The 142,689-nt window shown below is 47.5% G+C and overlaps 1 protein-coding gene across 5 annotated transcripts; it reads left to right on the top strand.

Moving 5' to 3' along the window:
* Positions 1–45,014: 45,014 nt before the first annotated feature.
* VRK1 (VRK serine/threonine kinase 1) lies at positions 45,015–117,773 on the top strand. 5 transcript variants are annotated; one of them, XM_037130263.2, is made up of 14 exons: positions 45,015–45,103; positions 70,546–70,710; positions 75,399–75,454; positions 83,793–83,862; positions 84,751–84,838; positions 87,242–87,350; positions 87,470–87,562; positions 89,574–89,706; positions 90,431–90,551; positions 90,836–90,894; positions 94,480–94,658; positions 109,128–109,208; positions 111,863–111,950; positions 116,399–117,772. In XM_037130263.2, the coding sequence occupies exons 2-14, from the start codon at positions 70,551–70,553 to the stop codon at positions 116,428–116,430; spliced, it is 1,269 nt and encodes a 422-aa protein (XP_036986158.2). In that variant the 5' UTR covers positions 45,015–45,103; positions 70,546–70,550; the 3' UTR covers positions 116,431–117,772. The 5 variants fall into 5 exon arrangements, with proteins under 5 accessions (XP_036986158.2, XP_036986155.2, XP_036986160.2 ...); XM_037130260.2 differs by having other exon boundaries at positions 111,860–111,950; XM_037130262.2 differs by lacking the exon at positions 45,015–45,103 and adding an exon at positions 45,367–45,517 and having other exon boundaries at positions 111,860–111,950; positions 116,399–117,773.
* Positions 117,774–142,689: the final 24,916 nt, after the last annotated feature.

The raw sequence follows: 142,689 nt of genomic DNA, 5'->3' as shown, positions 1-142,689 counted from the left end.
CATCGGTGATGTAAGCCTTCCCCTGTTGTGTGATCATTTAGCTCCCTTCCAGGTTTTGCTGTTCCGAGTGATGTTTCAGCGACTTCCTTCTACAAGCCACTTGTGTGCATGTTTGAGAACGTCTCTAAGACAGGTGCCTGGGAATGAAACCGCTGGGTCAGACACGTGTGCGGTTTCCATTTGAGTAGATGCTGCCCAGTTGTTCTCTGAAAGGTCTGAATGCCTTTGCATTCCCACCAGGGGTGCCGGAGGCGTTTCTGGCAGGCAGTTAACTTTGCTGATGATTTTGTATTAAGGATTTCACTTTAAGAGATTATATTTCAATCCTGGCAAAGGATCGTATAAAAACAGAGCATGAAAATAGTTGCGCCACCGTCAATTCAACTGAGGAGACAATTAGGAAAGGCGGGAAAAGGAGATGAACGATAAAAGCAGGAATCCTCTGTGATTCCCCATCCACTGATGATCGCATTTTGTGAGCTTCTCTCGTGGACTTTTCCTAAGTAGCACATGCACCCACCTAACAGAGGCCTGGGGTCACACAGTGTGTTTTCGCTGAACTGTGCACCATGGAGCCCAGTCCACAGGAGCCACCCTGGATCCACATAATCCGTCCCGTGGCTGTTCAGTATTTTTTTTTCAGTGCCCTCTTATTGGGCATTTAGCTCTCTCCCCATTCCCGCCATGGTTAGCGGCGCTGCGACATGGCTGCTCCCACGGCGGTGTGCACACGCGCTGTCTCCCACACCCACTTCCTCCCTCTCGTCTGCTCCTCCGCTCTGGTCCAGACCCCCTTCAAGGTCCCGGAAACACGCCCCGGCTGCTCAGACTGTGAAGGCTGACCCCCGGCCCTTCCCCGGGGTTGGGGTGCTGCCTGTCACCCCGTCACTCTCTTTGTACTCAAGTCTCTGCTCTGCCTCGGAGGCACCACCAGGGACTGCCCTGATCTCACTAAATGATAAAGTCCCTCCTCTGCCCAGGGGGCCTCGTGCCAGCTTCCTGGGACTGCCATCACTCGGTAAACAGATACCTATTCTCCGTAGTTCTGGAGGCCGGAAATCAGGAGTGAAGATGTCAGCACAGCCGCGCTCCCCTTGAAGGAGCTCGGGAAGGATCCCTCCTGGTCTCTCCCAGCTTCTGGAGGCTCCTGGCATTCCTTGGCTTGCGGCCGCATCACTCTGGTCTCTGCCTCCCTGGTCACACGGCCTTCTCCCTGTGTCTATATGTCTGTCCTCTGTGTGAGTCTTATAAGGACTTGTCGTTGGAGTTAGGACCAGCCTGGATAATCCAGGATGACCTCATCTTGAGACCCTTCACCTCATTACATCTGTAGAGACCCTTTTCCCAAATGAGGTCACAATCACAGGTACCAGGGACCCCAAAATAAAATGTAGCTTTTAGGAGCCACCGTTCAACCCATTATGAGACCTTTCGTGTAACTGCCTTCCACACCAGGCCCACCCTGCCCTCTACCCCACCTCCTCTGTGCCCTCAAGCAGATAAAACGGCCGCTCACAGCCAGGATGCTCTGGGGCCTTTGGTTCCAAAAGCCTGAGAAGCCAGGCCTTTGGGGTTGCTCCACAGGCCCTGGTAGCAGAAGGGGCCCTGGGGGGAGGCAGCGCAGCCTCTCACACGCTTCTCAAAGCAGGTCGTAGTAATTTGCCTCCTTCAAGGGCCTTTCTACACTTGCCTCTTCATCCACTCTTCACCTCATGCATCACGGCTGGAGGCTTGAGGCAAAGTGGGGCCCGGTCGGAAGCCCCTCGGAAAAGCGGGAAGGACACCCACCAGAGTACTGAGGCCGTGTGTGGGGAAGCGCAGGCCTGTACAGAAACAAAAGTAAGGTGGCCTGGTGGGCATTTCGGGGCCCTTGTTCCTTGCTTGACTCTCTGGGACCTTGGCGAATCTCCATCCTTTACGGGTAGGTTTAAGTTTTAGAAACAGTCAGGAGTCCGGGGGACTAGAGCAGCTCGTGAGATGAATCGCGACAACCTGGAAACGCCGTTGGGAGTGAAGAAGGTGGGCGATGAAAAAGCCAGGAGGGGACAGCAGTTCTGAATGTGGCGTCTTGGGAGGTGAGCCTCCAGTCCACTGTTTCCAAGGCACCTGCCGGCAGGCTCAAAAATTCTCACATTTCATTCTAAAAAAGAGACAGTCATTTCATTCTCTCCCATGCTCCGAACTAAGGGCGAGCAGTTTGCTGGGGGACAGCTGTCTCCCCATTCTCTCTCCCACCCTCCGTACAGGCGTGGAAGTGGGGTGCTTGACCGGAAATCGGGCCGCATCTCTGGCCTCCACACTGGTTCCAGGCCCTTTAGGGTCCGGCGCCGGAACAAGGCGAAACCAAGTTGCGAACAGGCGGACTCCGAGTTGGGGCCTTTTGAATGTCATCAAATGGGTACAAAGAATGAAGCTGATTCCAAGGGATGGTCGCCATCATTTCATAAACAAAAGGCGTGTTGGCAGCAGAGCAGTAGACACACGTCCCAGGAGAGGACGGTCCTTCCGATCCCATGGGTTGTGCTTGACGGAAAACCAGCCGCTCGTGCCTCAGTTCCCCCCCTTGGTTGCTGGCCCGTGAACGTTTTGTTAACAACCCAACGCTGCCGCTTAGAGCCACTGGACTCCCGTGAGCGGGAGCCAGAAGACTGAAATTCGCGGAGTCGGGCCCTGACCACAGCTCGCCCCACAAGCCGAAAGCAGCTCTGCCCGGTGGCCGCTGCAGGCTCTGCTTCACTGACGAACCTCAGTGATTTTGCCCAAGGCCGTGTGTGGTGCGGGAGGAGTTGGAACCGCTGGGCCTGCCTCCCAGTGCCGGGTCTGTTTCCACCCTCCACACTGTCGAGCATTCAGCACGAGGGTGCTCTCTATCCGAGGGATCATGGACTTGACACACTCACAGACACCAGCATTCACAGAGCCGTTTCTGTGCACGAGGACCGGAGCTGGCTGCTGGGGATAGAGGGGTGAATCTCACACAGCTCCTGATCTCAACAAGCTCACTTTGCAGCAGAAGGAAGCAAGAGATTCATGCAAAAGCACACACGCTACACGACTGTAAAAGTCGGGGGCAAGGGAGGGTCCCCGTCACTGAGAGTCTACAGGGCTGGGGTCCTTAGGAAGGTGGCGCAGAAGACGTGTGGGGCATCTTGCCTTTCTGGACACAGAAACTGCTTGTGTAAACAAGAGAGTCTCCGACGCTTGTGAGGCCAGGAGAGGTTCATACACGCTGGGGGCGTGAGCATCTTCTCAGTGGGTGGGTTGGCCAGGTACATCAGTGGTACCCAACCTATTTGGCACCAGGGACCAGCTTTGTGGAGGACAGTTTTCCCATGGACCAGGGTGGGGTGGGGGGTAGTGTGGGATGGTTTCAGGATGATCCAAGTGCATTACTTCTTTCTACCTTACCTCCTGCTGGTGGCCCGGTTCCTAACAGGCCCGGACCGGTACTGGCCGGCAGCTGGGAGGTTGGGGACCCCTGGCCTGCATCATCTTTCACACAGGACACTCTCTTCGAACTGACAGCTCCACTGCTAGGAAACTGTTTAAATCACTAAATAGATTTCTCTGATGATGACCAGAGAAGTGTGCCAAGGTGACTGTGCCGAGGAGGTTCACTCCAGTCCTACCGATAATAGAGAGAAACAATAAAAAACCCCAAACCCTTGTCCTCAAACAGAACAGAAGGAAGCCAAGCTGAGTTACGTTGTGACCGGGTCCGTCCAGGTGTTTGTGTCACCAGCCAGAGGTGGGGTCTGGAGTCAGATGGTGCTGGAGCCCCGGCTGTGACCTTGAGCGGGTCTCAGCCTCTTCGGTGCTCCTTTTGGGGCTCGGGAAGGGGAGAGAGGAGAAGCAGGCCATGCCAGCCAGGGTGAGGATAATCAGGGCTGATCACAGCGGGGTGGGGCCTGGGGGAGGGAAGACACCCCCTGTGGCTGCTACTCTAACTCTCTGCTTCTGAGGGAGGGGCTGCTCATCTGTCCAGAGGAGCCCTGGGGCGCCCCACCCCTGGCAGCCCTGCTTGAATGGGGGTGCGGGACGGCAGGTCTGTGCGACTTGGGTCGTTTACGCTCCCCTGGTATTAGCATGGGAGGAGGAGTAATTGCCCTGGCAGTGTGCTGGCTGAGTTCCAATTTGGGTGATTACATTCTGCCTACTTAACATTCCCCTCTCTGGTATCCGCGGTAGAAGCAATTCCTCAAACCCTCTCCGGTAAGGAGGGAAAAATTAAAGAAAATCAGCCTAGCCTCCTCCAGCACGGGGTACTTAGGGCTGTTCTGTGCACCCCAGAAGTAGACTCATTGTAAACGGGGAGTGGCCAGTCCCCAGTGGAATCAATCTGTCAAATGTGCTGGAATTTTCTGGAAAGAAAAATTTTGTTTCAGGAGGGGAGGCGCCGGGAGCCGGGGCCCTGTGCCTGCACACGGGCCGTATCAACACGTGAAGACAGTGCTTTAGGTGAGCTGGGTGGCTGCCTGCTCTGCCGGCCTGGTGGGCTCGGAGCCCAGGCCTCTACCCTTTACTGCCCCCACCTCCCAGCCCTCCCCACACGCCCCCCTGCCTGTTGCACGCTCCGGATTGCTTAATTATAGAATATGAAATTGTTTCCTTTCATTTGGATGCTATTGGGAATGATGTATGGATAACAGCTTGAGAATTCAGATTATGCCACAGATCAACCTGACCCCGGAGAGGAAACAATGTTTGGACCTGCTACACCAAACACACCGGGATGGGCGGCACAGGGCCTGGTGCTGGGCAGGTCTCCACATGTGGGGTCTGAGCTCGTCCTGCGTGGCTTTACTAATTCAAGTGCACCGGGGCTTTCCGGCATTTGTGCCTGATGTATTTTTAGCACACACACACGTGCACACACACACAAACACAACAAATGGCTCAGGAAAAGCAGTCAACTTGGATTTCAGAAAGTTTGTCCCCCCTCCCGCCCCACCCCGCCAGCTCTTCTCCCCTTGAAGGGATTCTTCTGGAGTCGCAGCTTCCTGTTCCACCGGTCTGAAAGAACCACAGTTAACCCCTGATTTATGGGAGGTCTGGTGCACGATACGTGCAGAGGAGAAACCTGCTCAGTGGGGGACAGAAAGGCAGCGAGCGAGACCCCCGTGCAGGGCGATGCGGGAGCCTGTTCTCCATCGTGGTGCCCGGGCGTGGATTTACAGCAGTGCTGGTGCTCAGCTGAATGAAAGCCCAGGTGCTCACTGCAGGGGTGACCGCGCATCCCAGGGTGTCTCTACCCGGGCACCGGCCGCTGCGGCACCAAAGGCCTTTGCCCGGCGCTTTCCTGTGTGCGCCCGTCACTGACAGGCAGAGCGGGCCTGGCCTGGTTAGCTGAGGGTGGTCTGGGCACTTGCATGTGTGTTTGGCGTCTGGGGGAGATGGGAAGAACACCCAACTAGACTGTACCTCCCCACATCCTAGTGAGCCGCCCTTAGGTGCACAAATTGTCCAGGGCGCTTCTTGTCGGTTTTTCATGCTGCTGAAGTTGATGGCGGCGAAACGAGACCTTTCTGCCTGAAAAGCCCAAGACCTTGGAGGGATGTGCCCTCTGGCTCCTCTGGGGGTCTGTCCCTAACTGCCAGCGTGTTTTCAGAGTGAGCTCACGAGTGTCCTTGTCACCGCGGCTCTGGCTGCCTGGAAAGATCAACCCCCAGGTGGACAACCAAATCCATTCCATTGCTTAACGCTGCTACTGAGCCAGGTCGCCCCCAGAGAGTTTCCCGCCTGGGCCAGTCCCTCGTGACCAGGAGGTCTGCGCCCAGCGCGCTGGCTCCTTCTTTCTCTAGCACTGGTTGCCCGTGGGGTCAGGGATGTTAACCCCCCTTGCACCCCTCCCCCGGGCACGTGCAGTCTCAGATGGCTGTCACCCTGAGGCTCCTTACAGGACTGTGACTTGGGCTTGGGTTCTGTCTGCAAAAACAAAAGCTGACAAAAAGAGCTGAGACTCTGTGGCAGCCCGGAGAGGGAAGGGGCAGCTTCCAGTTTTCTCTGAATTATGAATCTATCTCGCTATCATCTTTTCTAGCTCACAGCCATGTTTTTTTTTTTTTAATTTAACGAATGCTTGTTTCAAAAGGTTATTACAAAAGCTCTATCAGATAGTAGCGCCATTGTAAGGGATGTGGCTCCAAATGACATCCTACAAAAGAAAAGAGGACTAAGAGGGGAGATTTCTATGCAGAGTGGCCAAAGGACCGCAGACCACACACCCCTTTCCAAAGGCAGCGCCGTGTTCCCAGCCTTGCGTTCGCCTCACTGCCTCGAACAACGGGGTTTCATTCTCCGACAGCGTGGCTGACTGACGGGAGGTGTGCAGAGAACACTGCCGTTTGGGACCCTCCCTGGTCAGCTCTGGGGAAAGGGCTCTCTCCCAGTAAAACAAGCTTGCGGTTTTTCAAGGAGCCAGCGTGAGCAACTCGGATTCCAGAGCCCAGACAGCAGTGAGTGGCGAGACCTGGGCTGGGCGAGGGGGGTGCAGAGAAGTGGCTTCTGCCGGGTTCTCCACTGTCCGGGGCTTCCCCCGGCTGGCAACGAACACAGGGCCCCTTTAGTGAGTTCTTCCCCGGATAAAGCACAGTCGGTCCCCTCCTTTGCCCCCACTGCGGCTGTTGCGTTCCCCAGATATATTATCACTTTTAGAACTGGCGGTGAAGGAGAGGATGCGTTCCTTCTGCAGGCCAGCGAGGCTGCAGGCGGAAGCAGGCTCTGCTACTGGGGAACAACATGGCATAACAAACGCTGTTTTTCAAAACACCACCAGCTCTGCCTTCCCTGCTTTTAATGGTATGCATCTTCTTTCTTAGAAAAGGGGTTAAAATTAGTAGGCACATTTCATATTAGCGCATTTCATGCAATAAAGCATAAATTATTTAAAATAACACGACCTTTTATCTTGCACCTTTTGAAGGAAGCAAATTAAAAATGTAAATTGGGAGCTAATTAATATGCAAATGTATTCATTCGCAGTTAACAATTAGCAATTAAACCTGCAGTGTCTACAAAGAGCACGGACAAAATTAGTAACTTAATTTATCATTAAAAAATGAAAACGTACACAAAATTTTAATTGACTTTCAAAATATTTCCCCTGCTTTTCTGCTTTCATTTTTTAATACGAAAAAAAAATTTTTTTTTGATATTATGCCTTAGGTCTACAGATAAAACTGGGTACATGCAGCATTGGGGGAGTTCATTAAATAAGGATCGGAGGGAAGCGTGTTAGGAAAAGTTTGCCTTTTATATGAGGTATTAAAAGATGACATTTAAGAATGTTGACTTGTGTTTCATAGTCGAGTTCAAGAGAGAAATAAATACATAAATTCTCCCGTGTTTGGGAATCTAGAGATGGCAGACGTTTGTACAAATGAAAAGGGGGTACACTCTGCCTGTGTGGGGAGACAGGGGACCGGCTGTGAATGTGTGTGCGTGAGCAGGCCCGTACCTTCTAGAAGACACACAACAAAGGCACAAGGTCATTTAAATGCCTTGGGTTCTGCTTGGAGAATTCGAGTACAAAACAGTTGCACCAACAGCTTAAGATGTAAATAAGATGCTCGGGGTTGAGCACGGCGACGCACACCAGCACACAGTGTTTCGGCTACCCTTCCTCACCGCCGCCCAGACACACACCGTGCCCACTCTCTGTGCTTCGGGGGATTTTAAGAGCAAGCCCCTCTTCACGTGTTCTCCGTCTCCGTGCCACCAGCCCCGCTCTGCGTGCAGATGCCGGCTTGTGTTTTCACACACGCCTTTCCCAGCACCACGCGGCGTAGGAAGGGGCCCGGCCAACGTCGGAGCTCCGGCGTGCAGCCCTGTTCTGGCTATTTCAGCAGCACCTGCTGCCTCAGCTCCGTGGGGAGCTCGTGAAGTCTCACTCCCAAGCGTTTGGGTTCTTCTGGATTCGGGGCTGACTCAGACTAGCCTCTCCGCCTCATCTCCCCGGGGAGCTTCATCCGTGTTTGGGATGGGGCTGCAACGCACTGTCTGCTCCTTCCTGTGAGAGCTGGACACAGTTCTTTGCTGGAACGAGACTGCTCCACAGGAAGGGCCGTTTGAGCTGGGGCGGGGGTCTGGCTGCTTGTCTCCCCAGACCCCACGGGCTTGGATGCAGTTCCACCTTAATTTTCTGCTGTGCTCTCCCACAGTCACCAGGGACAAATGGCATCTAGGGTGAGAATGTCAAAGGCTGTGGCAATAGCATCCAGTGGATTTCCTTTGGTTTCCCAAAAGGCGATTCTGCCTTCCTGACAAACTACTATTATTGATGAAGTTGTATTATTCTTATGTATTTATTTGGCTGTTTGCACAGAACTAGAGAAGAGAAATGTGTTCAGGCACAAAGGAAATATTCTATCCTTTCATAATTGTACCAAAGAAATACGTTTTTTTCTCACCCAAATTTGTGCTTATCTGGGGCTCTCTAATACCTTCTCAGGACACATGCTGCTGCAGAACTTCCCAACAACGAGAACGGCCACGCAGAAACAAATGAAAAGGCTTGGTTTTCATGGGAAACTAGGTAATATATTAAACATTCCTCTTGACTTTGGAACGCTGGGATTCAGATCTGGTCATTTTTGTTTGCCAGTAGGAGATTTTAAACTGGGACCTCATCCCCATGAAGCAGTTACAACACCCTGGCTGGGACCTGGAGATGGGAAGGTCTGTGGAAGTCTTTTAGGGACCAGCTTAGAATAATTAACGCTTTCTGTACTTACAGGGAATATGCATCACTCTATTCAGTATGGAGAAAATGCCGACTTCCTCGTGGTCAGTTCTCATGGAGTATTTTAGGGTTTGAGCCTCTCAGAAGCTCTTTTATTCCTTCTGTGGGATGCTGAAGAGAGTGTGCACATTTCACTACAGAAACTGTCACCAAACTAAATAAAAAACCTAAATCTGCACATCAGCTACCTTATCTGCCAAAAAGGACCCAACCGCCCTTCCGTACTTCTGCGTGTGTGTGTGTGTGTGTGTGTGTGTGTGTGTGTACTTGCGATATTAAGCAGCTAACAACAATCTGAGAATTAAGTTACCACAATTAGGAATTAGAAGCAGGTGGCATAATAATGGTGCTTTTTTCATTTCATTTATTAGCAAAAGGAGAGAGAGGAGCTTCATTTATTTTCATCAGCGCCTCAGTAAAAGCATAGCAATTTGCAACACAAAAATCATTTCAAGTACCTCAGCCTTGCAAACCTCGTTTTCTCCTTCTCTTTCTCTTTCTTTTTTTTTTTCATTAAAAGCCTTTTAAAGTTCCCCCCTCCCCCACTCTGAAAACGTGTGTGTGCACGTGTCTTCGGTGGAGCGGTGAGTGCTGGTGGAGTCACACTATTTCTCCTCCGAAGCAGTTTTGGGGTGCAGTTTGGAGCCCAGGGTTGGAGGTGCGGGGGCTCTGTCCTTTTCTCCTGCCTGTCATTCAGTTTCACACGGGCTTGTCTGCGCCTTGCAAAGATTCAGTTCAGGTGCAGCCTCTTCCACAAATAAACAAAATGCGCTACACCCTTTTGCCTGGCAGCGGCGGGCAGCCGGGCCAGGGCCGCCCCCGCGGCCCCCCACGCACCCTGCTGCAGGGCCCGCCTGGTGGCTGCGTTTCGCCTTCTAGCCGTACCCGCGCAGAGCAGCGACCCTTTTCCGCCCTCTAGCGTCGACATCTAGGATCGCCACGACATCTGGGATCGCGGCCGCCTGATTCTGCAGCCCCCGGAGAGGACGCGTGGGACCAACGGGATGCCGGACGCCCGGGTGCACAGGCGCGTGCGGTTTCACGAGTTCCGTCCGAGCTGGGGGCGTGGGTAGGCTGATTCCACTGCAAACTTTGGGGAGCCCCTTCTGTGTCTGGAGCCGCTCGCTGGCGTCTAGCACCGGACACTCCCTGGAAGCCGGAGGAGTAGGCCCTAGACTCGGCCAGCCGCCCGCTTTGGTCCGAACCTGCCGCCTGCGTTCGTCCGAAAGAGGCGGAGGCGGCGACGCCCTCTAACGTTCCTGGCACAGCGCCACCTTCCCGTCCCAGTCCCTTCCCAGCCCTTCTCCTTCTCTCTTACTCTCCGCCTCCCGTGGCCACCGTCGCTGAGCCCCTAACTCTCCATCATTCCCCCTTTCCTGTTTCACTTATTTTGAGCCGCAAATCCTCAAGCGCATTCTGGTCCCTGCCAATGTCTGTCTTGCAGTCTCCCCGCCTGCTCCCCCTTCCACCTCCACCCCCCCCCCCGCCCCCAATTTTCTCACTGTTCTCTTTCCTGCTTCTTTCTCCTTTTTCTCCACTTAGGCCTCACTGTTCCTTCGCTCTGTCTCCATTTCCGTTTTCTCAGTCTCCAACTCTACAGTTTCTCTGCCTTATTCCCCTTCTTCTGCCCTCAACCTACGCGCTTTCCTGCTCCCCAGGGAATTTCACGGTAAATCACTGGCGTCCAGTGTAATGATCCCTTAGGCGCGCCAGGTGTCTTCATCCACCCCTTTGGCATTGGTTGTCCAGACCTGGGGAGATAAGCAGCTTGCTGGTCTGTGGTGCCCCTCTGCAGCCCACCCAGGCCTGGCTGTTGGTTTTGTTTTATTTTAAAAACACAGGCCAATAGGAATTCTTCTGGAGCGCACTGCCCTCATCCCAGGAGGGGCAGTAAGGTGGTGGGGGCCCAAGTGCCAGTTGGCAGGCTCTCCAAGGTTGGACTCTCTAGGAAAACCACGGCTCCTGCCCGGAGAGTTGGCGGACCCTGAACCAGGCAGCTTTCTTGCAGACTGACCCAGTTCAGTGGCCTGAACCTTCCAACGGGTGCTGGGATCTGAGAGAAGGACCAACCACCCAAATAATGAAGGCATTCAGATGGAAACAATGAGTCAGTACTTTCCTGGAGGAAGTGAGCAGAGACTCCTATAACAAAATGTGGGGAGGAGTCTGCAGAGCTTCGGGGAGTATAAATTGGTGTAGCCCCTTTGGAAAGAAATTTGGCAATCTCTATCAAGAACTTTAAAGTGCGCATACCTTTTGATCCAGTAATTCCACTTCTGGGAATGTAGCCCAAAGAAATAATCTGAAATGTGGAGAGAGCTTTCTGCCTGGAGATGTAAATGGAGCTGCCATTTACAAGAGAAAAAAATGGAAATAACCTGAATGTCCAAGGAAAGTGGGCTTGTTTAAGTAAACTATGGTCTGTCCACTGCCTCAGGTTGACAATGGCCCGGGAGGTAAGGGGGTGTCGAGGCAAGAGCCCGTGCAAAGCTGAGTTACACAGCATGATCGCAATGACACTTCACGGGGAAAGTTGCCCGCGGGAAGCATTCACATACATCCCTATCCACCTGCCCGACCCAGGGGCGATATTTTTTTTCCTTCTCCTCCTCCTCCTTCTTCTTGTTTGCCTTTTAGTTTTCTGGATGATGCATGGATTTCCCACTAGAATGGAATAAAAACAGTTGCCTTTTTCTCCCCCCCTTTTTCAAAGTGGTTGTAAAAGGGACATTGGGCTCCGAGAGGAAGGCGAGAGGACTGAGGGAAGGAGAGAGGTCCCAGGATGACCGGGGGCTGAGAATGGGAGGTGGGCTCGAAGGTGAGGGAGGGGCACGGGCTGGAGAGGTCTGGGAGACAGATGGACCTGGGTTTGAACCCTGCCTCCACTCCCGACCCGGGTGCTGCTGAGCTCCACCAATGCTTGCTGCCACCTCAGCTGTCAAAATGCGGTTGATTTCTTCAGCTGCTGGCCCGGCCTCTGTTAGTTTGCATCTTGTGTCCCCCGTGGCTATGACCATTGTCATTTATGCTGATGACACCGGAGGAAGGTGCAGAGTACACTGTCCTTGGAGAGAAAGCTACTCCCCCCCTGGGGTGTTAACCCAAACCAGCCCCCCTGTGGCCCATGCCTGAGCACTCCCTCTGCAGTGGCATCGGCTCTGGGGTTCACGTACCACGAATAGCAATGTCTCCGGACAGGTGTTTTCCAAGGTGTGTTCCGTGGCACCCTGGGTGGGGCGTGGTCCCCGGGGCTCTGTCTCCCTCAGAGGCAGGGGGCTGCCTGTCCAGCAGGGGCCTCACCTTGGACAAGACCTTCCACACCTTGACTGTTCTTCTTCCATTCGCTCCACCCTTCCTGCAAGGCTGATCCCTGAAAAAATTTGAAGTGGAGGAAATTTATTTAGATGACCTCTCTACTCCCATATTGGAACACCTTTTCTCTCGCTGGACATGTGTGCTTTCTCTCCCTCTGGCCCCACAGCGCCAACGGAACGTTCTATGATGCTGGAAATATTCTGTAACCTGTGCTGTTGGATGCGGTGGCCATTAGCCACATGTGACTGTGGGGCACTTATGGTGTGCCCAGTGCCCCTGAGCAACTGCATTTTTAGCTTAATTTAGTTTTAATTAATTTAAATTTAAATCCAGCAGCCAGCCACAGCGAGTGACCGCAGTAGGGACACGGCAGCCCTGTGAAACCTGCCCTCAGTCCCGCCTGCGCTCACACGCAAACTCAGAGCTGCCCTTCCTGTCCCAGTGTTCCCAGCCCTCAGGTCTTGGTCTGGACATTCTTCCCCAGGGCCTGCACCAGCCTGTGCCTGCTCCCAGAGCACACGTGTGGATAATCTCTCCCTAACTCTGCAGTGACTTCACATGGGCAGCTTGACATTGGCTGCTGTGGGAGCCGTCGCACTGAGGAAATGAGCAAATGCCGCCAACCAGGCCCGGTCTCCCCAGAGAGCCAGTTAAAACTTTCCTAGCGCGTCCTTGCGTCCCAGGGCCACGACTCACGCCCTTAAGAGCCAGGGCTTCCTTACGCTTTGCTCAGTAGGAACCTCACTTGTCTTTCTCTCCTTCTGGCTCTGCTGAGTAACTTCCCTCTGGCTTCCCAGCATCAGGTTGGGCCCGTCATCCGGGATCTGGTGGCTTCCGTAGCTCATGTCTGTCCCCAGACTCTCACATGGCCGCTTTTTGTCTTCTGCCTTTGTTAGGTTTAGAGTTCCTTAGGGAAGGTGGTGCCTTTGTCCTGCTGGGTGCTGAGTGCCCCCCAGGGCCTAGCACATAGTAGGTGCTCAACATGTACTTGAATAAACAAAAAAGCTTAGTAGAAAGAACGTGGGTCTGGGCTCCATTTCTGGGGCCCTGGGCTTGAGTCTTGCTCTGGCTCTTGCCAGCCATGTGACGCTGAGTATGTCCCCTCTCTGAGTCAGTGTCCTTGGGTGTCACATGGGTATGTCATCTCTTTCCTGTCCACCTCATGGGGATGTTATGAGGCTCAAGTAAAATGCAGGAATGCTTTGAGAAACCATGCAAATAAGCCAATTGCTTCTAGAAGCCCAGGGACATTCCAAATTCTCCTCAGTTCTCTGTCATCTTAGACTTGGGCATCCATGAAGACCAGAGGGACCCATATGGTCCCACCGATTTCAATGCAATGGGACCAGCAAAGCAACCACCCGACCCGACCTTGGCCTAGGAGGGAAGGTTGCAATTCCTTTCTCTCCCTGGACCGGGAAGTGAAGTTTGGCTGTGGCTAAAGAGAACGCTTCCTGCTGAAGCCCTGATTGTGACAAGTGAACTCCCGGGTGAGACGTTGTTTTCTCCTGACAGTTTGGGGAAAAGTTCTCTTTCTAAACCTTGCAAATACGTGTCCGTTCTTTCTCTCTGAGAAACATTTTTCTCCAGTCTGTGAAGCTAAAGACTGGCACGGGCCTTCCCGCTTCCGTGGCCCGTGAAAGTCGACTGCGTTACCAGGCAGGGCTGCTCCAAAGGGGTTAATTGCATCTGAGCATTGGAAAGTGATTATCTAATTAAACTTTGAAATGCAATGGTAAAAACACTGGGTGACAGACTGTCTGTAGGAGGGTCCCCTGAGGTGCTCTGCAGTGACTGTTGATCATCGTCCCTGCCCGGGCTGTGCCTGTGAGCAGCACAGCCCCGCTCTCCGGGGCTCCGGATTCGCTGGGCAGCGTGTTGGGCACAGTGCCCCTCGGTGGTGGGTGCCCTGCCCGAGCCCAGCAGTCCGGCCTGGATACCTTGAAAGACATTCATCACTGGTCTTCAGCTCCCCGATTTCAATTTAAAATCAAAACGTTGTTTTTATGCTTAGAACCGTGAAGTCCAACAAATTTCATGGGCTGGGAGTTATTCTGGATATTTATGGATATTGCCCAGAAAAATTGGTTTCGAGACCTAGACACCAGCCGTCCAGCATGCGTGTTCCACCCCCTGTGTTTTAAAGCTGCCGGATTTCTTCAGACCTTCCAAGCAAGGCCCCTGGTAGGCCCTCGGGTGGGCGTAGCTTACAGGTGACAGGGGACCAGACTGGTAACTTAGACCTTATACAGGTCTTGGACCTTAGGCCGTAACTTAGAGAACGGTCCCACTCACCCCTCATTCCCACCTTGACATGTGGTTACCGACATTACTGCTGTTGTATAGATAGATGTGGACACTCTGCCTGGTGTTGGGGACCCAGGTGGAGACCTGCTGCCTGTGGAGACCTGAGAAGGAGGAGTTTGTTCTCATGGGGGGGGGGAGGAGGCAGGAAGGGAAACGTCATGGAGGAGCTGGCATTTGAGTGCGATTTTTTTTGCAGATGGGGGTTGATGCATAGAGGGGAGGCACCGAGTAAAGCACCGAGCAAAGCAAGTGGACATCGAGTTTGAGGACCAGCATGTTGTCAGGAGTGACTTGAGACACTGTACTTTGTTTTTATTTCCCAGTGACTCCTTTATGCAGCAATAAATGTTTGTTGAGCACCTATCACGTGCCAGACCCTGGGGGTCCAGGGACAGACAAACAAACAAGGAGGCTGCTGCCGAGTCCTAGCGGATGCTGACGCTGTTTTGAATAAGACAAGCCGTGCTCAGGCCTGAGTTTTTGGACAGTCACTGGGGTGACAATTTGGAGGAGGGGCTAGAGGTCAAGGAGGTCAGAAGACTCTCGAGACTCCTGGTTGGGTAGAGATGAGGAGCCAGCCGGGGCCCCAGCAATGAGCCTAAGGGGGCAGCCCTGTAAACTGAAATTCCAGAATGATTTCTGCGTGTCCTTTTGTCCAGCACAAAGGCACTATATTTACAGGCCTACCCCGGAGATACCGCTGTTTAGTTCTGCTGCGATAAAGCAATCTTGGAATACAGTGGGCCTTGACCTCTTTGCTGGGGGAGAGTTGCCAGCAAAGGTTTGTAAAAAGTGCAACATCTGTGAGGTTCAATAAAACAAGGCATGCCTGTATTTAAATCCCCCTTTCCAGTCGCCTTGGCAGAACAACACCTTAATGTTTTGCCCTCAGCGAAGGTTACACAATGATATAAGTAGAGCCACTCAAGGAACATCACTGCATTTTTTAAATAAAATGACTATTGGGGACATAATTCATTATTCCGCTCAATGCCACTTATGCTAATGTCCCAATGACAAATGCATCTAGGGCACTGGGCCAAGAAAAACGGGTTCTCCTGACACAGGGGCCGGAGCCTCCCTCTGGACGATGGGAACCCGCAGCTTGCCTGCCTCCCTCCCTCCGGGCTACAGGAGCTGGGAGGTGCAGAAGGAGGTTCAGGGCTTAATTTCTGTAGCGTGATCCAGAATACGGTGGCCCCATCGCTTGATCTAATCGTGTCCTCTTTGTATTGCAAGCTGCTTTTTCTTTAGAAATGGAGGTGGGGAGAAAGTGCAGTGATTACGTCAATCAATAAGTGGCAGATAATAGCTTTTGGCAGTGTTAATGGAGTTTGCATATGTCTCTGAAATACCATTTCCCAAACTCTGTTCCATGGCTGTGGGCAGGGGGCAGTCACAGCTGGTGGCATTTGAAAGTGTGTGTCAGAAACATGCCAAGCGCTGGCCGAGTTGCTCAACTGGTTGGTGCGTCCTCCCGTACACCAAAATGTGGGTTCGGTCCCCAGTTGGGGTGCTATGGAAGGCAACTGATTGATGTTTTTCTCTCTCTCATCAATGTTTTTCTCTCTTTCTCTCTAAAATCAATAAAAACATATCCTCAGGTAAGAATTTAAAAAAAAGAAAAATAAAAAAGTGCTAAGCTTCTTGACGGAGCTGTTCTGATGATCCAACAGGAGAGGCTGTTGGGCTTCATGGAGTGTGGGCTCTGGAACCAGAGTCCTCAGGCACAACTCGGCCTAGGAAATCACTTGAACTTGTCGTGATTCAGTTTCTTCACCTGCAAAATAGCACCAATTGTAGTATCTGCCTCAGAGGATTAGCAGAGCGCCTGGCACACAGTAGGCCTTTGACTGGCGGTAGCTGCTATTTCTAAGTGATCGCCTACCTGTGGGAAAGGGTGTGTCCCACACCTGACAGCGGTGGGAAGTCAGGGGACAGATCCCCGCGCAGGGAGCCTGAGGTTCCGCAGAGGGCTGCGCGTTTTGCCTTCCTTCTGCCAAGCTGTGTGTTTTCTGTTTGACAATCGCCAGTCTTTGTTATGCCTTTTATCTCATAATTTTAACATTTATTGCTGCAATTATTCAATGTTTACTTTATATTAAGCATATGGATCAAATTTTGATCATTTCTTACTGCAATTAATTCAACTGTGAGACCCTTTTTTTTTTTTTGCTATTTTTTAATCTAAATGATATTACATGAGCCTCGATTGGCTCTTGGACAAAACAGTACAATTTAGATTATACTCCGTGGTCGGACACGTTTGGGAGCTACCACCTGAGTTTCTATTTTCGTTCGTATACGCAGTGTTTGAGCGAGACGGCTAGGCAGACTCAGGTCCAGCGCCTGCCCTTCAAACGCCGGTGCTCTCTGTCATGAAAACGTGGTCCCTCTCAGCCATGGACGTTCTTACCACCAACACCAGCGTGAGCACCGTGCCTGGGTGTTTGTCAGTCATGCCGTCAGTCATGGCTTACTGAGTCCCTCCCACGTGCCAGGCGCCATGCTAAGCCTTGGTGGCACTGAGCCCTGCCGCCCTGTTCCTGGTCTGTGCTGCCTCACGTGGCAGCCACAGCCACGTGAGGCCACTGAGCGCGGCAACGTGAGATAGAAGGTGTGGCACATGTTTTCGGTCACACCGGGATTCAAAGCCGTAGTATGGAAAGGAATGTAGAATGTCTTCGAAATAATACATATTTTTAAATATACATACTTATTATATGTTAGAAATATATAACATATTTAAATAACTAATATTGGTTACACGTTGAAATAATACTCTAGATATACTAAGTTAAATAAAATGGATAATTAGTGTGAATTCCACCCGCCCCTTTATACTTTTTTTAGTGGGGCTATTGAGAACTTTTGGATTACAGATGTGAATCGGATTCTATTTCTGTTGGATGGTCCTGGTCTTGGAAGGTTCACAGATGTGTTATTGGTTAATTGTCACAAAATAATGAGACTGCTGTGATTTTCCAGGTCCCCCTAGAGCCGGAGCCCGACACGGAGTGGTCGCCCCAGAAGCAGGATGAATGGGTCAGCTGAGGGTCCAGCTGTGTTGGGAGGCCCACGGCCCTGTGCAAAGTCAAGGTCAGGGTCAGGAGGCTGGAGCTGGGATCCAGGGAAACAAGAGTGAGCACAAACATCTCAGGAGAAAATGGTCATTTGGGGATGTGTAACTCAGTCTTCGCTGTGTAACAAACAATCCCAGAACTGCAGAGACATAAAATAATAGTATTTGTTTTCCCCTCTGACCTCTGCAGATGGTCTGGGACCCAGCAACTCCAGGCTGGGGTTGGCTTCTCCCAGAGGGTTTGGCCCAGGTCTATGTCAAGGGCACTCATCTCAGGGCCCAGACTCTCGGGACAGCGACGACCGGGGAGACGCTCTCATGTGCCAGAGGTGCCCGAGGCAAGTCCCAGTGTGGAAGTGCTTTTCAACCCTCCGCTCAGTCTCATCGGCTGACTTGGCCACGGCCACAGGAAGCCACGTGGCTCAGACCAAATTCAGTCTCCGGGAGGTATACTCTGCCCATGCACAAAGGAGAACAGCCAAGCTGTGGATGTAATCCTGCACACTCTGACTTTTCCCTTACCTGCCACTGGATGTGGGTGGGAGAGTGGGGGACTCTGAGCCATGTGGAAAGACCTTGCAGGGCAGAGCGTCCCATAAGCCCGCATTGGGCTGTACTGTGTGTGCAGATGACACTCACTTCGGGGAACCATGGAGACTGGGGAGTTCATAACCACAGCCATCTACTCTGACCTGAACTCTCCCCTGCGGCTAGGGCGGGGCCTCCTCGGACAACTGAACCACATCAGGCAAAGCCTGTGGGAGTGAATGGGGCCAGGTGGGGGCCGGGCAGGGAGAGGCTCAAGTGGCTCAGACACTGTCCCCCCACCCGCTCCTGCTCATTGGGGTCGGGTAAGCTGGCCTGACACAGGTTTCAAAGGATTGGCCAGGGCGGGACACTTCCTAAGGAAGGAGAAAGTATCAGCGAGAACTGGGAGATTGGGAATCCCAGCGTGAGGTCTTCAGATGGGGTCCAGGGCCCTCAGGAGCCAGAGGGAGCAGTTGCCACAGGAGTGAGAGCAAGGACAAAGGATGGGGGCCAAGGTCAGGGGCTCAGCCTGGACCAGGTGCAGGACAGGTGTCTGGGCGGAGGATGGAGACCAAGTCCACACGAGGTCCTGCTGGCTGTTGCCGAGGGTGGGTGTGAGATGGGAGGGTGTGCCAGGATGCTGTCAGGATGCTGTCCTGACAGTACGGCATTTGTCACTCACTCATTCATTTGTTAATTCCACACACGTTTTTCAACACCCACTGTGAGCCCAGCCCAAGGCAGGGGAAGGGGCCAGGCCAACAGGTTGATACCGACACAAAGAGTGTGCGGTGCTCTGACCGCGGAGGAGACTGGAGGAGAGGAGGCTCTCAGAGGGCGCATTCTGGAACCTGGGGGCAGGTGGCTATGGTCACAGGGGCAGCCCACAAGTGGACACCTCCTGCACCTCCAGAATGACTCAGAGGGTGCTCAGCAGCCACTGTGCTGTCCCCATTTACCAGTGAAAGCCATCTTTGTCCTCCTCCTTGGGGGAAGTTCAATGTCCTGATCTGGTCTCTTTGTGCTCGGGGCCAGCAGGCTCTGGGTGGATGTGAAATGCGAGAATACCCACTTATTGCAGCAGCCTCTGCTCTGGTGCCCACTGGTAGCTGGAGGAGACACACATGTGCACACATGCGCACACACATCGCCCATGGGGTCTGGCAGATGCAATTAGCCTCTGGGTCCCTCAGAATTAGATGCAGGTGGCTAATTGTCCGTGCCAGGAGGCAACTGTGGGCACAATTAGTCATGTCTCTTTCTCCACTCGGGGCTAATAATGGGTGTGGAATCTGAGGGGGAAGGAGGGAATCTGATGGAGCCCGGGCTCTCCCTTGGTCCCGGGCTGTGACGGACAGTGTTGGGTGGCAGTGCTCACCCTTTGGGCCTGGAGAGGGGTGAGGGGGAGGGCGGCAGCTCTTCCTCCACTCCTCCCCTCACCCCATCAGCACACTGGAGCCTGTGCACCCCCAACCTGTGAATGGTACCAGCCCCTCACTTTTGTGTAGCCCGTTAGGGTTTGCAGAGCCTCTTTGCATACATTGCTGCATCCCACACCCATGCAGCTGGGATGGGAGGGGGTGCAGTTTTCTCCATCCCGTTGTACAGATGAGAAAATGAAGGGCCACCTGGCAATTGGCAGAACCTATCTATGCTGGAACCCAGACCCGGGATGCTGAACTCGCTCATCACGCTGCCTCTGGTCCTTCCTCTTCTTCCTTTCCTGTAGGCGTAGAAGGATGGGTCCCAGAGAACAGACAGAAGCTTAAAGCAGAGCAGGCTGGAGAAATGTTCAGCGTAAGGTTTGCCTCAGTGAATCTTAAACAATGCTCGATTAAGCCTTGAAAATCTTCTCTGTCTAAGAACTTTCCAAGGAGGCATGGGGGGTACAGAGGTGGAGCAGGCACAGTCCCTGCTTCTAAGGAGTTCACGGTCCAATAGAGAGAACTTGTTCTCTCTATTGTTCATGTGTACAACACCCGTTATACCAGGGAGACCTCGGTTGCGCTGTGAGACGTCCCTAGTTAGTCCCTGGTCCACGGAGTGATTTCGGTTGCTTCCCATTGCCCCTCTGTGCATCCGTTTCCCTGGCTGCTAAGGCAGGATGTTGAACCTCAGGAAGGTCTCGGGTTCTGTCCAGTTCTTCGGACTGATTTCCAACACTGCAGTGAATCGAGAAGGAAGCGATAGCTTCTGATTAGGGAGGAGAAACTGGGGCAGTCAAAGTTGGGGGAGGGGACACACCAAGAAGTGTATTTGATGTGGGCTTGATGGTTAGGATTTCAACAGGAGGTAGGCCAGAGCAGCCCTGCATCCTAAGTCAGGCTCTGCTCAAACTTGCTTTGGTTGCAACTGATGAAAACCCACCTCTAAGGATATCAAAGGGAATATATTGGCATATGGAGGTAACTAGTCTTTTAAAAAGGCCTCCCGGTGAATCATGCCTGTTGGCATTCATACCTTGGAGAGGCTCCTTTCCTTGAATTTGGGTTGACCCCAAAACTCTCTTGTAACCAGTATAAGTGGCAGCAATAATGCCATTTGGCTTTGGAGATAGAAGGGTTATAGTTTTCATCTTCTTCTCTTGGAATACTCACTCTAGGGAAAGCCAGACACCCTGGGATGACACCTCGGTGGCATGAGGAAGTCTCAGCTCGCCATGTGGAGAGGCTGCATGGAGAGAGATGCCTGGCCAGCCCCTGGCTGGTCCAGCTACACCAACCCAGCCAACGGACATGTTAGTGAGGATGCCATCTTGCACACTGAGCTTGGGGGGCACCTCGGTATAGCATGCAAGACCCCCAGTGGGAACCACGTAGCTGAGCCCATCAACCCACAGAACCATGAAGATGATGGATTACTGTCTTAAGCCACTACATTTTGAGATGGTTTGTGATGTAGCAATAAACAAGCAGCACACATACAGAAGCAGAAGTCCAGAGAGGTTTAGTTTCAGGTCTGGCTGGGTCCCAAGGCCCAGATAAGATTGCTGGGTCTTGTTTTTCCTCTCCTTCGTGTGTCTTGCTCTTCTGCTGGCTTCTTTCCTGAGCCACCTCTCTCCACTGCTGTGCCCCTGAACTTCCAGATTTGTGTCCCCCCTCCCCCCGCTCCCAGCAATACCGCTGGTCAGACCTGCTCTTCCTGAAAGCATATCTTATTGGCTTAGTAGCATGACCTTCCCTGAACCTTTCCTGATGTGGCTGGAGGGGAGGGCTGGGAGGGGACATCCTCTAGCTCTAGAGGCAGGAGTAGGTGACAGGGGAGGGTGTGCCCTGCCCTAACCAGCACTTGAGCACTGGGGGACGACGCTTCCTAAAAAAATGTTTATGGGGTCTGTTACCAAAGAAGAGAAAATGGGCCCTGGATAAGCACAAATAGAGATCCATTCTCATGACTGTATATAAGAAACCTAACTTGCTATACCTTTCCTTTCTCTTATTTTAGAACATTCAGGAAATAATTCTTGTCCTGCCACATGGATTGTGAGGCTCGGTGTGAGAAGGTTACAGTGGGAAGCACGTGAAAGCTGCCAACAGTCTGTACCTGGAAGAGGTGACTGTCGGCCAGCTGACAGCTGAGGAGCTGAGCCAAGGAGGGCTGGACAGGGCTCCCCAAACCCGAATCCATCCACAGTGAGGAAAGGAACCCAAACGCAAGGTTTCCAAATCAGTGAGTAGAAGGTAGTCTGCACATGTCCTGCCCTTCCTGGCTCACGCATTTCTGGGCTTTAGCAGAGTTTGGGTCATCTGAGGATTCCCTGAAATCCAGGTCTCGGCGTGAAGCAAGGGGGAGGAGAGGCACAGTGCTGAGAGGTCAGAGACCCTGCACGGGAGGCCCCTGTCTAGGAAGACCCATGTCGCTTGAGGGCGCCTGCGGTGTTTTCCTTCTAGTCATCACTCTCAGATGGCCCTGACGTATCCAGAGAGAGGAATTTTACCTTAGTCAAGGACACAGGGCAAAAACACAGGCAATGTCAAAAAGTCTCAATGCTAGAAGTCAGAAAACCAGTGCTCTTTTTGCTATGCAACCAATTCAGTTCTTGAGCATCTCATTCTTAAAATCTGGTGTGCATTGAAATGGTAGGCATCCATTCACTGTGCACCCATGCACCCAGCCACCCACTCATCCACCATCCACCTATCCACCCATCCATCCATCCACCCCTCCACCTGGCCATCCATTCGTCCATCCATCCATCCTTCCATTCATTTCGCCACCTACCTATTGCTCTGTTCACATAGTCAACTATCTACCTTGTTTTAGCCATACCAGCATCAGTCAGAGAAAAGCTCCAAGGCCTAGAGAGAGATTCTCAGAGCAGGGAAATGGTTAAAATAAATCAAAATAAAATCAGAGTTGGCTGTGGCGCTTATTTTTAATGACACACAGGAAACTATAAACCAGCCATGCTACATAATTGACCACTGAGGGTTTCTCGCTCTGAGTCAGTTTGAGATGTACCAAATCCAATATCATATCACTGATTTGATTTGTTAATAATCAAATTGCAAATACCTTTTCATTTGGCTTCAAAAAGCAAACAGCCATTCGGAGTAATTTTTATGGGTCTTGGAATGTAATATAAACTTAAAATATTGTGTTTGCAAGTCCTATTGGCATGACCGTATTATAATTTATATTGGCCTATTTTGATGTACAGCGGCATAATGAAACTTTAAAAAATATATTCTGCAAAGCCGCATCTAAGCCCAAGCCGGCAGCACAGATTAATGTAAGAACATCATGGGGATTCCTTGAATATTTTCTTAAGGAAATTTCTAGAGAACGGCAGTATCACTCACCAAAACTTGAACTTCAGCAGGGATTGCAAAGTCTTGCAGAGTTCTGCCTCTTGTCACCTTTCCAGACCCTCTGTCTGACACTCCTCCTCCTGCCCCAGGCCCCTCCCTGCCATGCGCCTTCACCCACACCCTATTATTTTAGGTCCTTGGAACATGTCACGTGTCTACGTGTCTGTATTTAGTCTGTCTAGTTTCTCCTTCCTCTCTTCTCTGCTCGGGGAATATCGCTCACACATTCTTCAGCTCCTGGCCAAAAATGCCATCCCTGCTGATGTCCCCAGAAGTTACTACCTCTGTTTTCCCACAGCAGTGTAAAGGGGACTCTATTATAGTGCTTGTCACAGCATGGTTTTATTATTTGTTCACACACACTAGGCTGTGGGCTTCTTGCCAGCCTGACCACGATAGGTTCAGTTCGAAAGCTTCGGTGTTACCCCCTGTGCCTGGTGCACAATACACACTCACTAAGGGGTTGTGCAGTGATGTTGTGGATGGGTGGGTGTGTGGGTGGGCGGGTAGACCGAAGAAGGGTAATGCTTTCTCTGGCATTGGGAGCCTTCAAGCACAGGTGGTAGAGAAATTTAAGGACCTAGGTAGGTTGCCAGACAAACTAAGCTGCAATGCGTGGTGCTATGACATTCGGACAGGTACAGTGTCACTAGGCCACGGGAATCTTCCAGCTCTGCTAGTCTCTACGGGAGCTCCGTGTCCATGTGGTCCATCCTTGAGGGAAGTGTCGTCCTGTGACCCACATCTGTATCTGGCCCAGCCACTCATTGAAATCTCTGATTATTTCTAGTACTTTTTCAGAAGGAAAGCAGATAATTCTATTGCCTACACTTAATGGAAATTTACACTTCTTTCTTTCTAATATTTATTATTTTATTCTCACCTAATCGCTCTGGCAAGGACATCCAGTGAAATGTTGAATAATACAGAAGATAGCAGGTATCTTTTTCCTGTTCCAGACTTTAATGAGACCCTTTCTATGATTCATCATAGGAAATGATGTTTGTGGCGATTTCTGGTAACTGTAATATGAGTGTACTAATTAGGGCATAGGCTAAATGGCACAGCAAAGACACCCCAAAATACAATGGCTTGGATAACACAGAAGCGAATTTCTCTTTTATGTAGGAGTTCACAGTGACAGTCAGGGTAAGCGGCCCAAAGCTGGCTCTGCCCTTCTCCGACTTGCTCTAGTCTTGCCATTCTCCAGCCAGTGGGCAAGGCGGGGAGCACGGGGGGAGGGAAGTCTAGGGAAAACAGCTTCCTCTTTAGAGCAATAACCTGGCAATTGTAGGCATCATTTCTGCTCACATCCCATTGGCTTGAACGTAATCACCTGATCACAACCAATTGCTAGGAAGGCTTGGAAATGTAGTATCTGGCTTGGTGGCGAGATTGCCAGCAAAAACTGGGGTTAGGTACAATTGAAACAAAACAGGGAAGGAGAGAACAGGTAACGGGGACCAGAACCACATCGGCATTCCTGGGATTCAGCTCTGTGGATCGAGTTGCACTGTTCCCTTAGCAAACAGTTACCCATGCTCTACTCAGGATGGCTGCTGCGTTAATAAGTGAAATGGACCTATGGTTTTCATGTGTGCAGTGCTCTTGTTTTATTACCAGGGCCACGCCAACCTGAAAGGATGAACCAGGGGACTGTCCGCCTTTTCCACGTTCTGTAACAGTTAATATATTATGAAACTATCTATTTTTTGAACGAATAGGAGAATCTGTTTCTACAACCATCTGGCATGGTGATCTCTTAGAGACAGATCTTTGGCTCCTGGGACAGAGACTGCTACTGGTCCACAATACCTATTCTGTCCTTTTTCGAAGAAAAGAGAACCCTCGATTTGTAGCAGGTTGTACACGCCTAGAATGAGATACGTTTCCCTTGCTTCTCTTGTGGCTGCATGTGACCAGGTTCCAAAGTTCGGGTTGGGGAGGATTTCAGAATCCGGGTCAGAAAGGTGGTGCTGTGTGCGGCTTCTGGCCAGGCTTTGGCACGTGTGTGTTCCCCTTCTGCTCTTGATGGGCTGCCCAGAAGGGGCCCCAGCAGTGAGCCAGCTGGTGCCAGGCTGGGGTGGCCGGTCAGAAAAGCAGGGGGGCCTGAGCCCTCAGAGCCCAGAGGCTCCCACACCAGCTTCCGAAAAGGTGTGCCGACAAAAAGTGACTTCTCTTTTGTTTTTTAAACTGCTTATTGTGGGTTCGTGCTACAACCACTGACTATACATCTAATTCACATAAGCCACATTTTTAATAAATTCTATTTCGAAAAATGCTTCTACCCATAGTTATGCCTCTCTCATGTCTATTATATATTTGTTCTCTCTGCCTGCATTAAGTGATATAAGGCAATCCTTCCAGGCTGAAAGCGGGCCAGCCTTGGCTCACCAGGAATGGAGGTGCAGTTCGGAACGAGGGCTCTGGGTGATACAGTGATCTGCCTGACTGGGCGTGTCGGTCAGTTTGAGTCACCCTAACGAACTGGGAGGCTTACACAGTGGGGACATGTGGCCTCCCAGTCTGGAGGCCACAAATGTCAGGTCCAGGTGTCAACCCCAGAGGCTGTTTGTAGGTGCCTGGGCCTTGCAGAGAAGAGCGTGGGTCCCAGGGTGGGCGTGCAGTGGCCTCCGGGGTGAGCGTGCAATGCCATGCAAAGTCATTTGAGCTGTAGCAACTCCAGTCTTACTGCCAGCTCCTCTGAGCCTCTGTCCTGGCCCCCGGTGATTTGCTTTTGAGCTATTTCATGCCCACCTCTGTGAGTCAAACACACCCCACACTATGTCCTTAAGAAGGGAAGCTTCTTGGAAAACATTTGAATAAGGACGTGCTCTGGGCCTCCTCCCTTTCCTCCCAACATCAGTGCCTCAGCTAAGTGGGTAAAAAAGCTTCTCCTGAAGGAACAGAATTCTGAATGCCAAAAAGTCATTCTTCAAACAATTTGTCTGTGGATTTGTCTGGGGCTCCCCACACTCCCTGTGGGGAGCGACAGCCCAGCTCTACCTTGACATGGAAAGACTGACAGGTGTGGGTGGCAGACAGGGGTGGGTGTGGCTGAGCGCCCTGGAAAAGGCGGAAGTCCAAATTATCAGTTTCTCGTGCACGTGTTTTCCTGTTGAGGGTAGTAGATGTGAATACGCCGATAAGCAGCAAGGAACTAATAAGGAAAATGAGGAAAATGAGCACAAAAGAGCAATTCCCTGTAGGCCTTCATTTCGCAATGACATCGACGCACAAAGGCCCTGGGTTGGAATGTCCGATTTGTACGCGTGTCTCAATGAGAATAACAGAGACGAGGCTCGGATAATTAAAAATTCCCAATTCCCGTTCCGACGAGCGGGGTTTTCCAGCCTCTGCTGAGTGACGTGCTAGACAGTCTCGCCGAACCCAGTCACAACGTGAGAGGGAGATGCCACCCGCGTCACCTGTCTTCCTCCGAACAAAGGGCCCCGATGGCTTTGTCAGGTCCCATTTGGAAACACAATATCAGTCTTGCCTTCTCCATATTATTGATGGGTTTGGGTATTCTCCTGTAATTATGTCAAAAATGAAATATTTCAAAATGTGATTGGCAGGCTGATTACAATAATGTGTATGATTAAACCCAGGGCATGCTTGTGTAACTAAAGGAAGAATGTCAGTGGCAATTAACTCTATTTTCTTTTAAAGTTTGCCAAGATTTCTCTTGTTTTTCATCGTGTCGTTGTGAAATAAGCCACCAGGCACCTGGTGGTAAGCATCCTTAATGCTCTTCCTCCAAAGAGCCAATGGGGATTGGAGGCAGGAGTGAAAGAAATACTCAGCTCCCGGCTCCCGTGTCTACCAGGCGAGCTTTGCGGGCCTCAGGAAAGCACCAGCACTGAGGACAGAGAGTGTTCCTACTCCCCCCCTCCCTTCCTCCCCCTCCCTCTCTCTCCCCTCCTCCGTCTTACTGTCTATCTCAGGCTCTCTTGGGGTCCGTCTGTCTCTCTTTCCTCATCTCTTTCTCCCATCTCTTCAAGTCAAAATCCTGGAAGGAAGGGACTGACTGGCTCCTTTTGGGTCACATTCCCAATTGGCTGTCGTGTTGTATGATGCCACCACTCCCCTGCCACCTCTGACCGATCGCATTGGCCACAGATGGGTGGACTTGATGGGCAGGCGCACTCTCAGATGCGAAGGAGCAGGTGGCCGCATGACCTTGGGAGTGGGCTGGGCTGGGGCTCAACTTTTCTCTCATTCCCACTGGGCGAATGTTTTTAGAGAATCCCACTAGTTTCCAGTGGAACCCCGATTGGAGCCTGCAGGGTTTAGAAATGACATCCCGCATCGGCCCCGTGGAGTTCAGCGAGAGCAGTGAAGTCACAGCGAGGACCCGCTGGCCTTCTCTCACACCCAGCTGCTCTTCTCCTAACCAGAGCCCCTGTGTGGAAAAAAGGATCCTTATCCTGGCTGCACACTGCCGTTTGGGGTTGTATCTTGAGATAGGAGAGCGCGTGTTTAGGGCCAGAGTCCTCCAGGTCCAACATAACAGTGGCCCTCAGCACATCAGGGGCTTGTCCCTCACGGTCTTGGGAGTTACCCAAATCTGAGATGTCGCTTCTTCCCGAAAGCCTTTCCTGATTCCCTGTGCTGGTCTAGGAACCTCTTCTGTGCCCCAATGCACTGCCTGATTTTGAACTTCGCACATCGCTTTGCATGAGTGTTTCTCTCAAGAAGGACCTGAGTGCAAGGAAGGACCATCTCTTACTCCTCCGTATGTGAGACCCAAGGACATGGGAGGGGTCAGTGAGTGACCTCTGTATTGTCCTAGGGCTACCCTTACAAAGTACCACTACCCAAGAGGTGCAGACAGCAGAACTTCACTGTCTCCCAGTCCTGGAGGCTGCAAGTCTGAGGTCAAGGTGTGAGCAGGGCCACGCTTCCCTCTAGGAAGGGATGTACCGTAGGCCTCACTCCCCCAGGCTGCTGGTGGTCCCCAGCTCTTCTCTTCACAGGGCCTTCCCCTCTCTGTGTCTGTGTCCAGTGTCCCCGTCTTGTAAGGACATTGGTCCTATTGAATGAGGGGCCAGCCTACTCCAGTACGACCTCACTTGACAGATTGCATCTACAATGACCCCATTACTAAAAAGGCCAACTCTCTAGGGAAACTGGCAGTTAGGACTTCAACACAGGCATTCTGGGGACACACAACTCAACTCCTAACAGTGCTTTATACTGGTCACAGGGCTCCGTCCCCCAGACTTCACAGGGAGTTCGCAGGTGTTCTACTTCACTGTGGCCTCACAATGCCCCTGAGACATAGAGACAGCTGTCCTGTGACAGGGACCCCCAGGCTCAGAGCGGGGAGTGGGCACAGGTCTCCGGCTCCCAGAGCAGGGGGCCTGGCCCGCGTGCTGGCTCTCGTCCCCGGGACTGTCTCCCTCCTTCCTGCAGAATGGCCCCCCCGCCCCGAGGCCTCGGTCAGCACTGCCACCACAGAAGGCCGAGGTAAGGCCGAGCGCTGCCTTTGGCTTCTCTGGGTAGACTCTGTGCCTTGGAGGGAGATGAATGGCTAGAAATCGCCCCCAGTGCCTCCCATGACGGGTGGATTTTGCTGGCGTGGCAGGGGCGGACTTGGATCTGACCCAGGGTTTTGCAGTGGGAAGGAAACCCTGACTGACATAGTGCTGCTATTGCCCGGCTCCCGGGATTGCAGAGACCAGCGTGATCAATGCAGCCCACCTGCGAACGGCGTCCCCTGTGCCTAGGCCATGCTCTTCTTCCTCGGAGGGCAGCGGTCCTGGTGCTGTCAGGGTGACGGCTGTGCCCGGACACGTGCTGGGGCAGGAGACAGCGTGAGAGTGCGTGATGAAATCGGAGGTGTGCCTGAAGAGTGTGGGATCCTGCTTCCTCTCTCCTCACCTGACAGGCTTTACTAGACTTATGCTCGGAGACTGCCCAGTGTTCTGTTTAAGCCTGGCCGTGTACTGAACCACTCCAAGCCTTAGCCACATCCGACAATAGCCATTAATTACATGCGCAGAGTTGTGCGCTAGGTATTGGGGCAGGGGTACCAGACAGGCAGTCCCTGCCCCACAGAGGCCTGGCCTCAGTGCAGATGGCTCGAACCTGGAAATGGCCGGGCAGCTCAGCCACGGCTGCTGTGCTGGGGCCTTGATCTTGCCATTGGCCCTGGTCCTTTCTGCTTCTTCCCCTGTGTTTGCTAGGGATGGATTGTCCAAGATGGCGTGTGCACCTCCGTGTTTGATGACTGGGCGGGGGTGACTAGAACAGCTGGGGGCTGGGCCTGTTGCCCACAGTAGAGACGTCTCCCCATGGCTAGCCTGGGCTTCCACATAGCACGGTGTCCCTAGGGAAAGTGGACAGCTACCCTCCCTCCAGCTGCTGGCGGTTCCCGGGCTTGGGACAGCTTAATTTTCCTCTTCACATGGTGTTCCCTCGTGTGCACGTCTGTGCCCAAATTCTCCTCTTCATAAGGTCACTGGTCTTATTGAATCAAGGACCCGCCCTTCTCCAGTGTGACCCCACTTAACAGATCACATCTACAATGACCTCATTACCAAAAAGGTCCTTTCTAGGGAAGCCGGCAGTTTGGAATCCTGAGGCTTCCAGGGCCAGGTGGAAACTCTGAGGGTTCTTACTACCGGGGTCCTTCCACCCAGTGTTCCTTCTCCCACATTCTATTGGCCAAGCGAGTCACTAAGGCAAGTCCTGATTCAAGAAGAAGGGAATGAAACTCATCTCTTGATCAGAAGTTTGACAGAATTTGCCACCACCTTTAGCTTTTCAAGCTCATCCTGCCTGCCAGCTGCTATCTGAGGCTCCAGGTGGCCGCTCCAAGCCCTTCTCCACAGGGCCTCCGAACTCCTGTTCTTAACCCCAAGTCCAGCCATGTCACTTCCCTGCGCCCCCTCCCAACGCCCATGCGTGCACCTGCACACACGTGCCCACAACCACACAGCTCTCTCATTGCCACAGAAGAATACCGAAGCTCCTCGGAATACACAGCTCAGCAAGTTCTGCACGGCCCGGCCTCTGCTCCCCTTGCCGGTCCTCTCCCCTCAGGCCCTACTCCCCACCCTAATTACATTCCTTGGAAGTCAGGAAATGCCCTCGTCCTCCTCTGAGCCTGTGCACCTGCTGCCTCGGCAGCATCACTGCCTCCTCTGGTGCCGGCTCATCCTTCAAACAGGCTCCTCTGACATCAGTCCCACCCACCCCACCCTACAAGGTGCAGATTTATCTCCTGGACCCGGTCACTCTACGTGGTAATCGGTAATTGCAACTGTGCAGGTAACTGTCTTCCCTTTTAGACAATGACATCCTTGCAACCAGAAGTTGTATTTTTGAGGGCGTTGTCTTTGCTAAGGAGCGGATGTGGGATGTGGGGTGCATTCTGTGCAGGGGAATGTTGCTTGAATGAATGAACACATCACGAACGGGCCTTGGAGGCGCCCGAGGAGTGGCCGTGCGTTGGAATGCCCCAGTGGAAGCGTGTGAAGTATCAGCAGGAATATTGGAGCTTAGGAATAGATGAAGGATCCCCTTTCAGCTTCTTGGGGCCCCCTGCCCCGTGCCCCCGAGAATGCTCTGCTTTCCACTGGGGCCATGGAGTGGTGATAGACATTACTTGGGGGAAAGATATTCTTGGGCTTTGGGAAGCCCAAGATTAGACTAAATTAATTTTTTTCCCTTTGACTATAGGAGTTCCATAAGCTGGTGGGCATTGAAAATCTCCTACCAGGAAGTACAGGTGTCGTATTTGCCAAACTTATTTCACCCTGGAACTCTGGCAGGGCCATTGGGGGATGTTATTTTTTATTTGACTTCTCATTGCTGCTCTGTCCACCCCCATTTTCAGGAGGTAGTCCTGCTTTCAGCCCCTGTTGACGAGGCAGACAGTGGACCAAGTGTCCCTGGTCCCCAGCTATTGGCAGAGGGTGGGTCAATGACCAAGGGGGCCAAGCACAACCTGTGTGCCATAGCAGGCGACTGAGCTGGAAGGTGCACGTGGAATTGCGTGGAGGCAGCCCTGTTGGTCCAGGCACAGCATGAGTCACCATGACAACTCTGTGGCATATGCAAGTGCCCTTGACAGTGAGGAAGAAGAGTCTTAGAGAAATGAACAGCTCACCCAGTGTCCGGCCGAGAGGCGGTGGTCTTTGGGCCCCCAGGGCAGGGTTCTGTGCAGGGCACCACTTCCCTCAGTGGGACCGAACCCTTCAGTTATTGAAGGACTGACGCCAACCAGGGACATCACTGAGCACCCATGTGTATCAGGCTTCCTGGCAACCGTAATTAATTGGCCCATCGCAAGAACACGGGAAGTGGGTCTTACGGAACTTGCATTGTGGCTGAAGGGACTCAACCAAGGAAACAGGCCATGGAGGGAGGGGTGAGACTTAAGCTCCATTTCTGATGACTTGGCTCTTTCACGAGCAATGGGCCTTGCAGTCCATCCAGAATGGTTTCGATATCTGCGAACGGGCGCTCGGAAAGTGCTGCCCCGTGAACCGCTTCTCCCTCCCTGCCTGGAGGTCCCGCCTCGCCGTGGGCTGTGCTGCTGCCTGGGCTGCTTCCAGAGCAGCCTTCTGGGGGGAGGATCAATGGCAAAACTGGGCGATCTGGCAAGGTTTCTGCAGTAAAAGCTTTCTATGCCTCTCGTTCAAAGCATTTAAGTGCCTTTTAGATCACAGATTGAACCATCGACATTATAAAGTGGAAACCTTTTAATACCAAAATACACTTCCAGAGTAAAATTCCATTATGGGAAAAAGTGTTTCACGGCACCAGGCTAGATAATAATTCTCTCACGTGTAATAGGAGGTATGAAGTGTTTGATGATAAATCGAGTTTCTCAGCATTGCAATAAGGCACACACTGATGGTGTGTGTGTGTATTGTATATACATAACAAGTCCTGTCTTATTCTGGACACCAATTTCTTTATCCGTAAATAGTGGGAATGGAACTTGATGGGCTCTGAGGTGCTTTCTGCTGTCAGGTTACATGAAAAAGCTATTTTTCCACTCTTGGTTTCTATTTCCTCATCATTAAAATGAGGGCTTTTGAATCAACTGGCAAACTTTTAGTTTCAAGTGAGGACTAAAAGTGGCTTAAGCAAAAGAAAAGGGGAAAAAAAGGAAGGACTATAATGTCTCGTGTAGCTAAATATTTCACAAATGTTCTGGGTTCAGGTAAGGGTGCATCGAGGTGCTCTGGCAAGGTTACCAGTCTCTGGATATCATGGTCAGTCAGGTTTCCTGCTCCTGCTTCCCTCCCTTTGGTCCAGGATCACATTCTCACTGCTCAGTAACACATGCAAGAAGAACTTCTTCCACCCAATATTTTCCACAGAAGCCCCTGGGTTGAATTTCATTGGCTCATATTGGATCACATGTCTATCCCTGAACCAATCACCATACTCAGAGTACAAACTATACCAATTGGCCAAGCCTGGATCACATGCTCACTCTAGAGCAGAGGTGGGAGCAGGGTGAGCCCATTCTAACTGCAGAGTGAAAGTTCTAGAGGCTGTTTCCCATGGAATTGTGGGGAGTAGCTGATGAAGGAAGCGGGGAAGCATGCAAAGGAAACAATGGATATCTGTGTTTGGGGTTTGAGCTAGCTCTAGCTGGCCCTCAGTCTTGCCCACACTGTAGAAGCTTATAGATACTGTTTAGTGCTAGAGGCACTTTTGAGATGATCAAGTCTAACTTTTTTTGCTCCAAAAGTTATATAGGAGACTGAGGTTTGGGGTGGGGTGACTTGCTCAAGGTCGGTTGAGTCTTGTAGTGGGTCTGCTGTTAAATTACAGCTCTGGCCCTTAGCTCCATGCTCCTTAACTCTCCTCTTTGAACCATACAGCTAGGGAGGCCTCCTGGGAAGGACTCTGACCCCAGGGAACCTGTTGGCAGCGTCAGAAGAGGGCTCTGCTCCTTCAACTTGCTTCCGCTGCCAGCAGCCTTTTGCTTCACCCAGTTTTGGTGGATGCCTGCCAAGTTTCTTTGTGCAGATTTCTGAGTATATGTTGCCGCTTAGCTGTGCACTGTTGGTCAAGTCACTTAACCTTTCTGGGCATCAGTTTCTCAGTTTGTAGATCTGCCTTCCTACCAAAACTCCTCCTTGTCGCCTCTCTCGCCACACACACACCGTGGCATCTCTTGTGTTCCGGAAGGAGGCGATTTAATCTAATACACTCTTCCAAGACCTGGGTTTCCTTGAAGGCTTGGCAACCTCAGGGAGGGTTTATATTTTAACAAATACATTTAAAGAATACAGTGTGGGCTCTCTAATCATGGGGCTGTTTTAGGCAGCGTGGGATGGCCATATCCCTGGTTTTGGAGAAGACACACCTGGTTTGGGCCTCGACCCCTCCCGGTATCTGACCTGGTGTGACCTTTTCAGACCTCTGTCTCCTTCTCCGGAGAGGGGGCACCTTGCTCAGTGGTTGTGCTTGGGTCAGAGCAGACTCCAACTCGGGGAGGATGTGTGGCGTAGTAGCAGGCGATATTGTGTCTCCAAAAAGATACGTCCGGATCCTAAGCCCCGTGCTTGTGACCGTGACCTTGTTTGTATATATGGTGTCTCTGTGGATGTAATCAAGTTGAAGATTTTGAGATGAGATGGTTCTGCATGGAGGGTGGTCCTTAGAAAGGAAATGAGAGGGAGCTGTGATGCTCACAGGAAGAAGGCCAGGAGAAGCTGAAGGCTGAGGGGGTGAGGTGGCCGCAGGCCTGGGGCCCCAGGAGCTGGAAGAGGCAGGAAGGAGTCTGCCCCAGAGCCTCCGAGGGGGAGAGGGTCCCTGCTCACGCTTTGATTTCGGGCTTCTGGCCTTCAGAACTATGAGAGAAGACACTGCCGTCATTTCAAGTCACCAAGTTTGTGGTAACTGGTTGTGCAGCCACGGAAACCAAAACAGCGGCTGCCTGAGTTTGTGATGAAACAAACTTTCTAAGTTCCTGAGCATTGACTCACACCGGCCTTCCGACTACAAAAGTCTTATCTCTGCCTCCTCCCCGCCCTTTTCCCCTCCTCTCCATTCACTCTGAGCAGGGGCCCTGTCTTTATGTCCAGTCTGATTACCCACGGGAATTTTCCCTACTGAGCTGGTTAATCAAAATACTGAGTTGCCCATGCTGCCCTTAGAAACTCCTGATTGCACTTAAAAATGGTCCATAACACATACACACAAATAAACCCAGCCACCAACCAGAGCGATCATTGGCAATTGGATTCACTCTGGATCGTAAGGTGTCTGTGTGTGGGGGAGGGCAGTTGAAATTATATGGCAGGAATGCAGATTTAATCATATGTCTCTACTAATAAAAACGTATTAGTGCATTATAGTGTGTGGGCTTTGGTGAGTTAGCCATCCCAGCCCACTCATTTATTTATTCAACAAATACATACGGGACTCTGCGCCCAGCCCCGTGCAAGCTTTCTGCTCTGACGGGTCTTCATTCTAGTGCAGGAGACCAACAGCTAATGGGCAATGACATTGGAGGTTGAGTTTGGTAGTGAGTGCTTTAACAGGAAAAAGGCAGCGGTTGGGAGCATGGGCTCTGCAGACACAGCCCCGGGGTTGAGTCCCAGCCTTACCACTCACTCATCAGCTGTGCACCCAAGACCAGCTGCTGACATGGTGGGCCTCTGCTTCTTGGTTCCCTCGTGCTAGGACATATCCTTCCCTATTAAGTCCTGGTCTTTGGGGGAGTTTCGTGGGCAGCCTGAGACACAGATCCAGCTCCGCTAAGCTGGCAGGGCTCAGACTCCAGCTGGGTGTCCTGTGCAGTGGGCAGCGGCTACAGCCTCTGCCTGCCTTTTGGGCTCCCCTGGTTGTTTCTGTCTTCGGCTGCTTGAGGTCTCGCTCGTGTGGGTGCAATTCGTTCATAGGCCACGGGCTTCAGGGGTGGTTAGATGGAGGCTTTAGGGCTGTCCCCATAGTGCCCTCCTTCCTGGAATCCCCACCTCCCCAAATTCCAATAGCTTTGGCTGTTCACGCTCCATCTTTTGGCTTCTCAGGCTAATAAGATTGCCGCATTCTTCTTGAGTTCAAGCCATGGTGTGGTAAGTGGCCCGGGAGTGTTCTCTGGAAAAGTCAGGTAAATACGATATACCACAGTGTGACTCTTCCTTTCAAGGCCAACACCCCTTCCGTTTGTGCCTGCCCTTGGCTCCTGTCCAGTGGGGGGTTAGTATGATGTAAGCCCTTCACCAGAGCCCTCTGGCTTCTTTCTAGGTCTACACTCGCTCCTTAGGGTAGGTCATCTATTCTCATAACCAGTCCTCACTTCTAACAAGCCAGCTCTTCGCTGATGATTCCCAAGTCTTTTCTCCACTCTCTGGAATCTGCAGATTTGACCGTGAAGCTAGAGAACAGGGCCTTGAAGACGCAGAGGTTGAAAGTGAGGATGTAGTGCAGGAGAAAGGTCCTGCAGGAGAGTTTCCAGGAAAGGAAGCAGACCTGAGAGCAGAGCAGCTCCCGAGGCTGGGAGGGAGGTGATGTGAGCAGAGGGGAACGGGCAACGGGGTTGAGGAGGCCAGCGGATAAGGGCGGTGGCCACTGTAACCAGTAACACGTGGTCACTGGGGACCGGAGCAAGGATGCTTTGGGTGGCGTGAAGAAGGCGGACAGCACACTGGAGAGGTCGAAGAAGGGGTCAAAGGGGAGATGAAGAGGCAAAGACACAGACGGAGACAAAGATGCAGAGTGAGTGGCAGCAGCTAGAGAAGGTGCTGTCCAGGAAGCAGGGGTAGCTTTCTGCAATCTCTCAAAAGCTGCGTTCATCCTCCATGCTTTCGCATGTGCCTTCCCCCCTGCCGGGAATGCCCTTCCCATCCTTGTCCGCCTGATTCTCACACATTCATCCTCCAGAAGTCCGCTCGAGGGTCCAGCCCACTGCCCCTGCTCGATTAGGCCTCTGTCTGCCTGCTTCCCCCTGTCACAGCTATTGGGGTTCAGGAGCTCAAGTAACCAACACTTCATCTCCTTGGCTTTGAGTTTTCAAATAAACTGCAATATAGGCATAGAAGCAAACAGGTGACTATCTGAATGTCAACTTCATAATCAATAAAGCTGGATTGGAGAACATGGCTTGACCTGTGGCCCAACGGTCTTCTCTAGATCTGAACTTGACTCCCCTGGGCAAGTCTGTATATACAGCCAGATGCGATGAGGGTCTCTGCCCCATGCCTATGAGACTTAACAGAGTGGTTTTTGCTTCCAGACCTGAGTCAGGAAGGCAGGACTTGTGCTGACCCCAGCTTTGAGAGAGAGAGAGAGAGAGAGAGACAAACAGACAGACAGACAGACACTTGGCTCCAGGCTGAGTTCTGTGTGCCAGTCTTCCAATCAGAGAAGTCGCTTCATATTTGGGAGGAGTAAGGAGGAGAAGGGCCAAAATTCACTTCTAATAATGCTCCCCTGGGGCGTGGAAGGGAATAGTCCAATGGGAACTCGAGGGAGGAGACAGCAGTCCCCTCCCAGAGTGCAACTGTGCCCATCCTGCATGTCCCTCCGTGTCCATCTGTCCCAGCAGAGCGTGGCTTCTCAGAGGTGGCAATCTTGCCGGCTCATCCGCATCCTGACAGCCCAGCATTGTGCCAGGGGCAGAGTAAGTGCTCATTAAACTGTCTTTCAACAGTAAATGAATAAACTTCACATCAAACTCGTGGATGCATCAAAGGGCTGTGTGGTGTGTCTTAAATCCTCTTAAAGCTGCTGGACAGATGTTAAAACACCTGAGGCCTTATCTCTAAGACCAATGACAGAAGAAAGAATGATCGAGTTCACAAATTAGCCTTTGGTTTATATTTCAGTTCCCAAAGATAAATGTTACATCAGTTAAATCCTGCTTTACGCCACTATCGCAGGTGTTAGCTTATAAAAATATTGGCTGAGCTCAGCTCCCTGGTGTGAAATGCAGATCCGGAGAAATTCAAACATACGGGTGAATTACAGCCTGGGTTTCTTTTATTAATGGTCACTAATGTCTGCTATCAAGCCACACCTGTTAGAGGCCAAACACTTGGCTTGTTCGCTTGAATTGCATACAATTTACCAACTAGCTGATTACTCATTCTCTTTCAGAGTGTCAGACAGAGACATCTAGGCAGGAAAAGGGGGGAAAATGCCCACTTACCTAGTTTTCGTAGGCAGCATGGAGCTGTCAGGCAGGGGAGTCAGACAGTCCCGGGCACGAACCCCCATTCTGTCATTGTTAGGTGGTAGTCGTCACGCCTGCCTTTCAGGGTTGAGACTGAGGCTTGAAGAAGCCAGCCCCTCCCGAGGCCGCCCATCACGCAAATGCTACATGTTCGCCTTCCTGTCCCTTGGCTGTTTTCTAGGAATTCTGTCCATTTGGTGAACATTTTAAGGTGCAGTGGCACCCACATCTCTCCCTCCATTCACACCTTTGTCCTTATAGGAGGTGCCTTCTGAGCTGAGGGACGGAAGAAAGGGCTTCTGGCCCGGGCACGGCCGGGTGGCAGTAAGATGTGGGTGCTAAAAAGGGATGAATGGGGAGCAGCGCTAAGCCTTTCTGGAAGCAGGACGGGGTGGGGGTGGTGGTGCTGGGGGGTGGGGGGTGGCTCACGTGAGAGCCACACCGCCCTGTGGCTGTAGGTCTGGTCACCAAGCACACCTGCTTGCTGGGGCTGCCGTAACAAAACACCACCAGCTGAGGCGCCTAAACTGCAGAAATTTAATTTTCTGAAAGTCCAAGATCAAAGTGTTGGCAAGACCATTTTCTCCTGACGCCCTCTCCCTGCATCTTCACGAGGCCTTCTCTCTGTGTGTGTCTGCGTCCATGTCCTCTTTCTGCAAGCCTCGTTTCAATCAGTCTCCTCCGTAATGAGCCTGCCTGTAATACAGTCCCATTCTGAGATGCTGGAGGTCAGGACTCCAACATATGAACTTTGAATTTTCGGGGGTGCACAACTCAGCCTATATAACACCTGGGAGCAGAGTAAGCCACCCGGAGCCTGGGAAACAAGGGGAGCCCCATCCCCTGAGCTACGTCAGATCTGTCCCCTACAGGGTCCCATCGTCACCGCTGTCTGGGATTGGTCTCGGTGGGGTAGGGAGGGGGCAGGAACACACAGGGCCCTTCTCCGAGACAGCTTGGACCTCCCCCAGTGGGCTTCCCTCTTCTTCCTCACCCCCTCCTACCCCCAGTCTTAGCCCAGACGGCGGTCTGCTGGGACGGCGGTCTGCTGGAACTTTGGCTGTGCCCTGGCCTTTCCTTCAAAGCCTTGACCTCTGAGACTCAGAAGCCCAGGCTTTTGGCTCACAAACCTTCCTGAATTATACAGCTTCTGCCATGAGTTTCAAAAGTGTATTCGAAACTGTAAAAACTGAGAATCGCCCTCTTTGTTCACTGGTTCCCATCCCTGTGACGTTCCTCCTTGGAGGCATTGGGCTGGAGCCCCGTCCTCGTGACCGGAACTGGGAGGAAGCACAGGCTGCAGAGCGACGGACAGGAGGAGGGAGAGGGCTACGAAGAGCTTATTAACTAAATGCAGCCCCTGCCCTGTCTGCTCAAACTCTGCCTCACTGCCCCCGAGTTAGCACTGGCCGCAGGGCCCAGATTTCTGAAGATCAGGGCCATGTGCTATTCCCACTGTTTAATCCCATGTTCCCTTTGACGTACAGGCAGAGTGTAATCATGGGCATAGTGCCCATGGGTTCGAATTGGATTTGAGTTCAAATCCTGGCTCCACCATGAATAGCTTATGACTTTGGGCAAGTGGCCGAATCCCTCCAAGACTCAATTTCCTCACCTGCAACATGGGCTAATTTAGGGGCGTACCTCACAGAACAGCCAGGAAAACCAAGGGAGATAGTGGATATAAAATACTCAGGGTCGTGCTTGGCACATAGTAACTGTCAAAAATATGTCAGTTATTATTTTAAAAGATTTTTCTGTAGATTGATAGGTTATGGGGTTGGTTAAAACCAGGCTGGTGGTGATATGTGAAAAACAGGGGAAAATGCATTTTCCATGCAGTGACTATATTTGGCAACAAGTCTCTCCCATTCTCTTGCGATAAGAGGATTTTGTTTTGCTCCGAGCCCCTTTGAGTCCCATAATGATGCTTATATATATAATGCCTTTTGTCCCAGAGTCTTGGAGCAGCTCTGAAATCAAAACATGAGAGTTGGGTGGTGGCAAAAATAAAAGCAACAATTTGCTTTTGTTTTTGGAAAAGCTTCTCTTCCTTTCCTCGTTTGCAACTTAGCATCTGGATGTGAACACGTATGTGGATTTGACCTGCGTCTGTGGCTGACCACGGACAAAATGTGAGGGCAGCTTCTGTGGCTGGGCTCCTGGAGATGGAGGGAGAGGTGGGCTTTGTGCTGCTTAGAAGGAGAAATGGGGAGGTGGGGAGAAGCAGTGGGAGGAGGAAACAACCTCCCTGAGTGGCTGAGAACTTTTCACATGTGATCTCATTTAACCCCCAAATCTGCAAATGTGTGCAGACGAGGCGGGAGGCTCAGCGAGGCTTGTCATTTCTACAAGGTTGCACAGCACTGAGGAGGTGGAAGGGGGTTCCAGGCCTGGCTCATTCCTGAAACCCAAGCACCCGTCCCTTTACCACGCAACTTCTCTCTCTCCCTAGGGACATTTGTCTTCACTTTCAAAACGGTGGAGTGGGAGGAAGGAGGAAGGGCCCATCCGTGCCTTTGGGAGTTTGGGAGTTGGACCAGCTCTGCAGGGTGGCAGGTGGTGTGCAGAGGAGAGGTGACCTGAAGGGGATGCTCTCATGAGACAAGCACGAGGTGTCCCAGAGTGTCATCAAATCTGACAGTCCATGGATTGTACCCCACTGTTAGAGCCCCACTATTTTATGTGACTCATAAAGAAGAAATAAAATCGCCACTAAGTACAGTTAGCATTGATTGCAAGATATAGCTGAATTTTAGAGACATGGAAATGTGAAAAGAACAGAGGAACAATGTCCTTTATTTAGGACAGGTCCTCTCCTGTGTTAGTTTAACACAGGACACAGTAAGCGTTCTAGGTATTTTCAGCACAAAATGATTTACTACAGGGAGTTGTGTACTTACAAAACCACAGCAGGGCCAGGCTGGCAGGGAACCCCCAGAAGTACATGCCTTGTGGGGGAAGCTGCCGGCTTGGCCACAGTGACAAGGGGGAAGGAGGCTGCCATCGGGACTCTAGGGTTCAGGAGCACTGTGGGGGTTCCAGGTAACTGTACCGATAGAGGGAATGGTCCACCACCCTCACTTTGACACCAAGTGCTTGTTGGGGGGGCGGTTCCCCAAACCACCCTCGGTTTTTATCATTCACGAGAAGGACTCACAGAATTCACTGAAGGCTGTTATGCCGGTGGGTGTGGCTTATTGTGGGGAAAGACGATGGTTCAGACTGGTGGAGAGAAGAGGCAGAGGACCGCCGGGTTCCAGATGCAGGGCTTCAGTTGTCCTCTGCCCGTGGAGTTAATGACAGCACTAGTCTCCCAGCACCGGAGTGTGACAACACTCGTGGAGAACGTTGCCACCCCAGTACCTGAGCCTCAGCATCCTGAGTTTTTACTGGGGCTTTATCACGGGGGGTGTGATTGATGGCCACTGGGCTGATCTCCATCTCTAGTCCTTCACGGGTCGACTGATACTGAGCGACTCAAAGACCCGACCACCCATGGCATCATTGGTCCTTCTGGCATGACCGGCCCCTGCCCCAAATCACATCAGTGACTCAAGGCTCCCAGGCGAGCAAAGATACTCCTATTAGGCGTGACATCCCTTGGCCTTACAGACCACCTCCCAGGGGCTGAGGACAAAGGCCAGAGCCCTTTTGCAGCAAGGTTAAATTCTTTACTATACAAGTTCCCAACTGTATCTGCCCCCAGGGATCAGGAAGCTGCTACAGGCACCAGTACAACTGCCTTCTGATGCTCACGAAGTTAGACACCGAGCACTGGACCCGGCTGCAGAGGAATCCCACAGCTCTATAGCGGTACTGGCACCTCAGGCTGCCCTTCACGCCTTCCTTGAGGAATCTAACGGATGAAACTTAATTTGCATCCAGAGCCTTAAGCACTAGGGTGTCTGGGAAATGCAGGTTTTAGCTCTGCAGCCTCTGCACTAGGAAGGGAGAGTAGGAGGGAGGAGAAACGAGGGCCGAGCATCTGTAGACCAGACCCGCCAATCCTCTTGACACGTGGGCAGAGAGTGGCCCAACTCAGAGAGCTCATGTCACCCTCCGCTCAGGGAGCTTCGCCAGCACACCGTGAAACAATTCAGTCATTCTCGGAAGCACACACATTACACCTTCCGGTACCGTTAGTTTCTCAGCACTTGGGGAAGACAAGTAACGACGGCGTCTTGAGAACGAGCTTGGAAGCTATAAACACAGCAAATGTTGTACGCGGTATGGAGAGTGGCTAAATGTTTGGTCTTCTGTGTCAGTCAAGACCCGGGCTTGTGACCTCAAACCTTCTTTGTTTTTTGTGTGGCCCCAAAGCTCATTTTAATATATTGTAAATTCTTTGTCGTTTGTGAACTCTGCACCTGGTATCTTTATTTACCTGACCTCAGGATTATATAACTATCCTGTTAGTCACATTGCTCCTGGCAGGCGGGCGCCTTGCTCTTTTTCTGTGCCCTCACTGCACAGTCTGTGCCTTCAGCTAGCTCTTCTCTCGTGACCTTTTCCACCACCAGCAGCTGGGATCGATATTGGGGTGACATGGAGTCAGACCCCCCTACCGGTCACTGCAGCATGGCCTTGAGCAAATCAGTCCAAATCTCTGGGGCTTTGTCTCCTCGTGTGGACACTGAGCTTCTCGGAGTCACATGAAATAGTTTGCCCAACACAGAAGCACTCACAAAACTCACAGTGATAGCATCAACCACATGTCTCTACATGTCTGCCTCTCCCGCTGGATGGTAAATCTGTGAAGGACCCTGTGATGGGCACATGGTAGATGCTCAGAAGTCCTTTTGGAAATGAGAATGAGGGCTCTGGGCATCTGGGAGGAGGTATGGCATCGAAAGGGGGTGGAGGAGCCGAAACCGGAGGCAGGGGCCTCAGAAGACGCCTGGATACATTCTCCTCCTCCTCTCTCTCCCTTTTCCCTCTTCCCAGGAGGCAGTGCATCTTGGGTTGTTGTTGTTGTACTGCTGACACTGCGTAATGATACCCTAGCTTTTGTTTCTGGGAGATCAAAGTTCTTCTCATACATTAGCCTGACTACCTCCCAATCGGCCTGGGGAGGCAGAGGACCGGTTGGGCTGGGGTGATTGTTCCCTTTCTACAGATGAAAATAGCAAGGCCAAGGACTCATGAACTGACTCATGCGTGAAGCCAGCGTCCTGGGTAACCTGCCAGGGCAGTGTTGTTTGCCAGTGACGATCATGTTTGAACATCACAGACTGAGTTTCCTCTGTGGTCCAGACTATAGCAACCTCCCCACCCTTTCCCGAGCTTCCCTGTGTTACTGTGACTTTTCTGTGCCTTTGTGTGGGGTTACCTGGGTTGGAGGGGCTTCTGGAAATAAAAAAGGACAAATCAACACAGACCCCATGTATGAATTTTTAGCTGGTCTGCTCTTGCTAGGTGGCTGGAAACTTTTATTCCTTGGGTTGAACCCACTCACAGGCCACCTTGTTTTATCCATGATGATCTATCAGCCAGGAAACCCATTACCTGACTATGACAGTATTCACAAATCTCTATCACAGCACTGAAATTGTTTCTTTCTGAGAAGTCTCCTCATGAACTGAAGTTGCACATAATGAGGAAGTAAAAACAATATTTAGAATCAGATTCAGGAGACCTGGAATCATTTAAACTCTTTGAGATTTTTTTTCCTTTTAAGAATTGAGATACTACATGTGAAAGCGTATAGTATCTAACACATAGTAGGGCCTCCTTAAACATTAGGATAACCAGAGCCCACAGAGGTTAGTGCAATCCGTGGCTCACAGTAGGAGCTCAGTAAACATTTGTTCAGACTATAGTGATATTTTTGAAGATGGGGCAGGACTATATTCATGAATCTGTCCTCCTTAGTTAAATTCTTAACTTCTAAAGCCCAGCCACACAGCAAGTCCTCCCTGATCAGCCTTCTGCACAACACAGATCTTCATGCCAAGCAGTCTACTCATCTGAATTCGTTGAGGATCTCCTATGTCCCAGAGTTGTATCCTCACCTACAGCCCTCAGATATGCTGTTTCCACGATGGCGGCTTACACTGGTGTCCTGCCACACTCAGCACGGGTAAGACAGACATCTCGGCATGCGTGAGTGGTGTTAGAGGCGTTGACACCTCCCTTGGAACATAGGTGCATTTAAGCAGCGTTTAACAGTAAGCCATCCTGCTGAGGGTGAGGGAGCCCCAAACCCCAGCACAGTACATTCCATTCTTACCTTGGAATACTTGGTGCACTGCCTCTGATTTAACGGTGCTTTAAGGTCAGCCAATCGTCAACCCAGTGTGAAAGCCAGGACAGTGTTCTGCATGTGTATGGTGAGGTGAAGGGAACATGGTCACAATGTGATGGATAAGTTCTGTTCCAAGGCTTCTTAGCATGCATGTGGGCGTGTGAGTGTGTGTAAACATGTGTGTAGAATGTCTTTCTCTCATTGGATTCTGACCACAGTCTTGCTGAGGAATTCCACACTCATTAGATGTGTGAGTCCTGAGACCCCTTTGCAGACAAATGTTCATTAAGTGCTTACCTTGTGGATGTCTTTCCATCAGGGTCTCAACAGGAAGCAGACAACACATTTGAAAGAGGATAATTTGAGGAAGGTTTATGTGCAATGAGACTACTATCCAAGGTGTGGGGGTGGAAACCACAGGGATGGAACAGGAACTTGGGTTTCAGCAACAGCCCTTGGTTTTTCATTTGAAGATCTGAGGCACAAAGGGAGGGAGGAGGGAGGGGCTGTTACCACAAGCTGGAGCGAGAGCCAGGGAACAGGAGCCTTCAGCTAAGGGAGCTAACCAGTTGGAGGTGACCTTGCCAACGAGCATCAGAGGGAACACCTACCCTCAGGACCCTGTGTCTTTCTGTGGAGTCTTGTGGGACTCCTGCTGGTGGAGGTGGGGGCCGGCTGGTGAGGGTATCTGGAGGGGCAAATGTCAGTCATCACAGACGATGCTGCACTGTCCCATGGACAGAGCGACTCAGGTTTTGTGGGGACTAGAGCTTACCCAGTGTTGGAGGTCTGCGTAAGCTCCAATGATACAAAATGATACAAAATGATACAAAATGATACAAAAATGTCCTTCATGGCAAATACAAAAACCAAAACCAAGCAACCAAACCCTGAACCCAAACAAACGTGTAACTTCACTGTTAGGGACCTTCCCGGGGCTTTGGAAGGGACTTGTGCGAGTGAGGCTTCATTGCAGATCTCCCTCTGCCTGTGGCTTTGGTGTTTGGACAGAATAGTGTTCCCCAATCAGCGCACAGTCTCAGGTGGGATGGAGGCTTAGGCAACTGACTGTAAGTACAAAGCAAACTGTAGCATAAGAGAATTGCAGATAAAATACTAGAGAAGGTTAGGTGGACATTGAAAGAGGCTATGAAAGACAGGTGGGATTTGACACATGGCAATGGGTGGGCGGAGTAATATACATAATACTATTTACTGTTGGTCACCTACTATGCACAAAGCACTGTCTATAGATTACTTTATTGCATCCTGATGGAAACAGGAAACCGAGACTCCTGGGGTTAAAACTTAGGTTACAGCGCTACAATGTGAAAGTGCTAGGGTTTGAACTAGTGGCTGGGCTGTTTCCTTCCAGAGGCGGGCCCTTGTACACAGCAACAAAAGCATTCCACGGTGGTGCACCAGCCGTGGGAAAATGCAAGTTCAAGTTAAGAAGGCACTCAGCCAATGGGAACATAGGACTACTTTTATATCCTAGCCGTTGTCAACACTAAGTTAATGAGTCAAGCCGCTGCGAACACTGGTAATAATTATTTCGGTGATACTGCTTTGAGGCGTACAGCCTCTGAGCAGGACTGACTCAGAGCGTGTAAACCACATTTCCTAGGGCCAGAGGGATTGTGATCCTCTTTGTTCTGAGAAACACTCCATTTCCCAGCATGCAATGGGAGCGCGGGCCCTTGGCTCCTCCCGGCATTCCAACGGAGGCCGCTGCTCCAGAGCAGGCTCCGCCCCACTTCAGGAAGTTCTTGCTCGCCCCGCCTCTCCCTCTCACCGCCGAGCCAATGGGAAAGCCCTATACTGCGGAGTGCGACGGAGCCGGCGCCGCAGCGGAATTGCGAGTCGGCGAAAGCGGCGGGAAGTTCATACTAGGAAGAAGGCGACGGTTCTGCGACTCTGGGTAGGGAGGCTTTGGGCGGCGCAGTCCGAGAGCACGGGCGCCGAGCGGGGGCCGCGCAGCGGGCTCCCGGGGGCTGGCCCGGCGCCAGGCAGCCGGGCGGCCGTGACCTCGGGCGGCCGCGACTTCGGGCGGCCGCGGGGGCTGTGGGCGGCGCGGCGCGCGCGTCCTCTCCTTCTTGGTTCCCTGAGTCCGGGCGGCGGCCCGGGGCTGCCCACAGGGGCCTGGCAGGCGCCCAGGCTGGCCCTCAGGCTTGGTGGCGCGTTCTGGGCGGTGTCTTGGCGCGGCCTGTCCTGGTTGCCCCGGGCCGATTGAGGGATGTGGTCTGTGCCAGCCTGGACCGACGAGATTCCTCTGCTGTCACGGGGCTGACATGCCGGAGAGTAACAAGAGTAGATGCAAATAAGATCATTCCAGGTGCCGAAAAGCTTTAAAACGAGTACAGGCGATTGTGGGCTCGGGTGGTGAGGGCGAGGGGTGGCATCTCCGAACAGGTGGCGTTTGACTGAGACCTGAGAGGGGAGAAGGAGTCCGTCCTCCCGAGGATTAGCTTTCAGGACTTCACCTGTCCCCTTCTGTCCCCTTCCGGGTGGGAGCTTGCATTTGAGGGTTAGGCACCAGGCGGCAGAGACCCGAGGGGTTTTATGAGGGATTTGGGGGTCCTTCTGACAGTTCCTCTTCTAGTCTTCTATCTCCTTAGCCGGCAGGGCGGCACCCTTTGCTGATGCAGGTCTTTAGGGGCAATAGACAGTTTTTCCTACCGTCGGGAGAGCTTTTGGGCCCTGGTCTCATACTCTTAGGTGACTTAGTTGATCTCAATATACAGCACCAGAATCCCTTGGGAGACACAGAGACAGACACACTAGGTTCCTACTGAGGCCGCCCATTTTTCTAACTTCTCTATCAAGTCAACCATTTTTGCCTTTCTTCCTAGCGGCTATTCTGTTCCCTCCCCATTTCCTTTTTTCGGAAGAACTTGGAAATAGCGGTTTTGCTTTGAGAGGGTGGTGCTTTTAGGGAACTCTTGCAGAGCGTCTTTCTTTGGTTTCCTTTCTCTTTTTTTTAAAACCGGAATTGCTTATCTGTTGACTCTGAAATTTGCAAGAGTGGAAAAAAAAAGAGCGGCATTTTATTTTTAAGAGTTCAGAGTAAAGACACCTTTTTATGGCATGCTAAGCATGATACTTTGGGGGAGAATTTAATCTACAGTTTTAGAGGGAAGCAACTGTTCTTTATGTAATCATTTTATGCAGCACAATGATTGTGCATTTTATGATTGTGCTTGTGCAAAATGGCAGGTAGTAATTGGAGTTAAGTTTCTGGGTAGATAAGGTTATGTTCATCTGCCACCTGGAGAAGGGGATGTAACCTAAGTAGCTTTTTCTGCCGATGCTATCACGTGGTCTGCCTGTGCGGCTCAGCATTGCTGGTCACATTCTGGGCTAATACAGTAAAACAACTTGAGTTTAATAACAATAAACTTGTGGTCAGCATTACTGTCAAATTAGGACCAGTATGTGGTAAAAATGGTATCCAGTTTATAGTGTGATGGCTTTTTACGTTCAGTGCTGCAAAAATTATGAGAAGACATTTATTTGTTAAACAAATGAGATAATGGAGTAATGTGTCAAGTATTGACCCCGGCCTGTGGTCAGGTAGTAAGTGCCCAGGAAATGGTGATGTGAAAAGCTTGCCTTAAGTTTTACTCCAGGATGCAAGTGTACAGTTTAAAAATAACAGCAATGCATCCAAAATGTCGACAGCTCCCAAAATGAAACTTTTTGAATAGGCCAACTATTTTTCTAAAAGGAACTAATGTGAAATAATGATAACTATATGAGTGAATGTCTAAAAGAGAAAAAACAAGATTTTTATTTTGACAACCATATTCCTTAAAGCCATTCCTACTAAGATATAATTGACTATGAGTAGAATTTTGATTTAAAGAATAAAACTTACTGAAAAGGAAGCAAAACTTTACAATTCACCTTGTATCAAATGAAGGGTGACTCCAGAATTCATACAAATGTGCAAATGCTGATACCTTCTCATACCAGGCAGTGAACTTAATGGGAGCTAAATTCTGCATCTGTGTGTGTGTGTGTGGGGGGGGGGGTGAGGCTTTCAGGAGAGTTGGTCTTGATGGAGTTTGAGAAAGTATCGGTAACCGAGTAGGACTGGAGAATATTTTCAGACTGGTTGGAAATTCGACTTGCTTGCTGAAATTATTTTCAGAGCAGAAAGGAACTCATCTGGTCACCGGGTGTCTTGTGCCTAGTATGTGTCAAGAAGAGCTAGGTGCAGTCTCTTCTTGCTGTTCTAGTGTTTTGTTGAAGCAAGTTTTCTTTGTTTTAAATTAACAGAGGTCACTCTTTTTGACTTCACTTGTCTAGCATCCAGCACACAAGAAGTCAGTAAATGTGTAGAACACATTTGAAAAATTGTTATTACTGATAAAATAGAGCAAATAAGGCATTTTTGATAAGGATATAAGATTAATTTAGAAAGATGACAGAATCCTGACAAAGCACTCAGCTAGGTGGTGTAACCAAGATGTGTTTGTACTCTAGGGTATATTTGGCTCTTTTGACCAAAACTTCACTTACTGGTCATTGTAAAGATGCATAGAAGGTTGTGTCCTTTATGTCTATTTATGTCTACTCCCCCCCCCCCGTCCCTGGGCTCCTGAATGTATGTATTCAAGTACCTAGCATTCTGAGGTTACTGTTTTGTATTTATTTATTTATTTTTAAAAGGTTTTATTTATTTTAGAGAGTGGGGAAGGGAGGGGGAAAGAGAGGGAGAGAAACATCTAACCTGCAACCCAGGCAAGCTCCTGACCCAGAATGGACCTTGCACTTTGTGGGACTCCCAGTCAGTGGAGCCACACTGGCCGGGGCTGAGGTTGCTGTTTTGTAGTAATTTCATGCACTTTCCCGTTACTTCTGCTCCATCTCTCTCAGTGTTGTAAATCTTTGCACTCAAATGCAAGCGTGTTCATTATTCTTGTTCTGGATGATGTATGGGCAGCACTTAAAAAAAAAAGCTCTCTAGAGAGATATGAGGTGTGCCCTCCTCCCTGATAGGAATTAGATTTTTAATATTCACCAGTAAATACTAATGATAAGAAACTACTTTAATAATATTCTTCAGTAAACTTACTAAGAATTTTACTAGCCGCAGCATCCACTTTGTCAGCTGGGAAAAATACATTCTGAATCATATTATGTATTTAGTCTTCACGAAGGTGCAGGGATTTTCATGCTGCTCTGCAGTAACGCCTGTCCGTCCACAGGTCCACGGCCCATAGGAAGGGAGCCAGTGGAGGATTTGAAATGATAGACACTGCTCACACTGCCTAGTACTTAGGATGGATATTAAACCCACACTGGAGTGTTTATTAGTAAGCCACGTAAGTGGGAAGATATACTGGATGGAAGTCATATAATTAAATTGCAGGGTTATTACTTTGAGATTTGGGCGTGTTCTATTATATACTTTTTTTTATTCCCACCGAAATTTAGGATTTCTTTAAATCACAGACGCAGACAACAAACCAAGTAGAATTAGCAATACCTACAACTTGGTCACCAATAGAAACCGTGGGTATGTTTTATATCACTTTACTATTGTTGTAGGGAACTTGAAGTATGGTTTACTCACCACTTGTCATATACTTTTTAAACAAATGCCTACTTTATTGGAAGGACACGTTTTCTTGTGGATTCAGTGTCTGGAACAGCATAGTCGGTTCCTCAAGGGAGTAAATGAGAACTGGGAAGTCATTAGGAGCAAGGAATGCACCATTCCACTTTGTTGGGGGCTTTAGAGTTTCTTCCTGTGCATTTATTTACTTTTCCTTGCAGACCGGCATTCTGGCTGCTGTCGCGGGTGGGGCAGATAGGTTTGCTCTGGACCCTGCTCCTAGTTTCAGGAACCCCGAAGGGACCGTTGACTGCAGCTTTATTCCTGGTTAGTTACTTCTCTCACATTGTCTTTCCAAGTAGCAGCTGATCAAGTATTGTTTGATAGTACTGTGTCTAAATGCATTGTGATCACATTCGCAATTTTAAGTGCTGCAAATGGCTGTTAAACTTTCGGTCTTTGCAGACTGTCTGGGGGACAGACACAGAAAGTTTTACTCTTTCTAAGGTCAGTGCTGCTGTTTTCCACCTTTTTTTTTTTTGCAGTTTACGATATAACATGGCAACAGCCATCAGTACACACATGATGTCTCATAAGTTGGGGGTAATACGTCCCTTATTCGTGAGTCAGGAAAAAGCTTTTAAACATATTTTTTAAAAACCGAGATCAGGTTATAACACAAGGCTCAGTTTGGGGTTTTCTTCAGGCTTTTAAAAAACATTTTAGAAATTGTGACTTTCAAATGTATATTACCTCTCATGTTGCTGGTGGTAATGTAATAGGGTACAAGCCACTTCGGAAATTAGATTGGCAGTTTCTTAAGAAGATAAACATATACTTCACGTACAACCCAGCAGTGTACCCCTGGATATTCATTCTAGAAGGATAAAGGCTTTTATTAACACTGAACTTGTACATGGTGTTTGTGGGGTTTTTGTCTGTAATAGCCAGAAACCAGAAAAAAGCATACGTGTCCTCCAGTGGGTCAACAGTTAAGTCAAATGCGGAATAGCCATGAAATGAACCCCACTCGTAAAAGAAAGGACCATGCTAGTGACACATGCATCTGTTTGGATGGAGCTGAAGGGCACTGTAGTGAGTAGAAAAAGCCAATTTCAGAGGGCTGTGAGATTGCATGATTTCATGTCTATAATATTCTTGAAATGACAAAGTTATGGAGATGGAGAACAGGTTTGTTTTTGGCAGGTTAAGGTGGGGATGGGGTGTCACTGTGAAAGGGTCGTACGAGGGAGCTTCTTCCGGGTCACAGAGCAGTTCCGTGTCCCAGTTGTTGTGATGGTTACATGAGGTTCTACACATGGTAAATGCCTTAGACCTGTACACACCACAAACAAAAAGAATGTAAAGACTGGAATTCAGGAAGTGGCCTAACCACTCAGGCTGTGTCAGCGCAGTGGCCTGGTTCTGACGTCTGCACCGCATTTCATCGACCTGTTCCCGGGTTGACGACTTGGGCTGTTCTGGTAAAGCTGCTGTGAAGACTCATGTACAGGTTTTCGTGTGAGTATAAGTCTTCGTTTTTCAAGGGCGAACACCAGCAGCGCAGCTGTTGGGTCGTAGGGTAGATGCGTGTGTAACTCAGTGAGAAACTGCCTCCTTCCCCAGAGGAGCTGTGCCGTTTTCCAGTCCTGTCGTCGCTGTGTGAGGCCCTCAGTTTTCCCGAGTCGCTCGCAGCATTTGGTGTGGGCGGTGTTTTGTGTTAGCCGTGATGATGGGCGTGTAATGGCAACTCGTCATGGCTTTCCTTTCTATTTCCTCAACAGCCGATGGTGTCGAACGTTTTCATGTGCTCATTTGCCATTAACGCCTTATTTGGTGACTTGTCTGTTGAGATCGTTTGCCCACCTTGTGCTGCATTGTTTTCTTATCGTTGGGTTGAGTGTCCTTATATGTTCTGAATACAAGGCCTGTGCCAGACACGTGATTGGTAAACGTGACCTCGGTCTGCGTCTGTCTGTTGTTCTCTCGCAGTGCCTTGTGCAGCACAGTTTTTCTTGTGAGGAAGCCGGGCCTGCTCGATGTGTGGGTGTGTTCTCGGTGCCCACGTCTCAGAACCGTTCGCCTGGCCTGCATCAGGAGGACGTGCTCCCGTGGTCTCTTCCCAGTGCTCCCCCACTTTATGTCTCACTTTTAGGTCTAGGGTCATTTGGGGTTCATTCTTACATAGGATGTGGGGTTTAGGTCGTGGTTTGTTCTTTTCGTGTTGCATGTGGGTGTCTAACTATTCCAGAATCATTTGTAGAAAAGATTATCCTTTGCAAAATTATCTTAACACTTATTTAAAAAAATTACTTGGCCATACACTGTAAACTGCATACAGAGTGAGGACAGGAAATGAGTAAGCCATTAAGTATGAAAGTTAGTACAGGTTTATGAAGGCGTGACACCGCTCAAGTCTTCGTAGAAGTAAGTGCACCATATTTGCTGTGTGTAATTCGCGCCAGCGTTCCTGTACCCATTATGCATGGGTTTGTTACACCCATGGCATAGAGTCATTATACTGTGTATAAAGCATCTTTATTTTTCCCTAAAAAATTTGGGCAAAAAGGTGCGTGTTATATACAGTACAATGTGGCAGTTTTGAGACAAAGTGGGAAAACATTTAGAGAATAGCTGAGCAAAGATAGCTCCTAGAGAAAACAAGTAAGAACTGGTTGTTTGGGGGAGTGACAGAGTGAAGGGGAGGGAAGGAAAGAGAGGGGGTTGGGTCCTGCGTATGGAAAACTGCTGGGCAGACAGCAGTTCATAATTGGTTTCGGTGGCTGCTAGGAAGGCAAGGTGGGTGCTTGAGCAGGAAATTAGTGTGGTAGGAATGATACTGAAGGTAGGTTGTGGGCCGTGTGTGGCAGTGGTAGGTTGGTTGGACAACAGGATGTAACCATGACCCTTAACTTGACTTACAACTTCGCATAACATATGGTTTTCAGAAAGCTGAAAAGCTGGCATCTCCTGAATATTCAGTCCCTAGTACTTTATGAAAGAATAATGGTAGATTTCAGACTTTGCCACTGTGTTTGGTGATGGATACTGAGAACTATACTGGACTTTCAAACTTCTTCATATTAGTGAAGTATTAGTAAGTTGTACATGTGGGGAAAAGAGCAGTTAAAAATTTTTTTTTGTCTCATTGTTCATGTGGATGACATGTTTTATCGGGCCTAATAAGGGTCCCAGAGGTGAGCAATTGAAATGATAAAAACAGGGTTGATACGTTGGTCCAAAGAGGAAAAGTTAATGGAATCATTTTTATTTATTGTGGCAGAGAGGAGACTCAGGGGCTGTTTAGTCAGTGTGCCCTGATTCTTGGGTAGGAAGGACTGCGCAGAAAATGATGATGACCAGCTGTTCTCAGCACCTCAGAGGACCGAATAAGGACACCCGACCCAGACAGCAGCCCGAGGTTCTTGTCTCAGGGAAGCGTGTTCAGGCAGCAGGGACGTAGAGATACTTCCCACCAGTGATCCGATAAACCCTGAGTGGTGGAAGGGGAGCCCAGACAGAGTCCAAGAATGCTGTAGTCAGGGGTGTGGCGGGTGGCAGCCCTCGGTCCTTGTTCATTGTGATGGACAATACTCGGTTTCTTTTTTCTGAGCACTCGCTTCACTTCTTTATTTCTCTCCCTGAACACATTATCCCTTTTTTCTACTTATCTCTGGGAGTCTTGTTTGGTTTCTGCTTTCTTTTGTGCAGTTAAATGATTATCTTGGATATAAATTAGACTTCTGTCATTTAAAAAATAACCATTCAACAAATAGAACTTATTTAATGTCAGACTACTAAATGTCTGTGCATTTCTACTTTCTAATTTAGAGCATGGAAAAGTGTATTATCCCATTAGAAAAACCAATGAAGACTTGTTGAGCAGAGGATTCTACACGCGTAAGAGATTACCACGCTGTGCATTAATGAAGGACTGGCAGTATGAAAAGTTTTAGGGAAACCACTTACTCGTCTTCAAAGTACTGTTTCTGTTTGATTTAATTTCTTAGTCTGATTTTTTTCTACCATTCTAGATCTTTTTCCCACTGAAATGTTGAATTGACCAAGAATACTTCACTTATGATTGCAAGCCTTCGGTATTATCACAGAAAATGTATTTTTCTGCAGAAGAGCAAGCTCGTACAGCGCTATGCAAGCTGCCCATTTAAAACCATCATTGCTTGGCACTTATGCCCTAGTGACAGTTTGACCAACATGTGAGCAGGCACGGTGCCATCCTGACAGATGGGCGCGGGTGTCGGCAGCCAAGAAACAATGTGTCTGCATCCAGTGTATTTGTTAAGGGCAGGATTCCCAGTTGGGGATGTTCAAACGTCTGTCCATCCCGAGCTTTCATGCCTGTGGATAAAGGGATGTCATCATTAATCTCAGCTTCTGACTGAGAGTCCATGGGTATATAAGAGCGGCTTGGCTCTTACGGGAGTGGGCAGTTGGGGACAGTCAGGGTAATTGTTCCCTCCTCCATCACAGGGAGGCTTCAAGTAATCCTTTCCCCTTTCTCCTCGCCAGCTAAGTTTGCAGCGAGGACAAACCTGTTCAGACTGTGTCCTGCTACTTTTAGAATACGTGTGGCTTTATTTGTTTTCTAGAGAGCAGAAGCTTTGGAAGTCGTTCGGTATGTATGGTTTGGACAGTGATGTGTACCCTTGGAGTTAGGTGGGTCCGAGTGCAGACATTGACTGCTGTATGACATTAGGGCAGTTGAGTTCACCTTCAAATCAGGATAAAACAATACCTGTCTCTCAGAGTAGCCGTGAGAATTAATGTTAAGTGTGTACATTAGTCACTGGATGCAGCGCCCGGCCCGCAGTCCGTATTCAGTAAAACTCTGTCAGCATCCCCGTCATCACTGTTTTAACATCCCTGTTTTTCTCTGGGGAGTTATTTGAAGCAGATAATGTGTTGGGTTTTTTTTTTTTGAAACTCATTTCCCATCTTTCTTGAAAGTCACGTACTAGATATGATCACAGTATCTGGTCCATAACAGAATGCTTGCAATGACAGGGACCTCTGCCTCTAGCATTTTCAGCCAGGAGACTAGTGACATTTTAGGTTATTCTTTGTGCTGGAGGGTTCTCCGAACTTTGGGATGTTCAGCGTCACCCCTGGCCAGGGGACAGTCGTCTTCAGTTGAGAGCCACTGCTCTAGAGACAGCCTGTCCTGTTTTCAGTAATGTTTTGACTGTAAGTTTTTGTATTGAGTGGAAGTCTCCTTTGTTATTTTCCTACCCAGTTCCCTTTTTGGCGATGTATAGAATGAGCGGAACTCCCTTCGACACGTTGTTTCAAATATGTGAAGGTGGTACCAGGTCTTCTCATGTTCTTGAACTGGACCGTCTCCATCCAGTTAGTAAGCTCTTCCTTAGGAGGTGTGGTTTCTGGTCAGTTTACCACATTAGTGGCTTCCGTTGATTCAACTCCATTTTTAAACTGTTGAGCTTAGAATTGGATGCAGTGCTGAGGCATGGCTCTTGTCCTAGAGAGAGCACTTTTTTCTGTGAATACAGGAAAGAATATTACGTTCTTCTGCATACTGTGTTCTTAGTATCAGCCGTATCCTTTTGATGACCATATCATTCAACCGAGAGCTGATCAAAACCCCTTGGTTTATTTAAACTGTATCTTCTTCATCTGTTTTTGTGCATTAGTGTTGGGGCCCCACCAGGAGAGTTAATGCTTATCCCGTTAATTTTCTTTTTGTTGGATTTAGCTAACTGCAGTCTTAAATCTTGGTTAACTCTGAAGTTTCTAGTTGAAAAGTCCAAAAAGGTCATGATGATGCCCTCAACTGAGACTGAAAATACAGGAGAAAGGGGTGTGTGTGTGTGTGTGTGTGTGTGTGTGTGTGTGTAAAGAGAATTGAGGAGGGAAGCCCGGGGAACCCTCGCACTGGAACCCCAATATTGAGAGCAGCTGAGCAGAAAGGAGGCGACAAAGCAGACCGAGGGGAGGGCGGGTGAAAAGGCAGGTGGACCTGAGATGCGTGTTGAGGAGTTGGCGGCTGTGAGTGCAGTGCTGTGCTGGGTACTGGACTACACAATGAACGCAACCTGCTTCCTGCCCCTGTTTTTGGTTGTCCCAGGTTTAGCCTTCCCTCAGCGGTGCTACTGGTCAGTCATACCGGACAAGTCGGGGTTGTCCTTGGTGTCTTCTTTGTACCCTTATGTCTGCCGGGTCACCAAGTTCTGGTTAATTGTTTTGGAGCAATGGCATTCATCCTGGAACAAGTGCACAGTTCTGAAGTGTCTACTCTGAAGTGTCTACGGTGATCTCTCTCTCCCTCTTTTTGACAGGGACCTCCCAGATGCAGACACTCACTGACTCCTAGCGTCCCAGAAGCCTCTGCTGTCCCCGTCCCAGTAGCTGCTCCCACCCAGCGTAGCTACTTTTCTGACTTCTGATACTTACAGCTTTGTTTTATCTGGTTTGGCCCTCATATATAGATGCAGTTATACCCTATTTACTCCTTTTTACCAGGCTGCTTTTATTCAACACTGTGTCTAAAAGTCATCCATTTGTTGCATGTGTTCGCTATATTTTTTAAATAGCTGTCTAGACCTGGTTATTTATTATTGCATAACACATTAGTTTTGGTTGCTGATTACGGCATGACCCAGCGCTCCAGACTTAGTGGACTACACAGCAGCCGTTCAGGTCTGCTCACGGGCTGTGGGTCAGGGTTGGGGCTAGTCAGGGTGTGGAGTTGGGCTGCCCCTTCACTCTCACTTACGGCTGGGACGTCTCGAAGACCAGGCTCGGCTGGATGTCGAGCACCTACGTTTATTTGTTTTTTAAGTGGCCGTTTTATTTTTCCAGCGGTGTATCTAAGCCACAGTTTAAAGGGAGACAGAAACTCCCACTTGAAGTTGGCTTTGCTTCTGTGCAACTCTGGAGTCCCTGGCGGACTGTTGAGGTTATGTTCAGGTCTGGCCGCTGAAAGGCCTCGGCCGCACTGAGGCTCATGGTGTTACACGACCAGAGGAGGGTTAATGTGCGGAGCCGGAGGCAGAGGTCCCCCTGAGGAGGGGAGGGCGCTGGAAAGTAGCAGGTGAGCTCAGTCTCCCTGGCACTGGGTACAATCACCGGCACTGGGTGGGGAGCTCCTGCAGACGCATTCAGGGCCCTTGGACTGAGAGTCCGTGCTCACACCAGACGTCGCACGTGGCACATCCTTCAGTGTGCATGCCTCCCGCCCTGTTTTGGGAATACGTCGTGCATCTTATTCCCAGTGCTGCTGTCGAGTTAAAGGTGCCTCTGCCCTGGTTGCAGATTTTGCACAAGGCCTTGGCTTTTCACAGCATATTGGCTGGATTCCCAGAGGAAGCTTCTGGAGAGTTATTTATTCTCGTAAGTGACATAACATCACATGTGCTGGGCCCTGTTGGTTGAAATAGACACCAGCCTGCCTGGGTTATCCAAGGGTGAGGAATGTCGACCTCATATCTTTAAGGGAGGTGTGTCAAAATATAGCTGGCTGGTTTTTAGAACTACTGTGAATTATATGCCACATTGTATTTATCCATTCTGTTGTAGACGGATATTTGATAGTTTCTGATTTGTAGCTGCTGTAATTGTTCTTGTTCATATCTTTTGGTTCACATATATTCATTTTAGTCTGGTATCTAGCTAAGAGTAGAATTGCTGGCATAGTGGATGTGTATCTTCAGCTTTAATAGGTTGATATTGCCAAACAGTTTTCCAAAGTGGTTGTACCAGTTCTTATTCCTACCAGCAAAGTGTGAGAGTCCCAGGTCCTCTGCAGCCTTGTCCCCGCTTGCTACTGTCAGACAAACATTAAAAACTTTTTAAAACCATTCTGTGGCTGTGTGGAAGGTCTCCTTGTGGCTTTAACTGGCATTTCTCTGATAGTTGGTGACTTGGGCTCCTTTTTATATATCGTTAGCCATTTGAGTGTCCTGTGTTGTGCAGTGCCTGTTCGAGTCTTTTGCACATTTTTTTACAAACTGGATTATGTCTCTTTTTAATTATTGAAATTTTGTCTTTTTATACGTGTGTAACATGTATGATAGGTCCCTTTATTTTATATAGATAGAACTGTTTTACTTGTATGTGCAGTCTTCCCTTACATTTTTTACTTAACCGTGTCTCGGAAACCATTCCTTATGTATGGGAGGAAACTGGCATGTCTTGTACTGGAAAGTAAGGTAAATGTTTTGTTTTGTTTTTTTTTAGACAACAGTGAGTCCGTTGGGGCCATGTCAGAAGGACACAGTGGCCGCCTGGAAGGGCTTTGTTGCCTGGTGCAGAGGGAGAGAAAAGAGCAGCGCTGGTGTTTGGGGCGGACACGGCGCCCACACAGAGTTTGTGTGGTTCCCCCGTTAAATGTGGGACACCCACGTCAGACCAGGTGTTCCTGAGCGCCTGGTGAATGAGACGGAGCACAAGTTCGACCGAGGTGTCGTGCCGCCCACAGAGCACGTGGCCAGAATGTGCCTGCGGCCCCTTACCCATTACAGTTCCGCCTTCTAGAAGGTCTCCCCTTCCTTGGAACAGATTTTGTGAGATACCCAAACTTAGAAACGACCCCACTTTCTGATAGCACCCAGTTTAGAGAAAACCCTGCTTTGCTAGGTCCTTCCCCAAATTACCCAGCCAAAGCCCAAATGCTGTAATAGATCCTTTACACCTTCTCTTACTGAGGTGTCCCTCTGGTCCCCATGGTGTGTGTTCTCCCGACTTGTTTAACTACAAGTGTGTTCTTGGTGGGCTGTGGCTGCAGGGCTCTGAGCCAGAGACTGAGGAGCAGGAGACATCAGATTACAGGGGGACTGGTTAAGCGACAATGTAGGGACACAGGCAGCAAAATTCAAAAGGTAGGAAACTTTACAGAACCGATGACCAGGGGAAGGAAAAAAAGAGGAAGATGGCATTTATTAATTAAAAAGACTCAAAGACACATCAGCCAGATGCAGTGACTAAAAAATCAACTACAAGAAGACATTTTTGGGAACAGTTGAGATTTGAACATACAGTCGTACATAGGTGCTCCTTGGCCTTAGAACTCGTCAACCCTGTACTTGTTGTATTTTGATTAAAAAAAAAAAAGTGATTCCGCACTCGGTGCTTGCTCGACTGGTCTCACTTGCCAGAACTTGGATGTATCACGACACAGTCCTGGGAGACAAGGTGCCTCAAGGTTTGGTGCTCGTTGGTGTCGGCACTTGTCACAAGTTCTGGAACAAATTGATGAGTAACCAAGGTGCCTCTGTATCTTATTAGATAGTAAGGGATTATTATGAATGTCCTTAGGTATGGCAGTGCAGTGGTATTAAAACTCCTTTCACCTTTACTTCCCTGTTCTCAGTGCACAGCTTCCTCTAAATCATCAACAACCTGGGCATCTGGTGAGAAGGGTGAGCATTGTAGTAATTTTTTAAATATGCGCATAGGCTGGTTCCCTAGGATTTGAGTGTTTTCATGGACCCAAGTCAAAGAACATTGTGGTGATGATCCCGTCAGAGAAGGTGATGCTCTTAGATGCAGGCCGGCTGCAGCAGGTCAGGGAGAAGTTGCACATCGGCTTAGCAGCGGTCTTGGTTTGCTTTTCGAAGTCCTCATCTTTACACTTGCTCCCCTCTTAGGAATGATGCCTTCGTGGAGGCAGAGCAGGGAGTTTCTGTCTCTAAAGGGGGTGGAGGGACAGATAGACGGACACACTTCCTGCAGTGTCTGCTCCACGGTTGGTTCCTGGACACCTGGTAGGACTCAGGGATGCACCTTCTCCCCACTGCATCCAACTCACAAAGGAAGCGAGGAGCGGGGATTGCACGGAAGCCTGCCACGTTGGGCGGTGGGGGCAGTGAGGCTATCGGGCTTGTGTTTGTGGTCTGGCTTGTGTACCATGTGGTCTGTTACGTCATTTAAAGGAAGTAGAAATTGGGAAGGATATTTGATACTGTCTTTAAAAATTTGTATTAACTGTACCAAAAATCTACTATTGTAACATTTAATCACTTTCCTAATACAAGTAAAAATAATTATGGCTAGGAAGAAATTTTCCTTTTCAGAAGATCCTCATTTCCTTTTTCAGAGTTAGAAGCGAGAGTCTTCACCCAGTTCTTTCCAGCTTAGGTGTGAAAACATGACGAGTGTGACAATTGCTTCAAAGATTGTGTCATAGTTTGAGTTTCACTGAAGGTTTTTCAGGAATAAACCTATGAATTTACAGAACCGTTATTTCTTGAGGTTCACTTCTGTAATCTTGTGGTTTGTTGTGTTGTATTTGACTCTTATTTCATTAATGTTACTAAAGGTACCATGTACTGTGAATGTTTCTCATATTTTTATTCACTTGCACACAAGTTCTCTGAATGAAACCAGGGGATTCATTGGGTGCCCTTGTCAGGAACGCACGGTTCACCTTCTGTGGCTCAGCTTTTTACGTTAAATGGTGTTGGTAATAAGTTTATTTTTATTTCTGTGCCTGTCCTTACTGTTCTGTCTCAGTGGTAGGGTTTGCGTGGACAAAATGTAGTAAATATATGAATACTCTCTGTATTTTTGGGAATTGGCTACATAAAAGTGGTATTTTTCACATGATTTCCTTGCTCTACTCAAATGCATTAATCAGTTTCTGATTAGCTGGCTCATTTGTAGGAGAATTGTCTTTAGGTGGATTGCTTTCAATTTGTTCCTGACAAAATTTAGCAAAAGAGGTGATGAAGTTCTTGATGCCCGACGACCTCTTGTTTGATTTTGTTCTTTAACTTACTGTACTTTGGGAGGGAGCCACCTACACCAGTACATGTGATTCTTAATCCCAACTAAGTTAGGAATACACATGAATCATTTTGGCTTGGGATACAGTGGGATAGGAAAAGGGTGATTTTTTTGTTGTTCCTCTGGCATTTATATACTAATTGGTATATTTTGCCCAACTTCTAAGATGGCTGGATGGGACTTTTATTAAAATTATCTAGTCCAGTAGAGTTGTACGTCCTAGAGCCGTTACACTAAAGTGAATGACTTAATGAAGGAAGGCAGATGCACCAGGCCGAGCACCTGGGTCAGTGGGCTGGCCCGCACAGCACGGCCCCAGGCAGCACGGACGGTCAGGTGCGGGGGCTGTGGCGCAGTGCGGCCTTCGTTGTTCAGGGTCCCTGGTAGTCTGATGGACAGCTGCGGGGGTGCAGTGCTGCCTCAGATTTGTGTTGGCTTATACTTTGGTGCTGCGCTTTCTGGCCCTGATTGGAAAAGAGGCAACCGCAGTCAGAGCTCTAAACACCTTGAAGTCTTCCGTCACCGGAAGAGGCACTTTGTCCCACCATGAGCGAAGAGTTTGAGTTTGTGGTGTCTGCAGCCGCTCACGGTCTGTAATAGACAGCTTCATCGGGGATTCAGAAGCTGTCTTCACTGGAGGGCTTTTTATCGATTCGTCGGAGAAGATGATGACCTAGTGCCGCGCCGCACCTGTGGGACGGTGGGTCTGCTCGAAGCTAGCGCCGCGCCGCTTCCTGGGTCCAGAGACTGCCTTTCCGTCTGTTTGTATTTCCGGCACGTGGTTCGGAGATGTTTCATAAATGCCTTTGGAATAAATGAGTTCACATGCTCAGTTTCCTGGTGAACTAAACTGCCATAAACATAGAGCTGAGGAACTCGAGAGGACGGTGATTAGCATGTTTCCTAGGCCATCTGACACTGATACCAATGGTTTCTGCTTGGCAGTGAAGACTTGTTTTTTGGGGGGTGGGGGTAGTTTGTGTAAAGTTAAGAGAGTATAAGACAACCTCTTAGGTTATTCTGTAACCCTCCGTTTAGTGGCTAAAAGTCAGTGACTTGACATTCTTACCGTTCAGGAAGGACGAATCCATTGCTTACTCCAATGGTAGCTCCACTGTAGTAACTGGTAGTAGTTTCTGCCTTGCCCCCTCCCAGTCTGTTCGATGCGTCAATCAGGGTGAGCTTTAAGAACCCAAGGCAGCACGCCACTTCTCTGCTCGAACCTCCCCGTGGTCTCCCTGTCGCCGAGAGTTAAAGTCAGTGCCCGAAGGGTAGCCGTGTGTCAGACGCACCTGCCACATCTCTGACGTCAGTCAGCTGGTGTGCTCCCCTGGCTAACTCCCTGGTAGCTGCGCCAGCCTCCTGGCTATTTCTAGAACAAGCCAGGCAGGGCCTCAGGGCCTTTGCACTCGCTCCTCCCCCAGTGTGGGATGCTCTTCCAACAGGTGAGTGCATGGCTACATTCCCTTACTTTATTCTCAGGTCTTCATTTAAATGTCACCTTTTTGTGAGGTTTTACCAGGTGGTCTTTTACATTTTAAACCAACCCCCAAGTCCCAGTCCCTACTTTATTTTTTTTTCCTTAGCAATTTTTAGTGTTGGATATAGCAGGTTTTAATTTTTTTAAAAATTATGTCTCCTGAATAAAAATATAAATTTGGCAAGGGCAGGGATTTTTTGGTCTGATTTGTTCACTGCTTTATTCCCATCTTGTAGAATAGTTCTGGCAGAGAATATGTGCCCAATATTATTTATTGCTCACCAATAAATATCGATGAGCAAATGATTTAATGAAGCAGGCATTACACATTGTAATAATGTAGAATTCTATGGGGTCAGTATTATTTTTCTATTAAATTAAAAAGGGGCATAGCATAGTAAAAGGTTTTATGTTTCCTGTTAAAAAGTTGCAAACCATTTACTCTAGTGTAGCGCTACCACATAGTGTGCAGTTTAAGTGAAAGGAGAGTAGGGTTTGATCCAGGTGCCCAGCCTTTCGGCATCTCTGGGCCACGTTGGAAGAAGAAGAGTTGTCTTGGACCGCACATTAAACACACGAACACTAATGAAAACTGATGAACAAAAGATGATGAACAGTTCACCCGTGTGTACTGTTTGTGATATGTGCCACCACAGATAAGCAAAAAAGTCCTCATAATAACCCTGACTATGCAGCGGCGCTTTCAGTAATCTTTTAAAATCATCGAGCAAGTCCCAGATTTGTGATCACTGGTATAGAAAATATACCTATCTAAGTAATAAAACTAAGTATCGTCTTAAGTAAATTTATGGGTAGACTTTGTGTTGGGCTGCATTCATAGCCGTCCTGGGCCCCGTGCAGCCCCTGGGCCACAGGTCGGACCCCCCTGCTTAATTCTCTCTCTGCTTTGAGGAATGGAGTTTGACCCCTTACAAACCCATTCCTGCCCTGAGGTGATGTTAGTGATAAAAGGCACTCAAAATTTTGGATTTGTATACAGTGCAGTCTATAGATGGAGTGGATTTTGAGAATGGAATAATACATGTTAGCAAGAACTATAAAAATGTAAGAATGTCAGTGAGAAGTCGGTCTGAGGGAGAATTCTTCTTGCCTGAAGTGCTTGGAGTATGATTTTTATTTTTTTTTGGGGGGACATGTTTTTTCTTGGGATGCCATTGTATGAACGTTGTTTTTTGTTTTTTTATTGATCGAGGTGTTGGGAATCTAAATACAAGTGCAGTACCTGTTCCAAGAGGTGTGTCACCCTTTTGCAGGAGTCAGAGCCCTTGCAGTGGCCTCTGGGGCCCAGCTGCTCCGTCGTCCCTCCGTCAGCTCTCTGCCTCCCCTCCCCCTGGTCCCTCGTGTCTCCACCCGCACCGTGCCAGCATCCTGGCCCTTCCCTGGCTGCCTGGCGAGCTCCCACCTTAGGGCGTGTGTGCTCCTCACCCTCTGCCTGGTCGCTTGCCCTGGATACTCATGGCCAACGTCCTCACCTCCTTCCAGTCTTTGCTCAGATCTTATCGTCTTGACGGGCCTGACCTTGACCCCTCTGTGAATGCTGCGAGCTGACCCCTGCCGCCTTGCGCTCTCTGTCCTCTGGCCCCCTGACCTGCTTTACTTTTTCATTTTTCAACAGGGCACTACATTTTTCAAAATATTAGATCATTTATTCATTATGTCTGTTTTTATTTTCTGTCTCTTCCTGGTAGAATGTAAGTGTCCAAGGGCAGGACCTTTGTTTTGCTCCCCAAGTGTCTAGAGCAGTGCTTGGTGTGCGGCTGATAATCGGTGGATGTTTGTGAGGGAACCAATGAGTGAACACACCATTTCTTGTCTTCATAAATTCGTAGTTGACCTCGTTGCTTGCTGTGAAAACTAGTACTACGGGAAGTGGAAGCAGCGCCTTGAAAGGGCAAGCTCTCACTCCTTGCTGTGTCTCCCCCGGTGTCTGGACTGCGTGTGGCCTGCTCAGTGGAATGGAGACCCGGGCGCCTGGTACTGTGACGGCGAAGGGAGTGTTCCAGCAGGGGAGGGGCAAACACGTTGCCGAGTGCTGCTGAGCCAGGCGGTGAGATGATCGCAGGTGCCATTTGGCTTCAGCGCCCTCAGCAAGGGTGGACGGAGTGGACCCCGAAGGTGGAGTCCAGAGGGAGGGGCAGCGAGGTGAGTGGGGGGAAGGGAAATGCAGCTGAGTACAGACAGGTGCTAAGACAAAGGGAGAAAACAGTTAGGGTGGTAGTAGAGGGGGATTACAAAAGTGTTTAAAAACTGGGCGAGGCGTGAGCGTGTTTAAAAGGTGGTGGGGAGGATCCAGTCGAAGGAGATGTTGAGTGAGAGAGAGAAGGTTAATGACTGGGTTACGTTTTGTGGAGGTGAGACACAGGCAGAGAACGGCCTGGTGTTTGAGAGAGGAGGGCCGCGTTCCCGTGTGGTGGGGACAGCAGAGAAGGCAGAAGGGACGAGTGCAGCGCAGGGCTGCACGTGGCCAGGCGGGAAGTTTGTAGCTTTGGGTCTTGGTAACATAGGGAATTCCCACCTGAAGCTTCCATGGTTTTGTGTTTGCTTTTTTCCTGTAAACTAGGAGATGAGTCATCGTGGAGAATTATGAGTCGGGAAGGTGGATTCTCGTTTTGAGGAGAATAAACACGGTTCGACATAGACATTGTGGAGTGTGGGAGGGATTTGAGTTGCTGGACTTGTGAAAGAGGGACTGTATCCACTGCAGTTGGGTGATGTCCATCAAGTGTGAAGTTAGATGTCAGGAGCTTCAAAGGAAGAAAAACACATGCACGAAAGTGTGTCCAGGAACACACTTTTGAATTCCTACCAAGTGCAGTGCATTGCGGGACAATTTTCTTTTCAGGGAGCTTACAAAGTTGCAGTGAACATTTATCAAATCTCTTAAGAGGTAAGAACACTGCAAAAGCCAGAGCTCATACCTGACTGAGGTACTTGGGTGTAGAGAAATTTCCATAAATGCAGAGAGGGAGGGCAAGAGGCAGCTTTACACCACGCAGCGGGGAGCTGGGGCCCTGTCGGTGCCGTGTCTGCGGGACGGTGACCAGTCCAGTGCGTGCAGCGGTGTCCTTGAGTCAGGGTGTCTGCAGCCTGGAGGTATCAGAGACGCTTCGTGAACTGCACGGCCCTCTCAGGAACCTGCGTGCACACCCGTCTCGGGAAATGTGTGACTCGGTGTCCAGTGTGTAACAGGTTTTGCACAGTGCTGTCGTCTTCCAGTCGGATGTGATGGGTTTGTAGCGCTAAGTGTAAGTAGAATTGTTGGAATCGTTCAGACTTTTTTGTCTCTTCAACAGAAGATTAAAAAAAGAAATTGCTCCAAATTTGAATCCAGGACTTGAAAAGTGCCAGTTGTCTAAATACAGTACCATATTGTGATAAATATAGCTATTGAAATGTAAAAACTCTCTGCACAACACTTTAATATTCATAGCAGAACTTTTTTGGAATGTTATCTGAAAAACAGGACCATTTTATTATCAGAGCTGACTATTAATTAGGGTATTGTTTCCAATATAAAAGTTGATCTGCCACTGAAATTCTATTTGAATATGTATAGTTCCAAGCTTGCTTTGTGTATTTAATAACTTTAGTGCCATAATCACTCTGTTTACAATTAAATTTTGGTGGATATGCTAATGTGGAGTGTACCAGTGAGTGATTTCAGCTCAGGGCAGTGCTGGTTTGAATGCTGATGTGCTCTCGCATGTGTCTCCTTGAATGTGGATGGGAAGGAGCGGTCGGGTTAGGTAGTGGGTGGCGCGTGCTGGTGCACTTTCTCTTTGAGACGCGGCTGTTGGGTTGGCTCTCATGAGTGGGTTTTCTTTGTTCCGGGTGGGCAGAAGCTCCGTGGAGGGACTTGGTCGAGGTGCGCGCCCTCCAGTGTGCTCTTTAGAAATTTTGAAGTAGGTGTTGGGTCATTTTTAGAAGACACCTGTAATGTACTAATGTAATTGTTTATTTCACATTAGTATCAGTATTTTAATTAGTATTTTAGTATTTTTTAAACGATTTATTTATTTTAGAGGGGAAGGGAGGAAGAAAGAGGGAGAGGAGCATCAATGTGCGGTTGCCTCTGGCATGCCCCCTACTGGTTCCCTGACCTGGCCCACAAGCCAGGCATGTGCCCTGACTAGGAATCAAACCTGCGACCCCTTGGTTCACAGGCTGGCGCTCAGTCTGCTGAGCCACACCAGCCAAAGCTTAAGTTCTTTACAAAATTCACTAACTTGTTGAAGCAAATGCTATGGTTATGTTATCACAGTTTTTTAGCAGGGACTCTGGTTTTAAATAATTCTTTATTTTCAGAAATCACCTGTAAAGGAACAAGGACATTGAAAAACAAGATTTTATGTAACCCTGGAACTTGACTAAGAGGGGCTGCCAGACGCAGGGAAGGTCAGACAGGGGCATGGGAGGATGCCGAAAAGGGACACCGGGATCTGAGACAGAACTCGGAGGCTGGCAGACTTGTGTTCTCCGAAGTGAACGGCATGCGCTGAGGGGCTGCCAGGAGCTGGGAGAAGAGGAGTGAGTGGGCACTGGCAGGAGGCGGGCTCTAGGCCACCCGAGGGTGCGGTGCAGATGCCCCCTGTGTCCTGGTCCGGTGTTTGTCGCCCAGGTGTATGTGCACACGATCGGTGCATTGCCTCCCATCTCCGGATTCTCCGTCCTCTGCTCTGTTCGTGGTAGCACTCGGGTTGGACCCTGTGAGCACCCTCTCCTTTTTAGCACAGCCTTAGGTTTTGTCACTGGTGGGTGAGGGAGGGGGCGTGGCAAGGCGGAAGGGGCTTCTCTCGTGTTGCTGTGTGCTTGGTTTTTTCCTTCTCCGTCTTAGGTGGGCTACCAACTAGGCTTCCTCTTCGTGACGTTCTTAGCAGCCCAGCAGGCAGCTTCTTGCTCCCAGAGCACCCCAGCAGGCAGAGTCCTGTGGGCCAGCTGCAGCCCACTGGCACCCTGGAGAACTCGGCCACCCAGCGGGCTGGAGCACGGCTTGTCCACGAAGGGTTCCCTTTTCTGTTACCCCGTGGCCCTGCAGGGAGTGACTGCCTCGGGCATTGGCTGTGCCTGCATTGCCTCGCGCTCCCCGCCTCCCCTTCAGTGGTGCACCGCCTGTACAGGTAGTGTTTTTACACTCACTTTTCCTGTTTACCTTACTTGTGTATTTTTTATCTCCCGACTGTACCCTGACTGTCATAACAGTAATGATTTATGTAAATTACTATTAATTTTACATAATAAAAAACAATGGAAAACATAAACATACAGCTTGACTGGTTTTTATGAAGGGAACACACTGTTTAAGGGTACCAGGGTGGGATGTAGAGCGACACTCTGTCCCCAGAAACCTTCCTCTGGACGCCAGCTCTGAGTCCTCTCCTCCCCCAGCTGGTGTCCCTGTTTGACTTCCGTCGTCACGGCCGAGTTCCGTCTGTCGTCACACCTCACGGGAGTGGAGTCTCGCAGCCTCTGGTGTGGTGTGTGACTTCTCTTTCTGCACCCTGCCGGGGAGGCGCACCCGTTTCATCTTGTGTCTCTTCCTGTCGTCCGACGTGTGAGCGTCCAGTGTTTCGAATAAAGCTGCTGTCACCATTGCTGTCCATGTCGTGGTGGGCCTGTTTTCATGTCTCCGAGGTCGGCGCGCAGGAGAGCAGTTGGCGGCATCTGCCGCGAGTCAGATTTCACGCGGCTGCACTGGTCAGTGCACGGGGTGTGAGGCGCCGCGCGCCCCCTTCCTTTCCTGCACTTACGTCGTCCGGTGGTTCCAGGCCCTGATCATGTAAATGCTGTTTAAATTCTCTGTGTTGTGGTAGAAGAGGAAGAGCTTCTAAAGTCTTTATGAAGTGAGCATAATATTGAGGTCAAAATAGATGAATATAGTAGGAAAAACTGCAGAAAAATTTTACTTATGAATATCCATTTTATTCCTAAATAAAGTGATAGCAAGTGGACTCCAGCAGCATGCTCCAGCAGTTACAACAATTCTCATGTATGGCTTTTTCTTTGTAGGAATGGTTATTCTTTGAATTGCCCTGTACCAGGCAGTGGCAGACTGGCTGTACGTGCTTCCGTGTTTCACGTTTCTCAGCATTTTGAAAGGTGTGTTATTTGAGGAAGGTGTGCACATTCACTGTTACTCCCTGCCCACCCCCAGCGGAAGCCAGCCCTGGAGCACTGGCACCGCCACCGCTGCCTGAGCCCCGCCTCGGACCGTGGGGGCTGGGAGGCCTCCACATCTTTTTCCATGAAGGGCTCCAGGATGAAGGGAGTTTCATTTAGGGCCTATCTATCTATCTAGATATCTATCATCTAGATATATCCTCACCAGAGGACATGCTTGTTGATTTTTTTGGAGATGGGAAGGGAGGCAAAGAGGGACAGAGACATTGATGAGAGACGCACATTGATTGGTTGGGGACCCGCAACCCAGGCATGTGGGGATTGAACCCTCAGCTTTTCACTTTGTGGGACGATGCCCCAACCAAGTGAGCCACACCATCCAGGGCCATTTAGGGACATTTAAAAGAAGCAGTTTGTGTTACGGTGGCCTTTCTGTAGAGCAGTGGCGTGTATTTCAACAACTTCCTGACATTCATGTGGAACGGACCAAAGTGTGAGAGAGGTCTTCGCCCAAGCAGAAACTTAGTGTCATGTACTAATTAAATGCATCTGTCTTTCTTCCTCTTTTTTCTTCTTTTTGTAAAGAAGCTGGTAATCTAGGACCTACATTGAACAACTTTATATGAACTTTGTGCTTAGTTAAGGTGGTATGATAGAAGTTCCTTGAACACTAGATCTCTCGAGGTAAAGAAAAAACTGGATAAACATTTGGAAAAAGCTGGATTCCCACTTTGGATTTTATTCCATGATAAATGTAGACAGATCAAAATTTTACCAGCAAAATATGAAACCGTAAGAGAAAACATGGGAGGTGATTGAAAAAAGTAATCTGACTGGATGAGGATGTCTAAGGGTGATGTAAAATCCAGAAGCTCAAGTAAACGGTATGAAAAGGCAGATTAATTGGGGAGACTATTTGCAATACAGAGAGCTAAATTCTTTAATACAGTGTATAGTGAGTGCCTCTGAAAAGCAAAAGGGTACCAGTAGTTCAGAGGAAATGAAGTACAGATTTTGCTACAAGAGTCTTCTCCTTTCCCGTGTGTGTGTGTGTGTGTGTGTGTGTGTGCGCGCGCGCGCGTGTGTGTGGTTGGACAAGCTCGTGGAATATGAAGAGATTTCTGGTCTTGATTCTTTTGTGATTGTTTATTAGAGGAACAGTAATTTGTTAATGTTTAAAACCATAAACTAACAATACAGAAAACCTTATCAAACAAATGTAGACAACAGATTACAAGGTGCTTTCATAAGCAGAACCTCGCCAGCCCTGTGCCCATCCCAGTCACAGCTTTGCTCCGCGTTTCCAGTGTAACTTCGGTTTCTATGGTCATCAGTACCCTGTCGTTACCGTTTCATACTCGGATGTGCATCCCTAAACACTGGCTTAGATGGGCATGATTTAGTTTTGGTTTACATGTGCCGTCTCCAAGTCTTTTTTAGGTCTAGCTTTCTTCTCCCCATAGCTTCTCTCTTTCTTCTGTTGAGGAAGTGGGTTCCACGTGCCGTGGGGTCTCCCACATTTGGGGTTGTGCTGACCACTTTCCGGCCTTCTGTTTTACTCTGTTCTCCGTTCCCTTCAGCCTGTGAACTGCTAGGCTTGGTCAGATTCAGGGTCTAAGTATTTTTTCTTCCTTTTTGGCAAGACTGCTTCATGTCATGTATTCTCTTATCAGGAGGCATAGAATGCCTGGATATCTCTTGTATTTTGATGTTAGTAGCTGTTAAGCCTCAATGTCTGGATTTATTAGTTCATTAGGAGGGAGAAATGGTATTAACCCAGCCGTTCTTAGTCATTTATTAGCTGACATTTTTCTAAAAGGAGAAATTTTTCTTCATCTTCTGTTGGTTACCCAGTGGTATACTTTGTATTAGCAAGAAAGGGTAAATGCTTCTGTTGCCCTCTAGAGGTGACCATTTCGGGTTTCTTACTGTTACAGACTCTTGGGAGTTACCCATTTTACACCTTAATCCATTGTGGTTGTTGTCATCCTTATTGGCACAAACTGGCCCATCCTTGGTCAGTGGGGACATCTGTCAGGCTGGCCTCTTACACACAGTTGACATAACTGGGGTGGTTTTGGGTAGCTTCCTTTATATCCACGAACGACAGGTGTTCCAAGTCTGTGTTGTGCACTTGCAGCCCCGGGCCCGGGATCAGCCATTTCTTCACCTCGTTTCTTTGTACAAGTAATGGTATTTCAGGAATACAGTTGGTGTACTAGGGATGCTCATTGCTGCTGGGGTGGTTATTGTTGTTGAGCTTTTTTGGGAGTGGGGTTAGGAAATAAAAAAGTGTGCGTGTGTATGGTTTTCATAAAAGATAAGATGCCATCTGAGTTAAAAATATTTCCCAATATATAGCATTTTTGACCTTCTGTCTTTCATCTGAATTCTCTTCCATATTTGAATCCTGATTTTTAAGGATGCAGGGGTATGATAGAATTGAAACATCACAAAATTACTCATTTGCATTATTCCACATTTGTGTATACAGTAGTCTTAGTTAAAAAAACCAAGTACACTACAATATAATTATGGGATAAAGACTTTTTTGCGTATGTTCTCTGATTTCCACAGTTGTCCATTCTTTCCTTTACTGCCTTTTGAGTCTCAGGTTCTACAAGTGAGTGTCTGCTGCTCACTGTCAGTTCTTAGGTAAGTCATTCTGGGTATCTGAGGCTTGTTCTCGGGTAGATTCTCCCTTTTTCATGTTGATAACACTTTGAAGTCTTTATACTTGAGATTTAACTGAGTATAAAATCTTCAGCTTATGTTTCTTATCCTCAAGTCTTAAATAACATTACATTTTTTTCTGGCATAAAGCATTGCTGTCAGTGATGACAATCTGATTTTATTTTCCATATAAAATATATATTTTTCTTGGCTTGGGTGCTCAACGAATATTTTCTTTTACTATTAAGTTTAGTAATTTTATTAAGCTGTATCTTAGTGTTGGTTATCCTGGGTTGATTTTTCTTATATATGTGATTGGCCTTTCATTTTGATCTTCACATTATTTTTAAGTTCAGAAAATTGTTCCTTTTCCCTTTGTGTTGTCTTGTGTTTTCAGTCTGTATACTGTGCTCTTATCACATTGGTGTTGACCTTCATAAACTCACTGCTTTACAATGAAGTGTACATTCTATCTGGATGCACCCTTCCCCCCTCAACTTCATTGAGCAACATTTTTCTTGTTAAGTAGCACTTGAAAGTAATTGTATAGATTATTTTATTTATTGTTTTCTCTCCAAAGTTAAGAGATAATTAAAAAGGATAATAAATTAGAACAGATGTCCTTTGAGTTTTAGCATTAGTAGGGATTTAAAAAGCATCGGTATTGCATGGAAGCTTTCCTTAGTGAAAAACGTTTTTGAACACTTCTGGGATTATAATCCTGAGTGTTGCGTGCTTTATGTTACAGTGAAAATGCCTCGCGCTAAAGCAGCACAAGCTGGAAGACAGGGCCCTGCAAAGAGACGTCTTGCAGAAGACTTTGCAGCTGGGGAGGTAATCACCGACATGTCCAAAAAGGAGTGGAAGCTGGGACTACCCATCGGCCAAGGCGGCTTTGGTTGTATATATCTCGGTAAGAGAGTGCCTACTTCTAATGATTTTAGCAGTGTTGGGCCAAAGTTTATATACTTTCTTACCAAAGTAGTTTCTCAGTTGTGAGCTTTTAGACGATGTTCCTAATCTACAGTCACTTCAATGTTATGTGATTAGGCAGAAATGCATCTCTGACGCGGGATGGAAAAGAAGACGGTTGCTTTAGTCAGGCTAGAGAAGAGGGCAAACATCTGTACCAGTGCCATCAGTGAGCACCGTGGCTTTAGGTTTTTAAGGCATTACGTATGATCTTGCATTTTTCTGTGACCCACAGAAATTGATGTAGATTTTCTCCTACCTCCTTCCAATTAGGATTTACTTCTCTGTTTTGGTTTAATTTGACAATTTTCAGATCTTTAACAGATGTAGATTATTTTTCTTTCTATACAACCCTATTAGTCATTATTGTGGAATTAGGAGAATGATCTAGAGACTGCATTAGGCCTGATTTAATATACTGTTAGCATATTTACCTGGAAGTTTTGAGGGACCTGTTGTGGAACCCTGAGATTCTATAGGTTAACTAAATTGTTGACGTAAAAAATATTTTACCTGCTTACTTCTAAAGCTGTCTGCTTCATCAAGAACATTATCATGATATAATGCATTTCATGTTTGCTTTTGATATTTCTCTCTAATTTTTCCATTTTCACCTTTAATCTTGATTTGGTTAGTCCATCGCTTAATTCATTATTTAATTTCTGCCTGGAGGTTTAGAAAATTTTATTTTTAGTAGCGGAACCCCTTTTCTCTTTGAAGCAGCATCTCTCTAAGAATGCCAGTGTTGTAGAGTAGGTTAGCATCAAGGGGAGACCTGGGGAGACCTGTCCTAACTGCCGGCTCTCAGGCCCCACCCCAGGCCTGCCAGTCAGAAACTGTGGGGCCCACACGCTGAAGCTTGAGCCCACTGCCAGAGCGGAAAGCACAGCTGTGCTCACCCCACCTCCTCCAGGTCGGATGGGCTCATGCAGTTGGTTAGCGGGTCTGTGGGGTGCATTCACAAAACAGCTAAAAAAACCGCTGCTTGACTACATTTTATAAGTGTGATTCCTCTAGGGCAGTAGGAAATAAGTGTTGATTCTTCAGTTTTGTTCAGAGCCAAACCCATTCTGGTGAACTTGGCTGTGGTTGACTTAAGGTGAAGTCCTCATAAACCATGAAAGGTCAGTAGCTTTATTAGCCAGGTGTATGTTTTTGACCTTGTAATTTAGATATGGCAGATTCTGTAAGCTGTCTCTGCCAAATGTGTCGATCAGGACATCCCAAAGCGGGAATGGGAACTTGTCTTTAAACAAGCAGGTTCTTAATTCGGTAACTTTGCTCATGAACCCTTTGGCAAATTTGGGACTTGTTTTGCATGAGTGTTAGCAGTTTTATTTGTGCTGAAACTTTGCTTCTGTAGACCTGGGGTGATGAATCTGGGGAAGGGGCTGCTTCAGTGCTGCCTCCAGTTTCACCACAACTGCCGTAGTCAAGACTGTCAGCAGTTTTCGCTCATGAATTAAACAGATTGCTTTTGAGTTTCCTGTGGATATTTTTTGCAGCATTTGATATGGTTTCACTTTCACACTGATAAAAATCGCTTCCGTTGTCTTCCTGACCACACACCTTCATTTCGGGTTTCCCACCTACCTCTCTGGACGTGCCCAGTTGTCCTCCTAGGTGTTGCGTGTTTTCCAGCCTTCCCCCTGTGGCTCACTCTTTATTCTGTGTGTCCTCTCCGGGTGACCCCACCCCGTCTTATGGCTTCTCTGTATTGTAGATTTCCCAATCAGGGTCTGACCTTGCCGGTCCTCTCAAAGCCTTTTATCTGTAGCCCAGGACTGGGTCTCCTCAGTGCAGGCTCCTAGCCAGTGGCCTGCAAGCGACCTCTACACGACGTCCCACAGGCAGGCTTGAAACTCGTATCATCCTCTTCTCTCTCCTGAGACGCCTGTGGCTGGGAGAGGGTTACCTGAACGAGTGACTCCCACAAACGCGGACCCCGGGAGGGCACTCTCCAGTGTTCCTTCCCCACCGCGCCCGGCATCTCCTCTGGTTATGTCGCTTTAACTGAGGGGCTCCTCGGACCATTCATTTCTCTCCTTTGCTGCCACTACCTTCTCAGTGCAGGTCGTTTTCATGTCCCGTCTGGATTCCATTGTAGCAGTGACTCTCCTCTGCTCAGCCTTGTCCCCTGGCAGCCCATTGTGTGTGTCGTGGCTTGAGTGGCCTCGCCTGCTAATCAGATCCTGTGACCTTCTGCTTGAATGTCTTTAACGTCTCCCTGGTTCCATTAGGATTAAGTGCCAAAGTTTTGAGAACAGCATATAAGACACTTCATACAGTCTGGTTTCTCTGTAACTTTAGCTTCACCCCTCTTATCGCCTCAAAATCTATGCTTTGATTAGAATGCTCCCTTTTGCCTCTTGATCTTTGGATGTGTTGCTTCTTTTACTTCGATTTTCCAAAGCTGAGTTTAGGGTAGGCGCAATCTATTTATGGTCCCTCTGTGTTAATCCTTTTATAGTTCTTTCCACGCTGTATTGAAATTACTGTTCTTCTTTCCAGAATAAACATGTGCTTCTTGATGATGGGACAGCTCTTCTTATGGTGTTCCTAGTGCCTGGCATATTTTGCAGTACATATTGTTTGAATGAATTATTGAATTTCTTCCCCCTTCTTTCCTCATTTGAATTGTACAGTATTATTAGTACACTATCCTCAATTTAATATTTCGTACACTAAATGCTTATTTTAAAATCTGCTTTGTTACTAATTCAGTATCTAATTGGTGTTCCTTGGCTCTTCCTTCTGCCCATAAGCCAACTTATGACCTGGTGTGTCTTCTTTACACCGAAGTGTTCTCGTTGCTTCCCAGTTGGCTGGTGGTTTCCTGGTTTCCTTGGTCTGTCCCTCCTTATCTCTTGAGCTTCCCGTGTGAGACTGTTGGTGTGAGACCTCAGGTGTGAGACCTCCGGTGTGAGACCGCCGGTGTGAGACTGCCTTAGGACTCAGTCCTGGGGTGTCTTCTTTTCTGTCTACACGCATCTCCTAGGGTGTCTCCTCTTGTGTCAGAGGTTAGTGACTCTCATTTATTTTCTAACTTGCCATCACTCTTCTGAACTGAAGACTTATAAAGGGTGGAGAAAAGTAGGTGTACAGTTGTGAGTATGTGAAAGAGTTTATTCTTGTATTACTGTTGACTAGTTATTGTATTTCTGTACGAACAACTGTAAATCCACCTTTGCCCCACCCTGTATATCTGCTGCATATTTAATATCTGAACTTGGATATTTGATACAGGTGTCAAATTTTAGACACCCCCAAAGTACCAGCAACTCCTGCGGTTTTCTCCGGCTTTGGAAGTAGCAGCTTCCTCTTTCCAGTTGGTGAGACCAGAGACCTGGAGTCATCCTCACCTCCTTTCCCTCACTTAACCTCTCCATCCAGTTCATCAACCCATCCCATTGGCTCTTTTTTGGAAGTATGTCCACAGTCTGACAGTTCTGCTGCCCCTGTGGTTTAGGCCTCCCTCGAGTGTCACCAGAGTGCGGTTTCCTGTCTGCACACTCCATTCTCCCCAATGCAGCCGAACAGTTCGGTAAAAGCAGAGTCTGGTCAGACTTCTCTTCAAAGCCTTCTGGTGCCTCTGCATCTCATTCCGTGAGACCTTTGCGTCACCGGCGGAGCTCATGGTGCTTGTTCCTGCTGCTTCTCACTCACGCCTTTTCTCCAGCTGCTTTGGCTTTTTGCCTTCCTCAGACATGTCAGAGGCTCCCACGTCAGGGCCCAGGGCCGGTCGGCCCCGAGTGACCTTTGCCTAGACATCGAACGGCTCATTCCCACCCTGCGTGTGGCCCGCAGCTCCAGTAACGCCCTGGTGGTGAGGCTCCTCTTACACGCTCGCACCACTGCCTGCCCGCCCTTCCCCTTGGTTTTCCCTGCAGCGCTTGTCACCGGCACGCAGAGTCGATGCTTTCGTTGTTGTCTGTATCCTGCCACGGAAATGTTAGCTTCATAAGGGCAGGGATTACTTTTTCTTGTTCACTGCTAAATCAGTTTCTTAGAAATCTGCATATAGCAAGTACTTGGCAAACATTTGTTTAATGAATACTGGCAACCTTGTGTTCCCGACTCAGTGTTCTAGGGCAGCTGTGCTCCTTCATTTCTGTGAAATAAAATGACAGCCACAGTAGTACTATTAGTGTTCTGGCTGGCATTTCGGAGTGTCGGTGCCAGCGTCCTGGGTCTCGGTGTGCTTCCCCCCAAACTCATGATTTTGGACCTTCCGCTCCCTCTTTTCTTACTCCTACTTCAAATGATTCCCTAGTTCATTAGGTGTAGGCCATTGCATCAGGTCCTCTCTTGGTGATTCTCAATATGCGTTAGTGTATCAGAGGCCATGTATTCTTTTGAATTAAAGGTTTAGCTTAGAGTTTTTCATACTTAATTGATGCATTCCATTATAAGATGCATTCCAGTAATAGACATGTTAAAACACAAAAAGAAAGCCTTAGAATTGATAACGTATATTGTAATGGTATCCTGAAATACATATTTGGGGACTGAAATTTATTCTGTCACGGGGTTATAAATATATGTACCTAAATATTAATAAAGTGTTAGTGACAGTCTATAGTAATGCTACTTCTTGTCCTGATATTGTGTGTCATTTTTCCCAAACAGCTGATAAGAATTCTTCAAAGTCAGTGGGCAGCGATGCACCCTACGTTGTAAAAGTGGTAAGAACATTTTTGTTGTGTTGTTGTTGATTTAGTGTAGGGCCCCCCCAAGTTTTTTAAGAATTTATTTATTTATCTTTAGAGGGGAAGGGAAGGAGAGAGGGAGAGAAACATCAATGTGTGGTTGCCTCTCATGCGTCCCCTGCTGGGAACTGGCCTGCAAACCAGGCATGTGCCCTAACTGGGAATTGAACCGTGATCCTTTGGTTCGTAGGCCCACACTCAATCCACTGAGCTACACCAGCCAGGGCCAACTTTTTAAATCCTTACCAGAGGATATGTTTATCGATTTTAGAGAGAGGAAGGGTTGGGGGAAGGAAGGAGGGGGAGACAGAGAGACATCAGTTAGTTGCCTCCTGTGTGTGCCCTGACCGGATTGGTCCCATGGCTTACGGTGCACAGGACGATGCTCCCATCAGCGGAGCCGCCTGGCCAGGCCCTCCAGCCCACTTTTTTTTTTAATAACCAGGTTTTCTTGCTTTTCATAATTGAGTAGTAAAAGAGGTATTCTGGATATAAGTCCTTTTTCAGATATGTGTCGTAAATATTTTCTCCCAGTCTATAGTTTTGTCGTTTGGTTTTTTAAAGCTTTTTCAGCATCCATTGAGATGGATCATAGGATTTTTCATCTTTTTCTGTTAATGTGGCAATTATATTGATTGATATTTGAGTGCTGAACTAACTTTGTATTCTTAATATATACTCCACTTAGTTATGGTGTATTGTGCTTTCTACATAATGCTGGAATTGACTTGCCAGTAGTTTGTTAAGGATGTTTATGTCTTTGTTCATGAGGGAGACTGGCTTTTAATTTTTCTGGCATTCTTTTTTAACAGTTTAAGTTTTCATTTTTTAAGAAAATATGTTTTATTGATTGTGCTATTCCAGCTGTCCCAATTTTTCCCCCTTTTCCCTGCCTCGCCCAGTACCCCTAGTCCCTCCAGCAAGCTCCCCACCCGCTTAGTTCATATCCATGGGTCGTGCATAAAAGTTCTTTGGCTTCTCCATTTTCTATACTGTTCTCAACATCCCCCTGTCTCTTTTGTACCTTTCAATTATGCTTCTTAACCCCTGCGTCTTTTCCCCTGTCTCTCCCTCTCTCTCCCAGCCGATAATGCTCCAAATGACCTCTGTACCTCTGATTGTGTTCCTGTTGTGGCGGTTTGCTTAGTTTGGTTGTTTTTTAGGTTCAGTTGTTGGTAATTGTGCATTTGTTGCCATTTTAATGTTCATAGTTTGGATCTTTTTTAAAAAATAAGTCCCTTTAACATTTCATGTAATAATGGCTTGATGATGATGAATTCCGTTAGCTTTACCTTGTCTGGGAAGCTCTTTATTTGCCCTTCCATTCTAAATGATAGCTTTACTGGATAGAGCAATGTTGGATGTAGGTCCTTGCCTTTCATCACTTTGAATACTTCTTGCCAGTCCCTTCTTGCCTGCAAAGTTTCTTTTGAGAAATCAGCTGATAGTCTTATTGGGTACTCCTTTGTAGGTAACTCTCTGCTTTTCTCTTGCTGCTTTTAAAATTCTCTCTTGATCTTTAACCTTTGACATTTTAATTATGATGCCTCTCGGTATGGTCCTGTTTGGGTTCAAATTGTTTGGGACTCTCTGTGCTTCCTGGACTTATATGTCTATTTCCTTTGCCAAATCAGGGACATTTTCTCTCATTTTTTTCAAGTAAGTTTTCAATTTTTTGTTCTTCCTCATCTGCTGCCATCCTATGATTTGGATGTTGGTATGTTTGGAGATGTCCCAGAGGCACTTTATACTGGCTTCATTTTTTGAATTCTTTTTTTCTTCTTGCTGTTCTGGTTGGATGCTTATTTCTCCCTTGTGTTACAAATCATTGATTTGAATCCCAACTTCATCCCCTCCACTCTGGGTTCCCTATAGATTTTTATTTATTTCACTTAGTGTAACTTTCATTTCTCCCTGGATGTTTTTATTTTGTTGCCGCACTCAAGGAGTTCTTTGAGCATCCTGATCACCAGTGTTTTGCACTTTGCATCTGATAGGTTGGTCCTGTCCGTTTTGTTTTGTTCTTTTCCTGGGGTTTTGTTCTGTTCTTTCATTTAGGCCATGTTTCTTTGTCTCCTCATTTTGGCAGCCTCCCTGTGTTTGTTTCTGTGTATTGGGTGGAGCCGCTTTGAGTCCCTGTGTTAGTAGCATGGCCTGTTGTGGAAAAGGCCGCTGTAAACTGTGTGGGGTGGAGTCTTAGGTAAGTGCCAGGGCAGGGCCACCTGCTTCACTGCTTTGTGGCTCTGTGTGTGTGTGTAGGGGGGTCTTAGAGAAGTGCGTTGTGTGTGTGTGTGTAGGGGGGTCTTAGAGAAGTGACAGTGCCACTGTGTGCTGCCAACTGGCTTTGGGAGGGTTGCTGAGCATTTGCCCTGTGTGACTGATGCCCTTCCAGCGATTGCCCTGGTGCTGAATCCCAGACAGGAGGTGTCTGGGTATGTTTTAAATCTGTGTGGAACCTTTTAGCAGAGTCTCCTGAAAGTCCAGCAGTTTCTTCTGCCTCCCCAACCCTCCCTGGTTTGTACAGCCGGAAGCTGTGGGGGTTTATCCTCCTGGCGCTGGAACCCTGAGCTGCGTGGTCCAGCCTGGGGCTGGGACCACTCACTCCCGAGGTAGCCCTCCTGATTTTTATCCACCGCGTGTGAGTGTGGGATGGCTTCTTTCACCACCGTAGCATCTCTCAGCGCCACACTGTGTCTCCTTGACTCTGCCCCTCCTACCCATCTGGATGACTGTTGCTTCTTTAAATCCTTGGTTGTCAGATGTCCATGCCGCTTAATTTTCTGACAGTTGTGGGTGTTTATTTGTTTTGAGATCTATTTGTAATTCTTTCTATGGTTGCATGAGGAGGTAAAGCGTGTTTACCTATACCTCCATCTTGATGGGAAGTCCCTGATGTTCCTAAATTAAGAAATTTCTCATCTCTTGTGTTTTTTCCTGCTGTGACTTCGTTCTCTTGCTTTTTACCCCTGGTGCCTCTAGCACACAGTGGGGGCCATCATGGGCTCGCTTGTTTTCTAGTGTTGCAGGTCCCTGTTCTGCACTGCCTCTTTTGTCTGGTGGCAGAAAATAGTAGCGTTCTATATTGCCTCATTTTTGTATTTGTTTACAGTGGGGGCGGGGTGGTAATTGGGTCCCAGTTACTTCCTCGAGTTTGTAGGTGGAAGGGAAGCTGATAACTTTGAAGCGTTGTTGGCGTGTTTCCCCACCATTTCACTTTTCTTCATGCCTTTTCACTCGGGGTCTTCTTCTGTCTCATTTGTAGAATGGTATCCAGCTGTTAAATTGGGTCCCTTGCATGGAATTGAAGAATACTATTTGCATTTGATTAATTAAAATGTTAAAAATCCACAAGTAAGATTAGTGTCTTCTTAGGACCTTTAAAAAGTCTCCGTTGTAAGAAGAGGGAAGGTCCTCATGGGACTTCTCATAACCTGGAGGTTCAGCAAGCGCTGCCCCTTCGGACGCTCTGCAGCTGGGCAGCCTGCATGGCCGTCTGTGGGTCTCGGGAGGGGGCGGGGCTGGCGTGGGACCCAGTCTGTCTCCTCTATAACCTGGGCTTCTTTAAACTGTGTTTTATTTTGAATTATGGGCTTCTTCTTTGTTATGGGGAGTTCTAAGAATTTCTGTTGTATTTCACAGAAATTAGTTGAAGTGTAACTTCACTTTTACAACCTTTTTTACTTAGAGTTAAGAAATATGTGTTGTAACAAGTATTTCCTAACTGCTTAAGGTAGTGAATTGCCTTACATTTCTTAGTTTAGAGCCGTTTGTTGTCAGACCTGGTTGTGAGCTCTGCCTCTCCTCTCTCCTGAGTTTTGTGCCCTCTAGCCTGTGTCAGTCCTCTTTGTAATTGGGACAGTGTAAGTATTCAGTTGATTTCCCTTTTGCATTTTACATTTCAGTAATGTTTTCAGTGTCGCCATTTGTCTGTGATCCTGGAGGAATGCCACGCACAGACGTACTGTTGACTTTGACTTTGGTCTCCCGGAGACTGTAGTGGTGTGGTTTGCTCGTTTCTTCCCTGACACCTGCCTTTCCCGAGCTCCTCTGCACTCCGGGAGCGCTTGTGCTGTTCCCGTTTATTTCTCAGTTCCACCTGCTGGCATCCTTCTCAGGCCACTGACTGTTTTTAGTCTCTCTCTCTAACTGGGTTTTAAGTTATTTCATGGTTAAGGACCTTGTTTTGAGCTTTATTTTCTTTAAGCTGTCCTTAAATGCCTGTCTCACTCTTTGGAATAATTTATTCTGTAACCTCTTTATACTGCCCACTTCCATTTCTTGCCTGTGCCTTTGGAGGAGGCCCATTTTGAAATTGCTTTCACGTGTGACAGGCTGTGCCGGGACTCTGTCCATACTGTCATGTTCCTGTTCTCAGAGCTTTGTAATATTAAAAGTTGAAATGGTTCATCTATATAAGCATATAAAACGAGTATCAGATCTTTTCAGTACTCAAATCTGAACTGCTTATGAACATTTGCAACATAAAACATTAAGGGCTATTAAAAACCATGTTTTCAAAGAATAAATCCTGCTCTGGGGAAATGTCATAATTACTAAAAGAGAGGCAAGATAGAAAACTGTCGTATAGAGGAGGTTTTATAAATTAGCTATATATGTGAGGAAAATATATCAAAATATTTCCGATTTTGTAAAGTGAGCACCTGTTTTGTCTTCAGAGAAAAAAATCTCAGCAAATGCTGAAAATAGAGGCAAATTGCTTTTTAACGTGACGTGAGACTTGGTGATGTAACGGCGCATCGGACAGCGGCCCTGATCCCCGCCCGTGCAGTGTGACGGCTGAGTCTGTGTGCGCCTGGCCCGGTGAGCGCGGCTCCCCGAGGGTGCTCGGTGCAGCCAGGCTGAGGACCGCTGGCCGGGTCTGGCGCACAGAGCGCCTTAGTTACATCCGGTGAAACGTGTGTGCGCGCTCGTGTTTATCCTTGCTGGGGGGTGTTTGGGGGGGGGCATGCAGGTGCCCTGTGATTCTGGTCGGGCTTCCGCCTTCGTGCGGGACACAGGTCCAAAATCGTGGTTGCTGCTAACGTGCGTATTTGCTCTGCGAAAGAGCCCCAGATATTGTGGTTAACCCCCGATTTTTTGCCGTTGGCTTTGAAGTGAAGTGAAGACATACATGTTGAAGATAAATGTTTAGGGAAATGTCAAATATATGTTCTCTTCTGCCAAATGAGCGGGTCTGGTTATGTTGAGGGCGTTCGTCCTCACTGATTTATGGGGCAGCCTTGGAGTTCCGGTGCCAGGGTCCAGAGACGGCAGCCTTGTCTCTGACTCGAGAGCTGAGAGACGCTTTCTGTGTTTTATTTCAGGGAGTGAATGTGCCTGGAGAAGTGGTGAATTAATAATAGTAAGTTAGATACTGCAAGGAGAACTAGTTTTCTTTGGTGAGTTCTTGTTAACGGACTTCTCAGTAACTGGCACCTTCAGTCATACGTCCCCCCTGCGGTCGTGTCAGTGGGAGAGAGAGCTGGGCATGCAGGCCAGGCTTCGGGTCCTGGGTCCTGGGTCCTGGGTCCTGGGTCCTGGGTCCTGGGTCCTGGGTCCTGGGTCCTGGTCCTGGTCCTGGGTCCTGGTCCTGGTCCTGAATGTGCTTTGTACTGTGGCCTCTTTCCAGTGTGAACTAGTAACAACCCGTGTCTCATTGTTCTTTGGAAAGAAGTTTGCAGACTGATGTGTGTATGTTCCCTCACTGATGTTATGAGAAGTGACCTGAATTCTCAATTCATGTATCATAATTTCTTGGTAGGAAGGAGAAACTTCATACAGCTTCATTTTGAAATGGCAGCCAGTTGCTTTTAGATGGTGCCATTGAAATATATCACATTTTAATTTTTTTCTGTTGTCATCTTCATTTTGACACTTAAAAGTCTTAAAGAAACGTTTAGTGATATTCTAGTTAAAATGTCAGTCCCAATTTCTTTTCTAAATCTTGGCTATTGTAGAGTTGGCAAAGTATTTTAGATTTGAAGTATGTTAATAAAATTTTAGTTATGAGTTAAGGTAGTTTCTTCAACAGAAGTAGCTGGCTTTGGCTGGAGTGCAGCGCCAAGGAAGCAGTTCCTTTATTTGGTTACATGGAGTCTTCCTGGACTAGAGAAATACGAGATGAGCTCAGAGAGCCGTCACGCAGTGAGGCTTTCACTGTGACAGCCTGATTTATACGGTTGGTTCTCATTATTGTAAGTTCAATAAATTATTGCCTGAAGGGAAGCCTGAAAATTAAACTTGATATGACATAGGTTGAAATTGAATAAATCAGAATTTTCTACTGATGGCTAATAAGCCAGGATTTGTCTCAGGAAAACCCCTTTCAAACCTGAATTATATTAATGAGCTGTTCTAAAAGTTAGCTTTTGGAGAGTAACTTTACCAAAATGTCTTGTCTTAAATTTCCATTTCTTTGTTTCTTACACTGAGTCTTTGCTGCTGCTGAAGCCCGTTCTCAGCCCCATGAGCTCTGAACATGCGCTTGTTGTGTCTGTTCAGCTACCGCTGCTGCAGGGACAGGGGCCACAGGTTCTGGGGACTCTTGAGGCGCTGCGTCTGCACATCAGGGATTCGGCCCTCACACCCGAGTGTGTTGGTTCAGCCCTGTTTCGCAAGCGCCATGACGGTGTGCCAGGTCCCTGTGTGCCCTTCTCTTCCAAGGCGGGGCTGGGGAGCACAGGGGGCTGCAGCGCACGAGGCAGCTCATTTTCAGGTTCTGGGCCGAGTGTCTTGTGTGTCGCTCTTCACTGTCCAGGGCTCAGTCTTAACCCGTCTGGCCTGACTCTGAGGATTGGCGTGGTCGTTGCCCTGTGAGTTCTTTAACTTGGATTCCTGTTTCTCTAACCTGTGAGGAACGCGAGACATTAGAACTGTGTGTGTAGAGTGGCTACATTTAAATCTCAAGGAGCAAAATTAACGTCTATGACAGTGGGGGTATCTTGAATGAAAAAACACATTTTAAGTATTTGCAAAACGCATACCTGGAAATGATGTATTTTCTCAAATGTTCTCTCAGGGCGGTGGGCCTCATGTACCACTTCTGCTGCTCCTCTGACCCTTGAACTCCAGCTACACAGATATTCTGTCCAAAATAACTTTTTTCATACTTCCTAAAAGAAAAGCAGTTGTAAAATTAGTTTAGAAATGTTAGTTTTCTCGTCTGAAGTTTTCATCACTTTTCAAAATTTTTCTCAGATTCTCAATAAACAGGATAATACCAACACTGAATATCAAATGCTAAATAAATACCAACCGATTTTAATCTGACAAAAGTTACTGTTTAAAAAGTCCACGTGGCCCTGGCTGAGTAGGTCCTGGCAGGTCCCCTTTCCTCGGGGCACCTGCAGGAAGCAACCAGCGAATGCACGGATAGTGGGGACAGCGGATGAACGTCTCTCCCTCTCTCCTCCCCCACCCCACTCCGGTTCCTTGCTTCCTTTCTCTTTAAAAAATTCAATAATTTTTTTTAAAAGCCCACATAATTGTAACATCTTTCCCACCCTTTCATATTTTTTAAAAACAAGGCAAGACTTCCAATAGGCTGATACTTTTTGTTTGTCAAATATCTTTTTGTGAGTATATAGCCCTTTACAAAAAATTTTGACTATTCATGTCCCTTAAAATGTGAAATGAATGTAGTTCAGTAAAATTAGTGGGGAACAATTGTTATTGAGCCCCATTTTCCTCTGGGTTTTCACTTGTCACGTGGGAAGTAAGTTGTGTGGTCCTGGGTTTGGCCCGTGAGCATCGGTGTTGGAAAGGAGAGGCCGCGGTTAAATGGCCAGAGGCCGAGGTCTCTTCAGTTCCAGAATATTCTTTTTGTGGTCAGGTGGGCTTCTGCCAGTCCTGATAAACTGTATATAGTTGTCTTGAGAAACACAAAAGAAATGGGATTTTGCCACTAATTGATTAAATCAAGTATTGACATTTTATTAAATCTCAGCAGTGTCTTATAGCCTCTCAGTGAAATTGTTAATGTGGCTGCTCATCTTTGCTTAAAAGAAAGCTTAATGAAGATAAAGTAAGTTTAAATATTTTTCTTAAACTTTTACAAAGACTGAGCCATACGCTTAATTTTGTATAATTTATCATGTAACAGAATTGGAACTGGAGAGAAATGTTAGACTTAACGGACTATCTGAAAACACCTGAAACAGAGTTTGACTTACTCTTAAATATAGTTATAAATTTAAGCATCAAAACTACCTTGTTTTATAAGAAGAATTGACTTGTTAGTCTTTTTTGAAGGTTCGCTGAAAATAACTCTGTAACTTTGACTACTGCTAGTATTCACTAACACCTGTGTTTCAAGGAGCCCAGTGACAACGGACCCCTTTTCACGGAGTTAAAGTTCTACCAGCGAGCTGCCAAACCAGAGCAAAGTAAGACATCTCGGACTTGTGTCTGTACTTGACCATGGCCACCGCTTGTTTTGCCAAGACTAGAGTGTTGCATCTTACATTGTGATTATTTATTTTTAACTTTATAAACATGTTCTTGAGCCATACTCATGGATGAGGGTTTAAAATGAGATTTGTATGGAAGAATTCTGATTTCTTAATGAATGTGTTGGAAGATTTTACCTGTATTGGTTTATAGAATAAAGTGAGTAATGGCATATACTTTAGGAAATGTTAAAAATTGAGAAATAACCCTCATCCATGAGTATGCCTCAAGGATCTCCAAATCAATTTGGATGATTTTTTTGACTCTGGAGAACACAGCCTGGCGTGGGGGTTGCTGTGTTGTTGTTGGTAAACTAGAACCGACTGCTAAGGTACAGAGCAGGGCCTCTTCTGCTACTCTGTATGCGCCCCTGCCCCAGACCCAAGGCGTCTCCTTGTAGGACGGTGTAGGCTCAGCCGTCTCAAGGAAGCAAGCCCTCCATCTCTCCTGGGGTTTCATTTCCTGGCTGAAGACTTTCAGAATGAGGTATAAACTTTTGGATTGGGGTAAAAAAAAGTGTCTCGTGGAAGCAAGTAAACACTTACATAATTAGGGATGTTAATTGCACTCAGGGTACTATGGTTTGATTTAAGAATGTTTTGTTGCAGATTTTCATTATAAAGACAGTGTTTAGGGCAGGCTAACAAAATATTGTGGGTTAATCAAAATGCTTTCAATTGCATTTTGTTGGTTATAAAGTAACTACTTTTTATGAATAAATAAAAATGAAATTTTATTATGCATACAAATTTTGCTCTTAATGATTTAAAAGATTATTTATGTCTAACAGAATTGAAATCACAAGCATCTGTTTTAATTTTTAGTTCAGAAATGGATCCGTACCCATAAACTGAAATACCTGGGTGTTCCTAAGTACTGGGGATCTGGTCTACATGATAAAAATGGAAAAAGGTAAAAATGTACATGTTTCGCTTTTCTCTTTGGGCATTCACCGTGTGGTTGGCTTAGTGCAGACGTAAACCCTGAGCGGCTGTGGCGCTGCTCCTCCGGGCCCTGCACCGTGCATTCAACAGGCCAGCAAGGTGCTGCGGCTGCTCTCCACTCCCTGCAGCAACAGACCCCGAGGCCTGGTTATCAGGGGCGCCTCTCATCTGCAGGGCTTGCCCCAAGTGCTGACAGCTTCCAAACAAAAAATTGCACTTCCTCTGTGTAAAATGGAGCCCTCTCAATTTGGTGTTACATGTTAGATACATAATCTCACTGTAGAGTCTTCTTTTTATGAGTCCTCAGTCTGTCTGGTACGAAAAAGCTAACATGAAACACGACTGAAACATTTAGAACAGTTAAGTGCTAAATTGTGTGATTCTGACTCTTAGGGATCTTGAGGAGTTCAGAGATGGGGAGAGATTGTCGGCAGCAACGACAAAAATACCCCCCAACATCACCGAACTAGCTTACACTCGACTCCATCAGGCGTGGTTCCGGGCTGGTTGCTTTCAGTTTCTCGTGTTTCCTCACGTGCTTTCTTCCTGGGGTTATGTGAAGATGAGAGGTGGCGCCAGGTTGCGGTGGTCCTGTTCATCTTTGCTCTGAGGATCGCGTTTGCTTTATTAAGGTTTCCCAGATTCCGACTTGTTTAGTTAAATCAGTCAGTAAGTCATTAAAAGCCAAGACCACACTAAAAATGTATCAAGGTATCTTCCAACAGGGGTGGGAGACACCGCCATCATGGCAACAGCAGCTGGTGTTCGCTGAAGCCTCGGCCTGAGCATGGGCTGTTGTGGGCACTTCAGGTGCATTAGTGCACCCACTTCCCATGCCCGGAGGGGGTGGGTGCCCCTGCTCTGAGCCCCGTTTCATAGCAGAAGATTGCTGATGAAAGTAATTCGTCCTTCAATAAGTAGTGTAGCCTTTTGACCATTACACTAAACATAGGAGAATAACTGTCACCAGGGCATAAGAATCCCACTTCCAGGTGTGGTGTCAGCTTCTAAGATAAAAACACAGAATGGTATGTGCAATAGGGAAGGTAGAGCTAACATGTCAACTCCACAAGCCAAATACAAAATTCAGAATTCTACCCATTTTTGTACTGCAAGAGAATCAGAGGTAATCTTGTGTGGACATTTTTAGTAAATGGTTAATATCTATAGAGGTACAGTGATTTGCCCAGAGTCATACAATTAGTGGCAAATGTATTCACTCATGTAAGAGTTTCCAGTACCCTGACCTCTAAGATAAAGAGGGAATGATAATGTTGACTGCCTGATTTCAAAGATTGAGGGATGAGACCATGTTGGTTTTTACAAGTGAGTGGTAGGAGTCTAAAATCAGTACAAGGTAACATATGGGTAACAGAAATACAGCCTCTGCTAACAGTCTGAAAAAGGGCCAAAGCACAGATACTTAATTCAACACGGGATTCATACCTCACGTTAAGTAGTTCTTTGTTTTTATTCATAGATCACTGTATTGACCTATGAAACTACTCTTATAAACAGCCCCTTAATCGCCTCACTGTTTCTACGTTAGCCATGTCTGCTGAGGCATGATTCTGTACTTCACATAAAGATTTTTACCACCCTCTTCTGGGAAGACATTTCTACCACTGAGTGATAACATGAAAGTTTCTAAGTAGCTCCTCTAAAATAAAACCATCTGCATATACTTTTCTGGAAATTTTAATAAAACAATGCAAATAGTGGGAAAATAGAAATCAGTATAAATAATTGAATAGTGATAGCAAATAACATTTTTTTATCATCTTGATACTGTTCTAAGTGCCAAGTACCTATTAATTCAAATCATTTGCAAGGAGAAGTAAGGATTTCTGTATATCTTTATTTTTATAAGAAACAAAATGATCGTTCTTAAGGGCTTCAACATAAGAAGTAAATCATTACCTTAGAGGTGATTGATGCTCTGTTTTAGGAGACATTTCCAGCAAGTGCATGTCTTAGGAGGACCAGGAGAGGAAAGCAGTCCCAGGAAGGAAGCTAAAACCCAGAAACATGCATTAACTATGAGAAAAAAGCAGGGATATCATTCTTACTCTGATTGATTTGTCTTTGCCGTGAATGAACCGGGTGGGTTCTCTCTGTGGGCAGTGTCTGACCTGGTGAGTCATCTCCTTGGGCTGCAGGAGCCCTGGAGGAGGCCTCCCGGGGAAGGACAGGAGAGCAGCTGGCCACCTGAGACCTCTGCATAGAGGGAACCGTTTCAAGGGTCTGCCTTTCATTTCTTCTTTTTCCTAAACATTGCCTGGAAAACTACTTTGACAGGAAAGTACTTATTCTCTGCAAAGTCAGTTTTGCAGGTATATTTTGTTCATTGTCTTCTTTTGTTTGTCTTCAGTTACAGGTTTATGATCATGGATCGCTTTGGGAGTGACCTTCAGAAAATATATGAAGCCAATGCCAGAAGGTTTTCTCGGAAAACTGTCTTGCAGCTAAGCTTAAGAATTGTACGTGAGCTACTACGTGTTTCTTGTTTTTAGCCAGTACAGCTCCCGAGTGGAAGCTCGGTCCTCTGCTGGTTGGTGGTGGGTACTGCGTTAACCTATTCTGTGTGCTGCCTTCCTAGCTGGACATCCTGGAGTATGTGCACGAGCACGAGTACGTACACGGGGATATCAAGGCCTCGAATCTTCTTCTGAGCTGCAAGAATCCTGACCAGGTAGTTTCATAACTCTAATTTCTACTATGTAAAACTCTTGTTTGAAAACAAATGTGGTTGCTGTGAACTTTCGAACCCATGCAGAAGTTTTACTTTTTGAAGTGGATGTGGTAATAATAATATTTCTTCTTGACACTTTTCTCTAGTTAACATTCTACATTTTTGATGCAATTTGTTGGCACTTTATCAAGCTGGCTATTTTGCCCTAAATAATACTCAGAAGAAGTGCTCGTGATACAAAATGAATTTCAAATAGCTATTTGGGGGTGGAAACTTAAAATTATATAGTGCACCAGTGAATTATGTTTGCCTGTCTGCTTTGTCATTTTTTTATTTCCTTTGTTCAAGAAATCCATCAAATGTAAGTGTTCTGTTACTTGGAAAATTTGGTCTTTAACATGTTGATTATTCAAATCATTTGGTTTACACAAATATCTTAGCTGTCTAAATTTCTGTGCCCTGAGTGTTTGGAATTCAGATTTGCATTTTTATTTTTTTTAGTTTATTACATTTCCTTTGTAATTTCTACTTTTTAAGGAAAGGAGAAAAGCTAATGTTATTTTACCCTTTTTTGAGTCAGTTTGGTTGGAGTAGAGGGGTCTGTACTCGCTGATTACAGCTGTTCTTGCGGTTTCAGCGCGGCAGGTGTAGTTGACATTTTGTCGGAGACGTCGGGCCGCTGCACTCCCTCCATTCTGTGTGCTCTGGCTTCTCGATTCGTCTTGTGTGAAAAACGGTTACTGAAACATTTTAGATGTGTTTATGCTGATGGTCCATGCTTCATTTTTATTTCCTCAAACCTATCTTCAACTTCTTTTTACTTAGTTTTTCCTTAGGCTTCTCTTTTCTGTCATCTCCTATATTTGCATCCCCTCCCCCATCTCCGTTCTGGTGGCCATAAGGGATCTCTATACATATACAGAGGAAAGTTGCTACACTAAAGCATGCTAATGGAGAAATCTTAAAGGCAGTCACAGAATTTCCAGCTGTCGTATTTTAGATTAACAGCAAATAAAACAGAGCTAAGAACCTGAATGATAAGATTCTATTAATTGAAGTAGAACAGACTTAGGTAAAATAATACATAACAATACAACCTATTTCAGTTTGCAGTTGACTAAAACAGGCTGCCTTTTGTTGACACGGAAATATTTTGCAGCTCTGTTATTCTTTGGACATGTGCTTTAGATGGGGTTATCTTCTTAGCATTACCTGTATGGGCTTCCTCCGTCTCCATAGTTTTACTTCCGTTCCCTCTTGTGACCATCTGCACACATTTGTGAGACAGCTCCCAGAACCAGAAACTCAGTATGGGGCTGTGGCGTAGGAGAAAGCCAGACTTACTAGATTCGCGTGCTAGTCAGACCCACGTGGGCATGCCCACGGGGACGTGTGTGTAATATTAAAATGTAGTTTCAGTTTTGAAGACTTGACCTTAAGATATGATATTTCAATGTAGATGAGATCCTCATCTAGAAGTTCTTGAAATTGTTTTTAAAATCTGAAGTCCTTTTATGGAGTGAATTGACATTGGATGACTTCACATGTGAAGTTGCAGAAGCTAGGAAGACGGACGACTGATGTGTCATGTGTGGGCAAAGTCAGCAGGGTCACACTGGAGTGTGGCAGCTGTGCCGCGGGCAAGGGCTGGTGGTTCACTTTGTGCTGCGTTTTCTTTCAGACTGTGAAGAAAAGTATGACATTTCTAGCCCATGCGCAAATTGAGGAGACAAGATTAATTCCAAGTATAACACATATCCAAAAAAGAATGCAAAGTCAGGTGATACTGTCTGGACTGTAGCTACATGGTCACGTACCATTTTCCTTTAAATAGAAAGTCTTTCAGAATGAAGTGTTTGCTATTGTTTGCATGTAGGATCTGACTTGTTTGGGGTGATACAGTCTTATAGTGAATTTACCCTTAAGTGACAGTACTTTGTTTCTGATCTTTAAAGCAGTCTACATGCAATCATTCTGGTTTTAATCTGTGCCGGTGCTTGGAAATTTGTAGGTGTACCTGGTAGATTATGGCCTTGCTTACCGGTACCGCCCAGAAGGAGTTCATAAAGAATACAAGGAAGACCCTAAAAGATGTCACGATGGCACCATTGAGTTCACCAGCATCGACGCACACAATGGTGTGGGTACGTCGGGGCGGCCGAACAGGAAACACACTGAGCATGTCTGCAGCCAAACTCCCACGCGGTCCTTGGTTCTGCATAAATCACAGAGGAGGCGTGGGCAGACTCCCAGGCGCCCCACGGGCCCCTGCGCTCTCTCCTGTGTCCCCCACAGCTCAGAGACGTGGGCGCTCACGGTGAAGGCGGTCCAGGCCACCGCGGTGGGCTTTCTCTGTGGTTGCGTTAGCTTAAACAGAATGCCGGTTGCTTCCCCCTGAAGTCTGGGTTTCTCATGCAGCTCTAACTTTGTACCAGGCAGACGTGTGTTTTATCACCTGCTCGGTGAGCCAGTCTCTTCAGCAGTCACTTCCTTCTTCCTGCCCAGAACTGGGGAGCTGAGCCCTCCAGGTCTCTGGCTCTCCTGATGGCTCATGGCATTTTCGACGTCTTCAGTTTTTCTAGAGGCAGTATTAAATGGGTCATGGTTTTATATTTTATTTCTTAGGTTAATAGTCTCGGTTTGAAACTCTAGAGTTTGCCAGTTTGGGTTTTAAAGTAAATTGTTAGTTGGAGGTAAATTATCTTTTTGTACTACCCAATACTCAATATTTTTATTAAATGCAGTCAAAATTTTATGATGAGAAACAGGGCTGTAGAGTTAACTGTTTACCTTATTGCTTTATATGTCCTCGAAATTAACCTTAAACATTATTTCACTTTGCTTAATCTGCTTCTTTTGTATTCATAGCCCCATCCAGACGTGGCGACTTGGAAATACTTGGCTACTGTATGATCCAGTGGCTTAGTGGCCATCTCCCGTGGGAGGATAATCTGAAAGATCCTAACTATGTTAGAGATTCCAAAATTAGGTAAAGGAGACTTACACATTCTTTTGGGCAAACGCACGAGGCAGACGTAGTCTAGTCATCACTCCTTTATTGGAACTGTAGCTTTAACTGATACTGATGTGGAAATAAGGAAGTATTTGTTAAGTAGTGAGATTTCTTGGTCTCTTGTTCAACTTATTTGACAAGAGTGTCTGTGGACACACAGGCAGCGCGGTGCCGCCAGCGTGCCGTTTGCTGTGGTCGAACGTTAGTGACTTGTGCGGCGTGGAGCTTTGGACAGAGACTCACTCTTTAACTCTTCACAGATACAGAGACAATATCGCAAGTTTGATGGACAGATGTTTTCCTGGGAAAAACAAGCCAGGTAGGAGAAGACTTCTTTTATATCCACAGGGGTTTTTTCCTCTGAGAGGAAGAAGTCTCGAGGCCCAGGGAGTGACGTGGGAGTTTGGTGTGACCCTCGCACGGCCCGCACTCCCCGGAAAGCATTTCCTTCCCGGGAGTGCGCTCTGGGGGTGCGGGTGCTCCACCCGGTTACTTAGTGCTTTCAGGAAGAGGACCAGGCTTCGTTCATTCATTCAGCTATTTTTTTTTTTGAAGTTTATCGTGTGCCAGGGAGTATTCTAGGCACTAGGGCCACATCTGTGAACAAAGCACAGCAGTTGCCGCCCTCACGAAGTGGAGGCTGTGGCGGGAAGTGGAGACAGGAAGCGAGGGAGTGACTTGTGCGGCACGTTGTGCGGTCAGTACTGGGGAACGAGAAGAAAGCTCGGAGTAGAATTAGGGAGCCGGGTGGGGAGGAGGACTGGGGTTTGGAACGGGGGCGCAGAAGACTCACTGAGGTGCGGACATGTGAGCAGTGTAGGGAGGAGAGGGGAGTGAACCCCGTGGGACCGGAGGCAGGAGCCCCGGGCAGAAGGAACGGACAGTGCCGGTTGTGTTCGAGGACGGCTTCCTTCAGGGCTGTCACGAGGGTTTGGCGTTTACTTTGAGCAAGAGTGTAAGGTGTGGCGTAGAAAGGTGACATGGCCTGTCCGGGTTGAGGGGACACCTCTTGAGCTTATGTTTGAGGATACGCTGCTAAAGGAGCACGCAGGGACCATCAGGAGTGGGGTTGGACGTAGCAGTGGAGGGGGTGAGGAGCGCTGTTCTGCGTGGAGTTAGAGGTCTGCCCTGACCTCATGCTATTTAAGTTGCAACCTCCTGACCACACGAAGGACAGAACACGACAGGCTTCTCGGGATCCACTCCTGGCCCCAGCCTGTCCCTCTGGCCTGGTGGATGACTGGCCTCACTTCCAGCACCAGAGAGTTACGTTCAAGCCGAGTGGATGTGGGGGCCGTGTGAGCTCAGGGTGCAGGTCCCGGCCCCGGGGAGTGAGCCTTCTGCTCTGTCAGAGCCCGTGTCTCCCACTCAGTGTTGTGTTGGTGGGGCTCGTTCCCACTGCTGCGAGGCGTTTTGGATGTTTTTATTGATTTTTAATTTTATTGAGGAATAATTATAATTGTGTATATTTAAAGCATACTACATAATGATTTGATACACGGTTACATTGTAGAATAATTACCAAAATCAAGATAACGAACACATCCCTTACCTCACATGCTGAATTTTTTTCACGGTGAGCATGCTTGTACGACCTGCTCTGAGCGGCTTCTGTGTGCGCCTGCCGCGCCATTAACAGTGGTCACCACGCCGAACCCCACGCTGCGCGGTCCACAGACAGCCGTTTGTTCACTCTCGTTTCTGTGTGTGTCCTGTTGTGTTCAGTGCCGCTGCTGACCCGGCCTGCTGTTGGGGTTTCGGTTCTGCCAGCCGTAGGGTGCCGGTTGCGCGTGGAGAGGTGTGGCGTGCACCTGCAGCCAATTGGGGTGTGTGACGGCAGGAGGGGCCCGGTTTCCTCACCCCGAGTTTGCATCTCGTCGCCCAGCAGCCTTTCTTGACGAGACCGTTTTTGCCCTGCGTGCCACCCTCGTCTTAATCAGGTGCGGATCTGCGGGGCTATTTCCAAACTCTTCTCTCTCCTTGCTCTTTCCATGTATTCTTGCACCATGCTGTCTTAATTAGTGTGCCTTTATCTTAAAAGTCTTGGTATCATCTGGTAATTTAAGTCCTCCAGCTCTGTTCTTTAAACTTGACCGTGTTATTTTGCTGCTCTTGGTCTTTTGCATACCTGTGTACATTCAAGAGTCACCTTGTCACTTGGGCGCAGGTCCCCCTATCCCCAGTGTGCCGGCACTTTGTGTGTGGTGGCACTGGCTGCTCAAAGGGGGAGCAGGGACGTGGCCGTGCCACGGAGGCTGCCAGTCCACCGATGCGGTTCATCCGCCGCCCCCCTCGTCTCAGGTCCTCTCAGCTGTTTCCCAGTGTTTGCTGCATAGGCTGTGCCCATCTTTCATCGTATTTTATGCTTTTGATGCCATATTATGGGATATGCATTTTAAAAATATTTTCCAGTTGCTTGTTGCTAGTATACAGAAACAAATAGACTTTTACAAACTTACCTTGCTTCTGTGACCTTGTTATGTTTACCCGTTCTAGTCGTTTTTAAATAGATTCCTTAGGATGTTCTACACACACTGTCATGTTTGTGAATAAACTGCTTTAAATCCTGCACGTGTGTCTGAGCCGCTCCTCCTCCTCTTGCCCTGGCTGAAGCTCAGGGACCCTCGTGCTGCAAAGAGGCGGTGGGGGCGGGCCTCCCGCCGGCTTCCTCTCTCAGAAGGAAAGTTGTGATGTTTGCAGGAGGTTTTCTGCAGCTCCCCTGTATCAGAATAACAAAGGTTAAAGGGGGTTTCTTTTGTCTCTGTTTCCCTCCCGTATCTCAAGTATCTTTAATCTTGCCAGGTACCTAATGGGTGTGTTATACATAATTGAATGAGTGAAGGTGTGCATGAGATTCCTGACGTGCTCGCTCTCTTTTTCTTTTTTAATCCTCACCTGAGGATATGTTTATTGATTTCAGAGAGAGAGGAGAGGAGAGAGGGGAACACTGATATGAGAGAGAAACATTGATCGGTTGTCTCTTGTATACACCCTGACTGGCGACTGAACCTGCAACCCTTTGGTGTGTGGAACGAGGCCCCAACTAGCCGAGCCACCTGGTCGGGGTCCCTACAGGATCTCTTGTTGGCTGAGTGCAGGGCGTGGGGAGAAGAGAAGAGGCTTGAGCAGTCAGAGGATGGAGTTAGTAACCCAGACAGGGGAAGGCGCAGGTAGCAGGTGCTCGCGGTGGGTCAGAGTGTCGGTCCGATTTGTTGGGGTTTGAGATGACATTTGTTCGTCTGACAGCCACCACGGGAGGCTGTGTGTGGACAGGCCTGCGGGTCAGGGAAGAGGGCTGGGCCGGGGAGCCACAGCTGTGAGTCAGTAGCCCACAGAGGGATGTTCAGTGTTGGGAGGTGCTGGTCCTGGCTGGTGAGATTTCCCTATGGGTGTGGTTCTGCCGCAGAGCACAGTAAACCTTTTACCATTCGGAGGGTGATTTTTCTCTTTTATGGGAAAACCAAGCGTTGCTTCCTGGTTTTGGTATGTTTTATTCCTCATTTACACAATGAGACTAAAAAAAAACCCATTAGCTATATTCCTTGTAATTAAGCACATTTTACTTCACGGTCTATACTTTACATCCTTTTGTATTTTTGATAACTTTAAAACTATAGCAGTTATTTTTGTGCATTTTCAAGTTTTAAGTACGTCTTCTGTCTTTTTGCCTTACCATTACAAAACTGCTTCTACACGATATCTCAAAACATATTTGTTTATTTTGGCTATTATCTGACAATTCTTGAGTTCAGAAGCACACTTTCATTAAAGAAGTGATTGAAAAGACATCATTTAACAAGATAAACATTTTTATTCTGATTTTACTGTAACTACTAAATATTTTCTTAGAAGGGATAAATGTATTTATGCTTTAAAAATTATAAAATAATTGTTATTCTTTTAGATGAAATTGCTAAATACATGGAAACAGTGAAATTACTGGACTATGCCGAGAAACCTCTTTATCAAAAGTTACAAGACATTCTTTTGCAAGGACTAAAATCTATAGGAAGTAAGGACGATGGCAGATTGGAACTCGGCGTTTCGGAGAACGGAGGTCTGAGAGCAAACACTGTGACAAAGGTGAATTTTGTTCTTGAATTATCCTTCGGACTCCCCGTGATTATAATTTCAACAAATACTGAGTTTAGTAGAGTAAATCCGTGTCTCGGTGAAGAAAATAATGACAGAATGTTTGGCAATTGAATATTTATCATCATTATCTATAGGCAAGCTCTTTATGATACAGAAAGATATATGGTAGGTTGTGGGAAAATGAATATTTGTATATTTTTATGTACAGTAGCAAGTTACTAACTTTCAGGAAGACTCGGACTTGAGAAGGTGCCCTCTGGTGCAGGGACCTCACGGGACGCCCCACCCCGGTTGGGGCGCCTTCTCTCCCAGGCCAGCCCCCCGGGGCCAGTCTCGTCGCTCGGTTCTGTTCGTTTGTTGGTTTGGTCAGAGGGTTTATGACTTGGAAATTGGTATTTGAAAATCACCATTTGGATATTTTCTTGTTTGATAGTATGTTTACCATTTGAACATGATTTTGCTCTTCACTAAAGTGTCATTATATATAAAGTTTTGTATATGCACATAAGGGGAATCATTTTTTGGAGAGAAAAGTTAAGAAGTAATGAACTTTATGGTAGATGTATTGCATAGCCATGTAAATAACTCCTGGTATCACTTTAATATTTACATTTTAGAGGTATACATTGTCTTTTTGGTTTATTGTTGATTATTTCTAATAATTATTGGCATTTCCCTTATACCCTGAAATTATGTAATAAAACATGCCAGTTGTTTTGATATGGAAAAGGAAAACTGCTTTGAGAGAAATGTTTTTTGCATTACTGACCAGTCTTACTGTCATTAACTCTGGAAGTGCCAATAGGTTCCTTTGAAATCTCACGTTCTAAACTAATGAGGAGAGGGGGTAAAACAAATTTTCTCTTTTCAAGAAGCAGCCAATAAAAAGATTTTTTATAATTTTTCTAACTTATAAGGGAGATTGGAATTAGAATAAAATTTTCCTGTAAGTTTTGTGTTAATTGCATCTGCCCCATTTTGAGGTTGGCGGGTGGGCTGAAACTTTGATATGAGGGGGATAACGTGGGGTCCGGAGTGGAGTGTTTCAGGGAGGCAGTGAGTTTACAGTTTGCGTGCGTGGCTAGACTGCAGCGTGCACCGCCATCCTCGGGGCAGGTTTTGTGACGTTGCGTGTGGAGCCGGCTGCTAGAGTGTTTTTCTCTGAAATTTTCCTGGCTGGGGAGAAAAGGTCTCTGTGCAGGAGGACGTGTCCAGTGCCACTCCCCGCCCTTTGCACTGTTCGGACCTGTGTGCTGCTGACTTTACAGCTGTGTAGGTCAGTCTGCTGCAGGGCTGACGCCTGGGACCTTGCCGTTCTCTCTCTGTCCTTGGGCAGTTCAGAAGTCTGGGAGTGTCCTGCTGGATGGTGCTGACACAAGTAAGGCTTCGTTTAGGGGAAGTGTGTAAATTCCAAGTTGAACTACTAGGAGATTGCCTTTATTAGTTTACTGTCTTGTTTGTGTTTTTGTCTTCATGGATGGCACAGGGCTGTTCTGAATATCAAAAAGAAATTAATGAAAGTTAGGATTAGGTAAGATAATGAAACTGCTTGGTGGACAGGTAACTGTAGGTGATATAATAATTTTGTTGGCTTTTGTCCTTTTGTTTGTAAAAGTGAAAGAGTTAGACCAGACGTCTTTCTTTCATTCATTTATTCATTCAGTTTATTGGGGTGACATTGATTCACAAAACCATACAGGTTTCAAGTGTAAATCTCAAGAAAACGTAATCTACACATTGTATCATGTGCCCACCAGGCCAAGCAAAGTCTTTTCCGTCCCCATTTCCCCTCTTTGCCCACTTCCCTGGCCACCACCCCTGCCCCTCGGCCATGAGCACACTGTTGTCTGTGTCTGGGTGTTATGAATGTGTGTTTTTGGCAGTGCGTTCGCCTTCTTTCATTCAGTCCCCTCCCCGCCTCCCAGCAACTGCCAGTTTGCTCCATGTATTCATGCTTCTGTTTATCATTTTATTGTGGTCACTAGATTCCACACATCAGTGAGATCATATGGTGTTTGTCTTTCTCTGACTGGCTGATTTCACTTAGCATCATGCTTTCCAGGTCCATCCCTCCTCCTTCCTATGGCCGTGCAGTATCTCATGGTGTAACCGTACCACAGATTTTTACCCACTTATGTACTGATGGGCATCAGGCTGTTTCTAGATCTTGGCTACTGCAAATAACACTGCAGTGAATGTAAAGGTGCACGGATTTTTTTGAATTAGCGTTTCAGGATATATTCCCAGAAGTGGCGTTGCTGGGTCAAAAGGCAGTTCCATTTTGAATGTTTTGAGGGCACTCCGTATTGTTTTCCATGGTGGCTGTACCAGCCTGCATTGCCACCAACAGTGCACAAGGGTTCCCTTTTTTTCACATTCTTGACAGCACTTATTTGTTGATTTATTGATGGTAGCCATTCTGATGGGGGGGTGAGGCGATACTTCATTGTGGTTTTAATTTGCATCTCTCTGATGATTAATGATGTTAAGAATCTTTTCATATGTCTATAATCAGTATGTCCTCTTTGGAAAAGTGTCTGTTGAGGTTCTTTGCCTATTTTTTAGATCACCTTTCTGGTGTTGGATTGTGTAAATTATTTATATATTTTGGAAATTAACCCCTTATCAGATATATCATTGGCAAATAAGTTCTCCCATACAGTGGGTTCCCATTTCATTTTGTCAATGGTTTCTTTTGCTATGTAGAAGATTTTTAGTTTGGTATACTACTATTTGTCTTTTTCCTTAGGAGATATATTGACAAAAATATTGCTGTGTGAGATGTCAGAGATTTTACTGCTTGTTTTCTTCTAGGATTTTTATGGTTTCGTGTCGTATGAGGGTAGACCCCCAAAATCTCAGAATTTATTTAATAAAGAATTGTGTACTCTTACATGTTTAAACTTCAGTCACCTTCAGAGTACTCTTTATTTGATGTAATACACTTATTGAGACGTGTTTTCCACTCAAAACAGTTTTTAAATTTGCCTATTTTGATTTTTTTAGTGTTTCTGCTGTTTTCTGTTTCACCTCTTCCACATCGGCAGAATGTTTCCCTCTGAGGATTTTTTTAATCTGGGGAAACAAAAAAAGGTCACTCAGGGTCTGACAGGTGTATAGGGAGCTCGGGGCACAGGGGAGAGGTGATGCCGTTTTTGGTCAAAAACTGCTGAATACTCCGCATTGTGGGCAGATGCACTTGTAAATAACCCACCATGAAATGGGCAAACATGTTGAAAGAGTCCTCGAAAAAATTTGCTGAAGTTGAATGTAGCTTCTTATAACAATGCCAGCTGGTACACAGATGGGCTCCTAGTGAGGGAAGCCTGTCCTAAAAGGGGCGCACCCTACAGGGGTTAATTCTGGTTTTTTTTGCAGGTGGCATTTCCCCTTGTACACTGAAGTCTTTTATCCATTTTGAGTTTATTCTTGTGTATTGTGTAAGCTGGCCTAGTTTCTTTTTTTTGCCTGTACCTCTTTAATTTGCCCAACACTGTTTACTGAAGAGACTGTCTTTAGTCCATGTGTGCTCTTGACTCTGTCACATATTAATTGACCATAAGGTATAGATTTATTGTGGGTCCCTCTGTTCTGTTCCATTGATCTGTATACCTGTTGTAATGCCAGTACTGGGCTGTTTCATTACAGTGGCCTTCTAATACAGTTCGATGTCCGGTATTGTGATCCCTCCACCTTTGTTCTTCTTCCTCAAGATTTCTGAGGCTATCTGGGATTTTTTTGGTCTCATACAAATTTTTGGAATATTTGTTCTAGATGTGTGAAATATGCCATTGGCATTTTAATAGGAATTGTGCTGATTTTGTAGGTTACTTTAGGTAGTAGGGACATTTTAATCATGTTAATTCTTCCAGTCTGTGAATGTGGTATATACTTCCACTTATTTGTATCTTAATGAATTTTGTTCTTTAATGTCCTATAATTTTCTCAGTACAGGTCTTTTACCTCCTTGGTTAAACTTATTTTTAGGTACCTTATTCTTTTGTTGGTGTTGCAATAGTAAGTGAAATTGTGTTTTTTAAATTTCTCTTTCTGATAGGTTATTATTGATATATAAAATGCTACTTATTTCTGAATGTTAATTTTGTATCATGCTATTTTGCCATATTCATTTATTTAGTAGTTTTTTGGTGGAGTCTTTAGGGTTTTTTATGTATAATATATCATCTGTGAATAATGACAGTTTTACTTCCTCCTTTCCAATTTAGATGTCTTTTTATTTCTTCTTATCTGATTGCTATGGCTAGGACTTCCAGTGCTGTGGTGAATACGAGTGGTGAAAGTGGGCATCTTGGTCTTGTTTCTGATCTGAAGGGAAACACTTTGGTTTTTGCCCATTGAACATGGTGTCGGCTGTAGGTCTGTCATATGTGGCCTTTATGATGTTGAGGTGTGATCCCTCTAGTTCCACTTTACTGAGAGTTTTTAATAATAAATTCTGTATCTATTGATTTTTATCCTTCATATTCTTTATCTGATGTATCACATTCATTGATTCGTGACTATTGTACCAAGCTTGCATCCCTGGAATCTTTATTGAGCCCACTTGATCATGGTGTATGATTTTTTTTTAACATATTATTGGATCTGGTTTGCTAATATTTTGTTGAGGATTTTAGCATCTATGTTCATCAAGAATATTGGCCTGTAATTTTTTCCTTTGTAGTGTCTTTCTGGTTTTGGAATTAGAGTAATGCTGGTCTTGTAAAACAAGCTTGGAAGTCTTCCTTCCTCTTGAATTTTTTAAATAGTTTGAGAAGGATAAGGGTTCTTTTTTGAATGTGTGGTATAATTTGTTGGTAAAGCCATTTGGTCTAGGACTACTGTTTGTTGAGAGTGTTTTGATTTCTGCTTCAATTTCACTAGTTGTAATCTGTCTTTTCAGCTTCTCTGATTCTTCCTGGTTCAGTTTTGGAAGATTGTACATTTCTAGTAATTTATCCATTTTTTCCTGATTTTCCAATTTGACATATAGTTGTAATATTTTCTTATAGTCCTTTGTATTTCTGTGGAGGCAGTTGTTCTCCGCTTTTACTTCTGAGTTTATTTATTTGGGTCTTCTTTTTTCTTGATGAGTCTGGTTAAAGGTTTGTCAGTTTTGTTTATCTATTCATGTAACCACCTCTTGGTTTTGTTGATATTTTGTGTTTTTTTTAGACTCTTTTGTTTATTTCTGTTGTGATTTATATTATTTTCTTCCTGCTACTCACTTTGGGCTTTGTTGTTGTATTTCAAGGTTCTTTAAGTGTAAAGTTAGAATGTCTATTTGAGGTTTTTTTGTTCGTTCATTTGTTTTTTGTTTTTGTCTTTGTTCCTTGAGATAGGCCTATAACTATGCATTTCCCTTCCTCTTAGGATTGCTTTTGCAATGTCCCACAGAGTTTGGGTTGTTGTGTGTTCATTTTCATTTGTTTCCAGGTAATTTTTTATTTCTTCCTTGATCTCATTGTCGACTCATTCATTGTTTAATAACATGCTATTTAGCCTCCATGTACATGACTATTTCTGTTTTTTTATTCAGGTTGATTTCTAGTTTCATCCCATTGTGATCTGAGAAAATGCTTGATATGATTTTCAGTCTTCTGGAATTTGTTGAGACTTATTTTGTGTCCTAACATGTGGTATATCTTTGAGAATATTCCATGTAAACTTGAGAAGAATGTATTTTCTGCTGCTTTGGGATGAAATGCTCTGTGAATACCAATTAAATCCATCAGATCCAGTGTGTTCTTTAAGGTCACTGTTGCTTTCTTGATATTTTGTCTGGAAGATCTATCCACTTCTCAGAGTGGGGTGTTGACATTTCCTCCTGTGACTATATTGCTATTCATCTCTCTCTCTCTCACTGTCCATCCAGATTTTCTTGTACATGTGTAGGTGCTCCTGTGTTGGGTGCATTGTGTTTACAAGGGTTGCCTACCTCTTCTCGTTGGATCCATCCCTGTGGTTTGTTCAGTGGGTAGTGACCTTCATTGTCTCTTGCTTCGGCCTGTTTTGAAGTCTGTTTTGTCAGGTATAAGTATTGCCATTCCAGCTTTTTTTCATTTTTATTTGCACGAAATATTTTTTCCTATCCCTTCACTTTCACTGCATATCTTTTGTTCTGAGATGGTCTCTTACAGAGACTAGTACTTTTTTTTTTACTTTTTTTAAAGCTCTAGAGCATTTTCCCCAAATAAACGGTAAATACTACATATCTAAAATGGATAAAAGCAGAGCTCCTTGACTGAAAAGTCAGGGGCTTCCCAGGAGGGTAAACTCTCTTTTGAGAAATGAGTATTTATTTCTTTTTTAGCAAGGGGTATGTAATCAGGATGTCTTTTTTCCTCTGGTTACCAGGAAGCTCAGAGCTAAATATAATTCTGTGATTATAGAAATTATAGTACTAATCCTTATAATTAGCATATTTGCTCACTCTTTCTTTGTCACAATTTTTAAAGTTTTTTCAGATAATCCATATTTAAATGGTAGTTTTTGTTTTTCAACCTGTTCATTCCTTGGAAGTTCATTTTTAGAGTTACAAAGGACCATAGAGACCCTAATATGATTTATGCAGAGTCAGGCTTTGCAACTGAAGCGTCCTGACTCTCTTTTTACTGCACACTGCTTCCTTCAACTTAGTAGCTGCTTCGTTTATATATATGTATGTATGTGTGTGTGTGTGTGTGTGTATATATATATATTTATATTGTTAAATCCTCACCCAAGGATATGTTTGTTGATTCTTTCTAGAGAAGGGGGGGAGAGAAACATTGATGTGAAAGACATCGATCAGTTGTCTTTTGTGTGTCCCCTGACCAGGGCCGAACTCAGAACCCTGTGGTGTGTGGGACGGTGCTTCAGTCCGTCGGGCTGGAGGGGCTGATGCCCCACGCAGCCAGAGCAGCTCAGTAGCCGATTCTGTCTGTCGGCATGTACATTTATGAACATTTTTGCTAATGCCTTATTCTTCTAGTCTTTCCAGTTTTATTGGGATATAATTGACATCCAGCACCTTTAAGGTGTATGGCATAATGCTTTGACTTAAATATATCATGAAATGATTGCCACAGTAAGTTTAGGGAAAAAGTAGGAAAAAAGTCTATGTTCTTTGTATTTATCAGACTCAAATGTCTTTTAAAAAGGGGCAGGTGTAATGAATTCAGTATATGTTTTTCTTCATGTTCCTAAAAAAGTATCCATTATGGTAAAACCTGTGAGAATTGGTCCACATGCTTCAGCCATGGATTAAGCGGTTCTCATTCATTTTTCTGCAATCATGTGCATATGATGCATGGGATGTCCACCATTTTCACTCTGAGCATGTCACAGTGAAAAAGAGGTGAAAAACAACTCTCAACTCACTGCACTTGTGTTGTGGTGGGGAAGAATAATAAATGGTAAAGAAGCAACCTAGTATCACTGTATGAGCTTCCTGTTGCAAAAAAAATAGAGAAAAAAAGAATTGATCAACAATGGAATGAAGCAAAGTTTCTATTTTTTATAGCCATGATTTATTATGATATAGCATATTTGGAAACTGGAGTGAAATATGAATTTACTCACTTGGAAGACTTTTTAGTATCAATGGCTAAGAGTTTTGTTTAAGGCACAGAACTTTGGAATGATGGAAAGCTGAAGAAGAGAGTCTGATGATCAGTCTGCGTTTAAAAGGCACAGCCAGAGACTTGCATTGCTGGTCAGAATTCAGCACTCACTGGAATCTGGCAGTGCGGTTCTGTTACGGGCTTTGGTGTCTACTCTGAAATCAACCTTCCACAGTCACGTACAAGGTGTGATTTGTACGGCTGGTCCAGGCTGGGCCTCTGGGCCATGAAGATCAATAACATGGAGTTTCATCCTTAGAGAATTCCTTTCTGTCCATGTGGGGTAAGAAGAGCTTAATTTACAGGAAGGAACTCAGCAAGTTATAAGGACATGAATACCTCCATTGGCTCTTTTCCTGCAGGGTTTTGATCAACTTGTTTATTACCCAGGCCAACGAAGAGGGGACCGACCGTTCATTGGGTACCGACTCACTTGGGTATCGTCCGTTGAGAGTCACTGAGTAGGTCTAGAGGGTGGCCCTGCGGTTTCTATTGTATTTGTTCATTTCTAGGCAGTATATATTGTTGTTCTTTATGAGTGGGGTGCACTTACCTTTGTTTCTGCATCCAAAGTTTTTGTGTGTTTTTTTTTTAAGTTACGTTATACTAGCTGGCTTTTCTAGAGGTCCTCTGAAATACCGCCGATCGTTGGTCAGTAAACCCCTGCTCCTGGCACTCAGCCTGGCACATGGTGCTGTGCAACGAACCAGCGCGAGGCGTCGCGTTGCAAACCCACGGCCTGCAGCTGCGCCAGGCCCCGCCCCCTGGGTCTTTGGGGTGATTGCACCAACGCAGCACTTGTTCCTGCCGTGTAGCCCGCAGTTTGTCAGACTGCCCTGCTGTCCCCTAACTGTGGGGAAGGCCTGTCTGGCTTTTTCAGCGCGATAGAGCAATGGAGAGAAACTGTATTTTAAATGTATAAATTTAGGTTGTTGAAGTTGATAAGATTTTTTTAAATGAGGGAGGAGTTTTTAAAAAGCTTTCTTTTTGTGCACATAATGTTACCTATCTTGCTCATAAGATGGTCGTGTGGGTTAAATGAAATATACAAAGCACTTGGTAGAGTGCTAGATACATACTGTGATCGATACGCGTTAATACATTATTATTTTTAATGTTGTTGCACTAAGTTTCCTCAAGTCTTTCTGCGTTCCTCATGTCAAGAAAATAGCATGTGGAACTTTCTTACTTGACTCTGTTGACGCCTTTTGAACTAAGATATTACAAACTGAGGATGGCTTACATTTTGCTTGGTGTGTGTTAAAATAGGTTGTTTTGAATAGGAAATGACTGGGAATTGGTAGAATTTGATTTTGCAACATAGACGTGACGGTAATTACTGTGAAATAAAGACTCCAAAATGCAGCTCCATAGCTTACTCATATAGTAAAAAGACATAAATCAAAGTAATGAGATTGAAGTTAACTTTGTTCCTGAAGGTAGTGACTGCTGCACTCAAGGATTATGGGTAGTGGACAAAGCGCGGTGGCCCTGGAGTGCCAGAGAGTTCTGTGCCCGCTGTTTTCCGCCCGTGAGTCAGGGGAGCAGGGCTTCTGTGGACGCGGCCTTACTGGGGGAAGTCGGAAGCCTGTTGCTAATAGAACTTCAAGGCTGATTCATTTTGTGAGAAACTTGTTTGTTTATGGCTTGTGATCAGTTAACTCCTCACTAGTCCATGCATAGGGTTCAGTTTTTATTGAAATATTTATCTTTATATAAATATGGGCCTTTTTGGTGTGAGATGTCATAGGTTCCGAGTTTTAACGCTTTCCTTTGAGAGGTCTGCAGGGGTCTGATGGTGATGGGACATCTGCTCTCTAGGTCATCGTCGAACATTTATGCAGTTGCTCTGTATCCTGTAAGTACTTTTACATTATTTCATGTAAACTTTACAACATCGATGTGAGATACATCTGCTTACAAATGATGAAACTAAAATTCAAAAGAGGTTCTGTGCCTTGTCCAGGGGCCATGCAACCACTAACTTAGGCATTTATATCGCTTTTTTTCCTGTTGGTGCTCCAGGCACTTAAAAATCTCCTTGTAATGTGAGGCATAAAATATTAAGACAGTTACAGCATAACTGGACACTTATTTGCCTCTCTTCATAAATTGCCCTCGAAACACCTTAACTGATAGATGTTTTCAACATTAATGGGGCAGGTCATGGGGCCCCCAGAGGAACATGTGAATGGACTAAGTTCTGATCCCAACTTAGAAGAGAATGCAGGGACAGAGAGTCTTCTAGACCTTAGTTTACTGACTCTGGAAACTTCTTTCCGTTGTGAAGTGACTGTGGGTTTGACCATGTTGGAAGTTCTGTAGTCCTTGTGATTTAAGTTTATTAGAGTCAGGAAAGGCCCCTGTTGCCAGCCCATTGGAAATTGTATTTGTTTGTTTCAGAAATGCTATTGGAGATTTTTCCAGGCTGTGATTTCCATTATCATGTGAGAATCTGCTGAGAGTGAGATCTCTGGCACATAGCACTCCTGCAGATCATGTGATCCAGGCTCAGCGTGTTACTCAGCTCACCACTCGTTGGCCGCGTGTTTTTTCTGAGAAGATGAAGGGTCACTGGCCTCTGGAGCAGCCCTTCTCCATCCTCAGCAGGCCCAGCCCCCGAAGGGATGCAAACACATTCGCTCCAGATAAGCAAGCAGACATATTGTTACAGAACAACAGGGGTTCACCCACAAGGACGGTATACTAATACCGTACGGACCACCTACTGGGCTTGTCTCATCCTGTCAGAGGAAAGACATCTCTCAATGACAGAGATTTGTGAAAAGGAAAGGAAAGGTTTATTTAAAGCCATACAGACTTAAAGTAGTGACCCAATGGCCCCATTAAAATATCAAAGTCCTTTAGGATAGCCATAGACGCCCACAGTGCTTCCTTCTCCCCCTGCCCTAATTCGGGGTACCGTAACTCAGGAAAAGAAGCACACGTCCGGGATCCAGGTTCCTGCCACTGTCCGGTCGGTTGCCGTCCAGGCAGGATCTCTAATTACTCCAAAGCCATGTGGCACCTTCTCATGGCCTACTGGTGAAGAGTTCTTTAACCCTTTTTCCAGGCAAAGTCCTTTCTTTCCTTCACCAGAGCCACGGAGAGGGTAGGGTCACTACTCTGGCAAAGCCAAGTGGTGATTCTCTGCTAAAGCCTCATGGTGGTTCCCCCTACTAAAGCTTCAGAGGTCTGCACTCTGGCCAAAACCACATGGTTCTTTTCTTCACAAGGCTGTGAGGGGTCCCCACTCTGCCAGAAGCGCATGGCTTTCTCTTGCACTCCACAGCCACGTGGTTCCCTCTCATTTAATGGCTGTCGTGTCTGGGTTTAAGTCCCTGAGCCAGTCCTCCTTTGCAGCCCTGTTTCCGACTCCTCCTACTACTATTGGCTACACTTGCCAGCATTCCTGTGTTATTCCAAGTTTACTGGGCTGCCATTGTGAGTCTGGGCAGGTGTGGTCCCATGTTGTGGAGCCAGTCACTCCCATCCCCCTGGCTCAGAGCATGACCACAGCTATTTAACATATCTATGCAGCCAGTTAAAGGTTAACCTCTGGTCATGCCAGAGGTTAGCTGCAAAGCCTTTGCTGTACAAAACAGCTCTCAATGGCCCTGCTCCGTTTGTCCCTTCCCCAACTCACACCTGTGGGAGGTAAGGGGTGGGGACATCTTATATGTCTTATATTTCCTGGACACCCTGAGTTCTGGACCCCGTTCCATACCCCTTTTTGGGCCCCCCCTCCTGGCTGTACCCTGTTACAATATTATGCCCACTTCGTGAAAGCAGTGCTTTTGCTAAGAAATGTGTTGCCCTTGGATCAAGCAATCAATTCTGATTGCCAGCTGGATTTTCTTCATTTATTTATTTATTTATTTTGACAGAGCCTTAAAATGCACTGGTATTTTTTGGCTCACTCATGAATTAGCAGTAATTTTTGGTGCACCATTTGCGGAAAATTATGGTCAGTTCTTCACTCTTCATGGCATTAGAAGAGGGAGATAGCTTGAACTGGTGAAGAACATAGATACTACAAACTTTCTTAGTTGTGCATTTTCTTTTGCTGAGCCCTTTCCTCAGGGTTAGCAAAATTACTTGAGGCTTACTTCCTCTTCCCACCTCCAGAGTAGATAACTAAAAATATTGACAACAGAGAATGTAAATCAAACAAATAACAATAACAAACAACAGAACAAAGTCAAGGGGTGACCGTGAAGGCCTGCATCCGTTCCATTTGCGGGTGGCTCGCTACTTCAGGGAATGAAATTCTGTATGTGTGGGATTACATTGGATACTTCCTTAAGAAGGGTCATTTAGGGAATTCTAAAACGATTTCATACATAAATAGTTTTAGAAATTTAATTGTGTGTGTGTGTGTGTGTGTGATGTTTTTATACAGGCTGAAGATACTTTTCCTTAACTTTTTTTTAGTGGCTGTTTTTCAACTTGAGAATGAATCCTGTAATAGTGGCAGGCACACAGTAGGTGCTTAGGCAACCTGTGGTGGGGTCTCCACCCCTGCTCAGGTTGGGGTCCGTGTTCCTGTGGAAGGACCTGCTCAGGGAGGGGTCAGCAAATAAGGAAAAACCGGGCCCGCGCCCTCTGGGAGCACCCCCGGTAGGAGAGAAATAGAGAGGAGCGTGGGAGTGGGCCAGGCCGAGTGCCGGACATGGGCTGCGACTCCAGGAAGGGCTGCCTCCACGCAGCGGACACTGGAAACTGCCGCTCTGTGGGCGGGGTCCCCAGGGAGGCGCTGGCTCTGCGGAAGGAATGGTGGTGAGAAGGGAGAGCTCGAGTTCCTGTCTTTTTGTCGGCAGAGAGCCCTGAGCAGCTTCTCAGCTTTCTTCTGTCCCAGCCTCAGGGTGTTTTTTCTGTGTAGTGAATTTTAACTAAAATCCACTGGTTTTATAGATATTGTGTGAAACAGCTGTGTTTGGCTTACCTTCATAGAGGTATATCCTATCTTTATTTTTTAGTTACTCTACAGTAACAAATATCCTATTTTTGTTATTGTTAAGGAATGTAATAGTAATTTAGGAAGTGTACATTGGCATGGTGAGTTGCAGTGGTCTTAATCAGATAAACGCAGTAAGAGTGATTAGTGCAGACACATTTGTATTTAGAATTCTTTGTTCTTTGACACATGCAGGACCAAACATTGAACAATTTAGGCCATATATTCTTAAGTTTTTATAATAAACCTTGATGACTTTTGTAATGAGGAGACAAGCCCGACAGTAGTCCCTGAGTACGTACACGCGTCCTGTGCTGCAGCCGCAACTCTGGCTGGCTTTCCTCGAGGCCGTTGGAAAATCCAGACGAAATCTTCTGAAGTTTGACTTGGGAGGCAGAGAGTTGGCTTTGTTGTTGTAGTTGCCGTTTGTTTGCTTTTTTGCCCCTGAAGATTTTGTGTTCTCTTTTCCACTGAAACAGCTTTAAGCCTATCACTGGTCTCCAGTCAGTATTTAGACTATTAGCAAATTATCAGCCTAAATGCATCAAGCTGATTTGTCTTTCTCTTTCTAAATTGGAAGTGAGAAGCTGCTAATTAACTACATTTTAGCCTAGCATATTTGAATACTTCAAAAATACAATGTGTATTATATATGCTAATGCCCTTGAAATAAACCATTTTTTGAAGATGGCCATGCTGAATTAAAAGACAACTCTATCGGAAGTTTTTAAGCTATTCTTGTGTGCGTTGTACGATACAGTCAGACCTCGGGACTCCTCGGCTTCATAACTCATCAAACCCTGTTCTCATCGTTTTTGACGAGAAAAAATGTTTTGGTGCTTGGCGCTTGCTTGGGACTTGTTGCAGTTGCTAGAACGTCTGTGAGTCATGACGTCGTCCCGCAAGAGAAGACGCTTCAGCGCCTGCCATTTGTTTGGTGCTTAGTGATTCTGGTGCTCCTCACGAGTTCTGGAATGAACCCATGATGGCAGCAAGCCGGCCCTGTATGCCGGTTTCATTTGTATGTGCCAGTGAGGGCGCCAGTGCGACCTGGCGTGGAATGTGGCGAGGTCAGAGATCAGCATAGTCACTTGGTGAAGCCGGTTTCCGCTCAGAGAACCAAATTACGGTCAGCTCTTTGTTCTGCAGGTTTTGCATCCGCGGGTCTAATCACTTTTGGAGTGAAAGTGCCAAGGAAAAAAATCCCAGAAAGTTCTAAAAGCTGAACTTGGATTTGCTGGGCGCTGAGCACTGCACTGAATCCACGTGAATGCAGAGATGTGTGGGCACGCCCTGCGTGGTCTATGTGCACATACGGCTAACATGCTCAGTACCACGCCGTTTTATATCCGGGACCGGAGCGTCCTCTGATCTGAGCACCCCCGGGGGTGGCTCCGGAACCATTCCCCACGGATGCCCAGGGACAACAAGTGTGTGCCCTCGCCGGTGCCGCAGATGCCGACAGATAACAAAGTGCAGCGTTTGGGCGTGATCAGGAGACAAGCTGGCAACAGATTGTTTGGAGTTGTGCTCGGTGCCTTATCAAATGAGTAACGTTTTTAGATGCCGCTTTTTAAAATTTATTGTGTTAAAATATACATAAAATATAAGATCTTAGCCATTTTCCAAGTGCACAGGTCACTGATACTCACCACCCCCACCTCCAGAACACTCTTCGTCTTGCAGAGCAGACTCTGTCCCCAGCAAACACTGAATAAGCTCCTCCTCTTCTCCCTGCGGCCCCCGTCTGAGCCTGGCTGCCCCAGGTCCTCACAGGAGTGGGACCATGCGCCGTCGGCCTTGTTTCCCGAGCGTGGCTCCCTCCGGGTTCATTTATGTTGTAGTGTGGAGCAGAATTCCCTTCCTCTGCTTTGTAACAAATGGATTATTTTCCAGTTTCAGCCGACGTACAGCACTGTCTTCGTTTCAGGCACACAGCACAGTGGTCAGACAGTTACGGACCAAGTGCTCGCCGAGGTGAGTCTGGTGCCCGTCTGGCATCACGCGCAGCCGCTGCACTTTGCATCCTGGTGGCTGTTTTTACTTGGCATGTTGTGGTTGGAGACTGTCAAACTTGAAGGTTTTGGTTTTTTAAAAAGCAAATAGATCATAGCCTGTCGACCACTGGCTCTTTCTAACTGAACTGCACACACCGCCAGGAAAGCCGGGCAGGAGGGCCCAGGTGAAGTGCGGATCAATGAAATTCCGTGCGTAACCCAGCGCGTCCTGCTTGCCACACAGGTGTTTCTTTCGTTGGTTGAATACCGTCTGATTTTCAGTTCTGTGTCATTTACCTGCATGGAGATTAAGAAAACTCCTTTTTATTAAATGAGCTTGAAAACAAGATGAATGCACTAGGTTCTTGGGTAGAATTATCGGACGGCTCCCTTTATAATGAGCATTTAGAAACCTGCTTTCGTAAAACTAGAATGCATTTTCTCCTGTACGGAAGCAATCTGCCTCTGAAATATTCCTCCTTAATTCTGGTCCGAGGGAACAAAAGTGTCTGTGTGTATTCCTGCCTAATGCATCACAAATCTGCTGACACTAACCTTGGAGTCCCGGCTGGCGTTAATCAGGCCTGTGCGCCGGCAGGAAAGACGGACCTAATGCACTCCATCAGTGCGGTTTGCTCATGGAAGCCCTCGCAGGGGAGCTGCCCGTGCCAGCCGAGGGTTACCTGCCCACCGCAGTTATTGTATGTAATTATCGAACCAATCTGTTCAGCCCAGCAGGGTTTAGATGGTAATCATGAAGCAACGCTTTGGAAAGGAGAGATGTGAGGCACTTCCCCTCCTCTCATCAGTTACATGAAGGTGCAGCCACTTTCCAGCTATTTTTGAGAAGGAATCCCCCCATATACGAATCTGCTAAGTGAATGCTTTTCAAGTTTCCTAAGCTTCAGTCAGGTCGTTAGTCTCGTATTTGTGAAGCTTTTTCTTTAGGGACATGGTGAGTATCTCTGAGCTCTAATCTTTCACAGCCCCCTTGAGAATATTTAGAAACAGTGGGATTAATTGTAATACGTAGTTAATACGTAGTTAGCAGCAGTTGCGACCATTCCGAGGTGTTAGCAGAATGTGGTCTGAGCGGAGTTGGGCTTTCTGGAGTAGTTCTCCCTGGGCAGAGCCCGGGGCGCTCCCAGCAGGCCTCACACTCTGCTGGCCCGGAGCAGGACCAGTCTCAGACGAGGTTTAACCCAGTGTTCCCTGCTGGAAACCACGAAGGGGGACATTCCGACGCGCTGTGAGTCTGAAATTCGCAGTCTCAGATGATTTCCTAAATGATGCAGACTTACTTTAGGCAACCTAGAGAAGCTTTCAGTTATGATTTGCATTTTAACACATTTAAATTTGAGACTACATGGGATAAAGTTGTTTGAAAAATGCAGAGTTTTAAATTTATTACTAAGGTCCTTCTATATGGTTATAACTACATATAGGGATGTTAAATGATTTAAAAACTACACAGGAATGAACTAGTTAGAAAATGGTGTGGTGAGGGAAAGGAATAAAAAGTTGAATGAATAATTGGGAAGAATGGATGGTTACAGAATATGATGAGCATTAACTTTTAAGTAACATTCAACTGGAAAAATAAATAGAAAAAAAAGAAAGACCCAAAAGAATGGTGGAAAATCCAACTTGTTTGTGAGATTTTAGGAGAATTGTGTACTTTTAATACCTTTCTTTTATAGTAAGGGTTATGGCCCTCTTAAACTTCTAATAAAAATAGAAAGAAAATATATACCCCATCAAAAACAGACACATAGTGTAAAATGGGAGAATAAGTATCATCAGCCTCAATGAGTGGCGATACCAAGTTCATAAAATAGTCGGCTTTGAAAGGGAGTTTCTGTGTAATCAGCCCTGATGGCAAAAACGTGGCTTTCAGGGACGAACTGCACGAACCGGAAGAAGTTAGGTGTGGGTGGGACAGGTGTGCCCAGACTGCTGAGTAGCTGAAGGTTCGCCCCTCCCACTGCTCCCTCCCCCATCCCTTCTTCTCTCAGGTGCCCCGTCCCTGAGGTCCTGCACAGTAGACCCGCCCTCACCCCCAAGGCCTCATTTCTCTTTCCTGTTTCAGTTACTCACAGTCATGGTGGTCTGAGCAAAGTAAGTGGGGAATTTCAGAAATAAACAGTTCAAGGGTTTTAAATCAGGCACTGTGCTCAGCAGTGTGATGAAATCCCTCGCCATCCCATGGGATGCGTGAACCATCTGATGGTCGCTCCGTAGACCTCCAGGTCGTCGGGTTTACTGGTGTGGTGCCGCGGGGCTTATGTTCCGGGGCTTGTGTTCTGGTCGCTCTTATTTTAGTGCTGGGCCCAAATCACAAGAGCTGTGATGCTGGCAGTTGGTGTGTGGCAGAGGGAAGCCGTGTGGTGCAAAGGGCTGTGCAGGGGGAAATGTAGGACACTTTGTGTGTAGGGTCCTTTCAGGAGCGCACTGCGGGTCTGGGGACGTGTCCCCATCAGGGAAGGGAGCAGTGCTGTGTGCTTTCTGTGTGTTTCGACACAGCACACCTGTATAGATTCCTGTGCGTGCTAATACACAGTGAGTTTGTGCATTTGCTTATTGACCACGAGACCACATCCCTTTCTCTCTCTTTGCACTTCCACACGTAAGCAGCGGAAGAGAGAAGTTGAGAAAATCACAGAAGCGAGTGTGGAAGACATGGAATGCATGGATGCACAGACGGGGGAAGGCGTGCAGACCCGTAAGTCGAACCGTCTTGGCCATTGTCTTTGTCCACGTGTAAACACAAATTCCCGTTCCTGTCACGAAGCGAAGGGTTGACTGTTTGGGTCGTCACACTGACATTTTACAGTCAGTCAGTATTGTAGGAGAAGGTCTTAGGTTTGTCTAGGGTGTGTCTCAGTGTCTTTTGTCACAGGCAGTTTTATTCGCTGTCCACAGTGATCGTGCAGTTGGGCCGGGAGCATCTCTCGTTTTGCAGACGTGTGGCCCAAGACGCCGTGAGTGTAGATGACAGAGCCGTTGGGAACGGGTTAGACATAGAGGCCTGCGCTGCGGGTCTTGCCAGTCTTCTGGTCCCCGCACAGCGACTGGCAGCTTGGGTCCTTCAGTCATGTGCAGCCTGCAGCTGCCCCTCCGCTGGCCCGCCCCGCCTGGTCATTGCCCACAAAGTGCCAGCCCCTCTTTCCTCTCCATAAGTGGGGATGCAAGCAGTCGAAGTCCCAAATTGTTAATTTTCAAAGCCCTTGAAGCCAAGAGCTAGTTCTGGTGAGGCTGGTGCACGTGCAGTAGGAAGTGAGCGCACACGTAGACAGAGTGAGCACATATGCAGACCGGAGTGCGTGCACATGCAGTAGGAAGTACACGCACATGCAGACGGAATGCACACTTAGATGGAAGTGTGTGCACACTCAGTGAGCACATATGCAGACTGGAGTGTGTGCACATGCAGTCGGAAGTGAGTGCACATGTAGACAGAGTGAGCACATATGCAGACTGGAGTGCATGCATGTGCAGTAGGAAGTGCACACACACGCAGATGGAAGTGCACACTTAGATGGAAGTGTGTGCACACTCAGTGAGCACATATGCAGACTGGAGTGCATGCATGTGCAGTAGGAAGTGCACACACACGCAGATGGAAGTGCACACTTAGATGGAAGTGTTTGCACACGCAGACAGAGTGAGCGCACGTGCCCTTGGGGGTGCATGGGGAGGGCCCAGCTTCTCTTGATGCCTGGAGTCACTGTTACCTGGGCTTTGCTGACCGGGCATCTGAGGTGTTTGTTTTGATACATAAATGCTTCTTAATTTGATTATAATTATAAAATAATGTCATTTATACCTGAAATTTTAATTGAAGGTCCTTATACTGATAGTTTTCATTGTGAGAAAATATATTAATATTTTTGTTTTGTTTAATGACAAAAGGAGAGAGTGGATCCCATTGCTAATTAAAGGACAATCAAATATTTTTTGTTATAAAAATGTGAGGAATAATAAGATTCTCCCTTATTCACATAACTCTGAATTGCTTTGCTTAAATACTGCTTAGTTTCCCATTGTAATTTATTTTTTCCCTAAAGTAAAAGGCTAGTTAAGGAATTTTACTATCTATTCGAAAATGAGAGAAATCTTTCCTGAGATGATAAAATATTATTGGTTCTATAGCCAAAAAAAGAAAAAAGAAAAAAGCCAGGGGGTCAGGAAAATGTATATTTTGTATTTATCAGTTTAAAGTAAGTTGAAGAAAGCACATTATTACGTTTGAATTTTTTTTTTAATGTAATCCAACTCCGTGAATGCATGTTTGAAGAATGGTTACCTCTAACAGCAGCTTTAGAAATGTCAGTTTCTTCATTAACAATTTTATTTTCAAACACAACTTGTGGTTTACAATATGGTGAGAGATTTTTCTCACTGCACGATCTTTCTGAGCGCTGTGCCTAGCAAAATGGGACCTGCTTCCCTTTAATGTCTGTTTAGACCATTGTGAAAACGCGTATAATTTTCCTGACACACCTAAACTCATTTCAACTGGTCGGGGGTCTATTGTGCAGGGACACACTCCGAAAGCTTTCAGGACACACACCGTGTGGGTTTTCTCGCAGCACGAGACGGAGGAGACGGAGGAGACGGGGCGAGGGGCGGTTTTCGAGAAGAACAGAGGCTGCTAATCCTTTATTTTTATGCAAAGCATAATTTTTATCAATTGAGAAAATTTGGTTATTTGCTGCAAATAATTTCTCCCAAAGAATGATGAACCTTAAAAAGCCATGTATATTCTGGCATTTTAAAACCATGCCAGTATTTCAGAACTGGGCTCAAAATCAGTCGATGCAGCCACGATACCATGGCTGGTGCACCGGCGCTTTGCCACCGTCGCTCACAGAGTGGGCAGCGGGTGACAGGGGTCTCAGTGGTGTTTATTTTTGAAGTACCTGGGATTTTGGACCATTCTTGAGGATTCTTTGAAGAAAGCATAATTTACAGTTACCTCTTGAATATCTGTGGTCTAGTCCAGGGAGAGATGTTTTTAAGGGTTTCCTGCATAGATTTTTCCACTTGTTTTCTCTGGCTGTGTTATAAATTCATAGAGTGTCCCCCAACTTCACATTCTGTTTTTCAGATATTACGTCTTACACGTACTTGTTTTGGGATGGGAACTTTTACCAGCAGTAATGTGTTATGAAACGAGTATATTTTTTAGAGATGAGAAGTAAAGTTTTCCGCAGCAGTTGGAATGATTAGGGAAGTACTGAATGGACACATGAGCAAGGTGTCTGAGTTGCATCCAAGTGATTATGTGGCAGATGATGTAATGAATTCCAGGTGGCTGTGGCAGTGGACTTGAAATCCAGCAGCAATGATACTTCATTTGAGTGAAATGTCGAATTAGGACGCTAATGAAACAATACCACTTGGACATGGCTGCAACTGTTGTCAACTTTAGTATTCTTAGTGTTTGACTACAGATTCAAAATTTATTGAAAGGGAGTTGTGCTATGGTATCGATTATTGACCCTGATCGTGTGATACCATTTAGCTGATCTCAGAAGATCACAGCATTTTCAGTTTTCTATGCCAAATTAATTTCAAAATTCTTGATATAAACACTTAAGAATCTACCATGGGATACTTTAAAAGAAGGCCACATTATAAAAATTGAGGGAAAAACTCCGAAGTTTAAACCAACAGTAGTTATAGGCTATACTTTTGAGTGGCAGAAAAAAAGATAGTTACATATGTTTGAAATTTGCTTTTAATTTAGTGCAGTGATTTTAAACCTTTTTCATCGCATGGCACACATGCACTAATACCTGGAATTCTGTAGCACACCAGAAAATACATTTTTGCCTGGCAGAAATAGGTATAATTTTGATTTACACCTGACAGCTGTAGTGTTGTCTGTCGTCACTTTTCCCATTGGACAGTCTAAGGGAGAAGTAGTCCGTGCCCCCAACTGCAGAGTCCGGAGCTGCATGTTTGAGAAGTTCTTGCAGTGCACTGGTGGAAAATCACTGGTTCAATGTATGGCAGTTTAAGAGAAACAAGAAATTGGAAAGATTAAAAGAAAAAACACTAATTTTTAAACTGATCTTCCAGTTAAGTGACTAAATAAATTGGTAATCAGAAAACCTTTAGACACTATTTATTATTAGACATGTGTTGTAGACAGTTTGTCCTAGATTCAAAGAATGTTTTGTACATTTCAGAAAGGAAGTATTGATCTCCTTGTTGTTTGGTGTGTTTTCTGATTGATCACAGGCCGCCACGCTGCCCCACACGCTGGCAGAGCGCAGTGCTCGGCATCGTGATCGGCCTTAAACTGGTCGTCCTGGCTCTGCTGGGCTCGAGTGGGAGGGGCAGGGGTGGTGGCTGGGAACAAAGGCTCTTTGGTGAGACCAAAGTCTCATGCTCCCAGTAAAAAATCGCAGGTTATGTCAGCCCAGGGGCAGTTGCATAGGGCTGCCATAAGTTACGCAGACCAGTTCTCTTCTAGAAGGCAGTGCCGTTGGGCTCCACTCAATCCCTAGTGGTGAGGACTTTGCGGATAGTCCCCTGCTGTCCTGCCCACACAGTGTAGGTGACAGGTTTCTGAAGGCCACGCAGTGGGGCGTGTGGGGACTGACGTGGGAGCGGGAGGTGGGCTGGGCTGAGGAGGGCGGGGGAGGGCGGAGGGGGAACTTCGGACAAGTCTAATAGAATAACGGTTGAAATCTATCAGTAAAAGGCAGCATATTTAGAATAAAAAGTCTTGCTTTTCATAAGATGCATAATCTCATCAATTCCCTCAAGGAATGATTTCGTATCTTGTTTCTATAGTTTACATTAGGGTTAATGTTTTAAATTGTACAACAGGTTTTTTTTGTTGTTGTTTGTTTTTTGAGAAGTATTTTGCTTCGGGAGCAGTGTAAACCAGGTATGTCTTACCAGTGGAAGAGTTTTGTTGGAACTTAAAAGTAGACTTTGTTAGCATATTTCTTGACACATTAAAAAATTGACACAATTTTCTAAAATGTTCAATGTATTAACAGTGATACCTTTGTGTAAGAATTTCATCTCCACAAATCATCATGATCAATAAATTTAAACTATTAATATCTATATGGAAATACTTACAGTTCTGTTCTTTTGCTTTTATAAATTAATGACTAATGTTTTAAATTTCTTTATTTTCTCTTCAAGGTTCCAAAGGGAGAAAGAGAGTCCAGAAGTAAATCACATGCTGTGAACTCATTTTCTGTTTTTTCTTTGATTTGACTTTTTCTTCTTTTTCTACTTTAAGTGTTTTCATGTGAGTCTTGTGGGGGGTGGGTGACAGGGAAAGGCCTGTGTTTCTGAAAAACAATTTTTTTAATTAAAATAAATACTTAATACAATTTATTAAATACTTCAATAAATACTTTAACACAATTTATTAAAGGCTAACTTATAAAATTCCAGAGTCTCCAGGTTATACATACTCTCTAAAGCTGTCCCACTTGGTGTGGAAGGTTCTAGAGACTTACAGAAAGTTACTGTGACCTATAATTCCAGAGAATGTAAACCGCTTGGCCAAGGCCTTCCTCTGAAGGAAGTATGAAGCTTAAAATGAAGGGATCTTTGTGCTTGATACAAATACACAGTTTGTTGTGGCCATAAGTTTGGTTTGTATTGATTTTATTCAGTTCCACAAGAATTTCTTAAGCACCTCTCTTATGAAACAAGAGGTATAAAGAAGGGAAAGAATGTGAAAGAAAAAGTGGAGCAATAATTATACATGTGACAGATCAAATACACATATTTGAAAGTTGAATTATGTGAGAATTGTGCAAGTATGCCAGCTGCGTGGTGAGGAGGCAGATGACAGTTGCCAGGTGGTGGCATGGTCACAGGTTTTCTAGGCATCTCTGTATCTGTCTAATTGGTATCTCTCTCTCTTCTTATATTTTACTGTTCACTTACAGATTATTTTTCTTACGAGAATAGTGCAGGTGTTTCAGTTTTCAGAAAAAGCAAGTTGATCGGAAGAAAACATTAAGTAATAGCACGGGTGAGACGTAGACAGATGAAAAATTGTCCAGGTTGCACCGGCGTGAGCAGCTCTGGACGACGCGGACTGGAACTTTGCGCTGCCGCAGTGTGGACATTGAGCTGCATCCGCCCCGCCGCGGTGGCGCTCTGAGCAGTGCAGAACAGACCCGCACACTCGCCCCTGGAGGCGCCTCTCCACCCTCCCCGGGCTCCGCAGCTCCGAGCCTCCGCGGAGGGCAGGGCCCCGAGTCGGCAGGGCAGAGACCGCTGCCTCCCGCGGAGCCTGGGTTCTTTCTGCAGCGGTGCCGTGGGCCCAAGTTCATGTGCGACCCCAGGTCCACCCTCGAATTCTGTTTCAAACACACCGGAGCCTCAACTAGGATAAAACGTGTGGTGTGTTTTTGTGTATATGCCTTAGCCTTTTTTATTTTTCAGAACACAGAGACACAGCAGAGCCTGTTGGTTAAACATTAAAAAAACAAATACTTCCTCACATACTGTTTTGGACAAGTGCCGGTGTGCCCTGCGGTGCTGCTCTGTTGGCAGGGCTGTGGGATGGGGGGCCCGCCCTGGGGGGGGCAGTTTGGTGCCGGGGCTGGGCGCTGTTCTGTCAGTTTCCTTCCCGGTGGTCTGCTGGTGTTTCTTACCCCTTTGTTTAGGGGAAAAAAAAAAACCAAAACAAGGTTAAATGATATTCCTGCCATTCGATCTCCTCCTCCGTTCTTCCTCTTCTTCCCTCTCCGGGCCCCGCGTGCAGTGAGTCTTGCCATTCTTTGTTCGCCTTCGCAGCTCAACGTCCGTGTCTGAGGTGTGTTCCTCACACCACTTTGTCACCTCCTCTGCCATTTCCTCTGCACTCACTACACCTGTGACCGGCTCCTGATCTCCCACAACGGGATCATGGGTGCTCTGTGTTTTCTAGAAAGTCACCAGTACATCTTTGTGACTGACAGAGCCCTGCAGTGAAAGGGCTTCGAGTTGGTCTTCAGAAGTTATCTCTTAAGACAGGTAAACGTGACTAGGCCAGAGCCATCGAACCCCAGTTATTTCTCTGAATTACTAAGTTGAATTTGTCTGTACAGAGCCAAGTTGCATAGCAGCAAATTAGTGGTGGGAATATAAATAAACTGTATGCTTTTGGGGAGGGGTGTGTGTATAGTTGAGTATTATATGCTTGTTTATACTTTAAAATTCTACTTTTTACCCCTGGCTGGTGTGGCTCAGTGGATTGAGCGCCATCCTGCGAACTGAGGGGGTCACTGGTTTGATTCCCAGTCAGTGCCCATGCCTGGGTTGAGGGTCAGGTCCCCAGTTGGGGGTATGTGAGAGGCAGCCAACTGATTGGTGTATCTTTACACATCAATATTTTTCTTTCTGTTTTTCTCCCTCCCTCCCCTTCTCTCTAAATAAATAAAATCTTTAAAAACTTATATTTTCAGTGTTCTTTATTATTCGGGTTGTCAATATGTATTGATAAAACGTGGCCACAGTAGAATATTTGGAACATACAGCAAACTGTCAACAGAGGAACTAGCCACACCGCTGCCACCACAGGCAATCAGTCACTATTTTTATCTTTAAATAATTATACTTTATGTAAAGCTTTATATTCTGCTTTTACAGCTCACATTAAATACTTCCCATGTTATTACAGATAATAAATGGTAAATATAATTTTTGTGTTTTCCTAATATTTTTTTCTTATGGATTCATGATACTCTCTCATGGCTGTTTCTCTGATCTTGGGTGTTGTTTTCAGTATTGCAAGAGTATAATCATTATTCATGAATAAAATCGGGCAGAAATCTTTGTCCACATGCACAGATATTTCTTCAGACTTTGAGAAGGGCACCACTTGGCTACAGACTAGGCGGCAGGAAGAAGGTAACTGACTGGTATTATCAGGTTGCTTTGCAAAAACCCATCACTTAACACTTGCCCGGCAGGTCAAGGTGCTCCACTTACATTTTTTTTATTTTTGAGTCTTACTAATTTTTATAATTTGATACTGTAAATTCCTTTGATGGCTAGTGAACCAGAGCAGTTTTTATTTGCAAATTGCTCACTGTGCTCTTTCTGTGGGGTGTTGTACTGTTTGTATAATAATAATCTTAACCCTTGGTCCTGTTTGTTGCTGACTTTTTCTGGTTTATTTTCTATTGATGTATTTTTTATTTTTACGAAGTTTGATTTTTATGGCTTAATCTATTGACATTTTTCACTGTAAATTCTGCCACTGTTTTAAAATATTTTTCATCTTATAATCAGAAGTACTAACCATAATTTTTAAAGATATTTTGTTTTAATACTTCTAAATTTTTAATCCATGTGAAATTTATTTTGGGGGGTGTGTGCTGTGAAGTAAGAATCACAATGTTTTTTTTTTCCTTTTTTAAAAAACTTTATTGATTATGCCATTACAGTTGTTCTATTCCCCCTTTATTCCCCTCCACCCTGCACTCCCCTGCCCCCACCATCCACCCCTTTAGTTTATGACCATGTGTCTCAAGTTCTTTAGATTCTATATTTCCCATACTATTTTTGCCCCCCCATCTATTTTCTATCTACCATCTATGCTACTTATTTTCTGTACCTTCTCCCCCCTTCCCCTCCTCCCACTCCCCTATTGCTAACCTTCCATGAGATCTTCATTTCTATGTTTCCGCTCCTGACCTAGCTGTCCTTTTAGTTTGCTTTTGTTTTAGGTGTGGTTGTTAATAACTGTGAATTTTCTGTCCTTTCACTGTTCATCTTTTTTATCTTCTTTTTCTTAGGTAAGTCCCTTTAACATTTCATATAATAAGGGCTTGGTGATGATGAACTCCTTGAATTTGATCTTATCTGAGAAGCACTTTATCTGTCCTATTCTAAATGAAAGTTTTGCTGGATAGAGTAATCTTGGTTGTAGGTCTTTGTATTTCATGACTTGGAATACTTCTTTCTAGCCCCTTCTTGCCTGTAAGGTCTCTTTTGAGAAATCCGCTAACAGTCTGATGGGAACTCCTTTGTAAGTGACTGTCCCCTTAGCTCTTTCTGCTTCTAGGATTCTCTCCTTCATTTTAATCTTGGCTAATATAATTATGATGTGCCTTGGTGTGTTCCTTCTTGGGTCCAACTTCTTTGGGACTCTCTGAGCTTCCTGGATTTCCTGGAAGTCTATTTCCTTTGCCAGATTGGGGAAGTTCTCCTTTATTATTTGTTCAAATAAGTTTTCCACTGGTGGCTGTTCCTTTCCCCCTTCTGGTACCCCTATAATTCGGATGTTGGAGCATTTAAAGATGTTCTGGAGGTTCCTAAGCCTCTCCTCATTTTTTTTGAATTCTTGTTTCTTCATCCTATTCTGTTTGGCCATTTTTTTTCTTCCTTCTGGTTCACTCCCTTGATTTGAGTCCCAGTTTCCTTTTCATCACTATTGGTTTCCTGTGCAATTCCCTTCATTTCAATTAGTTTAGCCTTCTAATTTGTGACTAAAATTAACCAGTTCTGTGAGCATCCTGATCAGCAGTGTGTTGAACTGTGCATCTGAAAGTTTTGCTATTTCTTTGTCGCTTAGAGTTATGGGCTCTGGGGCTTTGAGATCTTCTTGAGCAATTTTTGGTCTGTTTGCGCCTGTTAAGTATGAGGAGCGGACACTGTATGTGGGGGCGGGGTCAGAGCAGGGAAATGGTGGCCCCCTCTGCTGCCTCTTGCTGCTGGGGCCTGCTCAGTCCCATCTCACTGCCCACACTCCCTCGCTGGTTTATCTGCACAGGAATGCACGACCACAGTCAACCCACTGCCCCGTGCCCTTGCTGGGTCTGCCGGTTGCTCACTGGGTCTGCCCGTTGCAACCCCACGCCTGGGATCTGCGTGCTTGAGTCCGTCTGACCGAGTTTTCCTGTGTAATCCCATCATTCACGAAGCTCTGCACAGAGTGCAAGACACGCTGAGGCACTAACACTGGGAAAGGGCCTCCCGGTTCGCACGGCCTCCGGGGTGCAGTGATTCTGCGCAGTGTACCACTGCCATTCAGGTCAGGCAGCTCCCACCGGCTGTGGTTCTGCAGGCAAAATGCTTACATTTCCATGGTGCTGAGGATGTGTTAGGGTTATTCAGCTGATGGAGAGTTTCCTCCTATTCATCCAGTAGCATTTTGTAATGTATGAGTAGTCTCCCTAGATTTCTGTCATTTTGTCTTGTCATGAAATTACCTGTGAAATTTCTGTATTGAGTAAATTAGGGTTTTGTTCTTTTTAAAATATTTTATTTACTTTTTAGATGGGAGGGGAGGGAGAAAGAGAGAAATATCAATTCGTGGTTGCCTTTCTCTCGCCCCCTGTTGGTGATCTGACCTGGCCAGCAACTTAGGCAAGTGTGCTGACTGGGAATCGAACTGGTGAGCGACCCTTTGGTTCTCGGGCCAGCACTCAGTCCCCTGAGTCACACCAGCCGGGGCTGAGCAAATTAGTTTTATATATAAACAACTGCAAATGATCTGAAAATCTCGACTTTCTGACTTCGAAGTTCAGCATTGTCAGAAGTCTGAATTACCAAAAGCGTGAGTGGGACTGATCTGTACCTGGGGCGCAGAGACTGGGAGGGGTTTCGGAGGTGTGGGTCCAGAGTTCGGAGTGGGTGGAGGCAGGGTGGTGTTCTGAAACCTGCTCCCGTTTGTCTAGGTTGTCTTTGTGCTTCTGATATCTCTTAGAAGCAAGTGGAAGTGATCACAGTTGTGTAAATGAATACTTTAGAACACCTGGACTACAGTTTAAAAACCAAAAAATCACTGTGTTCAGTGGTCTTTCTGACTTGGACACAAAACTCTCAGTACAGACGTTGATGATGGCCCTTGGAGCCATTCTCAGGTGTGAGAGCGGCTTCTGCACATTCGCTGGCTTTCCTCACAGGGCCCCAGTGTGTGAGTCCTTGGTGTCGGAGTGAGGCCCCGGAGGGCCTGCTCATCCTGAGCGTGTCTCAGGTGGTGTGTGTCCCACAGGGTGAGCGGCAGCTGGGGAGCACACCCCGGTTCTGTTGGGTGCCTGGTGAAGAAGAGCTGGTGGGGTTCATTGCCTGAACTTTTCTAGATAAAGGTGCCTTCAAGACCCTTAAGAAGACCTTTATGCTCTGGGTAGTTTAGTCTCCCCCACCCCCAAATAAAAGTCTTCATTTAGTCGGTCATGTTGGTGCTAATGCATGATTTGGCGCCCCCCCCCCCCCCCCCCCAGGATTGGGCTGTCCCAGTGCGGTTAACGCTAGTGGCAGAGGCTTGTGACCTGGTCCCTGTTCTCCCAACCAGCCGCCCCTCAGCTTTCTAGCCCAAAAAGCCTGTACAGATAGTTAAAAGCTGTGACAAACATGTAATCTACCTTACCATTTATAATTCAAAGGAGGATCATTTAGACATTTTTAAAGATACACAAAGTCACAATGATTTTCCCCCTTATTTTAAAAGTATTTTTAATCCTCACCTGAGGATTTGTTTTTTATGAGAGAGAGGAAGGGAGGAATATCGATTGGTTGCCTCCAGTACGTGTGCCTGGACTGGGGATCAAACCTGCAACCTGGGTATATGCCTGACCCAGACAGACATCAAACCCACAATGTTTTGACTTGTGAAACAATGCTCCAGTGAACTGAGCCACCCGGCCAGGTCTCCCTTTTTAAAAAGTTTCCAACCAGGTTTTTGAAAAATGCCTGTATTCCAGGTGCCACAGCCCCCAAATACACCTTTTCATATGTCATGGAAGTCTCAAGGCAGAGGTGGCAGAAGGGACATCACGTGATTTCCAGGGCCCGTCCTGTGGCGGTCAGGGAAAGCCAGGCAGGCCTGCAGGGACACAATTTGAGGTCAAGCATCTGAAACACCCGCTGTTCTCAGTGAGCCGTGTGATGCACAGAAATGCTTGGGGGGGAGGGTCAAGCCCACCGAACAGTCCCCGGAATACCCGCTAGGTCTTTCAGCAGCAAAATTGGGGGGAAATGTGGAACTTCTTTAAATGTTTTTTTTTTCCTTTTATTGTTGATATCCCCATTTGAATGAAAAGTCCCTAACAACAGAAGCAAGCTGCCTTTAGACTGCGTTTACTGCTCTTGATGACTCCAGTTGTGTGTAAATATTAGAACACAGCGGGGCCCTGCGTTCCAAGAATCACTTGAGCAAGGCCACGAAGACGAGAGTCCTTACTGGCGTTGTAGTCACACTCGCGGGCTCTCCCGCTGTTTCTAATCTGTGTGCACAGCCGTGAAAAAACTGGACTGACATTTACAGGCACAGCAGGGGGACACTTGACGAGGGATGTTAAAGACTCCAGCACCTCCGATTCAAAGTGGCCGCCGCATGTGAGGGATCTACACAGGCGCACGGGCTGCGCTCCGGCGATGCCATAATGAGGGTGTCGGTGATGGAGCAAAGAAGGCAAACGTTTTCCCCCCTCTAAGCTCAACTTTTCAGCAGATATTAATGGTTCTTTAGGCCTAAGTATCTAAAGAGAGAATCCAATTCTCTGCAAGTGACGGCTCTTTCCTTTGGAACTGGGCCTTTCGGAGGTTCTGCACCTTCCGCCCTCCCTACCCGGGCCCGCTGGGGTTTCACAGGACAGGTCCTCAGTGGAGACCGGCTCCCCATCAACTCAGGGGTGAGAATACAAGCCTCTGGGATGGGCCCCGGCCGGTGCCGGGCAGAGGGTCGGTGGCTCCGGGACTGGTGGGCGGGCCCTTGCACGGCTGGGCCCCCGCGCTCTGCCAGATTTGTGTGCCATAACACCAGCTATGCAATTAGGCTGGCTGCGGTGTCTGCTTGGCTTCGCGAAGTTTCTTTCCCTTTGGGAATAAGGCGAGACAGTCTGTCGTTTGCTATTACTAATTCTGCGTAGCATTATCGCCCGAGCTTTTTTCGTAATTAGCTATCTTAGTTGGCTCTTAAATTTTAATAGCCAATTGAAGCTACGTTTTAGCCAAGTTCCATATCTAAATTGCATTCAGTCCATTAACAGAGTTGGTTAAAAGGCTATTAAGACAAAAGCCAATATATGGTGGTTCTCACTTCTGTCTTCTCGGCAGCAGCGTCACCAGCCTCCCCCGAGCTCCCCGAAGGAGCTCACTGTCCTGCAGCGGAGGGACGCAGAGCTGGACTCCACCTCGAGTGGCGACAGGGACTGTTGACAAGGCTTTCGCTGGACAGGGTCACTGCCTACCCCTTTTCGTTTCCGTGAGGGTTCTTCTGGGGTTGGGTTTTATCTGGTTGACGGTGGCAGAGGGTGGGAGAAAGGCGCATTTGATATTCCAACTTCCAGTTGATGGATTTTGAACAGTGGGTATTTGAAACGATGTTTTCCTCCATTTCAGCTGATCAGAATTATTAACTAAACCGTCTGAGGCACCTTCTGGTGGAACTGTATCTTGCTCGGTTCGGTTTGTGAAACGTTTTAGTAAACAGAAGAAAGAATCGGGGACTAGCCACGCGCAGGCGCACAGTGCGCGCTGCCGAATCCACAGGCCCCACTGTCCCTGGTTTTAAATTCCGAGGGCTGTTCCCACACCCGCGCTCCCCACCCTCTGAGCGTGAGTGTGGCCTGATTTTACTTTCTGCTTCCAGTCCCCCTCCCCGCAGAATGGGACGGTGGGTCTGTTTTCCATTTTCAAAGCTACTTCAACACTTTTTATAATTTGTGAAGCAGGCTGTCAAAAGAAATTAGACCAGCACAGGGCACGTCGAGTCGGCATTTTCGTTCGAACCATCAGAACCCTGGAGACGACGCGAAGAGAAACCGGTGGCAAGTCGTCTAATCGCCCCCCCCCCCCAGCCCAGTGCGTGGGAAGCACTCACCGCCACCAGGCCAGTTGGGCCAAAGTCCTGTTTTGAAATGAATGGTTTTTCTGCTTCAAAAATGCAGATTTTTAAAAACTCCTAATGGTGTTTTTTTCTATTTCACCATTTAGAAGATACTAGGAATTGTAGTTTCATCTGAAAGTTTTGAAGCAGTCAGGGGTTGGAAAACTGTGCTGCTCAGCTCCTGGCCGTTCTCCCGGTCGGCTTTCTGGAACACCCTCGAGTCGCTCTCGGGCTTCAGCCGAGATGGCCCTGTCTTCCTGACCAAGGGCCTCCTGGCAGGCAAAGCCTAGTGAAGGGAACCCACGCATGCATGGAATTCTATTTCCAGCTTACATGTGTTTAGTAGCCCACATTCAGTTATGATCTTTTGTGGGTTTGCTTCCCTGACCTTGGGCCAGGTGGCTGAGGTGCCATCGAGGAAAGCGTGGTCCTCTTGACAGAGGTGAAGAGTGTCACTTGTCTCAGCAAATGATCAGAAAACCTGGAGGCCTTGTCGTGTTGGTTCTCTGCCAGGAGCTGAGGGGAGAGGGCCGGAGGCCATTTTATCCAGTGTTAGTTTATATGCTAAAATTCATATGCTATTTAAATGACTGTAACTAATTGCCCTTTGATAAAAATAGAACTGGCTTTGAAAGTCAGGTCACCAACTCTATGAAGTCAGGGAGGGCTGACGGCAGGCACAGCCGTGCCGAGGTTTTTCAGGGGACCCTCCAGCTGTTGATGGGCTTTACGTGAATGTCTGATGCACCTTTGACCTCACCTAACTGTACATCACTTCAAACTCACTTTCAGGAAATAGTTTTTGAATAGCTAATACACGCACATTCTAGATAATACAAAAATCAGTAAGAAAAAGGTGAATAGTGAAAAGTCTTAATTTGAAGATCAGGGACCTCCAAGGAATCTGACTAGAAAAGAATCCTATTTTTGTTTCATTAAAAACAACCCATGGCAAAAAACCAAAACAAAATGAACAAAACCACCTTTTCTTTTCCCTAGCGCCCATTCTCCTCCCCAGAAATAGAAACTGTTACAGGTTTGGGGAGAGCAGATGAATGCTTCCGTTTTTTCTCTACTGCAGTAAAGGGTCTTGTCAAGCTGTCCGTATTTTATGGAACCGTTCACAATGTTAGGACTTGTGCTGTCTCATCAGTTAGCCTCGGTTTTACGGCATCGTTGAGGTTCCATTAGTGAGTCCTTCGGTAGAAGAGACTGGCTTTGCCCGTCCGCACTGGGGACAAGGGACTGGCTCTGCAGCCCAGCACAGTCTCAGGCGTGGGTTTCCAAAGCCTCCGCCACCCGCACAGCAGCCTTCCTGGTGGCTCCTCGGCACCCAGGGTTTCCCCTCTGCCCCTCTCCTGTGTGCGGTTGTGCTTCCCGGTCCATCCTGGTGTATTCCTTTCATCTGGGGGACCGCCTCCATTAGAGAAGATGTGTAGGAGGGAAGCTTTTTGCAGTCTTGTGTGTCTGAAAATAATCTGTCCTCCCTTTTCTGTTGACTGGTAGTTCGATTCGTGTAGAATTAGAGATTGGAAAGCACTTCTCTGCAGTGTTTGGAGGACATTACTCTGGTACCTTCTGGGTTCCACATTGCTGATGAGCAGACGCCAAGTCATTTTGTCCTCTGTCAGAAACTTGTCATTCGGGTGTTGGGAACCCTGGGCTGATCTGCTAAGGTTCCGTGCACCCACCTCCCTCCGGGCCAGTTCCCCTAGAGAAGGTTCTTCCTGTCTCTTGCCCAGGGGTTGAATCGTTACAGGGTCCCCATTGTCTTAGCCTGGGCTACTGTAGCAAAAATACCAGGGGCTGGGTGGCTTTTAAATGAGAAGTCAGTGTCTGTCTGTCCCGAGGCAGGGAGCCTGAGTGTCAACTCGGTTGCTTCTGGTGAGGGTCCTCTTCTGCTCTTCTGGGTCGTAACTGCCAACGTCTTATACGTGAACACGGCGCAGAATGGAGAGGGGAAGCAGCTCGCCCCTGACTTTCGCAGAGGCATGAATAACCCCAGTCACGAGGGTCTGAGGCTCGACTTTGTCCAGTCCCAGTGACCGTGGGGAGGCCCCTGGTCCCGGCACGTGGAGAGGGAGGGCCCAGTGTAGGAATTCGGGGGGGCTCACAAACGTTCAGTCCGCCACGCCCACCCAGGGTGTCGATTGTGCCTTACGTGGTGTGTCAGGTCTAGCCCTAGATTGGAGGTTTTCTGTTTTTCCCTAGGAGTTTTACAGCGGCGTGTTTTACATTTCGGTCTGTCATCCATTTTGAGCTAGTGTTTGCATAAGGTCTGAGGTTTTTTTTGTTTTTTTAAAGATTTTATTCATTTATATTTAGAGGGAAAGGGAAGGAGCGAGGGAGAGAAATATCAATGTATGGTTGCCTCTCATGGGTCCCCTGCTGGAGACTGGTCTGCAACCCAGGCATGTGCCCTGACTGGGAATCAAACCGAGATCGTCTGGTTCGCAGGCCTGCACTCAATCCACTGAGCTACGCCAGCCAGGGCAAGGTCTGAGTTTTAAGTCAAAGTTCAGTTTTTTACATATAAATACCCAGTTGTTTGAGGGCCATTTTTTGCAGACTACCCTCCTTTGAACAGCTTTGCTCCTTTGTCAGACGTCAGCTGGACACGCTTGTAATGGGCGTGTTTCCAGATTTTCGGTTCTGTCTGGTTGGTGTGTATCTTCACCCGGTGCCACGCTGGTCTGGGTGTCACGGCTGTACCGGAAGCCGTATATCTGGTAGGCTGATTCCAACCATTCCTCCCACTCTGCCCTTTAAAAAGATTGTTTTAGTTATTAAAGAGCCTTTTGCTTTCTATGTATGTTTCAGAATAAACTCGTGTTTCCATGGGATTTGCATGTTTGCTGGGAGTTGGATAGGAATGGCATTAAAACCATAGGTCAGTTTTGGGAGAACTGGTCCTTACTCTGTTGAGTCTTCCAAGCTATGAACACAGCACGTCTATTTGGAACTTTGATTTCTTTCATCAGTATCTTGTAAGTTGCAGCATGAAGATCCTGCATGTGTTTTATTAAGTGACTGTAAATGGTGTTGTCTCTAGTAAATGGTGTGAACTGTGTCTTTAGTTTCAGTTTCCACGGGTCTGTGGTTAGTGTGAAGGATGCGCTGGTGTTGTGGGTGCTGATCTTGAGTCCTCTGACATCGATGAAGTCCGTCTGCCCATCGTAGCCCTCAAGTGTCGAGTTCTTGTAGCAGCAGGTTAGATCTTAGGGTTTCGAAAGGTAAACCGATAGTCAGTGTTTCCACGATTTTGACTAGATCGGTATTGTTTACCTCCATGTAGTATGATATATATATCTATTTTTTGGTAAAACTTTATTTTTCCTGTAATTAAAAAGGACTTTATTTTTTAATTATTTATAAAGTTTTCTACATATTTCTGATTCTTTAAAGTTTTTTCCATCAGACCCATTATAATACCCATCAACTTTTTTTTATGTGGTCATACCAGAAAAATCTATCAATTTTATTTCTAAGCGGAGGCCTCCCTGCTGGAGCTTTTCTTCTTGCTCCGTCAACCAGGAGTCATCCCAGGCCGCACACAGCTCCGCACGCAGGGCGACCCTGGTCTCTCCTGACCACTGCCTGTATTGTGTCTCCTGTCACTGGTTTCTGTAGCTTTCGTTCATGATTGTCTCTCTTATTTTGCACTAGTTCATCTTCCTTAAAAACATGCATGGAGGTTGTTACTGATTTTTTAAGTCCTTGCATGTTTGAAAGGAATCTGACTGCCTTTGCAGCTGACAGATAGTTTGGTATAGAAGCCTCGGTTGAAAGTTCTTGTCCTTCAGGTTCATGTTGCACCACTGCCTCGTAGCATTTAATGTCCCCGAGGGGAGGTCTGGTGTGTCCTGACCCCCTTTTCCCCAGGGAGCCCTTAGGACCTTCTCTTACTCCTTGGCGTGCTGATATTTCATGCCGTGGCAAAGCCTCTTGTCCTTTGTTGTATGGGACACACAATTATGTGTCAAACATTGAGCACTTTGTCCCAGACACTGTTTTAAACCTCGGAGATTCTGCAGTGACTTAAGACAGACAAAGTTTTCACTCTGCAGTTATGCAGCTTATAATCTGGTAGGGGGAAGATAAAAAAAAGTAATTACAATAATTTCAAAGAGCGGCAAATGCAGTGAAGAATATGAAACAGAAGACTGAATTTGCAGACTGTCTGTGGGACAGCGAGTGCTGTGTTAGTTAGGGGGACCAGGGAAGATCTCAGGAGACGTTGTGAGAGTTGAGGCCTGGGGGGCGAGAAGGCCGAAGCCTCCTGAGGAGGATAGTGCCTGATGGAGGCAAAACCTCCCCTCTGAGTGGAGGTGCCGAGCTCAGCAGGTTTGAGGGGCAGGAGGGCAGTGTGGCTGCAGAGGGCGAAGGAGGGAGTGGCAGGAAACGAAGCCGAGTTTTGGCGCTAGCCACTCCCCACAGGGCTACAGAGAGGGGTTCGGATTCTGTTCTACTTGAAATGAAAAGCCCTTGCACAGTCATACGCACGGGAGTGACAGGCTCCTGCTGGGCCCTTCCGAAAGCCCAGTCGAGCTGCTTTGAGAGGACACACTGGAGAGGAAGGAGCAGAAGCAGGTGACCTCTGAGAAGCCCGTTTCCGAAATGCATGTCGGGTCGGGACTCTGCTGCTCAGTGCTGGGCAGTGTTCTTCGTCCTTGGATTATTTTCTCCACTCCAGTTTCTCTGTTTCAGGTTTCTGGATTTATTAGCTGTTACTTATTGGACTTCTCTGTTTTTCTATATGTTTTCATTTCATTCTTGAGAAATTTCTCAAAAATTAGAAAGTTGAAAATAACAATAAATTGTTGGTGTCAGGTCATGACCTAAGTGGCAAGAATGTCAAGGAATGAGACTTGAGTTCCCCGGTGACTCATGGAAGGTGGTCTTGATTCATGGTTCCCAGGAGGTAGTGGGGACTTCCTCATTCAGCAGCTCCCTTGGCTGTGACTTTGGCGACAGTGCTGGGAACCACGCGAGCCCTGTTGCTCCAATCGGCAGTTTGGGCCGGTGGCTGTGCCTGTCCCTCTCCTCCAGCGTTTGGCCGGGGAATGCAGGTGGGAAGCCATCGCGTAGCTGTCTGCAGCTGAGGGCTGGTCGGCAGGGCACAGGGTTTCAGGCCCCTCCCTCTCCCTTTTCCTGCCACCTCCCAGGGACAACAGAGTTCTCTGTCGTTGTTTGGAAAGCCAGACACCAAATCCAGAGCTAAACTGAAGAAGGGCCCAGGGTCCTATCTCATCCCCTACCTCCCCTCCGTTTTCAGAAGAACATGCTTATGAGGGACAGACCGGTAGGAAGTCCTCATGGGGCAGCGATTGAGGTCACCTAGAGGACATTTGCAGTGGCCAGAGCTGGGTTCAGTGTGTGGGACGTGAGGGGACACGGTCCCACTCCTTCCTCACTACTCCGCAGTCCCCCTGAAATTGTTCCCACAGTCAGCGGGTGGCCCTTCACTTGCCACTGCCCACAGGGGGTTAGAGTCGGCCTGGGGACACAGCTGATGGCAATGCCGTCTCCTGTGTCACAGAAGGAGAAAACTGACGCTGCTTGGAGCTGAACCTCACCATTCTTTCTTCCTCTCTGATTTCTGAAATTGGAATTGCCCGATTACATACAGGATGCTCAGTATCTGAATTTCAGATAGACCCCAAGTACTTTCTCAGTATAGGTATGTCCCAAATACTGCTTGGGATGAGCTTATCCTAAAAACATCGCTCATTATCTGAAATTCAGATGGAACTGGGTGCCCTATGTTTCTACTTGCTGGACCCCACCTGGGGTGCAGCTGCCGCTGATTTTCAAATACCACAAGTCGGCGCTCAGGAAAGCGTGGTGCTGACCATGCACAGGAGTGTGCCTCAGAGCGTGTTCCCGAACATGTGATGTGGGACTCGGTAAGGGGCACGACCAGTGCTACAGACAAACGGCTTTCATCAGCTTCCGTGAAAGGCACGGTTCTGCACCTGGGTCACGAGAAACCCCCCTGATTGCCCTCCACCAGGAGGGAGCCACAGTAGCACAGTGTCCCAGGTGACAGTCGGCCCTTAGCTGTAGCTGGATTGAGGGGGGTAGCAGGTAAGACTCACCTTTTCTACGAAGCCAGAATGTACTGCCAGGACGCGAGCAGAGCTTCCCAGGGCCGCAGCTGGTGGCCTCATCGTGGGCAGCACAACGGACTGGTTCGTTCTTTTTTTTTTTAAATATATGTTATTGCTTATGTTATTACAGTTGTCCCATTTTTTATCCCCTTTATTTCCCTCTGCCCTGCACACCCCCCTCACTCACATCCCTCCCCCCGCCCCCACCCTTAGTTCATGTCCATGGGTTGTACATATCAGTTTGTTGGCTTCTCCATTTCCTATACTGTTCTTACCCTCCCCCTGTCTATTTTCTACCTACCATTTATGCTACTTATTCCCTGTACCTTTTCCCCCATTCTCCCCTTTCCCCATCCCCAGTGATAAACTTCCTTGTCATCTCTAATTCTGTGATTCTGTTTCTCTTCTAGTTGTTTGCTTTCATTTTTAGGTTTGGTTGTTGATAGTTGTGAGTTTGTTGTCATTTCACTGTTCATATTTTTTATCTTCTTTTTCTTAAATAAGTCCCTTTAACGTTTCATGTAATAAGGCCTCGGTGATGGTGAACTCCTTTAACTTGACCTTATCTAGGAAGCACTTTATCTGCCCTTCCATTCTAAATGACAGCTTTGCTGGATACAATAATCTTGGATGTAAGGCCTTGCCTTTCATGACTTGGAAAACTTCTTTCCAGCCCCTTCTTGCCTGCAAGGTTTCTTTCGAGGAATCAGCTGACAGTCTTATGGGCACTCTTTTGTAGGTAACTGTCTCCTTTTCTCTTGCTGCTTTTAAAATTCTCTCCTTTAGTCTTGGGTAATGTAATGATGATGTACCTTGGTGTGTACTTCCTTGGGGCCAACTTTTTTGGACTCTCTGAGTTTCCTGGACTTCTTGGAAGGTTATTTCCTTTGCCAAATTGGGTAAGTTCTCCTTCATTATGCTTAAATAAGTTTTCAGTTTCTTGCTCTTCCTTTTCTTTTGGCATCCCTATGATTCAGATGTTGTAACATTTAAAGTTATCCCAGGGGTTCCCAAGCCTCTCCTCACTTTTTTGAATTCTTGTTTCTTCATTTCGTTCTGGTTGAATGTTTATTTCTTTGTTCTGGTCCAAACTATTGATTTGAGTCCCGGTTTCCTTCCCATCACCGTTGGTTCCCCGTACATTTTCCTTTACTTCACTTTGTATAGCCTTCACTTCTATTTTGTGACCATACTCAACCATGTCTGCGAGCATCCTGATTACCAGTGTTTTGAACTCTGCTTCTGATGGGTTGGCTATCTCTTCATTGCTTAGTTGTATTTTTTCTGGAGCTTCGATCTGTTCTTTCATTCAGGCCATATTTTTTTTGTCTTGGTTTGCCTGATACGTAGTAAGGGGCGGAGCCTTAGGTGTTCACCAGGGTGGGGAAACTCACATCACTGTGTTGTGATGCTGTATGTGCAGGAGGGTCTGAGAGGGAAGAATGCTGCTTGCTCAGCTTTTACCGGGTTTCAGTCACTTCCCCCATTACCCACAAGCAAATTGGGCCCTGCTGGTGCTGATTCCCAAGTATGTGGGTTTGTGAACATTCTAGGACCCTTTGGGTCTCTCCAACAAACTCTACTGTGCGGCTGGGAGTTTCTCCAGCTGCTGCCTCAAACCCCACAGGTGTTTTCAGTCAAAGATTTGAGGCTTTATTTCCCCGAGTTGGAACCCTAGGTTGTGGGTCTGTCTCACTCCCCAGTTTTTCCTTTTAGTTTATCTGCATGTGAATGTGGGACCACCCGGTCCGCCAGCCGTGCCTGGTCTATGAGCCACCACCTCGCCCACCCTGGTTCTCCAGCCACCACCTTGCTGAGAGTCCTCTCCACCTGGCTGCCCATCTCTGTCCCTCCTACCGGTCTGGATAGATGTTTCTTCTTTAACTCCGTGGCTGTCAGACTTCCATGCAGTTCGATTTTCTAGCAGTTCTGATTGTTTTTTGTTTTTAAATTTGTCATCGTCCTTTTGGTTGTGCAAGGAGGCACAGAGTATCTACCTTTGCCTTCATCTTGGCCGGAAGTCTCTGGAGTGGTTCTAAAGAGACTAATTTCACAATGTGGCCATCAAAACCTCCCAGAATTCTCTGATTGTCTCCTGCTTAAGGCACAACAGAGAAGGCAAAATGTGAGTGGAAGCCGTGCATTTGGACTGCTTGGTTATCATTTCTTTCTGTGCTATGTGCTATTTCATCTAATGATTTCATGTGATTTAGGGTTCGGCAGGTTCTGGGTGAGGGATGAACCCTGCTCTTGTGGGCCCCAGTCCAGGAGCAGCAGCCAGAAGCACAGGCCAGACGGCATATTTCATTCATTTGCAGAGAGATTGTTCCAGCCTGGGCACTGGAAGCTTTTCTTTGCTGATCTTGTATGTTTCTTGTAACAGCCTGAGAGATTTGTCCCCATTTTATGGACAAGGACCTCAGGGGCTTCAATCCTGGGCCACAGTGGGCTTAGATGTCTTTCTGTGATCGGCGGGCACCCGTGTTCTATGTAGCAGCCCCAAACTCTTATGTCCAGGCCCAGCCGCTCATTTGCGATGCGGAAACCAAGGAAGGCTCAGTGAGATGAGGTGAAATGCTCAAAGTCCCGGGGTTGGGACTGGGCTGGTTTGCAGAGGGCCCGCTCAAGGTTCCCTAATGCCTGAAATCAGGTCCCCTGGGAACAGAGCCGGGGGCAGAAAGGGGTCCTGCATTCAGGAAGTTGACTGAGGGTCCTGGGGTTGGCGGCGTGGGCAGCCTTGTGCTGGGTGGTGCGTAACAATTTTCTGGCCTGGAGGAGTTCTGATTTGTAGTTTGCCAATTTCTGTGGTGTAAACTCTCTCAGCAGGGCTGAATTCTAGCTTTCAACCTGATGTGACTGAATTCAGAGTTCACAAGTGGTGCTCCGAATTGGCTCCCACGAGCTCTCCCACGGGGGCGTGAGGGATACAGGCCAAGGCGGAGGGAGAAGTTTAGCCACGGTGCAGTCACGGTAAAGGGAGGCTGGGCTGGCCCTGCAGAGTAGCCCCAAACTGCAGAGGGAAGGGCCACCTCCGTGCCCCCTTCTCCCACACCGACCCGGCACTGGGGCTGCGCAGTGGTGTGCTGAGGGCCCTCGTGAGTTCCAGCCCTGAACTGCAGGCACGCCTCAACCTCGCTTCTTGGTCTTCACCAGCAGGGAACTCTTTGTCCACCTCCATTACCCTGTGTTCTTGACGCTTGGACAGTAGGTGGATGACAGTGATCGGCTGAATGTTCGAGCGCGATCTGGTGGCTAAGTCTCCGGCTCGGCACATGAGTTTCAGGCTCTTGGCTGTGTTTTGCTGTGTGAAGGCGGATTCCCCCACCTGGGAGGATGAGGGCGTTTGCACTGGAACCTTGTGCCTCCTGTGATCCACCTGCCGCTCCCCGGTGGGAGAGATTGAGAGGAGACCCTGTGATTGGCATAATTGGTGCATTTGATAAGGAGTTTCCCTTGAGTGAATCACCTTTTATTTGGGGAAATGAGGATATTAGAAAGTAAGAAAACAGTTCAAAATTACTACAAGGTTCAGGAATTCTAGTGAATGGGCGGTGCCGGGTCATACTTGTGCCATGTTATGTGGGTGGACACAGCAAAGAAGGAGCATTTCTGGAAGACCTCACAAGGTAAAGTTGTTCCCGTCCCCCGTATCACAGATGCTTTCTTTCCTCAGCGGACAGGTGGCATCTTGGGGACACCTGTGTTCTGTGGCCAGCATCCTGGTGCCGCCCGGCCTGTGCAGGTGTTGGTCTCTGCTCTGCGATGCTTCCTTTCCCACAGGGTAGCCCTGATTTCTGGGGGTCCCTTCTCCAGGCTGCACAAGCCGAGGCTCTGGTCCAGTCCACCCTCTACCTGAACAAACGACCCAAGCGCCATCCCAGAGGTCCCCTAGTTGTGTGGGGGGGATTGCAGGAGGATCCAGTCCTTCCAGAGGTTGACGGCACACCCACCACTTTTCCTGTGATGGTCAGAGTGTTACTTCCCATGGCCTTCGAACCCTCGTTCCCCTGGCCTCTTCCAAGGGCCTCCCCACCTCCTCCCCTCGCATTGCCATCTGTCGTTCTAGAAATCCCTGTTCCCCTGGCTTGTGTAGTCTGTCTCATATTGGCTATTTTCTAAAAATGGTAAAGACCTACGACACTCGTTTTCAATTGTACCCTGTGGGGAATAGGAGGAAAGACTCAAGAAGGTGCTCTAGAAATTGTGCGGGAAAACCAGTTGGAAACAGAGGTCCGCCCCTCGGAGTTCACACGGGTGGGAGGCACCTGACAGCAATGCCTCGTGGTGCTGCAGACGGAAGGCTCCTCCGGCGGCTCGTGGCACTCCCTCCGCCCCAAAGCCCTTTCTCCTCTTTTTCAAGTAATTCATTCCTACGGGGTTTTTGAGAGTTTGGTTTCACTTCCTCCAAGAAGCCTTCCCTGATCTCATCAATCTGGCTCGCATAGCCCTCCTACTTGCTCCCTGTTTACACTTACAAACAACAGTTGTTTATAATTCAACATCTATATGCTGTCTTTCCCCCAAAAAGCTCACAGAAATACCGGAAGAAAAGTTGTCTGCTCACTTAATCCTAGATGCCCAGCGAACATGAGACACTCAATAAATGAATTTCTGGTGGGGTAAGTGAACGACAAAGCCTCCCTGTTTGCAGAGTCCCGGGCACAGGGAGTTTGGGACGCAGAGTTTGCTCTCACACGGAGCTCAAGGAGAGGTTGGGAGACATGCCGCTGACCATCTTGTTTCAAAATCGGGTTGAACTAGAAGTCAACAAAATTTAATTCATTCAAATAGCACACTGGGTATGCCTCCAGACTAACGGATGAAATTTATACCCTTTAAATCTTCGCAATGGAAATTCAAGGACAAAGAGTAAGGAACAATGATTAGTCACATTATTTAAGCATGAAATGAACACAAAAGATTCAAATGCACACGATGTTTTTATGCAGTTCTTACTGAGACGGCTCTCGCTGTAATAATGTAACGGGGGGTGGGGTGGGGCATGAAGAATTCTGTGCTTTCCCGGAACCGAGCCCCAGCGCCGCCAGCCGCTCGGATCCACACCCGCCTCCGACAGGGCCCGAGGGCTGGCTGTGCCGAGGAGTGTGTGCTCTTCTGTATCGCCCGGTGATGGGCCGTTTTCACGTACGGGCTGGTGTATGCCAGGCGCCCACACCGTGGTTCTGACCTTTCCCCCTGTTTACCTGCAGCGCGGGGTGTTCTGGGAAGTGGACTTGTCCCGGTGCGGGGCGGTGTCACCCTGCTCCCCGGCTTTGGGGAAAGCAGGGCCGCAGACCCCGCGGAGGTGCCTCCGCCCGTGAGTCCCTGCCCGGAAATGCCAGTGCTTCTCCCAGGGCCAGGTGCGGTCCCGGGGTTTATTTTCAGTAACTCATGGCGGGCCTTTAATTCTGGAAGCCGAGGGGTGCTCAAGGGGCTCCCCACCTGAGGAGATGGTTCTGGGCTGTGACCGGGCCTCCAGCATGTGGGCAGGAGGAGGAGAATCTCATGGGCAGTGAGCAAAGCGGGCTCTCGGTTTCCCTCATCTGTCTGGGTTCACAATCGTGCTGCCTTGAGAGGGATTTTGCCAACATTTTGGAAGGACAGTGCTTTGCTGCCCTCCCCGGCATGGTCTGTCTAGGGGTGTGGCTTTTATTTAATCATCGGCCTTTATGAAACAGACGTTTCATGTTGATTGTATCCTAATAAGACTGTTGTCTGTCGAAGGAAGTAGAGCTTCCTAGAATCCTTCAATCCAAATTCCTGGAGTCCTCACTCCCCTGACTTGAAAGTGCGCATGTTTAGATGAGAGTAAGTTGGCTGAATCCCCAAGGTGCAGATGGGGACAGGGTCACTTAATCCCACTGAATGGAGGACAAGTGTCAGCCATGAACCCTCAGGGTTCTCAGCCTTCCGGCACCAGGTCCCGTGCCCAGAGTAACCCAACCAAGGTCCTGGCGCTGACTGGCCGGACAGCGGCTCCTTCCCCTGGGCAGGGGGGAGAAGGTGGCAGACTGGAGGTTCACGCTTCTAACGAGGGCATTACTTTGAACAGGCTCACTGCAGAGACTGCCGTCATCTTCAAGGCTACGTGCGAGGCTTGGAGATAGTTCCAGGGGAGACAAATACAGCAACAAAGTGGGTGGTTGCAGTGAGGGATATGGCACGTGGGATCGAAACAATGTATTGCTCCAAAAACAAAACCGTTACATGCCTTACGAACGGAACGGACCGCAGTGGCCGCCCGAAAACGCGGACCCAGATGAGGCTGGCACAATGGCAGCCCCAGTGACACGAGTGTGTGGCCTCCCCTGGGGCGATCACAAGAGGTTCCACACGGGCACCGGTGTGGGCGTGTTTGTGAACAGTTGGGTAACACAGAGCCGCGGACACGGAGTCCAGACCGGGGCCTTGAGGGCAGTCCGCACTCTGCCTCAGTTTTGGCACATGGGGCCCCGAGAACCTCCGACCCCGCTGCAGTGCGCAGTGGCGCCCCAGCCGGGATGCCCTTTCCCCTCGCCCCTGGGTAGACTGCCTGCGTCCTTCCAGACTCCTGTCACCTCTTCAGTCCCCACTGAGGGTCACCCTCCTCAAATGTGCCCCATTGGCTCTTGTCTCTCTTCCGTGACTTTCCCACCACATCGTTCCAACTGGCTGGCTTTTTATCACCCTCCACCACTGTCCCCTATACTGCAAACATCTTGGAGGCAGGAGTTGCCTTAAGTAATTCGTATTTCTACTGCTTGGTGTACAGTAGTGGTGCAGTGACATGCATCGGGAACGATGGAGCCGACTTCAATGCACCTCCACTTCCTCACTGATCACATGTGCTCTGAACTCCCAGGATGTGGCAGAACGGTGGGAAGGGCGTGAGCGGTCTGTGCTCACGTGTGTGCTCACTGCAAGCACACACCCATGGCACCCCGATTTCTGTGGTGCTCTGGTAAATGTGGGGGCATACTTCAGGGGGCCGTGTCTCTCAAGCATCCACGTGTAGTGGGCGTTGCTGGGAGCATCCTGGACCTGGAGAGAGCTGGTCCCCCCGATGAAATCCACGTCTCCATCCACCTTCGGCTCAACCCTGCCAGAAGTACCCCCATGAAGTGCAGCATGTAACGAGCAGTATTTGAAAGTCAGTTACCAAAAGGATACCTCTGTAGAGTAAGAACGGGCAGACTGTGGACAATTAGAAAGCTACACAGAACAGCCTTTAGTCTCAATTAGCCGTGTTTCCCTGTCTCCCAGCAGCTGGACTCAGAGGCTCGTTGGAGCGCAAGCTTGGGCCTGGCATGGCCTCTGATGCCCCTAGTTATGCCATAATGGTAACTGCTGACAAGGGGCTCAGCTGAGAAATTCGGGTTCCCTGTGTCCAGGGGTCAGTGATCAAGGGGGAGGAGTGCCTCGGAGCAGAATTCGCTGATTTTGGATTGTTGTTCGAGAAGGCAAGCAGTGAGAGGGAGAGCTCAATGCCCCCCCTCCCCGAAAAGGGCTGGCTCCGGGCCTGTGCTGCATCCCATCCCCCAAAGTTGGAGGGCCATTTAGACAGCAGAAACCAGCTTCTGGCTAATGCCCACCTACCGCTCAAAATAACCAGTTTCTTCCATCCAGGGCTGGAAGTAGGAATGAGGGGTGAAACTGGCTGGTCTCCATTTCTCACACGTGGTGGGGCTTCCAGTCTGCCCTCCAGTCGGGCATCGGCAAGGGCATTCTGCTCTCTCACTGGATGCCTTTGGCATTTCTGAACAAGTAAGGGCAGTGGGGGATTGCAAAAATAGTCACAAATCCGCCCCCCCCCCCAGGAGGTGGAGTCTCTTTTCTACTCCTTGGTGTCGGCCACATGCTGTGTTTTGGCCGGCAACATTAGCAAAGTGATGCAAAGGGAACCTTGGAAAGTGCTTGAACTTGGGGGCTTGCTTTCTCTTTCTTGTCTTGGGTCACTGCAGCTGCCACCATGTGAGCAAACCAGTGGTGTCCTGGAAGATGGGAGACACATGGCCCAGGTCCCCAGTAATCCCAGCTGTATCTCGCTAAGGATCAGATGTGTGAGTGAGATCGTTGATTGACAGCTGATGCATCCAGCCAGCCAGCCAATGGCAGCAGAGGATCCGTGTAGTTGAGGCCCACTCAAATTGCCTAACAACAGCATTGTGAGCTAACTAAATGCCTGCCATTTGAAGTTGCTAACTTTGCTGGATGATGCTGCAAAGCTGATGGATGTGTGGCTGGCATTTGTGTGGCATCTCGGTGCCAGGCACTTCCAGTCACCACGTGCATTAACTCATCTCATGCTCATGAAGCTCAGTGAAGGAGCTGTTCGTGCCATCCCCATTTCACACGGGAGGAAGCCAAGGCCAAGTGCCTTGCTCGATTGCTAAGCTGGCCTGTTGCAGGGTCAGGAGTGGCAGGAGTGGCACCCTGGCAGCCAGGCCTGCGAGTCGTCACACCCAGTGATGCCACCCTGACGATACGAGCGTGTCACCTGCTCAGACCTCTCCAGGGGCCACGCTGCCACCTCAGGACAGGAGCTACCGCCCTCCTTGGCGGGGGATGTGGGACGTTCTTGATTTCACACAACAAAGCTTTAACTGAGGTCGACTGTGCACAACTCCCTGTCCTGAACCTGAACATGTGTGGTCCCACCGAGTCCCGGAGCTTGGGGGGACCAGGAAGACCCACCTTGCCCTTAGGGGCCCGGGGAATCCCACTCTCACCGGGCAGGTCCTGAGGACGGGCCCGGGGAAAAGAATTCATTCAATTCCATTGTTCCTTCCCTGTTTGAAGAAGTCAAAGCCACGCTGGAGTTCAATGTTGGTGTTATCTCTTCATGTACTATTGCAGTAGAGAAAAATTCATTCCTGTAAAAAAAAAAGAGTTACAAAAGATACACATGGATAGAAAACATATTGCTGGAAATAAAAAAAGTAATGAATAACATTCCACATAATAGGGACTAAAAGCAAAATAGTCTTCGGCTGTGGTTACAAGTTGAGTTCAAATCGAAGGCACTTTGTAATACTGATAAAACAGCTGTCCTTTCTCGGGGAAGAATATATTGTAGTGCATTTTATCAAGTGACCAAAAGAGGGGGAATTAAATCAGAGGAAGACAGCTTTCAGAGGGCGGAGGGGTGCGGAGGGGTGCGGAGGGGTGCTGAGGGGTGCGGAGGGCGAGTGCGCGGGGACTTCACAGTGTCTGCTCCTCATGTGGCTGATGGGGGAGAGAGTAGAAGCACCGAATCGTTGCAGAAATGCAGGCTTTGACCAAAGGAGCGATTGCTATTTGCAGCCAGGGGTTTAATCTCAAACTTTGCAATTTCTCTCATGGGAAGGGGCACCTCTGCCTCTACTCAAGGGCTGTTCCAGGACCTTCCTGTGGAGCTGGGGGAGGGGCTCTGGGCGGGGCAGCGGGAGGCTTGGCCGCAGATCCCTGCTTGGCCCTCATTCACTAGACATTGGGCTGCCCACGGCAGTCCGGGCCTGGCCTGGCACCTCTCTGAACTTGGCCTGGAGGCCTTTACCACGCAGCCTCCACAGTACCCATTTTTTTTGAGCTGGTGTTAAGTAAGTTTGTGTGACAATCCCTTCTGGCTGCTGACCTCTTGTCCTTGCCCACATTGCATGCTGGGTGCTCAAAAACCTTACTGCTCCCTCTGCCAGGCTCCCCTGTGGCTTGGTGAAGTCATGCGTTTCAGCTTTGGATTATGAAATGCATAGGAACATTTCTGGGAAAGGTTTTCTTCTCCAGCAGGAAGAGAGAGGTGTGTATGGGGAGTTCTTTTCACTAGAGTCTCCCTCTTTTGCTTCTTGCTTTGGTTGCTTCAGTATGAAGATGTGATGCTCGGGGCTATGGCAGCCACCTTGCAACCATGAGGGATAAGCCTCAGAACAAGAGCCAGCTTACTAAGGATGATGGGTTCTAGTCTTGGGGTAGACATGCCTCCTGAATTGGCCCAGTCAGATTCAAAAGGAGAGCCTCTATGGCTGCAGAAAGATTTTTAAAATTCCATCTCCTTGTCCTGCTGGGCATGAGTCAGCTCTGATTGCCCTACCAGCCTTTTCATTCATTCACCCAACCAAGACCTAGGGAAGGCCTGCAATGCTCAAGCTCTGTTCCTGGTCCTGGGATCCATGAAAGGATGACATAGACTCCACACCCTGTCCTCATGGAGTCTGCATTCTTGTAGGGGTGACAGAGTGACCACCCCCACCTCGCCCTCCATCTACATCTTCCCCTTTGTGTGTGGCTGAGCGTGGAGACATTGGGAGCCACATACTGAAGAAGCCACGGGGTGGAAGCCCTGGGTCCCTGGATCACTCTTTGCAGAAGAGACATGTGCCAGTCTGAACCCTGCTTTGGGCTTCACGGAGCGAAACAGAACCTTCTTTTGAACTTGGAGCCGCCGGTCACTGTGAGTGTGCCCCTGCTTGCCGGGAGGAGGCCTCTGACTGGGGCAACCTGCCTGGAGTCCCCTGCCTTTCACCTTACACTCGTGGGGAGGAAAACCTGTCTGACCAGGACAGTTCCCGGCACCTTAGCATCCCAACTGATTGCATTGTCAGGCTCCCAGGTTAACACCTAATGGTGGGGGTGGGGCTCAGCACAGGGCCCTGAGAACCTCGCAGTCTCCATCCACTCTGGCCCTGTGCTGGGAACTGGACGGGGAGAGGGCTGGATGGCAGGCTGGGCCTGAGTGGCCTGGAGCAGCTCCAGGTGGGCAGAGGTCTCTAGAAGGAGAAGGACCCTCCCCATTAACCCCACCATCCCTGGTGAGAAAGCAGAGACTTCCTTAGGGCCCGGGCAGATGCCCTGCATTGCCTGGGAAATGGCCCTATTCCGGCTTCATGGACCACAGCCGGCTTGCTTCTAGTTGGTCCGGCTTCCCTGTTCCTGCCCCAGGTGCAGCCCCCCTTGTGAATTCTTTGGGGGCTCTCCAGGCTGGGGTTGGCCAGTCCCAGGGAGCCTGGGTTGGCTCGAGAGGGCCTGGAGGCTGTGACTCAAGATCAGTCCTCAGTCAACTCAGAGTTTGAGGCGGATGGTCTTCGTCAAGGTGTCCCTGCCAAGTCCCACGTGTTCTGCTAGGACTCGGTCACTTTCCTCCCCTCAATTCTGGGTGCATGAGTCTGGGTGTCCTGCGGCTGCTGTAACAAATGACCACGAACTGGGTGACTTGGGACAACAGGAATTCATCCTCTGACGGTTCTGGGGGCCGGAAGTCAGAATGGAGGTGTCAGCAGGCGCTCCTCCCTCCGAAGGGCTAGGGCGCGATGCTCCTCCACCTCCTCCCAAGCTCGGGTGCCTGCCCGAGGTCCCTGGCCTGTGGCCGAGTCTGTCAGTCCAGTTTCCGCCTCTGCTGTCACATGGCTGTCCTCTCCCGGGGTGTCTCTGTGCCTCTGTGTCTGAACCTTCCTCTCCTTGTGAGGACACCGGTCCTGTTGGATTAAGGGCCCACCCTCTTCCAGTAGGACCTCATTTTAGCAGCTTCCATGTACAAAGGCTGTATTTCCAAAGAGGGTGACATTCTGGGGGTCTGGCTGTGCATGGGGACT

This window comes from Artibeus jamaicensis, unplaced genomic scaffold, assembly GCF_021234435.1.
Source record: "Artibeus jamaicensis isolate MK-2021 breed Jamaican fruit bat unplaced genomic scaffold, CSHL_Jam_final contig_444, whole genome shotgun sequence".
Lineage (NCBI taxonomy): Eukaryota > Metazoa > Chordata > Mammalia > Chiroptera > Phyllostomidae > Artibeus > Artibeus jamaicensis.
The sequence above is the reverse complement of the archived record's forward strand: the minus strand, read 5'-3'. Positions and strand labels throughout refer to the sequence as shown.

What these genes read in the sequence shown, in the direction of transcription:
- VRK1 (XM_037130262.2), top strand. Translation starts at nt 70,551, where the DNA reads ATGCCTCGCGCTAAAGCAGCACAAGCTGGAAGACAGGGCCCTGCAAAG. An exon ending in AGCTGCCAAACCAGAGCAAA is followed by an intron (nt 83,863 to 84,750) that starts GTAAGACATCTC and finishes TTTAATTTTTAG; the next exon opens with TTCAGAAATGGATCCGTACC. An exon ending in CATGATAAAAATGGAAAAAG is followed by an intron (nt 84,839 to 87,241) that starts GTAAAAATGTAC and finishes GTTTGTCTTCAG; the next exon opens with TTACAGGTTTATGATCATGG.